Source organism: Fundulus heteroclitus, chromosome 2 (assembly GCF_011125445.2).
Source record: "Fundulus heteroclitus isolate FHET01 chromosome 2, MU-UCD_Fhet_4.1, whole genome shotgun sequence".
Lineage (NCBI taxonomy): Eukaryota > Metazoa > Chordata > Actinopteri > Cyprinodontiformes > Fundulidae > Fundulus > Fundulus heteroclitus.
Genome location: NC_046362.1, coordinates 29626263 through 29770441, shown reverse-complemented (window position 1 = coordinate 29770441; position 144179 = coordinate 29626263). Strand labels below are relative to the sequence as shown.

Below are 144179 nucleotides of genomic sequence, written 5' to 3'. Positions count from 1 at the left end.
TAATTAACTTTATTTAAAGCAACAAAGGAGCGCTTGTTTTCCGAGAAGACTTGCCGGAACTCCGAGTTGATGTTCGCTGTCATGTAATAAATGACGGCGGCCTCATTAGAGACGAGAGTAAATGTTTTTTCGGACTTGATATACATTGAATCTCAAAAGTCTACACACCCCTGTGAAAATGTCAGTTGATGTCGATGTAAAAAAAAGGCACTATGACAAGTCATTTTAAAACTTGGACCCACCTTTAGTGGAACATATTTTCTATAAGTATGGACATATTTGAAGTAGTGAATAAAATTTGGCCTTCTTGAGTTCAATTCTGCTGCCAGTTATAGTAAGTTTGATTCAACTTAAAGTTCAGCTGTTCTTATAGGCTTTCCCCATTTTTGCATGATTTTAGTTTAAGCCGTAGTTTGCAGAGAGGTCACAAAGGATCAATATAATCTCATTTTACAACGTTATCCATCAGGAGCAGGGTACAAATGCACTCTATAGCATTATAAATGTACTGTGATGTATGCCCATTGAATGCTGGAGATAGGCACCAGCACCCCTCGCGACACCACAAGGGACAAGCGTGACGGGAAATGAGTACATTCAAGTCCAAATTAAAATCTACTTTTAAGCTATATAATTCCATCCTTTTCTAATACAATTACTTATATTTCATTGAATAAAGAAAGAAAAAGTCAATTCCCAACTAAATGTCTCCAGTTAAGTAAACTGATGGGTTGTTCAGTTCTTCACTTTAGTCAAATTACTGGTTTTACTCCCCCAAAATAAACAGCTTTTATCATCAAACAGCGACAAATGGAGAATTCAGGGTTTAATCCAAAACCGTATTTTTTTTTAACTTGCATGTTAAATTTTTTTTTTAAAACCCCCGACATCTGGATCTTGGTTTTGACATGAAAATCCACCATGATTCCCATCTCAGTACCTTCTGTAATGTTATTATCTCTCCCAGGAGGGGAGATTTCTCTCTGTGCCAATTAACTTGAGTGAAGCTGCCAATTAGTGATTCTCCAGCTATCACAGTGCCTCTAATTCTGTTTCATTCAGCCGTTTTGTGCTCCATGCTGCTTTTACCCTAAAGTTAAATATTTCCTAATCTACATTGTGTTAGTTTGCTCCAACAGCTGATTTACTGTGTTGCATTAACCACCGCTAGCTTCACAGAACAATTTTTGCACTGTTTTCGTTAAATTTGGCTTCTTTTTTTTTTTTTACAGAGTGTTTACAGTTTTTTTTCCCCCCAGCTTCTTACAAAACACATATCAACCATTGTGTTTACAAAGTGTGACGCATGCTCACAATAATGATTGTGTTAATGTCCGTGTTCGTGTGCAGGACCAGAATGCCAAGGAGAAAGCTCTGCAAAGCATCTCGTCCATGTCCTCGGCTCAGATCGTCTCAGCCACCGCCATACACAGCAAGCTGCTGCCTGGAATAGTGCGGGCCAGCTTCCCCGGCAACGCACAGGTAAAACATGCACACGCTCACACAGAGACACGTTTATCCTCAAAAAAGAAAAAAAACATGGATGGGTATAACAATAAAGCAGTTTGTCTGTGTAATCTGCTGGCCGTGTATGCACAGTCACTGGTGCTAGTACGCAGAAGAAAAAGCACATTGTTTGCATTAGTATTTTGCATTCTCAGCGGGGTTATATTGATACGTACATTTATTTTCAGCTGTGGCAGGGGATGATTCCAGGAGGGCAGTCCAGCTCCACCACGGAAGAGTGAGTAACATTTAAATTACGCCTTCTCATCTAGCGTGTTGCTTTAGATTCAGCCGCTGATTGGTGGTTCCAGTGCATTCCTTAGTTTTTGGATACTTAGGCTTTAGTTGTTCCAAGGTAGTTGCAAATTAATCACATATCTTGTTCTTCACCAATTTCAAATAGCGTATTACATTTATTCTCTCATGTAATGTTTATTTCACAAAGAAAACACTGTGTGAACCATGGGCGCCTAATGTTTACTCAGCTTGGTTGGATTAGAATTCTTAATGTGACAGAAAATGTAATTTCCCAGTAACTTGGATTATAAAGGTAAATTGAAAAGAGGCATATTTGACTAAAAACTAAGCAAGAACTGTTAGGCCTCATTTACTAAGACATTTGCATCTGTAAATGGAGAGTGTTTACACTGCATGTTGGCAGAAATCTCCACGAAGACTGGTTGAGTCTTCGTGGAAATTTCTGCCACCAGTGTTGCCAGATTAGGTGGTTTTCCACCCAGTTGGCCGGTTCTCATTTTTATTTTGCGGGTATAATTTGCTTTGGGCGGGTGGACATAATTTGGGCGGATTTGAAGTCAGCTCGGTGGTTTCTGAGTTAACTTATTAACGTCATCATTTCATCATTAGTCATTGGTTCATAGCAGTTATTGGGGAAATTTGACTTAAACATGTACTGATCGCAAATCTCAATGGATTGTATAGTTCAGAGGAGTAAGTTCAGCGTTCCGCTTTTCAGCCTTTCAGTTAACAGCAGATTTTGCAGTAAGGGTAAGAAATTATAACGACCACATTTAAATTATTTTAAATGTGTAGAATTAAGCTTTCCATATGTATGTGTGCACATTGATCATAGTTTGTGTCTTTCGAATGGGAAACGAAGGTTGTTTTGAAGCCTAATCTGATCTGCAAACATGTTAGGGGGATGATGTGTCACATAACACTCTCACTGGATATGTTGTCGCTGTGCTGTGTGGTCTTTAGAAAAAGAACTCTGGGCTGTTTTTTTTGGATTGCAGCTTCGAAAACGCATATATTGATGTGCACTCATAGCCGCCCTTATAGCAAATATTACACTATTTGAGTGGCCAGGTTTTTGTTTGTTGTGATGGTTTTTAACAGATTTTTGAACTAGAAAACCTTGACTCTATCTGGCAACACTGCCAGACACTGGCTTTTGTGTATTTCAAGGAAACAAGTTCAGGTTTGTAGGCAGTTTGTTTCAGTAATTTGTGCCACTGGCTTTCTGTGGCATCCAACAAACGGCAGCTTTAAAGAGATAAAATGATTGTTTGGCAATATTATTTTGTCAAAATCCAACATATGAAACACAGGAGACAAGCTTCTGTCTTTACAGTAAAGAAAATTGTAATTCTCTTCATGTTCCTGCTAAATTCACTAATAGCTAATATGAGCAAGAGACAACTGCTCTTACATTCAAAATACCAAAATAAATTTTGCAATGTAGGGAATTTATTAGTTAATTTGGCTCAATGGGGAGTGAAGTTCTTATGCAGTCTGAAAGTTGTGGGTTTGATTTCATCTTCCTCCATTCAGTTATTGCTGTGCCTCTGGGCAAGGCTCTTAACCTCAAGTTGGTTGTCGAGCTACACATTAGTGTGCACGCTAGTGTGATTACATAAATGTAAAGTGCTTTGAGTGGTCAGTAGGACTAGAAAAATGCTATATAAATTCTGTCTATTTACCATTGTCTTTTTCCTACCACAGCTGGAATGTTTTGATGCGTTTAATCATCTTTGTTCTGATGTTTTTGAAACATGTATTCAAATATTTCTGCCAGCTAGCATAATTGCTAGCTACATTAGCTAACCTAGCTTTTAGCTGACATTAGCATGGGCCTTCAGTAGCTAGCAAACCACCAGAAATACCAGATCAGTATAACAACTGTTAACTGCATGTTTCATAAAAGAGGATAAAACAAACACATAAAACTCCCAATGTATACTACTGGCAAACACATCTGCAGCAGCACCTTATTAAAGGCAGCTTTGGATTAAAATCCTGATTCGGTTCCTTGGCCTTTGGAAACATATCTCTTTATTTCATAATTCTAATACCAACAAAACTACATTGGTGCAGCCTGCAAGCTACTATTAACTATTGTTTACAGCTAGTTTCACGTACAGGCTGCACAAAAATTAGCTATTGCTTGCAAGTCGGCAAAATACGCTGATATCAATCAGCATATTTTAATACCTAGGCTACAGAAGCAAATTATTTTTGCATTAATATACAATTAATACCAACATTATTCACACCCCTGGGAGATTTATATTTAAAATTATTCTTATTCAATCACAAATTGTGTTTCTTATTGGAGGTTTGACAGGCATCCTCCACAAATATTATAGCAATGTGAAATAAGTATTCATTTTTAAATGTATGTTAAAATGTAGCATGTTGGAAATTCTTTATATGTCTCATTTAAATCATTGTAATTGAGCAATCTGATCCTTGTTATAATTTCTGACCAACATTTCACATGTTTCCACTGGTATTTATGATAAAATAGTAAATGTTGATACAGTATATCTTAACAATATGTTGATAGAATGAAAAGATTACTACAAATACAATTGTACCAGGGTTATACATAATTTTGGACAAAAAGTATTTTGTTTCTATAGCTTTTTGCCTCTTTATATCTTTTCTTCATAAAGTTCTCAGATGAGAAGGCAAAGCGACAATTTTAATCCACAAAAAAATTAGTGCACATCGTTTTTTGTTTTTGATTTTTGAAGAGGTAAATTTTACTTTGATTTTGATTTACAAAGATACAGAGAATAGTGTTTTCTCTGGAGAAGAAGAACATCAAAAGACTCTTTCAGTTTAATTTATTATGCATCTGAATCTATAATCAGACTATATCTGCATGATTATCCCAGTTTATGATTCAGAAGCAATTAACTTGATTAACTCACATGACTGATGCCTGGAATCTGTCTGCCATCATATTGGCAAACACTGATTACCTTGTCAATGCCAACATGAAGACCACCTGTTGAGTTTAAAATTAGGTGGAAATTTTAAAGCCTGCCTCCTGCTGTTTCCTTCTCCTACCCTAATGTCTGTTCACATAACTCATAGCATTTTAGTGCTGGTTGTACCATCGGATCTGATAATGGTATTAAATGGGGCTGGGCAGCTTTTATTGAACGCAGAGCTGCTCTTGACCTCTTCGCTCCTTCTTCTGTTCATACAAGAAGGAGAACAGAAATCTTTTTTTGTATAATGCGAATACAACGAGGCCGGTCCTACGGTGTCTGCTCTTCTTCCAGTCTTTTTTTTGTGTGTGTAATGCTTTCTTGTGTGTTTCTCTGTCTCTCTCAGCATCAAGCCGTTCTCCCAGCAGGCCTACCCTGTGCAGACAGCAGGGACCACCACAATCGCAGGTGAGGGGGACCATGGGACAATTATTTTCTTTCTGTGAGGCAGACTGTCGGTTCTCTCTCCTGCCATTTATGATGTTTCCTCACCACAGGGTGGTCTTTGACTGCCACGGCACATGGGTCCCCAGCACTGCCGTCTTTGTCTCGCAAAGAGGTCAAAGAGAGGGAAACTGTGTCAAAATGACTCCACTTATCATTTATGACCATTACGTCTACCTTAATTCTCTGAAAACTGATTTAAGAGTAATACATTTGGTTTATATTTAACATATTACCACTTAAATTAAATTAAGACAGGTATTTTGACCAATTGCTTCATTATGCATCATTATTTAAATCCTACAAACATTTCTAAAAGCAACAGTTATGTCATCTTTATTTGAGCTACACCAACAGGACAAGTGAGAAACTGGTAGCTTTAATGTGACATGCCCCAGCTGCCCAGAGAAAAAAACGTTTATTAGTATATGACTGTGCTTAGTGCTTATCAGATGTGATTTAGAAACGGGATGTATTTTGAAAGTTTAAGGACAAATACATTTGTATATTTCATACTCTTCACGGCTGAGTTGGGTTCACTCAGCGGAGCAACTTTTAAACTGAGGTTTCTATGTTTTCTTGTCTTTTTTTCTGAATTTAAATTTAATTTTTTTTTGTTTTCTGACTGGAGGGTAAGGGCTAGGTTAGGGTCTGCATGTAAAATAACATTGCAGATTAAGTTGTGAACTGTTGTACTCCTGTTTATGGATATTTTTTTAGATTTTTCCCATTTTTAGGCTTGGGAAAGCTAACAAAAAGACAAAAGTGGCAGAACCTTTGACAGAAAAATATCAGTGGCACAGGAACAGGAACAACAGGCAAGCAACAAACACAGTGAGAAAAATGAAAGCATTGTGTGCTGTGTAGGCTCATGTTACCCCTCTGTTTACAGATTTGCATGGACATTTGCTTTAATAAAGAATTTTATGCTTTAAAGTCAGCCAGCATTTAGAATTTTATGACCAAAGTTTAATAAATCTGAGGATCTTGTAGACTGAAAATAAAGATGTCGCTTTCCGAAAGGCATTGGTCAGCAAATAAAATTGTTTCCTGGAGTTGCTGGAGTCTTTTCTTCACCAGATCTCTGACCCGAAACTTTTGCATCGCTTTCTTAGATGGTGACAGAAAATGTTTTCTTTGTTAGGACTCCAACAACAGCATTCTTGCACTTTAAATGCAAGATCATTGTCAAGACACACCCAAAAAACACATTAAAACATATAAAAAAGAGACTGTTAAAATAAATTGTTAAAGAAAGTGTGTAAAAGTGCATTTCTTATTATGAAGTGCCCAAGGTGGATATGGCCAGTGGAATAAATTACTTTGGTAAATAGCTTTCTGGGCCAGAGGGACTTTAAACGTGCCTGATAGGAGCAGCTGGAATGAGTGATGGAGGGGATGAGAAGGATCTTCTGTGATCAGAGTAGCATTCCTGATCCTTCCCAGTGAGGAGGTTGTACCAGGATAAAATGGTATAAAATGCTAAAGGTGATGACAGATCCAAGGACTGATTTATAAACCAGTGTTACGATGTCCTTCTTGATAGTAAAACATCACAGTTTTCTCAGTAGATGTAGACGTTGTTGTGCATTTTAAATAATGGGGTAGGTGTGGTGGTTAAAAGCCAGCTAGATGTCAGTTTCTGTCCCAAGGAATCTAAAAGACTCCCTCTGCTGGCCCTGGATGCTGAGTAGCTGAAAAACAGATGACCTGGCATCCTTATCTCTGCCCCCGCTACACAACACTTTAGTCTTTGTGACGTTCGGATCCACGAAATTGTCACAAAAAAACAAAACGTTTTGGCCAAGTTGGCAACCGCTTGTTGGTACCAGCACAGAGCATCAGAGTTGGTCATGTGAGCCACCAGGGACATGTCGTCTGCGTTCTTAAAACGTAAAATCCCATCACCTTTGCAGGAAGTGCTGTCGGTGTATGCAGAAAACAGAAAACCTGGACATGTCTGTGAAAAACTTTGAGTCAATAAAACTAAACTGTATTGCCATTGGTTTTGTCACTGATCAATATATCAATATCAATATGATCATATAGAAAATTATGACTTAGGGAAGCCCAGCTGGTTGCAATGAGTCATTGACTTTGCAGGAAGCAACCCCTCATCCTAAGTAAGCATGTGGTGACAGTGGAGAGAAACCACACCCTTTTAGCTAGAAGAAAACTCCAGCAGAACCAGAAACAGGCTCCGTATGAGCAGCCATCTGCTTGCGAGTTGAGATTGTTTAACCACGGGATTTGGAGGTCTCCAACCGAACAAAATGCATGTTGCACGACAGCGTATTGTAACCGTGTTGGGTTGGGTTTGAAACTGTGCTTTTTTTGTGGTGTATTGCTCAGCCTACGAGCCCGCTGCTGCAGCCCAAACACACAGAGAGCCGGCGTGGCAGGGGCGATCCATCGGCACCACCAAACTACGACTGGTGGAGTTTTCATCCTTCTTAGAGACACAGAGGGATCAGGAGGCGGTGAGTACACACGCTTACCCACACTCTTACACACTCACAGACAGAGACAGCAGTCTACAATAAGCACTCCCTATTGTCCTATAAACAGAGATGACAGATAACCCTACAGCAGAGAACAGCATTAAAGCCCTTTGTGTCTCTCCTTGTATGAATAACCTTTGTAAAGCTCTATCTCTCCGTCTGCTCAGCCTATCTGTCATCTTGCCACATCGGGGATTCATTGTCATTTTTCTACCTTGGGCTCACGGACAGCTGGCATTCATCTTGTTGCTTTCTGTTTGGACAGTACATAAAAATGTTCTACAATGGCTTTGAAATGGATTCTATTGTGCAGCGGCGTCGCCATCCCTACATGATTTATTCTACTGTAAATAAATGGAGCGAGCAGCGTCCTTAAACAATTAAACAAAACATGTACAACTGACATCTGTTAGTCAGGCAAACTTGGTTCTGTTAGTCTGATTTTAAAACGCAGGTTTTTAACTCGGATTTAGTTGTAATATTTTCAGCTTTTACGAAACAGATCATTCTTGATCAGAAGGAGAATGATTATTCTTACACCAAAATCAAGCAGAATACAGTCATTGCTTCTCTCTTGGGGTTTTAAAATAGTGTGCCTTTAATATGAATTATAGGTGGCAGTCATATAATTGCACATCAGGACTGTTTTGTGTTTTTTGTGACCAAAAATTTTCCCAAACCACCAAAATGGGCTGGCACGAGAGAGAGAGAGAGAGAGAGAGAGAGAGAGAGAGAGAGAGAGAGAGAGAGAGAGAGAGAGAGAGAGAGAGAGAGAGAGAAGAGAGAGAGCGATGACGAGCGATAGAGAGAGAGAGAGGAGAGAGAGAGAGAGAGAGAGAGAGAGAGAGAGCAGTATATTTAGTCTTTTCAGCCAGCTGACTGGCAGTGCACAGCAACATTCAGGGGGGTGGCAACAACTATTACCCAATGCTCAGTAAAGCCAGAGAAAGCACCATGAGGTCTGTCATTTTCTCTGACATCTCATGAAAAACAATTTAAATATTTTAAAAGGTATGGTACATTTTTGCGGTACTGAAACCTTTGACTTTGTAGAAAGGGTGACCTGACCATTTCAGTCCCATACTCGAAATTACTGTTTTTGGTAGAAACCCGCTGAAGTGTAAAACTGCTAAATATGCCTGGGGACACAGCTTAGGAATGTGTTTAGGACTTGACCTTTAATTAAAGGCTTCATAGTTGGGAAAAGGAGCTTATTGGGAACACACTATCAATCTCTAAGTTGGAGTGCTTGAGATGATCTTCACTGGCTGTCCCAGTTATTAGTGCGTTCCGTTTGTTCTCAGTGGTCGGAATTCTCGACCTCCGGATTGGAAAAACTGGAATGCAAAAAGGCGGAGATAACATAATCTGTGACTCGTTATTTCCGACATCTGAGGCAAAAGGAACGCACCATTCAATTCAATTCAATTCAATTTTATTTATATAGCGCCAATTCATGAAACATGTCATCTCGAGGCACTTTACAAAGTCAAAATCAGTCAGATTATACAGATTGGTCAAAAATAGATTTTCCGACCCGGAGGTTGAGAATTCCATCCACCGAGGAAAAATGAAATGCACTATTAAATCGCCTGGTGAGGCTGCTTTATGGTTGGCGGCGCATTCTCGAGGTCCGCACAATCAAATTTTTACATTTCAGTAACCACGCCCCTCCGTGCATGCTTCTCATATTCTCCTCAGATACTGCTCACATACTCCAGCTTCTTTCCACCTTCCAAAAACATGGCTGTAGGGTTAATTCGTCTCTCTAAATTGTCCTGATGTATAAGGGTGTGTGTGTGTGTGTGTGCATGGTTTTCTTGCTGTGACGGACCCATCCAGGGTGTACCCCACCTATCACCTAATGATCACTGGAGATAGGCAGCTGTCCCCGCATGACCCTGGATGGATAAGTGGATGTAAACAATAGATGATTTTGGTCTCTAATGGGACACTCACTTTGTACTCAAATGTCAGACTTTCTGAGTTTCCAATCAGAAGTAAGTTCCTAGTCGCAATTCCCACAATGAAAGATGGATGTCACTGGTACCATCAATGCTGCAATGGCTGCCGTTGGTAATTGTTGTGAAGGTTTTAGGTTGGAACAGCTCAGATTAGAAATTATGTCTGCCTCATTTAACTAATTTCACACACAATACTCTACAACTAGGTTTGTGAACATATGCCTTTAGTGTTTGAACACATCAAATGGAAAGAAACCTACTATTGGCAAGTGTTGCCAGTAGTAGTAGCTAGCGCTACAACTATTAGAAAATCCAGCTGGTAACCAGAACTCGATCAACTCCGGTGTGATGTCATCGCCGGATCATTTTCCAACCAGTTATTTGGCTTTCTGCCTTTTAAATGCTAATCCTAATCACAACCTGCTATTTACCGTTTTATCATCTGATTGGTGGGGTAATGTTTGGAGAAAAGGGAGGAGCCAGAAAGTGATGCTTTATACTTGGTTGGGCCACCTTTTACATGTTTTTGGCCCAACATTCATTTCATTAGTGGAGTAAGTTTCAGAACCAAGCAAAGAGGAGTAAATTTACCTGATACCAATATATTAATCTGTGAGAAAAGTCTATAATTATATGGACTGATGGACTTTAAATGGCAATCGGTTAAAGAAAATGTGTTTTGTTTAGAGATATTGATTCCTGTGCCAAAAAGAAGCATGGTTTGGAACTTCCTTGATAAAGGTAGTAGTTTTAAAAGTAACAAAAAAATGAAGGGAAATTCAAGATAACCTCTATTTATCAAAGTATATCAACAACCTTCATCTCATTTGTTTTAAATCAAATGCAAACACTTTCCAAAAACCAAAACTGTGTCCATGGGTAGTAAACAAAAACCATGTTGGAATAGTTCAGTATTTTACCCGATAATTGCCGGTCAAACCTGAAGTAGTCATGGGGAAAACTGGTAGATTTCAATGGCGAACAGTTGCATCACTAGATTTATGATAACAAGATGACCATTCACAGATTTGTTTCCTTTTCATCATCACTCTCATGTATTACTTAGAACCATAAAACAGCTTATATTTAAAGCTTAAATGTTCATATAACTACTGATGTGACCTAGATCTGCGCTACAGAGAAATCCTAGAGACAAAAAAATGGATGTGAGGATGTTAAAATCTTTTGTCTTTACTTTTAATCCTATTTGCAGTACAACAAGCACCTGTTTGTGCACATCAGCCAGAACAGCCCGAGCTACAGCGACCCGCTGCTGGAGTGTGTGGACATCAAGCAAATCTACGACAAGTTCCCCGAGAAAAAGGGCGGCCTCAAGGAGCTTTTCAGCAAGGGCCCACAGAACGCTTTCTACCTAATCAAGTTCTGGGTGAGGAAATGTGTTCATTCATTTGTGTGATAGATGTTTTTTTTTTACTTCTTTTTTTTCTGTGTGGAGTGTAGCTTTTTAAAATTGCCCAAATGTGAATTACCTTTGTAAGTACTCTGTACTTTTCCATGCAGGGTTGTGTCTTTGTCCGCACTTCCAGGTGTGTGTGTGTGTGTATGTGTGTGTTCGGTCTTTCCACCTGGGATATAGAGGTGGTGGGTTGATGAAAGCTCAGTCGCTTTGTTTGAACACCTGCTCACCTCCTGACTCAGAGGTTGCTCTGCCTCTACCTTTGTGTGTGTGTGTGTGTGCGTGCTGGTGTGTGTGTCCCACGTTGCTGTTCTTTCTCCAAAACGCTTCAGGCCAAATCATAAAACTTTCAAGGATTTTGCCCTTAAAATAACTCCTTGACGACAGCTGTGACACGGCGGTTTAATTCAATTTTATTTATGTAGTGCCAATTCGAAACACTTGTCATCTCAAGGGACTTTACCAAGTCAGTTCTATTAAATCATCCACATAGATTGGTTAAAAGGTGTTCTGTCAAGAGAAACCCAGCAGATTGCATGATTGCGTGATTGACTTGAAGCATTCCCTCCCTCTGGATGAGCATGTAGCCTCAGTGGAACGTCGCTTGCATTGTGTTGTTGACTTTGCAGCAATCCTTCATACTGAGCATGCATGTAGCGACATTGGAGAGGAAAACTCCCCTTTATCAGGAAGAAACCTTCTTCTGCAAACCAAATTTAGCAAGTGAAACAACTGTTTTTGAAAAAGTTTTTGAAAAAGAAAAAAGAACATGCGCTCTCTGAACTCTTTGAAGGGGGCGGAGCTTGGTGACTGAGCGTTCCCGGGTCTACGTTTGTGATTGGTCGGGAGGATGTAATGACTCTAATATTAACCTACCTGATAGGCTAGAATGTAAAAGGAAGGAAAACTGTTATTCTTGAACTTTTTATTGACCCTATTTTTTATATTATCGATATCCATCTATCGATCGATAAATATTATTGAATTATCATCCAGCCCTAATAGATTCTAATTTATAATACAGTAGGGATAAATTTAACTTATAACTTGGTAATTTGGTATTCTTACTGTTTATACAAGCTTCAGCATTGAAAGCTTTTTATTACAGGTTTTGCATAATATTTGTGATATGGCGCATTATTCTGCTGCAAGTAGCCATCAGAAGATATGCACCAACAGTTTTTAGTCACCAGTTATGCAACAAATCTATAGTAGGTTGTGGTTTTTAAATTATTTTTGCCTTTGTGCTAAGGAGCCCAACGTGTGCCAGTACCACCACCAACACCGATAACTGTTGATATAAGGCAGATTGGATCTTGCTTATGCCTGATTAGTATTGTAGTCCCACCCTGCTGCCGCTGAAATCAAAACTCATCAGACTAGGCGATGTTTTTCGTAAGAGCCCTGATAGCAGCAATATTTTCCTATTCTGAACCAAGAAGAAGACTCCCAGTGGGGGTCGTCTGCTACTGGTGCCCATCTTCTTTAAGGTTTGCCATATTGTGTGCTTGGAGATGGTATTCTGCATATCATTGTTGTCACAAGTGTTCATTTGAGATACTGTTGTCTTTCTGTCGTCGGTTTGAACTAGAGCAAGTAATCTTCATTACGGTGAGACGCCTGCATGCATTGAGTTACTACCATGTGGCTGATTTGCTGCTTAGCTTAGCGCTGTATTTAATAGCCTAAATCAGATCTTTGGATTTAATAAGTCTTTCTCTCATTTTTCCTACGCTGAAAGCTATTGGGTGGGGTTGATGCTGGTATGTTGTTTCGTTGCTGTATGCATTCACACAGCGGAGCGTTAATACTTGCAGGGGGAGCCCAAACGGACAGAACCTCCATTGTTGGGCTGTCCATCAAGCTAACAGCAGCTACCGTTAGCCTTATGTCGTCCTGGAGGTTTACAACTTCCCTGACGCAGACTCGAGCGCTTTACTGACCCTTTTATGTTGCTGTCAAACATCCGCGTCGTAGTGCTAGCTTAGCATGTAGCACCAGTCAGCATTTCGTTTTTGTCGTCTGTCTACCGGGTAAAGTTTCTCCGGACAACGCTTTTATGTTTATGTTGTCTATAAAGGCGATCGCAGGTTTTCTGCTGGCTGTTCTGCACATGTTCGCAGGCTTTAAAACTTCCAGCAGCAGCTCTTTATTTGAAACCGGTGTGCAGCTGCAGGGAGGAGACGTGTCTGTGTGCTGCTGCCGGCAAATGTTCGACAGTCAGTGGGGGGAAACCTCGCATCAAGGTAGCCCCAGATGTCAACCAATGAACGCTCTTGAACGTAACGGTCAAATTTCAGTGTAATTTTGACAATGAAATGCACTGGCGAGAACCCAGTACCTTAAGCAACAGTTGAACCTCATCGTCTGTCCATAGGAAAACTTTGTTCTGTGCCATCTCAAAGGTTTACTAGTTGCGGCGACTTTTAGGTAGTACGCCTGAGACATATGCATTTTCCCGACTACACACGCTACATGACATTCCTCACGCTGAAAACAAAGCCCATGCTGAATTGGCTGTGAGTGATCTGCTCTCTGCTCAGTCTAAGCCTCGCCTACAGCTGAGTTTTTTCAGCCTTTTTCACAGCTTGGTGGGCATCTGTAGCTCCTGGCGTCTGCAGAGCCCTCTGGTTTAAAGCTGCTAGCCAACAGCACACCAATTATAAGGAGACAGTTTGGCTATTGAAACCATAGCGGCTCATGGGAAACATTTATTGATTTAGCATTTCATGAAAGAGAATAGGAGTCTATTGCAGCTAGCCCCTAGGGACCATCAGCGGTATTGCACTTTAAGACGCTGAACGACGGCATAATTCTTTAACATGCGTTCTCTATAGGATGGAGTTAATGGTTTTCAAGCAATTATGTTTTTTATAGGTACATCATTTTAACCACGCGATGGATGCATTTACATATCTTATCTATGGACATTTGTAACATCTTGAAATAAAAACAAAAAAAAGTTTTTGCCCTGTGTCCTAAACCGAACTAATGGGGTCGTTTTAAACAAAGTCTGTTTGTGTTAACAAGATTCACTGTAAAAGTTCTAACAAACACTGAATTGGGCCATGAAATCACGTTTTTTGCCTGGTAATGACATCTTACCAGGCATTTGATTTGCGCACACAGTCACACCGAGAACCGCTTTCGTTTTAGAAATCAGACTGTTTAGTCGAGAGAACACCATTTTCATGGCTGCACCCTGCAGCCCTGTTTGTTTTTGCGGAATGACCTTTAGTATTAACAGGTGGTAACTTAAAACGCCAGTAAACACATTTCAATTAATTTCTTCCACCTTCTTCAATTGTATCCGTCGAGACAATTTGGTAAAAACTAAGCAACAGACACTAGAGACTGATTATTACTTTACTCAACAGAGAGCAGTCTCCATCTTCCCGGTTACTGTTAGTGAGCTAGGATAGGAGAATCCCTGTCCAGGGGTGGGATTTTTCAGAACATGGATGTGAAAGCTGTTAGTCAGCAGAAATCATGGATGGAAGGACAGAAACCTGCAGAGTAGTGAAGTGGGCTCAGTGTCCAATAAGAGCAGAACTGATGAGCTGTACTCGGAGCACAAAAACAAAGAGCGAGTTTGTGCATTATGTCGAGAGCCTCCTCTCTGAATTTAATTAAAAAGCTCTCAGATCTACCACAATGGAGCATGTTTCTGATAATCTGCTGCTTTAACAGAGCTCAGTTTGATCTTAGTGTGTGTCTGTAGATAGCCGCCGTACGCGTTGGCAGTGTAGCATATGGTGTTTGTGTGTTTGCTCACAGCTTGGAGACGCGCCGTGCTCCTTAGAGAACTCATTACGAAAAGGGACAAACCCTTACCTTACCGACCTGTAATCCAGGTACAGCATGTTCTCGCTGCTCTGATTAAACATTTTTCTGCTTCAGGCATAGAACTGCAGCAAAGATATTGCCTTGATTCTTACATCTTTACCGGCGCTTATGTGACCAAAAACAAAAAACAAATTTACGGGGTTTCTACAGGGTCTTAAAAAGTGTAGTCATATCAAATGTAGGTCTTAAAAATATTTCTGCTGACTTTGTTGTTTAATTAAAATATTGCATGCTCATATTTTGTGTTTTTTCTGGAAATTTAATTACAACTATAGTTTGACTTGACAATTTTTGTCCACATGACAAAAGGTTTGGATACCTCTGACGTATTCAAAATGCCCAGATGAGGTCTAAATTCTGCCTATCATATGATAAAAAAACAAGGCACACAACACAGACTTTACTGCAGCACAATTAACTGGGAGGTTTAGAGAATGCTTCTGCAAAGGTATCGCCTCATAAAGTCTAATTTCCAGTCAAATCTAAACACCTTGTCGCAACTTAGAATTAGAGATTTCCATAGATACCTGCAGCTGGACTTTCACTAATAAATTAACATTACAGTAAAAATAAACGTAGACCTTTTTATTTTAACGTAAAACAGGAAAAGCCAATAAAAACTGCTTTCACAACTGGTTTGAAGAAAACGTTTAGGTTTTCAATGCCTTAAGCAGGAGTCCACCCACTAAAGCATGGTCAAATGGGACCATGACAGGACAAGCCTCGTTAAATATTCAGAGGTCTCTTCAGTTCTCAGAGGAAAAACTTCACGGGAGAACTTTGAGATTCTTTGTTTCTGCACAATGACAAACCCAAATCTGGAAACCATAACTGGCACAATGTCGGAAACACTAGCTGATCACCAGCACATTATCAAGAATTTTTTTTTTTATATCAAGTGATGAGTTTGGATGTTTGGTTTGGTTGTTTTGGAGGTTTCTTTTTTTTTCCTTTTTTCTCCCGGTAACCTAACCTATAAAAATCTTTACAGAGAGAAAACAAAACAAAACACCAGTATTGGGGCGTGGTGGTGACACAGGGGTAGAGCCCCTAAGTCACGTTTAGAAGTCTCAGTCCTTGACGTGGCAGTCTTTGGTTTGAGTCCAGGCCTGTGGACCGTTGCCCATGTCCCCATGTCTTCCTCCTCTCTTTTAACCCCATTTCATTTTATCATACTGCTAAATAAAGGCCACTTGTGCCTATAAAGTTAAAAACAGCATTGTTCCGCTTTACCAACCTAATTAGAGCAGCCTGTCTGCATATTGTAAACCCAGGTTGTCCTCATCAAACCCACAGAACCATTTTTTTTTATATATAAAAATTTTCTGAAATTTTAACACACTTGGATTGATTTCATGGTGTAACCACAAAACATCAAATAGGAACTGGAGTAACAGCATTGGTAGTCCAATAAACCTTTGTTTGTTTGTCACTAAGCAGCTAAAGGCTAACTATGACTTATTCTGAACTTGAAATGTCTGCCTAATTGTCAACTTACATAAAAAATGATGAAAGTCAATATCAATTCATGTAAATGTAACTTTTATAACTGTCAAATTTAAATGATCCCATAAAGAGCAACCAGCAGGTTCAGTTTAAAGATATCCAGTACCATAGTTCACCAGTAGAGGGCACTGTTGCTTTGCTTTTAACAGTGCAGCGGTGCTGAATGTCCCATTTCACCATATTCTAGGACTTTCTACTTATCTAGAAGTTGGATTGCTGGAACTTCTCACTATTTTAACTTTTTCTGCTTGTTTGTGTTTCCAGGCGGACCTGAATTACAGCGTACAGGACGACTCTGCAGCCTTCTATGGCGTCACCAGCCAGTATGAGAGCTCGGAGAACATGACCATCACCTGCTCCACCAAGGTCTGCTCCTTTGGCAAGCAGGTGGTCGAGAAGGTGGAGGTGAGTGGGACTGCAGTTAGTTTTTATAGTGTTGGTGCATTTTCCTCAAAGTTCAATCAAAATGAAACAAGAAATTGAACTTTGGCAAATTTGTGAGTTTTTTTTTTTTTAAAACAGTTATCGAGTCATTTGATTTAATTCTTCTTATTTAAACTAGGTTCTTGTAGTTATGCTCATGGGTCAACATTGTTCGTATTTATCACAAGGATCACAATTTTACACTTTGATAGTGGAATGAATGTTTACAGGTGGCAACAATAATAGAAACATCATGTTCTTCATCTAGGGGATTATGTTTTCAGATGAACCAAGAAACATATTTCTTTCAAGTGCTAATGTAAGGTTTTTACTTTAGTTCATGTTCTGTTATGGAAAACATATCTTTTGTTTTTAATGCGGTATTCATTAAAAAAATGCAAACCCAAAGAGCCTAATCCCTTCTATGAAAATGGTGTCTTTAACTGGTGAAACCGTTTTGTTTGTGGTTGGAACTTGCTAAAAATACAGGGGCTGAAATAAAATGAACAAAGAGGAAAAAAAAACAAAAAACTAACTCTGTCCCCTCCCTGCTCCCTAACAGACGGAGTATGCCAGGTTTGAAAATGGACGATTCGTCTACAGAATCAGTCGCTCTCCCATGTGTGAATACATGATCAACTTCATCCACAAGCTGAAACATTTGCCTGAGAAATACATGATGAACAGCGTGCTGGAAAACTTCACTATTCTGCTGGTGAGGGCAACACCTTTCTGCTTTAAGAGAGCAAAAAAAAGTTAATTTCATTTTTCTTTTCAGATTTTATACACATTTTGATTTTAGTAAGAAAATGTTCATTGCCTATTTATGAAGAATGGTCATTTATATATGTAAATACCCAGTTCCAGTCAGAAGCTTACACACGCTTATTCCAGCCATGCATCTCACATTAATTATGCGCTTTTATTAATTTAATACAAATTAAATTAATAAAATTTTTGAATAAATGTCAATCCATCTATCCATTGTCTTCCACTTATCCAATATTGGCTCACAAAAGGCGTTTCCAGGCCAGGTCTAGTCCCGGGCGCCTCCCAGTGGTGGTGCCCACAGTCCCGCCAATCCGCAAACAGCTAATCGTGGAACTAACATTTCGTTCACCAGATTCGCGTTCTTGCTAAGTTTGGAAACTGTTAGCGAGTCGGTCAGCCTCCAATATATTAGGTTCTGATAAATATAAGTCTGCTTCCAATGCTCGCAAGACGTAGCAGCAGCCGACGCGTTATTGTATTACCAGGCGTGGACACGTGCCACGATGCCATTGTCGACTTCATCACCATGATAAAAACAAAAGTGCGACAGGATTTGTAGCTGGGCACAGAGGGAAATGCTTTCACTGCTGTGTGATTGTTACATTTTAAAGTAATTAACCATTGACTAAAATAGCCATACCCTCAAACGTGCAGTGCTGCTAACGTTTGGTTCAGCTGTGCCCACCACTGCGTTTCAGTTCCACTGCTGCACTGGACACTGCTTGTGAGCTGGGTCCGTCGTTCTTCCGTTTATGTTGTAGACATTTCAGGACTTTCAGACTGGTCCAGATGAATCTATAAAAGCCCAATAGGGTAATATTCAACCCCAATCTTCTAACTGGAACTGGATAATATATGGATATCATTTTTCTTCTTCTTCTTTTTTAACTTTGGCATCTGTTTTGGCATCCAGGTGGTGAGCAACAGAGACACTCAGGAGACCTTGCTGTGCATGGCGTGTGTGTTCGAGGTGTCGAACAACGACCACGGAGCACAGCACCACATTTATCGACTCGTCAAGGAATAACACCCCCCCTTCTCATTAACGAATGCACATCTATGGCCTTTGCTTGGTGAATATTCACGGTGACATTGGGAGGGAGAGAAATAGAACCCTTAAAAACTACCAAAATTTCAGTCCACCAAAAGAATAAAAAAATAAATAAGTAAAATACCTAAAAATCAGTTAAGGATGAAAGTGGCTTCACTTTCACTGGCACATTATAGACTAGCCATCAACAAAAAGCAGTGACAATGTAGCTGTGAAACCTTGTGAGAAGACTCGACCCGGCTGGTTTTTCCCAAGATCTCCCCAACATGAAGAGCAGCCGTCGTCTTTCCCACTAATTGAGTTTTCTTTGATCACGAGAATATGAGTGGGATTCATGTTATGAGCTTTTGGGAAAAAACGAGAGGACGAAGAAGAAGGAAAAAAAAACAACAACTGTTTTCGCCCTCTGGTGGACAAAAAAAAGCATTATCAGCCAAGACATACCGAAGGTCAGACCCTGTGTATCATCAATAACCTGTTGGAGGAATGGACATTTCCGCATTATGGTTTATTAGAATATAGATCTGGATGTGTACAGATAGACTCTGCAGGTTGTGCCAGATGAGCTCTTGCACAAATCAAGAGGTTTGTCCCAAAGAAAAAGAATCAAGTTTTTACCTTTTTGTATGTTTTCCTTAAACACACACACACACACACACACACACAAAAACAAAAAAAAATTTAACTTTGGGATCTTGTTTATGGATTGTAGCATATAGATTATATTTCAATTCCCCCGATTACTATCTGAAATTTATAAAAGCATAACGGGGGAAAGAGAAAAACCGAAATTCAGGTACCTTTTTGTGCAGCAGGTGACTCTTCGTCCAGCCCTTTAGATTTTAGTGCAGGTCTTACTGAATCCAGCGCAGAAATGGTGGATTTCTAGTGAAGGCTGAGACAAATGATTCTAAACATGATCCAAGACACTGAGGCCATCATTTGAAACACACTGTAGGGATTGCTTGGAAAAAGCACTGTGATCATTTTTCTTTTTAACAACTACATCGTTTGTGGTGTCCAGCTGCCTGATAAGCTATAATTTAACGCTCATTTCAAGACGTGTTCCTCGTTTCAGTATTTGTACCAGCAAAGTGGAGCCTTAATGCCCATACCGCCAAAACCTGAGATACTTTCTCCGCTCATCTTACGACGGACCGCCCTGACTCGAAGCCTTAGCACCTCCTTGCGTCAGGATTATAGCTCACACCCTTTCCCTTCGATCATTTCCGTACTTTATGAATCCGAAACCAAAAAGCACTGATGGCGACGAAGATGACGGAGTATACTGTAGCAGGTGTCGTCCGACGGCTCGTCTGTGTTTGTGCTCAGCAGCGTGAAGTGCCTTTGGCTGGAGACGGCAGTAGACATTTCTCTTCTGATGGTCCCGTGTTTTAGAGGAAGCTCCGTAGACGTAAATAAACTGTAGGTTTGGACATTTGGTTTTCTGGTGTCTTTGTAGCCAGTGATCTAAAGTCTGATGTTTAATGTATTTTTCTTTTTTTTTTCTTTTATGACGGTCAGCACTGGAACCTCCTGAAAGATCTGTTTAATTTCACATATGTGCCCGTGGGATATATCCTTATTCTTTTGGTATTTAATGGCAGTGTTTGCTTGTGTCTGTTTTTTGTGCTTCACATGTGAGTGCTTCGTGTAAGGCGAGCTTGCACACTGGGTGTAATAACCAAATCTGTTTAGGAGAACTATAGTTAAACAGAAGACCAATTCGAACGTGAACCTCTGCGCCGTGATTACCTTTAGGAAAAAAAAAAAAAAAACACCACGGTTTCTCTGTACTTGCATCAAAATTCTAATCTAAACTGATATATTTTATTCAAAGCCGAAGGGCAACGCTTGCTCCTACTGCCGCTGGAGTGGAAATGATACATAGAGGCTCTCAAACGTGTACACATTTGTTTAAATACCGAGTTTGGTGGTATTAAAAAAAATAGATATCATTTAAAACATTTTCCACATAATGCAACATTTGTGGTTCAGCTCCGAAAATATGCAATAACCTCGCTGCATAAGTTTGCACACCCTTTAACTAAAACAGCATAGAAACACGTTCTCTTCATTTTCAGCATTCAGTCTTCTTTCATAGGACTCCGTCAGTGTCCCTCTTATTGGCTTGGAAATATCTGCCCTCTCCACCTGGCAAAGTTCATATTTATTTCTCAACTCTGGCCAATTATTAGCAAAACTTACGTTTTCGTCTCATGAAATCGTTATTTTTGTTGTTTCGAATGTATGGTGGCACTCAGTATGACGCTGGAAAACAAAACCAACCTTCATCCAGCAGACCCCCGAAGGTTTTTTTTTTATGGCATAAACTGACTGGTTTGGATAGAGCCCAGTTAAATCTGAAGCAATCCCAGATCATTAGGCTGCCAACACCATTTTTTCACGGTGATAAATGTGTTCTTTCTTTGATGCTCAGGTTCAGGTTTGGTTTGATCAGGCTTGGTTTGGGCCTGGAGGTTTTCTTTGGTCTAAAAAGCTTCTGAGCTGCAGTCCTAATGCTTGTGACGTTGCTCTTTTGCCTCATTTGATTGAATTACAAATAATGTTTCGCTTGGCGATAGTGCATAATTTATACTGACTGTTTTCCGCTCTTCTCTTGAGTAATACCTTTGTACAATAAGATCATTTCAATAATTTATAACCGCTCCAAGCAATGGCTTTGGGATTTTCTGACATTTCTATCCTTTAGCTAAAGTGGCAGCAAATGTTTGTACTTCAGATAACTGAAGGCAGGTGTGGCGTAGAGCAGACTGGATGCTGAAACTGAATTATGATGTGTTCACTGAAGGATGCAGTGCACACTTTTACAGCCAGTTTATTTCACTTTTCTCTTTTTATTTAGATTTTTATTTTCAGTTTAACTGTGTGAGTTAAATTCCACATTGCATTTAGATAAAGTTTAAAGATGAGTTATCATGGTCCTGTTCATTGAATCACAAAAGACCTGCATTTTACCGGGGATGTGATTGATTATTACAACAATTTGACCTAAAGCCTGCCCCACTGTAAGGTTGAAGATGGCAGATTGCGCAGGGCCTATGGAAACATCCGTCCAAAGCGGTGCTCCTGTAGTTAGAGTCGGACGCTGAAAAGAGGGAAATAAAATATCAGGAGATGGAGATGGCTCTCAAAGCTCTTACGGTTTAGCAAAAGACGGCAATAAGTTTAATTTAAGTGTCCAGGCCGTTACTGTCCTTATTTATTACAGCCTAAAATATATTAAAAAAACTGCCAACTTTGTTTTCTTTGTAGGCGTGTAGAACGTGTAGGAGACTTCTTTCAGCTAGCAGACCAGCATTGTGCAGCAACAAGTGGGGGAGGGGCTGCAACGCTCGTTTTTATACTCCGAGCGGCTGGAGAAACCTGGTCACTGCTCATCCTCTGGCATAAGAACATCGTGAAGGGACAATTTAACGATTTGGTCTACTTTTATACTGGAAACCAACCCATACCTATAGTCCAAGGCATCTTAGATTGGCATTAAGGCTAAACTACAACAGCAACCTTTCCACTTCTCTGAAAAAAGATACTCATTACCGGTTTTACTAAAGCAGGCAGGAGATTTAACTTGGATTAGAAGAAATCAAACTGTGTCATCTGAGAGCTGTTCAAATGAAAACATGAAGATCTCGCATAATAAAAGATAAATAAAATAAACCCAAGCATTCAGTGAAATCCAATTAATGGGAAGAAACCGTTTGGAAATACACACTCCCTGCAAGGCAGCAATCAAGGTTGCTCGACTCAAAAGGACCTTTAACACGTTTAATTAATTAATTTATCGCTTATTCTAAAGGAACAGGCTCCAACTGTTTTCAGGGGCGTATTGGCTAGTAGGAAAATAAATTCATCTGATAAGGAATGAGCCATGAAAGCAGTAGGTGTTTAAATCACCAGCTCTATCACAATACGAAGTTATATCAATTTGTTTGGACGACAATACAATATTCGCCGATATCACAATGTCTGTTACGATACAATTACGATTAAATTCAGTTCACAAGTCTGCGAGCGATATGATGCGATATCATCTGCCCATCTAACAGTATTATTTACATTGATATCAACTAACAGAGCCCAAAAATGATTTGATCATTATGTTTCTAAGTACTCACAGGTATCAGGCATTTATATAAAAAATGGCGTTCTTCTAATTTTAAAATAATAATAATAATAATAATAGATCATCGGTTAACTATCTTCCTATACCTTGTGAATTTTAAAATAAAAGAAGTATATATCGACATGGATTGATATTTTCATTTTGCATCGATATAATTGGAATCTTAATCAAGATGATTAATATTATAAATGTGGTTACACCCCCAGAAAGCAGTAAAGGTTCCTGCAGTGCCTGGATAGCTCCAGCTCAGGCTGCTTCGGGGGTTTGCCAGTGTTGAAAATTCCTCCCAGACTTGTTGCAATTGTGCCAATTTTTGTTTTTATTTTAACAGCTGGAAGAGTTTTCCGCCAATCAGACGCTGAACTACCAAAATCTGAAAATGACAATAGATGCAATGTGAAAAGAATGAGGCCCAGAAGAGTTTAAATATTTAAATCTGTATGGTTAAAAACAAACAGAAATGGTTAGAAACCTTCGCTGGACTCGCGTGGTCGATTCCAGCTGCGATGCTTAGAGCTGTCCAGAAGATGAGGGGCTGTGACCTTCCGTTTGAAATCCGTCTCCGCTAACCTTAAGACCTCTGAGGTTTTCGACCCTCGCCGAGGTTTGTCCCACGCTGCAGTAATGTGTTTGCAGACAGGCTAAAAAAGAGTCTTTCTGTTCCGGTAACAACGCGCGACACGCGGGTGTTAATCTAGCGGGCGGCCTCGAAGCCGCTGATGCTGTTTGGACAGCGTCTACCACCTGCTTACCAAAGACGCTCGTTATGTGGCACAGAGTAGGCCTACAGCAGTCTAGTGATGTCATGGGAGTCCGAGAAGGGTAGAAGCTGCTTATTTCAAACAAAATCAGTCTGGACTCTTAACATCTCAGCTGGCAGACTCAGTTAGAACAGCAGAAAAACAGCCTCTCTAAACTGTGACTTATTACAAGAGGCCTGTTAGCCGTCGCTCTGCTGTTCGCTGTTAAATCTCCACTCGTCGTAATGGCACTAAAGGCCAACTCAGTGTGTTTCCCCCCCGTGCCTGAAGGTTTCAGTGGAGTGGAAGTCTCTCAGTCACGGTCGCTTGTGTGCTTAATGTCGTCTCGTGTGTGTGTGCGTGCGTGTGTGTGTGTGTATGTGTGTAAGCGGGGCATTTATTTCCTCTCCTGAACCACGTTTGGCACAGAGATCCTGTTTGTAAATCAGCTCCGAAACGGCCTTGAAACTTTCCGCTCCGGTGCACGCGCAGCGCGTCTGTCCGTTCACCGCGGGTTTCCAGAAGGTGCTTTGTATGAAAGTGACAATAACCTTTATTACAGATGTTGTGTATATCTTTGATATTCTGATGTTTATCCTATTTTGTGAAGAAGAGAGAACATTTAGAAGAAGAAGAAGAAGAAAAAAAAGCCGCAGATACTAGTAATATGTGTGTGTATTGGTATTGCACAGGGTCTGATCTTTGCTTTGTAACTTTTATCCCCCTCATATGGCTAAAAGTATGTTAGATATTTTCTAGCTTTGTAGAGACTTTGTACGCATATGCTATTCAGTTTAAATAAATTGTCAGTTCTAAACTGTGACTTTGTTTCTTTCACTCCCTGCTTCTTCCGATTTGTGTTCATTCATTTTTACTACTTTCTAAATTCACATCGTTATTTGAACTGTGCTGTCTGAAGTAATGACACGTTTATTTGAAAAGATGCAGCACAACGGGACCTTTACGGGGCTTAACAATTAACAATATCAATGGGACAGATGTCTGGGGAAGTCTCGTTAGAAAGGAATGACTCCCTCTTTTTATTTTTGGGTTTTGCATATCAAGACAGAAACACCCTGGCCTTTGCCAGATTATATAATCCTTTAAATCTGAGTTCAAGGTGAAAACCCATTAATCAGATTCAACGTTTGTCAGTTCTTTAAGTTGAAGGCAATTCAGAAGAGGTGGGAATTAAAAACTGAGTGCATCCCATAGTTCACCTAACCCATTCTTTCCTATGTTGCTTCCCTTTATTGAAATTTGTGGAAGTCTCACCACATTTCAGGCTCAGCGCTAACACTTTTCCACTACTAGATTAAACCGAAATGTGAAACGGCATTTCGAATGGTTGACGTCTGAGAATAGAGTTCAAGGACCCTGAAACCTTTAAGTCTGACACGCTGCATCTTGAGTTTGTGGAACCAGGATAAGAGTCAATTCCTGTAAATCTGAGCCCATCGTTATCAACCGGATTCAAGGTGGTTCGCTCCCTTTCAGGTCGGGGGTCTGTCTCCAGGGGAGAAGTTTAAGCATCTTTGGATTCTTGGTCAGACTGACTGGGAAGTGTGGGCTGAGCAACAAGCCAAAGCTCCCAATTTTCCCGCCCACCTAAGTTCCCATTGTCACGAGTCATAGAACCTGACAGAAACAATGAGATCCTAGATACAGATCCTAGATATTCGGGGGTTGGGGAGGATTATGGGAGTGCAGAGAAAAGCCACTGCTGCTCTGAATCAAAACAAATCTGCAGAGTAGGTTCCCCTGATCTTGATCCCACCAGCAGACCGCAGTGGAGAACCAGAGCTCACTTAGAGACTATAGCCGCTCTGGCCAGGGAACACAATGGTGTCCCCCTGATAATGAACCAGAGCGTGCCGTTGGGGAGAAGGCTTTCTGGATCCTGAACCTGTTTCCACTGCAACCTAATGTCAGACAAGTGGAGGCATTGGATGGATGAAGGGAGTTAATTTGTTCCTTAATACATGCAACGTCCTCTGTGGACAGCAGAGGGCGCTGTAGTCTAAGAAATAAAGTGTCACAATTTGTTGCCCATGAGATGGGAAGTAAAGCAGCAGCTTCTTGCAGCCTTATTTTGCAACACCTCACTATGACAATAACATTTTATCCAGGCAAATATATTTGTAATTATAACATTTTAATCAAGCGCTTAGAACAAAACATAAAAAAAAGTAAGACACCTTCGAGAGATTTTCTACCCACCAGACTTCAACAATCTGTACAGGAAGTGTGCTTTCGTGGTCTCATTTATTCTGTTGACATTGCAGGCTCCAAACCTGACGGCTAATAATAGATGCACAGGTCAGATGCAGGGTGACCTCACAGGAAATGAGATCAAACTCAGGGGAAAAAAAATGCTCTGTGTACTCTCTCTCTCTCTCTCTCTCTCTCATATCCCAGACGCAGCACAGACAATCCTCTTAATCCAAATCTAGTGTTTGCAATGCATGCCTGCAACACACACGCTTCTCTGGGTAAATGCAGTCTGTTTGTGTCCGATGTGTGGATGCGTCCTCTGCATGCGTGTTCGCGTTCCCAGGTGGTCCTCTGAGCACTTCATTTACCAACAGACCCGGCCTGGGCAGAGGTTGCTGAACACAAACATTAATGCTGTGGCGTTAGAGACACTAAGCGCACCAGACAGCAGTCAGATCGCTTAACGCGGAGCATATTCTGCCCTTAAAACAGCAGATTACAGTTCCAGATATTATGTGAAGACTCCGCAGGGAGTAAAAGATGGATTTCCTTCTGCTCCACAGTCGATCCTGCTGAGCTGATAAACATTCAGAGATGAGCTTAGAAAGATGAAGCTGTGTAATAACAGTGCGTGCTGCAGAGTGGAGGTTTTAATGTCAATCCCATTTTTTTTGTTGTTGCTTTAAATCCAGATTCATCAGGTTGGATTCATTTAAAATACTTCATACTGTCAAACATCTACTAAAGAGATAAAATACACCCCAAATCTTCTGTTACTGGCAAACATATATTAATATTAACAAATCTACCTGTGGGAACAACTTGAAGAGATTCTTTTGAAGGTTTCGACAGATTAAGCCAAACAAGGTAAATGCCTGAAATGGATAAATGCAAGATATTGTTAAGATAAATTGTAAAATTGGACATCATGAATAATTTTAGTTTACCTCAGTCAAGCTTTAGATTCAGATCTGAAAAAAGGCCTGCAAAATAATAAAACACCACGTGAAGATATTTTCACAGAAGCCAATTTCCAGTCAACTAAAAACTAAAGGCGCATCTCCAGTTAGGATGTGGAGCAGTCAGCTAAGTTTGTTCATTTTCTCATACTTTAACAAAGATTCTGACCAAAATAATTAAAGATTAATATAATAAATATAATGTTCAAACCTGTACACTCTGGCATTGGATCAGAACAATTCCTCATCAACCTTTAAATTAGTCAAATTAATATTTTTTTAAAGAAATATTATGGCAGCTGAAAAATTTGTATTTATTTATTTTTTGCTGGCTATTATTTCTGCTTCAAACACATCCAACTGATGTCTTCAATGAAACTATTGGTAATCTACACTTCATGTGTTTTCAAGTGCTTTGGCCCATTGAAGCCCAGATGAGATGATCCTGACACGGTTTTTGGTTCACGAATGGCTTAACACAAGGAATGTGACAGCTGAAGCCCATGCCCTGCAAACATCTCTGTGCTGACCCTCGAGGCTTCCACTCCTGCTTCTCCTCACGAATCTCATCGAAAGACTTTATTCGACGTTGCTTCACAATCCTTTCAAAGCTGTGCACCGTTTCCCATTACAGTTTCTCCTTCCACTAAACTTTCTATTGACATGTCGGCATTAAGCAGCCAGCGTCATGATGATTTGGGGCTTGCCCTCCTTGAGAAGGGTTCGTATTGACGGTCTGCTGAACAACCGTCGTGTTAGCAGTGTTTCCAGTAATGGCGTCGCCATAATAATCGTTCTTTTGCCGTTTTACCCCCAGAGCTACGAGCCATCACTGAGCTAGGAGTCTTTAAATCACAGCTAAAAACACATCTGTCCACACGGGCCTTTCACTCCTAGCAGTTCAACTGTGGATAACTTTTTTTTGTGGTCTTTGTTTCTATATAGCTCTTAAATTTTTTTGAATTGTGCTGTTATGCACTTTTTTAGTTTGTATCTCTTTTTATCCTCTTATTTTCCAATACATGTTTGTGTTTTATGTATTTTGTCTCAGCATCTTTTTGTTTGTACTTTAGCTTGTAAAGCACTTTGTGCAGCATATGGACTGATGAAAAGTGCTATATAAATAAACTTTGATTGATTGATTGATAATAGTTTTCTTTTATTATCTAATTTTCAAATTTTCTTAGACACTAACGTAATGGGTTTTCATTATATGCAATCAATAATCGTGAGTTAACAACAAAAAAACAAACACTTAACATAAATTACATTTCTATGCATGAGACTAAATTGAGTTACTCAAGAAATTACATATTTTTTTGCAACAATTCTAATAGCTTCAATAAAATGCATCCCAAACAGTGGTCATTAAATGGATGAGGTTGTGAAGCATTAGCAAACATTAAAACGCCAAAAAATGGATCGAAATGAATAAATAAAACTCAAGTATTCGTGTGATGAGTTTGGAACCAGCCAACAGCGCCTCTGATAATCTGGGAGCAGGTTTCTCAGCGTGGGATGATCGGTGGGCAGGGAGGGTGGAGGGGAGGCGTGTCCCGGCAGCTCCAGCAGCCTCCTCTTTCTGCTGCTGTCCCGCACATCAGAGCTGCCTGTCCCGACGCAAGGACGCTGTTCTCCTCCTCTCTCCTCTCCGGAGCAACCGCTGTCTGCCCGGGGGAGAGGACCGGGGACCCGGCGTGCAGCCTGCAGCCAGCCCGCTGTAGGACCGGGCCACGATGTGATTTTACTCAGAGGTTTTTCATTCTCCTTAAAAAACAACAACAACCAACAAACCTGAATGATCGGAGCTGTCAGAGTAAGAGTCAGAGAAGGAAGCGCAACAGCAACCCAGCAGCTGGAATAAGGCCTAAAAACAACAACAAAAAACTTCTGGTTTACTTTTAAGTGGCAGCAGGGATTCAGTGGGAAACTTTTTTTTTTTTTTTGGAGATGGAGCCGGAGGAGGGGAAGATCTCGGTATGGGTCTGCCGAGAGGAGAAGCTGGTCTCCGGACTGACGAAGCGAACCACCTGTGCCGACGTCGTGCGGGTTCTGCTGGACGACCAGAACCTGCAGCAGGGCGCAGCAGCCCCGATGCTGTCCGGCTCCCCGCAGTCCTACTGCGTGGCCGAGAAGTGGAGAGGCTTCGAGAGGATTTTGCCCAACAAGACCAAGATCCTGCGGCTGTGGAGCGCCTGGGGAGACGAGCAGGAGAACGTGCGCTTCGTCCTGGTGAAGAGCGAAGCTACGCTGCCCAACAACGCGCCGCGCAGCGCCGAGGCGCGCGTCGTCCAGAGCCGGGAGAGCGGCGGCCCGGGCGGCCTGCTCAAGGGCACCGCCAAGAGCTGCTGGGTAGCCGCGGCCGCCGCGGCCAACATCTCCCAGGAGAAGCAGCGGCGGATCATCCGGAAGGCTTTCAGGAAGTTGGACAAAATGAACAGAAAGAAGGAACAGACGGCTACAAAGGGGAAAAGTTCCGCGGAGAAGATGGAGACCTTGGTCCACTTGGTGATCTCGCAGGATCACACCATCCGGCAGCAGGTCCAGAGAATCAAGGACCTGGACCGGGAGATTGAGCGATACGAGGCCAAGGTGCACTTCGACCGCATCAAGACACACGGGGCGAACTACGTGCAGGACACGTACATGGTGGACTCCTCCGCGGAGACCCCGGCTCCGTCTGCGGACGGGAAGCGCAAAGCGGAGCGCCAGGAGGTCCGCTGCGCCGCCGAGGCGCTGGCGCAGTTCGAGGAGTACGCGCGCCGCTGCGAGGAGGTGGTGCGGCTGCAGGAGGAGGTGACGGAGCGGGAGGCGCTGGTGGAGAGCATCACCGGGGAGATCCAGGAGGAGCTGAACCGGCGCTGGATGAGGCGGCGGCGGCGGCGGCGGGAGGACGGGGAGGCGGAGGCGACGCAGGACACCGACAGCACCGCGGACGAGGTGAGCCTCTGTGAGGCCGCGGAGCCAGATGTGGAGAGCCTGTCAGAGAACGAGCTCCTGCTGGAGGAGGAGAGGATAAAAACCCAGCTGGACACCAGCCTGTACATAGGCCTGAGACTCAAGACGGACCTGGACGCCATCAGAGGGGACTTGGACCTGAGTCTGGCCCTCTGGGAGACCAAAGAGAGCGAACTGTTGGACCTGCTCGCCAAAGTTGAAACCATGGAGCTGGAGCAGGGGAACGCACAACTGACTGATGCCGGAAAGGAGGAAGAGGTGGCTGAAAGCAGCGTGGAAGCTGATCAGGGGTCAGCAGAACAGAGCAGTGGCTGGGTAGAGCAGGCCAGAGGTCTGTCCAAAGCCTGCAGCATCAACGACGAGGACTCGGACACGGGCCTGAGCTCCATGCACAGCCAGGACTCTGACAACCCTCCTGTGTGTGAATCACTGGTGTAGGCCGGCTTCGTGTCGGAGCCTCTTAGGCTTCTTTATGCAGTTTAATGCCACAAGCTCAGGGGCAGACAGAAAAATCCGGGTTGGCTTCCTGAAATCTAAAACGCACCTCCGCGTGAGGCGCTGCTATTCCACAGCAATAATCTCTATACAGTCACGGCACAATAAGCTTAGACAGGACAGCATGTGCAGTAGAAGCTCGGTAAGACGCGTGCTGCTCGGTAAGCTGATCTCTGACCTCCACCGGGGGAGTCAAAAGAGCATCTTTCATGAGAAGAAGTAGCCTGGAGAACATGCAGTTTATGATCCACAGGGCTGGAGCAGTTTGCCGAGATAAACCTGATCACAGTTTCACGGCCCGTCTGATAACTTGTTCAAGTAGCAAAAACACCCGGGCTGACTGTGGAGTCGGAGCTCTCTAAGTAGGCGTATAATGGAAATGAACAGCAGCTTCTATGCAAGGGTCAAAATCTGTTACTGTTTATTCACGCAGGTGTACCATGTCAGGTAGAGATGTGGGGGAAAAAAAAATATTTGAAAAAGTAGAATCCTTCCCTGCATTTACGAAACCATAAAAATAATTACCATGTGTAGATTCATATTCTGAGTGGTCAACATTTTAGAAAAACAGACATATAAACTTCACTTATTGGGATAAAAAGACGGACGTTTACGTTTCCCTCTAAACAGAACGGATCTGATTCCTCTAAGTTAAAAATATGGCCAGTAGGAGCTTCTCTTAGTGTGTTCACATGAGCTAAACTATGTCATTTAAAGGCAGAAAAGCAAAGTTATTCTAATTACTGTCAAAATAAAGCGTTTTGATCACCAGAGTTGTGCTATACCTTTCTGTCCTCCTGCTTTCATAGAGTAACACTCTAAAATATGAGAAAATTACCCAATAAGTGGGACTATCTGCTTGGCCGGAGAGCCTGGAGCTAACAGAGATGGAGCTATGAGTCTAGAGCTAATTTCAAAACTCTGTCACAATATGTTTAGCAGGTAGTTTCTGCGCCAAGACCCTCAGTGTTCTATGCAACCCGAAATACCAGCAAGCGAAGGAATTGGACTTTCCTTTCTAGCATTAAAAATGTCAAGAGTCTTTTTTTCAGCCAGCTGACTGGTAATGTGCAGCAATCCCAGTCATTCTGGCTCTTTCTCTGGGCTCTCAGAAAGATTTCATAACAGCTTTAGAGGTTTTCAAACCATAACTTCGTAACACCTCAGTACTAGCACATGTCTTATCAAAAATTATTTATATATATATATATATATATATATATATATATATATATATATATATATATATATATATATATATATATATACACTGTTTTTTAGATGGAGCTTCTCTTACTGGCCCACTGTTAAAAAACTAAATATTTTGTCAACACCGTACATCTCAATGTACCTTTCACCCCTAGAAAAAAAGCAAAGCCAGAAATTAATAGTTATATATACACACCATGTGACTTTTAATCATCACAAGCTAACAAAGCCATGCCTTGATGCTTCCATAGTCAAAAAAACAATGAAACAAATGCAATTTCCCCAAAAGGTAAAATTAATAAAAAAAAAAAAATCACCAATTAGGGATGGGTGATATGGACTTTAAAATATATGTTTTAATGATGTTATGAGTATAAAAAGCATTAAGATTTCATCACCATAAATATAAATATAAATATAGTCAGAGCATAAATATTGGTCTAAAAATAAAACTCACCCATTATTAAAAATGGTCCAGACTTTGGAACGGGAGCATTTTCCTTTAGTCAGCTCTGATGGGTCACTGGCAGATCAATTATACTAACAAATCAGATTCTTTTCTCCAGTCAATAAATGCGTCCAAAGCAAAGTGGGCAAAAACAGTGTCACTAACAGCATACACGTTGATACACTTCTGAGCAGAATAAAAAAAATCAAATGAAGGTTAGGAACACATGCTATGGCACATAAATGGAGATAAGCTTGAAATTCCTTGATTTTCTATTTGACTTTAAACTAATACCTTCAGTCAAAGAACCTGAACCCTGTGTGTTAAAGTCCTTGGGAGGGGGGAAACAAATTTAGAATTGGTCAGCATCAACAGGTCAGAGACGGCCAGAGAAAGGCGTGATTGGAGCATCTTCATCATGTAGCCCACTTCGCTACATCAGTTAGATTAATGTGTGCAACACTACAGATAAACACCACATAAAAAAAGTTTGAACATATTCTGAAACCCAACAGGAGCATTTATCGATGATCTACAGAGGAAAAATAAACCGAAAAATAAACCGAACCGCAAAAGTAACGAAAACAGCAACAATCTTAAGAATAAATTGCATACATAACAGTTTACAGTAACTATCACAGGGATCATTTTTTTTGTCAATATAATTTCATCAGTTATAATCAAGCATTTCATCTCTAGGTTGGTCTACTGCGCTGAAAAGCAAATATAGCAGAACGTTTCTGATTTAATTGGTGGAGATAATATATTCAGCCATATTTCTGTTTAGTCCAGCTATTTTGTTGCAGACTACCACCAACCCTCAATGACTTGTGAAGGAAAAAGGTTAAAAAAAGAGACAAACTGGGAGCATTAGAAGCAGAGATCTCATCCAGGCACCATTAAGATCCATAAAATGTGGATCCCACGTTTGCCATGATTTTATTAGATAAGACCTCCAATCAGATGCTCCTCCACCTAACCTTTTAAATCCCACGCGTCACGGCTTGTCGGATAAACGTTGGACCCTTCCGGTGACATCATCAGGCTGGTCTAATGCAGTCAGGAAACACCATACATCTATTTTTTTTATTTTTTTTGTCCCATGGTGGTATTAAGTTCTGCCGATAGGGAAGCTGAACACTGTGAGTGAAACTGGTGGAGTGCTGCTTTGAATCCGTGTTTGGATTATAGTTATAACATTGGTTTGGTTGCTCTAAAGGGCTTTGTTTCCATATAAAGCTTCTTACTCAACAACAATCAATGTGAGCCAAGAAGTAAAGCCTTGTTTTTTTTTTTATATATTAATGTCCAGGTCATAGAATTATTGCTCCTTTCTCATAGAAATGTTGTGTAACGCATCGTGAGACAGCAGGTCTACAGACTCGTCACCCACCGTGTGGTGAACACATTTATGCAAACGCTTTGGGGTATTTTGCATTAATTCAGGGCAGACTGGTGCGACTAAAACGGTCACGCTTATTTACAGAAGCAGCGGCGCATCTGGGTCTGTACTCTGCTGCACGAACACCTGTAAGGAAACTGGAGTCGGCGACGCTTTTGGAACAGACCCATTTAGTAAAGCTGCAGTCAGTGCATGTCAGAACGCCGTGACATTAAGGAGAACTATTTTCAGCTTTGGTTCACTTTTATTTATTTATTTTTCTTGCTCTGAAAATAGTTGCTGCAGAGCAGCATTCGCTGTGCTTTCTGGCCGAGCTGGCTCCTCTGAGACCTGCGCAGACAACAAGCATCGCAGCAGAAGTGATTCATCACTTTAAGGTCTTCCTTCAATAAAAAAAAAAAAAAAATGTACTCTGTATGTCGTCAGGATGTTGTGTTGTCAGGCTTACATGTCTGATTCTGTTCAACTGTAAATGTGAGCAATATTATCTTTGTGACTCAGATAATAAAATGATGACACCGTTCCTGTGGAGTTACCAAAATGACCTGTTTGTAGCTAATCTATGTGACTTGATCAGGGGCTCTTTAGATCTCTCACGTTCTGAGATTCAGACTACTTTTTCTAGATATGTGGCACCTAGATTAGCAACTCTGAAGCAAAAAAAAGAGAAAAAAATCCACTGTGGAAGAAGCATAGCACCATTCAGCCGTTATAGAGTTGAAATAAACAGCGAGATCTGGACTTGTGTCTCGTTTTATTCATTCTGACTGCATGTATCCTGCACATTTGCATGGAAAAACAATTTGCACACCCCTTTCTAGAATTAGCTTTGCAGAGTTCCCAGTCTTTTGCATCCAGATTAAAATAGAAAACATAGAAGTTCCCTGGAAACTTCTGGCAAATATTTCTTCAACGGGCATGATTTAAATATATAATTTGCATAAATATAGTTATTGCATACTTGCAATAAATATGCAAGACAGGAAGGAGGACACAATGAAGCAGTAAGGAAGGAGAGAACAACGGAAGAGATAAAGGAAGGCCAAACGGGAAGGGGCAAGATAGGATACAAGGTAGGACAAAGGTAAGGAAAGATGGGTGGATGAGGAGAGGACATAGTAAGTAAAGGATGGACAAAGTAAGGAAGGAGGATCGCATGAGGGAAGGACTTGAGTAAGGAAAGAACAAAGGACACAAGGGAGCAAGGAAAGGAGATGATTGAAGAAAAACGTAATGTGGAGGGAAGGAAGGGCACAAAAAGATAAGCGAGGACACAAAAAAGGACAGACATAAGTTTTAGACAACATGAGAGAGAACAGAAATGTGTTCCCTCCTCTCATTAGCTTGCTCCAAGCAGCTCAGCGTTTCACACATCGTCGCTGGAAAGGTTTGCTCGTCGTTTGAAACGGAAACACCATTTGCATACCTCATGGCTGCAGGGCCTGACGTTTAAGCCTGAACGTCTGTTGCGTTGCGTGTCTGTGTAACTTGTTGCGCGGTCCCTTTTCCTGCTACGCCGTCCTGCCCGTCATGCATGCTTGTGTTTAATCGCTGCTTGCCGATCGCTCTTGCGCGAAGCTCTGCATTAATTATGAGAGGCTGAGACAGAGACGTCCAACGTACAGAACCAAACTGTACGGCTCACGTTGCAGATTAGCAACACGTCCTCTTCATCTGTCCCTCAGGGGTCAGTTCTTCCACTTTAGAAGAAGTGTGCTTTGATACCTAATTCCACTTGTCCAACTTGATGCTTCGGTGTATAGAGGATGATCAAAAGAGTTGAACGGAGCAAGTTTTTGCTTGTTGCTGCAGATGTACACCAGATGCTGCTCATTTAGTCCGCTGTTCAGTTCATGTTTGCAGATATAGTTATTTTAAACATAGAAGGTAGCCATTTGATACCAGGAGGCTTCACAGCAACCATTGTCTATTCATGACCTCCTCAGAGATGTTTCTGAGACGCTGAAATACAACCATATCATGTTCAAAGTCATGAATTATGGCAAGTTGTCTTTTCTGTCTCAAATGTAGGCAGTTTTACATGTAAGGGGGCCATTTTGGATTTTGTGAAACCTTCAGCTTTCTTAGCAGGAAATTCCAACTTTTTGTCAAATTTTCCCAGTTGAAACTCAAACTTCAGTTCCAGAATAAGAAAGCAACATGATTAAACTGTCTCATTCAACCAATAATTTAGTACTAGCAAAAAAAAAGAATTTCCCCCTCTGTAGCCCAAGCTCGGTTGCGCCACTGTTTGCAAAATAACTTCTAGTATGGTGGTTCTTTGAATTGCTATGACGGTAATTGGAATAAAACGTTTGATAACCACTGCTCTAAAACATTAAAGCCCAGTGTATTATAATAAAAAAGCAGTGCGCTTGTCAACTTGCTCTTCAGAACAGAAGCCTGAACATATACGACACAACTGCAGAATGAGAACATTTGCTACAATCTGAGAATAAAAAAAAAATCTCGATCATTTATTAGTTTCCCTAAATCCTGACATTGATGTTAAGATATAATATTAATTTCAAAGTTAATTGAGTAAGATATTTTAGTTCCTGATTAAGATCTTACCGACGAGTCAGTGCAGAATTATAATTACGCAGTTTATAATTACGCTACTCCATCCGGTTCTGCGCATCGTTAGGCACGTATGGAATTACCTACGGAGCTTTTGTCTGAATAAAAAGGCTGATATTTACCTGCAACACAAACTGGCTTCGCAGGAACTGGGCTATGCTAAGCGGGAATTCAACCTAACGCCCACAAAGGAGTGGAAAACTTTAAAGGTATGTGCAAAAAAAAAAAAAAAAGATTTAAAACAAAAGTGATAGCGCAAGTTGAAGGATGTGCTATCAGGCAGTCGCTGGAGCATCGGACAGTTGGTCAACATCGTGAGTGAAGGTCGAGTGAGACGGCGGATGCCTCGTACAGTGAAATGAAAATTATTCGCCTCCTACTCATGCGTTTTTGTCACATATAAATTTTTTAGATCAAACAAACGCTAATATCAGACAAAAATGACTTGAGAACGTATAAGATCCAGTTTGTGAACAGTGATTTCAGCAACAGAACCATTCCAACTTACTGGGCCGTAGGTGAAAAGGAATCGCTCCCTTGTTAAATAATGAATGAAATTTATATATATATATATATATATATATATATATATATATATATATATATATATATATATATATATATATATATACAGTATATATCAACTGCTCTCTCACCCACCCCTCATACTCCTGAACAGGGTGGGTGGCCCTTCATTTCTCAAGCTCGGGTCTTCTACCAGAGGCCTTGGGAGCTTCACAGTTCTTAGGATCTTAGTTGTTCCTAAGATTGCACTCTTCTGGACTGAGATGTCTGATATTTCTCCAGGTATCTGTTGGAGCCACTTCTCCAGAGTTGTGATTACTGCCCTGAGTGCTACGATGACTACAGCCACCACGGTTGTCTTCACCTTCCAGGTTCTTTGTAGTTCTTCCCTGAGCCCTTGGTATTTCTCCAGTTTCTCTTTTCTCCTGATGTTTCCATCACTCAGGGTTTGGCCACATCGATCACAACGGCGGTCTTCTGCTGCTTATCAATGTTCAAAATTTAAAGATATATTTCAAAAGTCACACCCAGGGTTAATATCAGAAATATAAAATCAGGAAACCCCTTAAATAGAACCTGTCTAACAACGGGAAGTAGGCTACTGGATTTTTTTTTTCTAAATCAACACATTGTGCCCTGATCCAAAAACAATGACAAAGAAACAAAGTCACTGACATCTATTAGTCTTGATTTGGGGCTCCAGTGAACCACAGCGGGAGCCTTTATTCACAAATAGGAGTAAAAAACGAAGAAGAGTGGTGAACCTTCAACAGACAGTCCATCCTACCAAAAATTACTCCCAGAAGGTATCAGCAACTTATTAAGGAGGTGACAAACAAAACCAGAACAACATCTAAAGCACTTTCAGCGTCACTTGTCTCAGTTAAGGTCAGCGGTCATGATTCAGGAATCAAGAAAGAGACGGGGCACAAATGGCATCCGATGGAGAGTTCCAAATCCAAAACCACTGCTGAACAAAAACATTAAAGGCCTTACCTCACATTTCCTGAAATCCATGTTGATAGAGTTTTAGGAAATCCCCAAGACTTTCGGGGAAAAATTTTGTAGAATGATGGAAAAAAAAGTACAACTTTTTAGAAGATGTGATTTCTGGTTACATCTAACATTAAAACTACCATTTGCTCCTTTAAGACCTGGACGACTTGCTGCAATGGATGGAAGACTGAATTCTGGTCTCTGCCAGAAAATCCTGACGCACGATTTCCAGCTATCAGTTTGTGAGCTTAAACTAAAAATGGACTTTCACGTCTGAAAATCAAAAGGAGCATTTTGGCCTAAACAAAATGTAGAATAAAGTCAAATTGAGACACCGTAATGATTCCTTAACCCAGTCATTAAACTTTGAAAATCCTCCAATGTGGCATAAAAAACTCTGCCAAGTAAGGGTTGGCCTAATATCCTCCATGACGACTGACTTTACGGTCATAGGAAATACTTTATGGCCGCTGTTAACGCCAAGCGTGGCACAACCAGTTATTAGGATTAGGTAATAATTACTATTTCACATAGGTCCAGGTTAGTTTGAGTTTGAGAGCTTTTTAGTCATAGTAAATCAAATCATCATTTGAAAACTGAATTTTGCATTTATTCAGGTTATATTATATTGTTATAAACTTGTTTTTGCTGCTTTAAACGTTACGGTATGATAAAAAAAGAAAGAAGCAAAAACAAGAAATCGTAAACATTAGACTGTGTTTCTGCAACTAATTTTTTTTTGAGATGTACGCTGCAGATGTTAAGACTATGTTCCACATGTTGGTTAACCTATATGACCACTATATGCTTAAAATGCAACCCTCATCTAGTTCGGCCAATTGGTAAAACTTGCTAAACCTCAGCTATTGTAACATTTGCTTTTATCAAGGTCTGAGTAAGCATTTAAAAAAATGCTGTAAAAGAATCAGAGGTGGATTTTTAGACCGATTCATATTTAAATGATGCCTCTTATCTTTAATTTTGCAACATTACACCTTGAGTTTCAAATTTTACCCCTAAATTTGGTTTATAAATTACTGACACAGAATCCACAGACAAATGCAAAACATAAAAAAAAAAAAAAAATCAAAAAAGCAGATTTCACTTTTGTTTTAGCTGCTTGAGATGATTTCTTTCTAATTTATATAAACCTGGGAAATACAAATCCACTTCCAAAATCTCCAGACTGAATGGGAACGCTGTACAACAGTCCTCACAGCTCAGTTGGAGTTGTTTTCAGGGGGCAGAAATCTGCCTCGGTGTTGGCCCCGGTTTGACTGGCTCTCACTGGGTGGCCGGGTTCTATTGGCTATGTAACAGAAGCCCATAATAAAAACTCTGAAATATCCCTCTAAGTGCTGGCGGGAAGCTGAAAGACGATAAAATGACAGCTAAATTAAAGCTCTGCAGGATGATTTGGCTTCCAGCGTACAAACTCTCAGCTGTGTCGAAATCAGCCTAACCAAGCGTCTCGTTACAGTTTCAGCACCGAAGGGAGCTCGGATTTTTAAAAAAGCGTTTAAAGAAGACGAATTGCAAACACTGTAGGAGTCTTAAAAAAGGGGCTGAAGTGTCATTCAGCAAGAGTGCCACTTAAACGTCAACTTTTGATGAAAAGAAACCCAAAACGGCTGATGGATAAAAGAAGGTCAAATGTCAATTGTCGACTAAAAGATGAAAGCAGGCGTTTGTTTACCCAACAGGACCTGGGAATTACCGTCATCAGTGGAGATATTCCAGAAAGTGGGTTTGAAGGGGGGGCAGTTTAATGTTTAACAAAAAATACAAAGATTGCACTCTTTAGGTTTTCTCAACCCAAAAGGGGAACGTTTTACAAACAAAAAAAAAAAAACTGCACACATTTCCCCCATAGGGAACATCTCAGAGCTCAGTCTTCCTGCTGAAGTGTCTCGTCTGAACACGTCACTCAGCGCTCGCTGTCGTCTGATTCCTATTGATTTTGATCCACCTCCGTTTATTGCATCTTCCCAGGTTGACACGCTCTTGCATTAAATGTTCCTATTGATGTGTTAGTCTGTCTACTTCTGACTGAACGACATTCAGTGATCCCAGCAGGGAACTGACAGCTACTTTCTCCTCTGTCTTCGGTGACAGATCCTGATTCAGTTACACCGTCAGGTTCATTTGATATGAGACCATTCTTCTTTACTTCATGATCTCTCCGCAGAGGTCTTCTCCACTTACAGTCACTTGCAAAAGTATTCATGCCCCTGGGAGCTTTCCACATTTTGTCACCCTACAACCACAAACTTCATTTTAACCTATTGAGATTTATGGTGATAGACCAACACAAAGCCGTGTGTAGCGTTGAAGTGGAAGTGAAAGATCCCATGGTTTGCATGTTCTTCTAATTGAGCACTGAAAAAAGGGAACTAAACGTAACATTTTCTTAAAATTGGTATAGTTTTCCTTGATTTGAGCAGCTAAATCAGACTATTTGCCAAAGGAATGAGAATTTCTACCCCAAAAATAAGATAATTAGACATCCTGCACTTGAAATAAGATGATGGAGATTAATTGTTCTTATTTTAAGTGCAAGAATCTTATTCCATTGGCAATAGATTGGTTTACCAGCTCAAATCAATGAAAAATACACCTCCTTCAAGAGGATTTTACCAACTTTTAGTTCCGTTTTTGTAGTGAGTCAACACGCTGAAATCAATTGTAATTTATTTACATAGCGCCAATTCGCAAACATGTCATCTCAAGGCTCTTTACAAAGTCAAATTCAGTCAAATCCTCCAGACAGATTGGTTAAAAAGTTTCCTATCTAAGGAAACTCAGCAGATTGCATCAAGTCTTGACAAGCAGCATTCACTCCTCCTGAAAGAGCGTAGAGCCACAGTGGACAGTCGTCTGCATTGTTGATAGCTTTGCAGCAATCCCTCATACTGAGCAAGCATGAAGCGACAGTGGAGAGGAAAACTTACAGCAGAACCAGGCTCAGGATGAACGGGCATCTGCAGTCAATGTAGACGTGCAGACAGCCACAGATTGCACTTTGCATGAATGCCAACAAGCTCAATGTAGGTCCCATCTGTCCAGAGCACCTTCTTCCACATAGTTGCTGTGCCCACTACGTGGCTTCTCGTTGTGGGAAATAGTGATAACTGACCCAAGGTATCATTAGTAACTCCAGTTACTTATTGGATAAAAGGAAATGGGGATTTCATCAAGTTCCAGAGCAGATGAAGTAATCACAGCCCTGGCTATGCCACAGCCTGCCCCCCCCCCTTTTTTTTTTGTAACGACAAGACAGTTGACACTGCTTACCTTGGTAATGCGTCACGAGATATTAAATGGTTCTCTCAGCTGCTTCTTGTGAAAAACGCAAGATTTTAATGGTGAAAAAAACCCCCAACCCATTAAAGGATTAATAATTGATTCAATATTTATTAATTTAAAAAGTGACCATGGTATAAGTGTGATAATGCCCTTCGAGGTGTCCATTATCAGAAATTAATGGACTTCACGGAAGCAGCTGTCCTCCGCATTCGACCATCAATTTCTGATAATGGACACCTCGTCAGGCATTATCCCTTACATGAGCTATCCCTGCTTTAAACTTCCCCAAAACATCGTCTCTGCACACGAGGCTCTTTGTTCCCCAATGTTCCCTAACAAACATCAAAGGTTTTCATAGAGCAAGTGGATTTATACTGAGACTGGGTTACACACAGGTAGATAAGTCACTACAGATTTTATTTAGTAGTATTAGAGTAAAGGGGTTTCAGGTTTTCACGTCAGAAATTCTGAAAAACTGCATACGCCGCATTCCTATGCTGTATTTTGTGTTGGTCAATCACATCAAGATTTTAATAAAATCCATTGAAATGTGTGGTTTGGATGTGGCTTTAACAGTAAAAAATAAAGCCTACCATGTATAAACCCCTTTTGGGAGGCTCCATGTTTCTGTTCTACTACAGAATAAATCACCTCCCATAGTAGTGAATGTTATTTTTCACCATGGATAAACACAAATAGGTTTCCTGTCTGCACCGAGTCTTTTTCCTACCCAGACGCTAAACACGCCATTGTGCGTCTAACCTCTTGGTGCCATGCTTGGCACACACACACACACACACACACACCCTTCGTTTCAGTCAAAACACTGGAAATGATGTAAGCTGACGTTTGGACTGGAAGCAATCCTTTCCGTGTGCGTCTGTGCACACAATTAAAAGGGGCCAAAGATGAAGGAAGAGCTATACGGATAGATTATGCAACCTTATTTGATGATTTTGTGTGTTTGCATGCGTGAGTAGACCGACGGACCCCCCTGGTGTTTTGTTTGGCAGAAACGGTGCTGGGTGGTGTGAGGCCAGTTAGCAGCAGCTGCTCACACCAAATAACACCACGGTTTATGTAATCAGACTCGCAAACACAAGCTGCTGAGCAGTTAGCATCATTGTGCATTGGTCCAGTCTCAGCCTCCAAGCTAATGATCACATGGACATTGTACATACATCATATAGCCAAAAGTATTCCCTAAGCTAAATCAGGGGAGTCAGGTGTTCTAATCACTAGACGTCCAAAATCAACGAGCTGGGCCAGAGTGAACAAACCACCAACTTTCAGCTGAGTCACAAGCCGCACACCTCCAAACGCAAAAGGATCTTCAGATAAGCTCAGTAACTGGTTTATAGAAACAGTTTCCATGGCTGATGCATCCAAGAATAACATCCTCGTGTGTAATGCGAAACGTCAGATGCTGTGGTGCAAAGCACGATGACGCTGGAGTCAAGAAGAGCGAAGAGGAATTCTGTGCAGTGACAAACCATGCTTCCCTCTCTGTCGTGCAATCCAGTTAACGAGTCTGACTTCGGCTGTTTCCAGGAAATCGGTGCTTGCTTGACTGCATTGTGTCAAGTTTAAAGAACGACGCAGAGAGGACGTTAGTACAGCGCTGCTTTTCAGTAAAAGGTATACCTTGGTGTGTCAGACATCTCATCACATATTGGCCTGCATTCAACAATTAGCAGCACAAGAAGAATCTAGAGGAAGTCCATCTCTAATACAGCTCCGGCTACATTGTTACGCGCTTTTTAACGTCTAACCTGTTACTCGTCCTGCTTGGCTAGTACCAGTCTTGCTGCTTTTACAAAAATGGGGATATGAACAATCAGGTGAAACAACACAATGAGCCCCCTCCTGTCAGGGCGCATACCTGCACGTCTGTCGACAGAGATAGTTCGTAAGGACGGAAACGGCGGGTAGAAGCCAGGTGTTGGAGTTGAGCAAGGCCGCCTCGTCCAACATCAGTGTCTGATCTTACGAATGCCTACCTAAAACTATGGTCAAATGATTATATAAACACACTTTTAAACCTTGTAGACAGACGAGATGGGCCACTGCTGCATTAGTCCTTTTTGATTGAGAACGGGAAAACATTAAAGTCCATGTGTGTGCAAAGGGAAGACAACTAATACTTTTTAAATAATAGTGCAAGTGATATTTGTATGTGCAAAAAATAATATATTTGACAAACATATTGCATTTATGCCCATTATGATTTTGGATTTACTTTACTGTGCAAACTCTGCTTCATCTTCAGTATTTCATGCCTATATTAATTTGAATCTATGTAGTAGTAGTCTGACCTGTTTGTTTTTTTCTCAAAATGGTATGTGCGGATGATTATGAAAGCAAGGGAGCATAACTGTGATGCAACATTGTTATGTCAAGTCAACTGAAAATCTCCTAAAAAAAACAAACAAACACAGAAAAACACAACACAACAAAGGGTTACAACTACACAGCAAACTAAATAAATGAGTTTCCCCTGGGCCGGCGACATGAATACACAAACAGCTGTCCAGCCTGGACAAAAGAGGATAGCGCTCTGCAGCGCCGGCGTGTGTGTGTGAGCGCACGTGAGATTTAGTTAATCCCCGATGACAGCTTGCAGACAGACAGGACAGTGTGTGTGTTTGTGATCCAGCATAGGGCAACACCGAGGTCGGTCTGTCTGTCTGTCTGTCGGTCGGTCAGTCTGCTAAATCAAAGTCAATTGGAGGTTTGGGAAATAGGGAAATGTAATCTAAATGCTGCCTGAACTTTTAACCTGCGATTTGGAAGCAGGAGCGGAAATGTAGAAAAACAAAATGGGTAAACTTTGAAGCCATTCAGACTTCAGTTCATTTACCCTGTTAGGGTGTGTTTGTGTGTCGGGGACACCCTCGGTCACGCAGCTGCTGACAGATGCAGCTTAATTTTTGTTGCCGGTTATTTAAAACACCTTGTCAGCAGCTTATCCCTGTTCAAATTAAACCCTATATAAAGCGCTTTAACAGAATTTATGTTGGCAGTATCAGGCAGACAGGAAAGTCGGATATTATGAGTTTGACCTTAGCGATATTTAGTGTCACTGCAGTGTGATACGTCCACTGCTCACCTCTCTGCTCTGTCATCATGCAGACATGGAGGCTTTTCTGATGTTCGCTGAGGAACAACTGACATAAAAAAAACAACCTTTCTGAATAATACAGAAGTGCTAAATTGATAGACATAATAAATATTTATACGAGCTGTTTAAAAAAAATTACATGTTTTTTTTAAAGATATATAATACAATGAACAGTAAAAGTAAAAAGGGAAAATCAAAGTAAAAGCACTGAGGACCAAAATGGTCACAATCCAACAATTAGTTTGTTAAATATTTATACAAATGATTGTTTAAATCATTGAAAGAGATCAATTAACCTGTGTTTGAACTGTAGGAGGAAGTCAGTGTACCTATCATGCATTCAGGGGAGAACATGCAAACCACTTACAGAAAAAGGCAACAGTGCCAACAATTGCCCAACAAAACAGCTGATAAATACATTAAATAAACAAAAAATACAATTATACTAATGTGTAAATAAACAATTCTATGATGAAATAGTTGATTAAAATCTGTAATATGTGTGCCAGTTACATACAAATATCCCAGTATTTATTGATTTCATTGTTGCTTTGCTACACTCAATCATTGAATTATTCAAACTCCCTATAGCTTGTCAAATACACCCTTTAATTAGATTAGCATCTAAACAGCAGATCAATAGCTTTCTCAAAAGCCATATGAGCTTTGGCCTCTATTTTTAGGCTGTCAAACGTGAAGTAAATTCCTAATATATTTCAACACACATTACCATGACAGTCCTTGAACAAAATAAATAGGAATATTTTTTGCTTCTATAAGAATACTTTTAATATAATTTTTTTCCTTTTATTTTCAACGTCATTTAAATTATCACATGTGCATGCATGAGATATTTCATGATTCACAGTTAAAACTAAAAATAAGCATAGCAAGGGAAGATCTTACTAATATATTTATTGTAAACTGGTATTTACAATTTGAAGGGGCCCAGGCCTGATTTGAATTTGATAAAGAATCTGTGAAAAGAGCCATAGATAAGGGTGATGGCAAGGAGGGCATCCAACTTTAGAAACTCTGAGCTCAAAGACATCAGAGTAAACATGCAAAACACTATTCAACAGTTCTAAGTAGGGTTTGGTTGCTGCAATGTCAAATATTTTGACTTTAGTTAATAAGGATATAAATCATTTAATGTGTCATTTTTTTAATGAAAACACTGATAAATTTATTTTTTTAATTGGTATTCCTTATACACCGTTTCATCCTTTCTAAATGGCTGTCTCATCCTATCAGAAATAAACGTCTTGATAGATAATTGTAGACGGACAGACATAGATCTCCCAGGGGAATAATTTAATATGGGTTTAACTGCATTAAGTTGTGTATCATCAGCATAGTTAAATACATTGTAGTACTTCATAATTTGATGTAGGAGGAGAATATAAATATTGAATAAAAGTGGCCCGAGAACAAAGCCTTGAGGAACCCCTTTTGTGATAATTGCCAAATTACACGACTTAAAGAGCGCAGTAGAAACACAACTGCACTGTGTGCATGAAACGTTCTGAAACTACTGGTGAAACGTTAGCGTGTGGCATGGAAGCATGGACAGTACACAGTGGTGAGGAGAATGACTCCCATGTATGAAGTAGTACACCTTCTACATTAAAAGTTGATTAAAGGCATTCTCAGCCAGAACATCTGCACTGATACCGATTTATAGACTTCTGGGAGAAAAATAAAATGATATCAGACTTGCTTGAAAGGTTTTAGACTACCTATTCTTTTCCCAATATATTGGAAAAGGAAAGAATTGAGAGAAATTTAATAATTAACGGACAGGAAAAAGATTTTGTAAAACACTAATGTTTTTGTCAAGTTGTACAAAAAAAACCTATCTGCAACATTATAAGTGTGGCTTTTGTGACGTTCAATGCTTCCTGGCTGAGAACAGAGCAGCGGCTCAGGCACAATAGAAACCCCCTCCACCCCCGTCATTAACCTTTCTTGGAAGCTTACACAGAGCACTGACCCTCGAGTAACAAACCACTGAGCCTGTGATTTATAGCGCTTGTCAGCGATATTATTTATTTAGACGGGTTCTAACACCAGAGCTCAATGCATCTAAATCCACATGTGCAATAAAACCAACCTCTGACAAGTGAGTGCGCGACTATGATCATAAATAATGAGAGAGCAACAGCTTGTAGATCCTGGGCTGTTCAGCTGATGTCAGACTGCATTAATGCACAAACCGATGAGCCAAGCGTTAATTTGTTTTGAAGAGTGCTATGCAGTGATAATACTGGGCAAGTCAACTTGCATTAATGGAACTGGCAGGACAACGTTAGAGGACCTTTATGTATATTTTGCAATATTGCTTTAGTTAGTGAGGCATGAGCAAAAACATATCTCCAAACCAACCCTCATAAAGGAAAACACACACACACAGCAAAAACAAACAGGAGACACACATAGATAAAGAACTTGACACTGGTATCCATAACTTTACAAATTCTAACAACCTTTTGTGTGATCTTTTTGTTTATGATAAAATGACTAATATTGTGTCTGTACACAAGTTTGATTGACTCAAATCTGCTCCGACAACCTACTTATTGTTGATTATGAGATATTAAATCTTGTGCAGCTGCAGCACTGCTGCTCAGAAAGGTTCAGAACTTTTGCTACAAGGAAAAGGACATCAAAATAATGATATTTCCTGAAAAAATACTAAACCTCCCATGAGGCATTGGGTGTGATCGTCTATGATGTTCAATCTACTTTATTTGGTCATGAGTTCTTCTCTTGTCGAATCAGAACTGGTACAACCTAGCTAATTTAAGTCCATGCTGTCAACTTATTTAATTTTTCTGACGATGGCACAAAGGCATTTTTCCAGCTTAATGTTTCAGTTTTTCTTCTGAAAATAGAAACAACTTAGATTGGAACCAGCTCCTCCAGTCATAAAAACATCGAGCTTATTGGAACCTTTTCCAGACTGATAGATGTCAATGACTTTGTTTGTCATCTGTGTGTGAATGCCTTTAGATCAGAAATATTGCATTTTTAAATGTTTTTGGCTACTTCGTGTTGTGAGACGATCTGTAGCTTAGTGAGTTCTTGATAATAAAGGTGTGACAGTAATCAGGCCCGGGTGTGACTCTAAAAATTGCACTGAAACATCTGGTTAATTATAGATCATAATTTACAGAGAAATTTTGTTTTAATTCCCAACAGGGTCAGATTGGTTTGTACAGCTTTTTATCCCTTAAATAAAACGACTATTTGAAAATGGCTTTAAGTGATGCGGGAAACCTTTTTTATTAACCTTTTTTTAACGATTAGTCCGATCTGAAACATTCGAGTAAGAATGGAAGACATGTTTAAGGGTGCAGATGCTGTTACACTGCACCGTGTGTGATATTTGAAATATGTGAAAACAAAGTGGATCCCAGACACAGGAGGGTTAGTTATGGCTGACGACCACAGCCACCGCTGTTTCACAAATAAATAAAATGACAATTTATTATGATAAATTCTTAGAATAACATTAGTGATGTAGAAGCATCTGTGAGGTATGAAGGAAAAAAGGCGTAAGAGAAATTCTGTCTAACAAACTCTCTGTCACTGATCCTGTGAAGCATGGTAAAGGAATTTTCAACTAAGAGGGCACAGTTGAGGCCTGTGTGCCCAACGACGATGATGCTGTCAACCTTTAGCTAAAATATGGTCTTGTAATCAGCTTCTGATGAATTTTAAAGGAACGGTTAAGATTTTTGACAACAGAAAACAGCTTTGGTTGCAGCTCTGCTCTGATTGGCTGCTAGCTGGAAAATAAACACATTAACAGAAACGCACATATATAAACTACGCAAGAACAGAGCAAGTATGGAAAACGGATAGATGGATCCATGCAACCTTAACATCATGTTGTCCTCAAGTCAAGTGTTTACATTTAAACAAGTACAAACGTTGTTGTAATGAAATTTTATAGTTACTACAACGTAATTGTAGCCAAACACTGTGGTGTAATTTATTGGCCTAAACAGTGCTGAGAGTTTTTAGTGAAATTTAGTCACTCTTCCATTGAGAAGAAAGTTAAAAATAAGACAAGGATAGAAGCTGAGACAGAGACCGAGGAGCGTGAGAGCAGATGAAAAACAAGCAGAATGAGCCGCCGTGATTTATACTGGAAGGGGGAGGGAGCCAGGCCTTGACGTTTATGAACCTGACGAGCCGGTTCTGTTCTTTTCTGTTTTATTTGGTGACCTCAATCATCTCAGCGACGGGGCCTCCGCACCCGCCTGCCAGCCAATTAAGGTAAACACCAGCAGGGAGGGAGGAGAGGTGACCAATATTTCATAATGGCAGCTCTGTCACCCAGATAGACAGAGCGAAAGACAACCGGCAGTGTGGAGATGTCAGAAGCACAAACACCAACAGGCGCCGGCGTTCAACACATAACTTTTGTTACAAACAGGATTTCTTTCAATATGTGGCCATGGAAACTTTGAACAAAAAAAAATTGTAACTAGATGAGTGATTTGCTCTGGCTTATTTCAGGTGATCTGGGGATTTATTGTGATAACTGCTGACTCATTAGCTTAGAAGACTGAGTATGTTGTCATTATTACTCAAACAAACATTTGTTTTTCAGATCTTTCAAATTTACTATAAATCCATGTTATTTATAAAGCACATTTAAATAACAAAAAACAAAAAAAAAAAAAAAAACGGTTTACCCAAACTGCTGTACAGATCAAACCAAGACACAAATAATAATAAAACATAGAACTAAAAGCAATAAAAGAAGAATAAAACATAAAGACTAATAAAAAAGAGAAAATACAGCAAACCAACACACACTGCCATGAGGTACTGAAAATAAGTGTGTTTTTAAGGAGGACTTAAAATAGCAGGAGAATTAAGACATTTATTATTCAGGGCAATTTACTCCTTTCTCCCTGATTGTGTGTAATCTGGCCACAATAAATATAAAAATGAGATCTTTAAGATTAGTTGTCACACGTTGAAATATATATTATATATACAAACACACACACACACACACACACACACACACACACACACACACACATATATATATATATATATATATGGAAAACCTTTGGTGAAAATCAGCAATAAGGCAGTTTTTGACCTTTGTTATGACAAGGCAGGGCTTTCCATCAGCATTGCCATATATCAAATTAAATGCAATGTAGCAGATGGCAGGTGCAGCCAGACGATGACCTGCCTCTAACAGAGAAAACATCTTCAGAGAGCCTTCAGTGTACAGTTTTAAAGTCCATAATCCAATAGTGTTGTCTTCCATTGAGGCTAAAAAGTCCCTGGTTACTTTTACTGGACTTAGCTTGGTCATGAGATTCTTGATCAAAGCTTGCCTAATTTATGTCAGAGCAGTAATCAGATCTTAATGGTAGTTCAACATTACAACCATCTGAAATGAGAAAATAAGAAGTATTTTGGTCAGATGAGGAAAAAATGACTGGGATGGAGGTTCACCTCAACAAAAATACAGCGCAACTGACGGAGAATCAAGGACTTTCTTGTTTTTTTAGAAGACAGAATGACGAGGCATCGAACTGACTCTCTGACTGCAGAGACATACAGAATCAAACCATTCCTTGGTTTCATATGAAGCTAATCCTTTGCAGCAGCGGTCTATAACAGGTTTTAACAGATACAGTATTCTGTATTAACAGCCTTTTTATCAACTAGGGAAAAAAACTGAATATAAGACATTAAATTAATAAGATGCTATGACTTAAATTTGAGACTATTGCAATAAAGAAATTTCTCTGTAGACTGAACACACCCAGTTTAATTTAATCTCACATAATTATATAAAAAAAAGGTTCAGCAAGCTTTATTTTTTTTTACCTCAGAATGTGGTTGTTTTCTTAAAGATCTTTTGTATGGCCTAAAGCCAGCTTTTGCTCTCTTTAGCTGCTGACATCCTGCTGGAAAAATGCTTTTAGATAAGTTAAAAGCAAAATAGGTTCATATTCAACTCAACTCTTATTTATATAGCACCAATTCAGAACACACGTCATCTCAGGGCACTTTACAAAGTCAAATTCAATGAGATCATCCAGACAGATTGATTAAAAAGTTTCCTCTCTAAGGAAACCCAGCAGATTGCATCAAGTCTTGACAAGCAGCATTCACTCCTCCTGAAAGAGCGTAGAGCCACAGTGGACAGTCGTCTGCATTGTTGATGGCTTTGCAGCAATCCCTTATACTGAGCATGCATGAAGCGACAGTGGAGAGGAAAACTCCCCTTTAACAGGAAGGAAAACCTCCAGCAGAACCAGAACCTGGCTCAGTATGAACGCTCATCTGCCTCGACCCACTGGGGGTTAGAGAAGATAGAGCAGAGACACAGAAAGCTCAGAAAAATAGACCTTGATGTCCTCCAGCAGCCTATAGCAGCATAACTATATAGCTCAGGATAACTTAAGCCCCTCTAACTATAAACTTTGTCAAAAAGGAAAGTTTTAAAAACATATCCTATTATTCTACATTTCACGATGCCAATATCTGCCCAGAATTTTTTCACTGGGTGTGAAACATTAAAAGCAATGAAAGTTAATATTTTTCATTAGAAATGATCACAAAACACTTTAAACCAATGCTTGGAACTGTGTAATGATTAATGTGCTGTTACACTGAGTGGTAGATGTGTATTTGATCCATTTGTGCATGAAAAATGTGTAATAATCTGACTTAATAAAAAAGAACGGGAAGGTAGATAGGTTGCACATTTTCGACTGATGCTCTGATTGCCTGAGAAGGAACACAATAGTTTCTTTGTTTGCTGGCATTGAAAATGGCCACCCAGGGGCCTTGAGGGTTTCCACTTCATCACAAATAGTACATCACTGCATGTAAGCTTAAATGTGAGCTACTTAGAACAAAACCTATAAAAAAGTGAGGGGAAGATGTGGCAACAGGGATTACTTGTGTCTTTAATATAGTCTAAAACTCCAGTGTCTTAATGACAACAGTGGAGGAGAGGCAATTAAAATAACGAAGAATCTGTGGGAAGTTACCATCAAACAGCTTGTTTTATGAAATGTTTATTTCAGGATCGGGAGAGATCGGCAAACACAAATAAGGACTCAAACACTGTTTCTGTTAGAATATAAGGCACACATTTATTATTCCCCACAGAACACAGCAACACAAAACAGCAAGCACTTTGCACATGCAAAGTAGCAAGCACTTAAAGCCTGGCAAGCTTTCAAACAGGCGTGTTGTTCCATCTCTTACCATGGTCAGGACTGGGAAGTCGGTCAGTCCGGTTAGAGAGCAATCCACGCAGCCGGGCGTCCATACAACCCACGGCTGACTTCAACGACTGAGGGCGGTCCCCTCCTTTATATACCAATAAACAAAGTATCAGATGGGAGGGAGAGTGGCCACTTCTCCCTCCCATCTGAGCTGTTCGTCCCGTTTCCAAAACAAAAACCGTTCCCAGCATCTCAGCAGTGTGTGAAGCAAAATAATATTGCAAACTGAGATAAAAGCACAAATATAAGCAAAATAAGGAATACAGAATTAGTCTTTCCCACAACACATTGTCATAGGTTCCCACCACAAGATAAAACAAGCTATAGCAAAATAACACACGTTGTTCTTAGTTTGTTTTATGTGAGCAACATAACAGACACGAGCATATATGTTGCTCTTAGTTTAAAACTAACCAGTTTTTCCCAAAATTCATTGTCAAAGAACAAAAATAATTATTTAATATATCACAGCTGAACCTATAGTGACAGCTGAGCACTCCAAAACAAACAGAACGCACCATTGCTTGGACATCAGGTGAAAATGTCAGGTGAGGACTAACTGTTTCTTAATGGTCTTTGGTCTGGGTCCGTCAGCGAGGACAGGACAGTTATATGCAGCCGTTAGTGCATCATCTGTTGGAAAAACTAAACATAAAAGTCAAAGAGGCGAGTTGGAAAACTGGCATCAACTGGCTTTGTCCCCGCATCACTCTGGGAGCACAGGAAGGACATCCGCCTATCTATTTTAGTAATTAGTTTTCCAGTTGGGCCGGGCCGCTCAAACAGAGTGGAACAAAATGCATCACCTTCAAGCTGATAAAAGAAAAAAAAAAACAGACCTACAAAAGCTGATGTAACCGTCTAACGGGTCAAAGTATTTCCAGCATCAGTACAAGATTTATACTTTATATGTGATTTAGTATAATGTTCCTTAACGTGGTAAACAGAATACAGCTCTGTTGATTATAGGCTCCCTTTGTGCAGTCTGTGTCACCTAGATGCCGCATAATGTAATATAACTGAAATACAAATCTGCATTGAACGCAGCTCATGCTGTGTAGTCTTTATGATGCATCCAGACTTCATTTCTGCAGTGAAGTTCAGATAATACTGCTCCACTAACGAAGCCATCACTTATGCCTTCAGGTGCCGGATGTCGTTATACCAGCTCCTTGTAAAATAATTTATTTTCCATTGTACCCTTCCTCTATGGAGGAAGCCATCAATATTCTAACCTCTTCGGTAGGAGTAACCAGCATTTTTGCCCACGCTACCCTACAAGGGCTCTTTTATAATTCTTCTTTTTGTCTATAAATCCCTTAATGGCTTAACACCTAAATAGATCACAGACTTGTTATCAGTGTATCAACCCTCCAGACCACTCAGGTCTTCTGGCTCTAGCTTACTCTGCAGAACCAGAACCAAACATGGAGAAGCAGCATTTAGTTCCTATGCTCCACTTATCTGGAAAAAACTTCCAGAAAACTGTAAAAGTGCTGAAAGCCTGAGTTCCTTTAAATCAAGATTAAAAACACATTTGTTTAGGACTGCCTTTGACTGTTCTAGTTAAACTGTTTTAACTAGTGAGGTCATTCTGCAACTTTTCTGGTGAAGTTATTATTTCAATTCCTTCTTCATAGTCAGCTTTCAAGCAAACAGCAGATTTTTTTTTTATTTTACTCTTTCAGCTAACAACTGACTGGCATTTACAGAAGACTTATCCAGGAGTTCATCTTAAATGAGCAAAAGCCTTGTTCCATTTGAGGAGAAGCAGGCCCAGATCATGAGGTTGGTACCACCATGTTTCACTGTGGGTAGTGTGTTGCTTTGGAGACAGCCATTGTTGTTTCAATGCCAAACATACCTTTCACAATTGTGACCAAAAAGAAAAGAAAAACAAACAAACACAAAGCAAACTTGAAGTTTGGTTCCATCAGACCAATACTACATTATCTGACAGGCTTTGGAAAATTCTGTCCGGACCTGAATGCTTTATTTGGAGGAAAATACTTTTGCACCACCTCTCCTTATTATCTACTTATGGAGGTTCCAGAGGACTGTTACCACATGAAAAGCAAAAGCAGAAAACCCAGCAGCTTTTACAGTGTTGCTGTCAGGCTTCTGGCTGCCTAACACACAAGTTTCCATCTATTTTTTTCACCAGTTTTGGGGGAAAACGTCTAGTTTTAGTAATATCCCTGTAGTCCCATATTTTCTTCAATTACTGATGACTGTCTTCACTGTTACGATGCTGTGGGATCTTTTGTACCATCTCCTCAGAGATATCGTCACACAACGAGATCCTTTAGCCATCGTAATTTATCTGCAAACTATGGCTTTAGCTAAATGGGATTTAGTGGGAAGTGGTGGCCTGGTGGCTTAGAGCATGGTGCTCCTGGGTTTGAATGCCAGAGTCCTACTGTGGGTCCATGAGCAAGACCCTTAGCCCCAGAATCCTGGAACGACACAGTGGAAGAAAGGGATGGGTAAAATGCAAAAAAACTATTTCATTGGAATGCATGTTGCAATGACAAATAAAGACTATTATTAAATGATGCGCATCAGCAAAACTTAGAAAAATCTTCATAGGATAGATCAATTTAAGCATATGGTTAATCAGATTCCCTACACTACAGCCAAATCCAATGGTGGCTCATTTAGAATCAGAATGTCTTTTATTATCATGATACACATAGTGGCAACTCCAAACAGAAATATCAAAATATCAGTTATCAAAGATATCAAAAATACAGTCTAAACAAAGTGTCAGTTCAAAGGTGCTTACACAATTTAAATGTTTTATATATATATATATATATATATATATATATAAACATTTGTTTTTCAGTGAAAATGTACAGGATAAATGTAAAAAAGGTGAAAAGGTTCGGAAATTATTTGCAATGGTCTCGTTCTTTTTCCTCACAGACACTGAGACTCTGCACACTTGTGAGATCCACTGTAGCACTGTTCACACTGACTTTTGTGATTTTGTTTTTTGACTTGAGAACGGGGCCCATGCTCCACCTGAGAGCGGGGTTAAACACCAGCCAGGAGTCAACACACACATAAACACACCACCTAGAGCTACCTTGACCTCACGTTCCTCAATCCTGTCAAAGGCAAACAAAGTTTTTTTTCCTTTTTGGAGCGGTACCAGAATAGATTGCCGTACCAATCTCCCTGATTCTATTGATGGAAGTGTTTGTCAGTGTGAGAGCGATAGAAAGGCACTCTGAGAAAACTCCACTGACAATTTCTCACCAGCACCTCTAATGTTCCTAGAAAAAAAGAAAAAGAAAATGGAAGCGTTGACAGATTGCAGTGCTGAATAAATGCATGAATTCTCAAATATATATTCCCACAGCGCGGTGCTATTAGACATGAGTGCAGGCAAGTTATCAATCACTCCTTACAAACGTTTGAGACGGCTAACAAAGTTCTGACACATATTCTCACATCTTGCTGCATTCAATCATCCTTTTCCTTGAAAGGTTTTATTGCCCTGCAGTAACTATAGACGTACTACGGCATGAAAAGTGAAATCGCTTTTATAAATTACCTGAATATTAGTACAGTAGTTTGTTTAATAAAAGTCTTCACCTGACCACTTACCATGGCTGAAAGAAAGGTTTCGTCTTTTTTACGATTTCTGAACAACGGCCAAACAAACCTGAAATTCAGTCAGGTTATGAGAATTAATGAGCAAAAATGTCAAACTACAAATAGCTTTTTAAAGCACTTTTGATATGTTGCTTTACGTTATTGTTTCCTAATGGACTGATACAGCTTTGCTTTCTATGTGAGACTCACTGAACTGACTGCCTGGTTGCTTTACATATTTAGTTATACTTGTATTAATTGTTGCTGAGCACCATCTTCTGCGTCCTGTTCTGTTTTTGTTTGTTTGGCTGCTGTGACAATTTAAGTTTCATTCTGAGATTACTGAAGTACATTGATAAAGATGACTTAGAATATACTTTTTATAAACTGTAAACGTCTTATTTCAGCTTCTGCGATTTGAATTTGTCCCAACACCAAGTCATGAAAAAGCCTGCAGAGCTATTGGAAAACTCCAGTAAAAGCATCAGACATGAATGGTTATTAGACGGAGGATGTCTTTAGCGGACATAAGGGACAGCTTTAGTCAGTGCTTGGGTGGGGCCAATTAGAAGAACAGCAGGGCTGCACATCTGTCCAGGACTGCTGAGTATTATGAGAACAAGGCGGCACACGGGCAGGATGTCCAAGCCTTATCGTTATCCCAACCAGCAGATGAATAGAGGGAAACAGATGCAGACTTTCCCCCATCCTGTCTGCCACTTCCTACTATAGTACACCTACAGTGTGTGTATGTGCAGCAGATTTCTTGTACATTCACCATCGCAAATGAAAGTCATTGTTTAACCGTCTGAAGACTGCAACTGAACTCTTGCCTGAAACGTCTCAATAATTTTAAGTTATGGAAAGGTTTAGATATTTAGCTGTACTTTTACACAGAATGAATTTAGACAGCTGTCTATAAAACGATACGTCTCTAATGAAAATGAACGACAGTTTCTGCTGTCTGAGTCACTGTTGGCCACATACCGGACTCTTACTTGTAAATGGAATATATTGTTGTTGCACACATTAATCTGCCCATACACATCAAAACTAGTGACACATCCCTCTATATCGTAGCATTAAGGTGTTCTGCTCACAGGTGCATAAAAACTAGACCCATGCAGACTGCTTCTACAACACACTGGTGAAAATTGGGTCAGTCTGAGGAGCTCGATGAATCTAAGGTACCATATGTGCACGTGTAGACATCCACAAACGTGAATACATCTGAGGACTAATGCACTTTTGCATTGTAATATCAGAAATGAAGTTATGTAATGGGAGCAGTAAACCTTAATAGATCAAAGACACTACAGTACCTTGTATAACCTTGTTCTGGGTTATATGCGTCCATCAGCTCAACTCCAAATATTATGTAGTTACCATACAAATACCTTTATTGTAGGTTCTCTGTCATTAGCAGATAATATTTTCTCATCTGTATTCTTTGCAACAGTCTTACGTAACATCATTGCTCTGGCTCATCATGCCAACACCTGAACTACTTTCAGGAAGCTCCACATCTGAAGTGATTATTAATGCTTTGATCGGCTGCAGTTTTGAGCCGTTCTCTGGGTTAGATCGCCACACTACAAGAGTATCAGGTTCTGATGGGCTCTCCTCTGCTTTGCTCTGGAATGCAAGAATGTGATTGTAGATTAGCTCAGCCGGGAGGATGCTGGGAACGGTTGGAAATCATTAATCTTTTGTCCGGCTGTGGATTTTAAACTTTCACTGAATTCTTCTCATACATCGATTCCCCTTTAACAAAATTTTCACGCATGGTTTCAACAAGACAATTGTGAGCTGTGTGCGAAAACAACATTGTATCCAATTATTTTAGCAGAAAGTTCAGTGGAAATAAAAAAAAAGTGGTAGAAAAAAAATTACAATGATAACTGCAACCTTAAAGGAGCAGTAAGCAAAAAGTAATTATTTTAGGTAGAAGAGCTAAAGGTATCTTTTTAGATGAACTATGGTTAAATGTCTCACTGCGTTGATCTCCAATTTCTTGTTTACATAGTCGGGCCGGCCGCATGTGCACGTGAACAGCTGCCACTCAGGGCTTCCTGCCCATAAAATGCTACCGCCAGGCACAAAATGGTGGAGAGCATGCCCATTGGTTCTCTTGTTAACAGCATTATAAAGTAATGAGTTACTTCTTCACTAGAAATGTTCCTCTGAAAGGTGATGCTGTTTTGTTGTGTTTGCATCTCTCACAAATCACAGGAGCCGATGGGGGAGAAGGGGAAATGGGTGCCGAGTGCTGGAGCGAGGTAAAGACAGGTGTGGGTTGATACACATCTTGTTTTGGTCTACAGACAGTGCTCAAGCTCCACCTAGTGGTGACATATCAGTTATTGCTCCTTTAAGGAATATGACGCAAAGCCCATTTGAGAGAATAGGCGGACGCCCATAAGGCGTTGAGTTTGGCGCTTCAACAGCACCACACGCAAACGTATTGATAAAAAGAAAATCCATTTATAACTCGTCGTATTTTTAGAAATGAGCACAGCCACTCCAGAAAATGACTTGTTTTTTTGTATGAAAAATCTTGTTCCTTATAATCACGACCCCTATGTCAATCATGAGTGCATTGGTGACATACGGCAACGATGGTGGATTCCAAATGGCACCAGAAAAAAATAAAAAAATAAAACGTGCCAAATAACCTCAGGAAACTGGGATGTAAGCCTTGGTTAGATCCAGAACACACCTGGACTTGACACTCAATCTCCCATGATCCATTTGTTAGTTCTCCAAAGGTAAAGATCTGGCCCACTGTTCTACAATAAGGACAAAGGTCAAAATGCTCCAACCTCTTCCAAGGGCTGCAAATAAGATCCAACGGTAGTATGAAGATACCAGTCCCCTCTCTGAAAAACCCAGTCCACAGGCCAATGTGATTGTTTAAATAACCTTTTAGTTGCTAAAGTATCATTTCATATGTGTCAAACTGTATGTTTGTGATTCTTTAAACTTTCAGCATATGACATGGGAACATTTTTTGTGTTTGTGGTCAGCTGCCAAATATTCCTTTGTCTAGTTTCCTGGGGTTATTCTCTGGGTTTAAGATTTATTTTCTTTGAATCACAGCTCAAAGACAAGTAGCTGGAAAAAAAAAAAAAACGATTCCCATTTAAACAGTTTGCTCATATTTCTAAAACATTTGGTTCCAATAATTCTGAAAAAGCAAAACAAATCCAAAAGCTTTTCCTCCCTTGTTGATGCGGTAATGACATGCTACGTGCCTTAAATCCTTCATCTCTCTGCTTATCCCAAACAGCAATTTTCCTGCTGTGTTCTTCATGTGAAACATCACTAAGGCACGGCATTTCTCCCTACAACAAATCTTCCTGCAAAAACATCATGTAAGACAGTCAGAAAGCCGTCATGTCAATTACGCCTGGTTGTTAAAATTGTTCAAATATGTGAGTGTGTGTTTGTTTTGATTTCAGTATTTTCAGAAGCTAGCTTTAGCTGCAGGGAAATGTGAGCAAAGCTTAGCAGCATATTTCGACTCGAGTCCGAACTGCTTTGTTGTGCTTAAAGTTCAAACCAAAAATAGATTTTCGTTCCTGTAAACTGAGGTACAAAATCCCCACTGGTGGATTTGCATGTCTGAGTGGAAGTTTAATGTTTCTCACAGACTGAGCACTGATTACACAGTGACGTACTGAAACTTTGTGGCCAAGGTGAGCGCAGGTATGTGGCCTCAGAGTCCACCCCCACATTTCTGCAGCTCGCCTTTGATCCAGGGTCAAACCATGCCGAGGTCAGAGAACATTCCTCAGCTTTTAATAGGTGACTACTGGGATGTTTTACAACGCAAATGCAGATACGGTGCGACTATTTTTCTGGGGTAAAAAAGCTCCGTTATCAGTAGTTTTACACCGAATTAGACAACTGCAGAACGTGAAAGCGACAGTGGGGTTTTCATCTCATTAAACGCAGAGGAAATCCTCTGATGTAAAACCATCAACACCAGCTGTGACGCCATTTTTACCTCCCAAATAAAAGTCAACACTAATAAATCACTTGGATGTGGATGACTTACAGACAAGCATCGTCGCAAGCTGAATGCCATCAAAGCATGACGAGTTTCTCAAATGAGCCGTTAATCCACTGAGGGTGTGTTCACAGACAAAAGTAAATTTAAATGCAGCTCAGGTGTATTGAGATTCAAAAATATTTAGGTGTGGAAAATATTTTTTTATTTAAATAAACGGTCTGTGTGCAGGTAACATTTACCAGATACATCTGTGCAGAACCTGAACTTGAAGAAAAAGCCGCAACGGTAGTTTTATTACCATTAAAACATCAGCAGGTGTAGATTTGGCAGAGAAATTTAGGCGGTTCTTCATTTATCCAGCTTTTATATTATTGAATTATTGCTCTCAATATAAATATGGGAAGTTTAAGAAAATAGGTCTTTTCCAGTAAACATTTCCTGACGCTTGAAGCTTAATACATATATGCACTGCTTGAATGACATGTTCTCTAGTTTTTCCCATTTTGAAGAGTGGTCATGAGGAATGGGCTTCTGCCATTTCGTAATTCCAACCAGAATGGAAAATTAAATCTCTTCAGTCCTCTGGTAAAAGTCTCACCATTTTGTAAATAGTAAAAAGAGTCATTACAATACAAATGTAAAAGTGCTTTATCCTAACAATAAGGAATCCAGTCTTTCTTATTGTTTAGGTAAAGTCAACTCTTTTTCACTCAGCTGCTTCCATCAAATTTGAGATTTCAACACTTTGTTATTCAGTGAAGAGAAAATTTCCTGTATAACTGTTTAGCTTAAAAAGTCAAACTTTGAATTTTAGTGAACTTTTAGAAATGTCAGAAAAATCCACAGCTCCACCATCTTGTGGCATGTGACCTTTCCTCGGGACAGGAGAGTCTGTTTGACATACAAGATGAGTCAGGAGAAGCATTTGAAGAAGCCACCACAGCTCCAAGATACGATCTTAATGGCATTTTGACACAAAGAATGTATGCCTGTGACATCTATCAGCACAGTGTAGCTGTCTCGGATTAAATTTCATTTCTATCGTGAGGGAAGATAATTACACTGTGCAGCCCACAGTGGAAAAAAGCAATAACAGGACCATCACACGGTTACCTAGCACTACACCTAAAAAAACAAAAAAAACAAAACAAAGGACCATTCAGACCATTAAAAATATAAATTTTATTTGTTACATCTATTTAAGACAATAAAAGACTGTCAAACAAAAAAACAACAACATGAAACCAAGTGGTATCAAAATTACTGAAATGCATAGAGTTGACAATTTAAAACAAACTTTAAACTTTTCAGTTCAACATAATTTTATAAATCCTGTTTCACAACCTTCATATTCCTCTGCTATTTGTTTTTTAAATCAGCTTCGATTCTCTTGTGTTCCTGAAGGGCATACCAGTCTGATGTCTGGATGACAATTCTCTGGAAGAAGAAACAGAAGACAGACCCAAATGTTCAGTTTAAGTATATTTCTCAAGCTGAAAATTGATATGTTGTAGTAGTAATAATAATAATAATAATAATAATAAATAAATAAATAAATAAATAAATAAATAAATATATATATATAGTTTGTGAGGCCATTAAAAAATTGGCATGTTGAAAATTGCTTTTAAATAAGGGTTTTCACTAAATAAATACTTAAGTTCTGTATCCTCATTATTTCTTTGTAAGGACAGTTAGAATATTATCAGATTGAGCATGTCAGCACACCCAGATAATTTCCCAGTAAAAGCACATCAACGCAGTCTGCCACATGTACTTACACGTAATATTAAAGGAACTATAGCTGAATTTTTTGTCTGGTTAAGAAAAATGCTTTTTACACATTGTATTATGAGTCAAAAGATGTAATTTGATAATTGACTCAAACTCCACTGTCGCAGGAGTTAGGAAGTTCATCCTGTAACTGGCAGCTTGCTGGTACGATCCCCCGCTCAGTTGTTGTGTCCTTGGGTGAGACACTTCACCCGCATTGTCTTCTGGTGGTGGTCAGGGGGCCCGGTGGCGCTGATGTTTGGAAGCCTCGCCTCTGTCAGTCTTCCCCAGGCCAGCCGTGGCTACTAACATAGCTCACCACCGTCAGGGTGTGAATGTGGGGGTGAATGACTGTAGTGTAAAGCGCTTTTGGGTCGTCGGACTTGATAAAACGCTATACAAGTACAAGCCATTTACCATTTCACTGACTGCACGGTCGAGCAAATCCAGTCTTTTTTAGTAGGAATAAGCAGCGTAATTGGGGACAACTCGGGACGACTTTTCTCTGCCAATGGCACAACGAGGTGTGGAGCCATTGCTAAGCAGCAGCTCCTCCTGCTTGTCCATGGCAGGGTATGTAAACACAACAGCATGCATGCAAGTGTGAACCATTCACATAAAGTATTCACATAAAGAATAATTTTTCCAAGATGTTACCATTTACATCAAAGAAAACAAAGAAAAGTCCCTCAATGAAGCCTTGTTTCCTCTGGAGGATTGTGCACCAGCTTGGGGCACGTCTTTAGTCTCGTGCATGTCGAGGGTCTAAAAAAATTGATGGGGGCGGGGCTTACAGTTCAAACTGTTTGCACCGTTCAAATTTGTGCAAAATCAGGTATAGTTCCTTTAATTGCCTCTGCCCCTTCCTTCCTACCCACTGCTGCCATCCTTGTCCAGTCTCATCACTTCCTGTCTTGATTATTGTAATTCCCTCTTTGGTCTCCCTCATAATTCTCTCCATAAAGTTCAGCATGCTGGCATCATCACTCAGCCCCCTTGCTTCTTCATCACTAATGTCCTCCAACAGCTCCACTGGCTTCCGGTTCAGTTCACATTCAAGGCCCTTCACAACCTCACCCATACATATTTATCTGACCTCCTCCATGTTCCCACACCCTCCCGCTCCCTTAGATCCTCTTCCTCCATAAACCTGTCTGTCCCTTCTGGCTGTCTCACTACTCAGAAAAATTGATTCACTCCTCCATTTCAAATCACAACTCAAAACACTTCTGTTTATGACTGCCTATTGCTACTAGGCGGCTCGTCAGCTTCCGGCCGCTGACGAGCTTTATGGAAATGCTAGTTTCATTTTCTAGCAGGACTTGGCACAAGTCCACACTGCTAACATAACCCAAACCTACTTTAAAACCTACTAAATGTTAAAAGGTACCATATTTGTTAGTGACATTTTTATTCATATATTTTAAACTGTATTCTTTTTTTTCCTTTTAAAAGGTTTTGGATAGATTTTTAACTACTTTTGTTATGTCTGAGTTTTTAACACAACACTAATCATTTCTTTTTACTTTATCCCACCTATCTTGTTTTTGGGGCCAATATGATTTATTCCACACACAACACGATAACTTAAAAACTTCTGCGCACAAAATGACAGAACTACAAATGTTAGATTTTAGAATAGCCTTTTCTCAACCCATGGGATTGGTGTTTTACCTTGGCCTGTGCCAAGCTTGGATTAAACATCAGGGTGTTTGTGAATTAACTTATGATTAAAAAATATTGTTTATATGTAAGATGTGTTTTTTGGTCTGCATCTTTAAGTCAGTTTCAGGCTTATTTGTTTCAGTGTGTAAAGACTAATTAGTATGAGCAGGTTGGACATGGTGGTAGGAGACAGAATAAATCTGAAACAAAACAGCCATTTAGCATGACCAGCCTTCAGTGTGGTTTGACTAAAGACGAGTCTTTAAGTTAATTCAGTTGAAGACAGCACAATAGTAAAGGGGTCCTTGACACTGGCTCCACATTATGAAGCATGTAAGCAAGTCTTTGCAGACTTAATCGCCTCATTTTAAGCACCAAGGGACTGGGCCTCTTCACTTTACATGACATGACTACAGAATCAGAGGAGGAAGTTCTGTCAGTTTAAACAGCAGCATAAAAACACCATCAGTCATAGTTTGGACATTTTTCTCAAGCTTTTATTTCTGTAAAATATGATTCTCAACTAAAAACTAATGAAAACAACATTAAAGATCAGAATATTACATCTAATCGATAATGCCACCACCACCATTACTAAAAGGTGACAATACCTCTAGTTTACTACAAAACATCCTTGAACATCATTTATCTATGCTGACATAAGCTATCAGGCTAAACGAGCTGTGTTGGTAATTATATATTACCTCTACGTACTAAACAGTGCTGTTCACTATTGACACACCATTGATTATTTAAAGAACGTGGATACGAAATTATGAATATCGTATCTACTGTCAAACAAGTCCCAACAAACATACTGTGTGGGCTTGGAGACAACTTAAGGGGGCTAAGCTCAAATAAATGTGACGAGAGGAAAAAAAAGTGAGATAAAGAAGAACACCCACCTTTAGAGAGAGTTCAATTTTTATTTTTTTGGTGGTAGAACTAGCCAAGAACCTACTTAAGCTTTATCTTTTGATGTTTAGTCAGCGCTTCCTTTCTCTGAATGGCTGATTACTTTACCAACAAATGTCTTTTTGACAACTTGGTGACAAGGTCTACCTTTCAGAAACCGAGACAAAAGACTTGGTCATACATCAGCAACCTTTACAGCACCATCTCCCCCATCCTGTCCTTGGCAGGTGTTCACAGTACAGTATCAGATACAATCTAACATATGGGCATAGGAAGCAGGAGGAAGTTACTAAAGAGCTCTAGCATGACGGTTTGTTTAAAACATGAGAAGTATAGATCAGGGTAACTATCCAGGGCTTCTAAAACACGAAACTTTGCTTTATGTTCTTTTCTAAGAATGTTAAAAGTACTGACAAAATAATAATAATAATAAAAAAAAACACAAATTCAGCTGTCTAATCAACAGAAATATAATCTCTTCACGTGCAAAATCTTAATGGAAGGACAAGCAGAGGAGTTTCAGCAACTCAAACTGTTCAGTTTTTAGCATTCAATAATTAATTTTAAGCCATTTCTTTTGTATATAATGCACCTTTTTGTCGGTTCTTTTCAACGCACATCTGCTTGTAGAACCAGATATGTTGAGAATGGACAGAAAAAAGTGAAACACGACCATGTAAAAATAAATACCTCTTCACTCCCTCTGCACCAGAGGATTTACAGTGTACATTGTCCTTTTTTTCCTCCTGACTATTTCCTTTTATATTTATAAACTCAAGACGTTAGCATTACAGTCATTAAGGCTACGTTCACACTGCAGCCTAAAGTGACCCATTTCCGATTTTTTTTGCCCATATGCGACCTGTATCTGATCTTTTTATGACAGTCTGAACAACACAGATCGGATTTTTTCAAATGCGACCCAGGCCACTTGGATATGTGGTCCTGAATCCGATACATATCCGATCTTTTAAAATGCGACCTGTGTCTGTACGGCCGGGTCGCATTCATCCGACCTGTACGTCACGATACTCGACAAACGTCACTATTCTGCGTCCTGCTATGCAGAAGCGGGAAGAAAGACGACACCCATAGTGGACTACAATGAGAAGAGCAGTCAATGGACGGAAAGCTCTGGTTAAAAAATAAGTTAATGACCGCAAAATGCGCGCCAGCATTATAATCCATGTTTGCTTCCGCAAACACTGAGGACGCTTGCTACGTGTGATGTCATCACGTCCTCGATTGCGCATGCGGGACACTTAGGTCGAACGCATTCAGTTCACACAGGAGATCACATACAAGTCGCATATATTTGGAAATGTGAACGACCACCCAAAAATATCGGAATTGAGGATTAAGACCTGCAGTGTGAACGTAGCCTAACTGACTTTTCCATTCTTTTTTTTAGTCACTGCACAGTTTGATTCAGACTGAACCCTTTCAGTTTGACTGAAGATGGACATGTGTCCAGGGAATATTTCACAAGCAATAATTTTCCTTTTTTTCCAGTAAGAAATGATGTACTTTGTCGCCATGGAAGAAAAATTACAACTGTACCTTACAAAGTAATTTGTGGTCAACACATCTAATCTGCCTTCTGTGTAAAGCTGGCATGACGGGTTACTATTTTCTGTTCAGCTTTCACAAGACTTAGGTGTGGTTCATTCATGGTTCAACAACTTTTTACTACACTACGTTCTACCCGTCAGCTTTGTTTACCTTCCAAGATAAACAAAGGTGTGGATCAAAACTCATTTACTACAATAATCTGGTCTGGCCTTGATGATTAATTTGACTGGAGTCTCCAAAGTAGTTAGATTTGAATTTTAGAAAAACACTTTTATTTTTTTTTTAAACTGTACCCGATTGTAATTTTGAAGTAGACAAAATGTTCTTTCTGGTAAGGGGCTCTATAAAAAGGACATCACAAGCAAATGTAAATACATAAATAAAAAACATTAATGTGAGCCCATTCTAATTTTGACAACTGTCAGTTTTATTTAAACATAAGCTACCAGAAAACTTGTGGCTCATTACATCGTTCAGTTTTGAAGTCACAGTTTGGTGTTTTTTCTGGTATGGTTCCATTCATCAATTTATTTTACTTATTTAATTTGTCCCACAGTGAATTGCCTTCTACCTGCGGGAGCTGCAAACCCTTTACCTCCGATAACATTGTCAGGATTTTACATTGTAGCACTGGTACTTTCTGCAGTGTGGGTCTGTGCCAAATGTACCAAAAATTAAATCAATATTTCCATAAATTGCCAGTAGAAGGACTGACGAATTGCTCTAACCTTTTCTGGTAGATGGCTACATTGACGTTGGACTTCAGAAAATTCAGTGAACCAACATCAGCATATGACATGACACCCCAAATCGTCACTGACTGTAGAAACATCACATTGGACTTGAAGCAAAGTGGATTTTGTGCCTCTCCTCCAGAATCTGATACCTTGATTTCCAAATGAAATACAAACTTTACTTTCATCTGAAAAGAGAACTTTGGACACCGAGCAACAGTCTTGTTCTTTTTCTCCTTAGCCCAGGTAAAAAGCTTCTGATGTTGACACCAGGAAGCGACATTTGTAGCCCGTGTGTAGGATTTGTCTTTGGGGAGTAGCTATTGAAGCCCTGATTCCAGTCTCATCCCACTCCTTGTGAAGCTCCCCCAAAATCTTGAATGGTGCACCCTTTCCTAGTATACTTTCTTCTTCTACTCTGCCTTCTGTGAATATGCTTGGAAGCAGCACTCTGAACAGCCAAGTACTTTAGCAATGACCTTTTGGGCGTGCCCTCCTTGTGAAGGGGTCAGTGACTGCTGACTTGACAGATGTCCAGAAGATAGTCTTCCCAATGGTTGTGTAGCCTACTGACTCAGACATAAACCGTTTAAAAGCCCAGAAAACTTTGCAGGAGTTTTGAGCTCATTAGCTGATTATGATGTGAAACCAGGAGTTTCTAATATGTAAAGTTTTCACAATAGTAAAATTCTCATTCAATTCAATTTAATTCAATTTTATTTATATAGCACCAAATTATTAAACATGTCATCTCAAGGCACTTTACAAAATCAAGTTCAATCATATTATACAGATTGGGTCAGATTATACTATATACTATATTATCTGTAAGTCATAATCATAAAAATTATTAGAAATAAAGGCATGACCTATTTCACTCTATTTGTAATGAATCTTTACAATACATTAGTTTCACTGAAATGTGTGAAATAGACATTTATTGTGATTCTAAATTGTTCAGATTTAACTGTATAAGTGAATATAGTTTAACAAGTGTTGTATTTCTCCATCACATAAACTAATTTGTGTTGCTTCTGTTGGGCTACCTGACTGTGTGACTGAAATGCTTCAGGAAGTCTTTGATCAAACAAACACCAGGGTGTGGGATATCAGTGGGACTCTTTCTTTTTCACGCGAGTGTGACCGGCAGAGTCTTGCTATTTACATTGTTAAGAGTGAGTACTGCTGAAGCAATCTGAGACACACACCACAACAGCCGGGAATCGCTGGGAATCTGCAATGATGTCATAAATGTTTAAGACTAAATTGGTGTAGGGTGTCGAGGGAATAGTAATCTACAGAGAGCGGACAGCGGGCTGAAGCGTTTTGCTAAGAGGTTGTATTGGCAAAAAGTGGAGCCATTATGGCACCGTAACAATATTATCAATTAAAGGGATCGTATTTCAAACCAGCTAAGTGTGGCATCATTACAGTTTAATTGTATTTGCCAAAGAAGCAACCAGTAAACTAAGATTGATCATCTCAAGCTTTTAGGTGGAATAATGGGAGACTGAGGAAGTGCAATGTCCCCTCCATTAAATCTTGAACAGTGTTAAAAAGAAATCAATAATGTGTGAACATTTTAAAGAGATGCTGCACATTCATCTTAAATATTTCACATAAATGTGGATTATATTCTATTTCGGACATTTTATAAAAAGTTTAAAAAAGTACTACTTTTTTTGAACTAAGACAATAAAATAAATTAATGCTGTGGTACTCATCTTAAGCATGCGATTGACTATTTTTAATCTATCTCGTCTTGGCCTCAGGTGTGCTGTACTCTAGAAAATTTTAAGACCAGTCAAGACTACACCTGCAGAAGCAACACATAGGATTTACTGAATATGCCAATAAGCAACAGAAAGCATGCTTAGGACACAACTGACAGACTCATTTCCTTTAATAACACACCTAGCCCATGCTGCCCTGGGCAGAAAGCCATATCATGAATAAAAACAAAACAAACAACAAAAAAAAACAACATTTATAGTAACTACCAAGCTTGTTGATCCACTGAAACAAAAGCTATGACTCTTAAACTGAACTAAACTAATTTGTAGATTTTCTGAATTATTCTGCCTCTGCTTTCTGTCACATAAAACATGATCAAAGCGGTACCTGATTGGTTCGGATTTGTGTGCATTGGCCCCTTTGTTTGTCTAAGTATCCGACACTTCCACTGTTTCCACTGCTGCTTTGTTTCTTTGTATATAATTCGCTCCGTCTGTGTTTGATCACTCATCCATCCTGCATCCTCACAACCCCGTTACATAAAACAGACGACACCTGCATCCACGCTGTTCACCCAACAGTGACACGAGTGCTGTGCATAGATTTGTTTCAAGAAGAACATTTGTAGGAGCACAAAAAATACTGAAACCTGTTTTTTAAGAACTCCGTCCTCCGCTGCATAAGACATAAACAACGCAAAAGACTAAGAGTAAACACGTCTATAAAACATGTGCATACAACTGGATTCCCAAGGTGGGAGGAGATGAGAAGTGAGTACAGGATGTAATAGTGGCTCCCACGCTGCTGAGCATCCGACCCACAACAGAGGATGATCAGATGACAAGCCTCAGCCAACAAACACACGGCAAGCTCGATGCACGTTTTTTTTTTACCCCCCAGCTTGTCCCCTTCTGGCAGAGAACAGATTTGCGTCTGCTCTGCCGCTCTTTTACGGGAAACTTCTGCCTAATTAGGTTAAGCTTCTGCATTGTCGTTGTTGTCTTCATAAATAGTAAGATTGCCGATATAGTTTTAATCAGTTTTATCCCTTTATTCAAACTTTATTGGAATAAATAAAATGCTAGCATCTTTTAGACAATTATTACAACCTAAGACTTATTTAAATGTATGCTTTGTATTGTGTTTGTAAAATGAAAGGATGAAACAAAAATTCTTCACACATGTTTTGCAATGTTTTGATATGAATTTACATACACACCCTGTTTCCATGAAGGGAGACAGTGCATGTGTCAATATGTCTGCTTAAGATTTAAAAAATTATTTCTAATTCATTCCGACAAATTAAAGGCTAGAAAACAAAAGCATTGATTATCCTACATGAACTAACCTCAAGCAGTGGGGATAAGTGTTGAAGCATAGAACAGCATGTTCAAATATGATTGCCAGATAACTGGTTGAGCTAGTTACTTGGCTGTTTGTCAATTTTGTTAAGTTATGAGTTTTTCACTCTCAAAACATGCTTTCCCTGCTTGTTGTTTAATTCTCCTGAAACAGGACGGACAGACGAGTGTTTTACATCGTCAAAGCTAACGTTTGGACAGTAAAAATCATTGAAACTGGTGTTTGTGTGCAGCTTTAGGCATTAGTAGTGTAGTTAATGCAAGTATATGTTTCCCTAAAACGGGAACAAAGCTAGCTTTCCAGAGATCTTTTTTTTTTTTCTCTCTCTCTCTCTCTCTCTCCATTTTCCCTCACACCTGCCTGTATAAAATCAGATCTTTGGGTAGAAATGTATGCCAGAAAATGGTCATGGTAAAAAGTTAGTTTTATAGCTGAACCTTCAGGAAGGCCAAGCATTTTGGATTGGTGGAATATTTGCAGCGTTTCCAGAGTTCTCAGGTTAAGCTATATATTTTGCTCACTTTAAAAGAGCTCAATCTAAGTTTTGACCCAAGTATTAGCTTAATTTGAGATATATTAAATGATTTTTCAGGTCAATATACAGCCATTAGCGAGTATCGATGCTCCGTGCCGCTGTCCTTCTCAAAAACCCATGTATGTGTCTTGAGAGGGTCGGATCCGTTGTCGAATGGTCACCAAATCAAAATTCTGCCAGATAAATTATTTATAAGGGGCAGAAGATTTCTTCAGTACTTATCCAATGAGCTGTTGTCAACCAGCTAAACAAGTCTTTATTAGCCAACAGGGCAACTCAGGAACTGCTTACTTTCTTGAGTGTGTTACATACTCCGTGAGAACTGAGAAACTTGTTCTCGAGGTGGCAAGAACATGAACGATGTTCCTTTTGGCTCTGACAATTCTTACTTCATGAAAAACTCAGCGACTAAACTCCTATAAAGTCCTGCCCACTGCAGCACACTTAACACGCGCTAAGATTGTGGAAATTTCAAAACTGCTTACAGTTACTTCTAAGTTAAATTCATAAGCGGGGAGCAACTAGATATCACTTTGTGAGACATACCTCCTTTAAGACAAATAGGAAAATGGCTTGTACTTGTATAGTGCTTTAACTAGTCTTGACGACCTCCAAAGCGCTTTACACTAAAGTTTAGTCATTCACCCATTGACACACACATTCACACCCTGACGGTGGCAAGCTATGTTAGTAGCCACAGCTGCCCTGGGGCAGACTGACAGAGGCAAGGCTGCCATGCACTGGCGCCACAGGAGGCAATGCGGGTGAAGTGTCTCGCCCAAGGACACAACGACGGAGACACGTCAGATCAGGGGATTGAAGTGGCAACCTGCCAAATGCAAGACAAACCCCCTAACCTCTGTGCCACCGTAACCCTCAGACTAGTCCAATTATTATAAAACACCTATAAAGGAAGAAATATTGTGTTGTTTTTATATTGTGACATGAGCTCTAATGGTAAATTGTCTGAATTCATACAGCACTTTTCTAGTGATACTGACCACTCAGTGCTTTCCACTATAGCCTCATTCACCCAAAAACACTCCCTAATGCACACAAGTTCAAATACGCAGAGCTGTAGGAAACTTTAAGTGCCTTGCCTAGGGGCACATCGACATGCAACAGGTTGAAGCTGTTATGGCAGCAGCATGCTAACATGTCTAGCAAAGTAGCATATCCATGCAACCATCCAACACATTTAAAACCCTGCTCTTATGTCAGTAATAAGCTCCTGTATTAAGGCTTACACAGAAATGGAAATAATTTACCAGCTGGGCATTGTAATGGCAGAATTTGTCAAAATAATGGCTAATGAAGGAAATTGGTGATGTCACAATGCGTGTAAAGAAATAAAAAGATTTGAAATGATATGTTCCTCCAGTGTGTTTACTTCCTGGAAGATTTATAGTGTTCACAAGGTGTGTAACTCACTAAACAGGAAACTACTAGTCTATTTTAGTGCTAGTGTTCTAGCCCAACTTTGATGTAAACTGGAGTGGAAGACGCAGCATGAGGTGTCTCCGTTTCCAGAGTTTCCTGTCTGTCATTGACTCAAATTAATTTCAGACTTGAAAAGTACAGACACAACATTTTGCTTCTGGCTGTTCGGTCTCTAGGTTTTCCCGAACAAGTTTAAGCAGTAGGTTCCCTGGAAAAAGCCATAGCAGTAAACGTCTTAAGAAAACATCCACTGTAAGTAGTTATAAACAGATTTAATCTACTTGCCCGCTTCATTTTCTATTCAGAAAATATAAGAATGTATGGTTGACACACTCTCTGAAAATTATTTTATTTGCTTTTAAGTGCCAAAATGGGGTGGCACCTTCCCATTTATCTGAACTGCCTCACCCCTATATACTTAGATCAGCGGACCAGATGGTTTTATCTGTCCCAAAGTCTCTTTATAAACCCAGAGGAGACAGAGCATTTGCAATTTTGGCTCCTAAGTTGTGGAATGAACTGCCACTGTTGGTTAGGCAGGCTCCATCTCTTGATGTTTTTAAAACCTGCCTGAAACCCCACTTTGTTTCCTTTGGCTTTTAACCCAGAGTCAGGTTTTATCTGCATTTCAATTGTACTTGTTTTGCTTCATTTTTTGTTTACAATATAGTGTGTTTTATGTATATATGTTTTATGTATTTGTTTTTTGTGCAGCACTTTGGTCAACTTCTTTGTTGTTCTTAAAGTGCTCTAGAAATAAAATGGTATGGTAAGGTATGAACAATATTTATGTAAAAAAGCATTATCTAAAAAAATGTATTTCTTGGGTTACATATTTAATAATGAAGCTACGATAGTTTTATAAGACAAAATAAAATGACAAAAGGTTCAGCTATAATATGGAAATTCAGAACCAATCTTAGGTTTTTCAAATCCTCTCAAAGCTCTTTAAACTTCTTTAAGTTATATTTTTGTTGTTGCTGCTTAGGGACATTTCAGTTTTAAAGTTAAGACTAGTTTTTAACAAAAAAGTCTGACATTTTCTGAGAAGTGGACTTGAAATGCATAGAGAATTTTAAGTACAGAAAAATTCAACTAATTTATATTATTGAAAGCTCCCTAATTACATCCCTTGGAATCATACGGTTTAAAGGAAGTGGAGAAGAAAACAGATTTGTGATGTTGGGAGGTTACAGTCTGCAAAATAAGCCACTTCCTATAACGAAAGGCTTAAACAGGACTGGTGAAGGATTACAAGCTGCTCGTTTGATTGTGGGAAACCTGATAAGCTCTTTGATGTGGTTTGCTCTGCTTACTAAAGAGACCTTAACTCCGACCACAGCTTTCTATTACATCCGTCATCTGTCAATAAAAAAGGTTTTGTTCGGCAAGTTTGCTCTCTTGGTTTTTTTCCAAACTCTAATAGGCTGGGACTGTTTGGCAAATCAATATTATCAGAGGTAAACTAAGTAATACTGGGAATTTTGTTGATAAATAACCATTTTGTAACATGCCTTAAAAACAGCGGTGTTGATCTAGTTGATGTAGTAGAAGATATATTTTTCTGTAAGTATTCTCTGAAGAAATTGTAAATGAAGGTAAAAAAGGAACTTTCCATCCTGAACTTCCTTCTTAAAATCATTGAGTATCGAGGTGAGCTTAGAGTCTGTGGCATAGGGTCTCATATAAAACTCTTGTTAAATGTCTTTATAAGATAAAAAGCGCATCCCCTAATGAGATAAAATTTGATTGCAAAGCCAGGTTATAGGAGCCTATGGGTCTTAAGAACAAAGTTGTTGGTGTTCATTATATGGAATAGAAGAAGACAACGAGGTGGGATGAGGGTTAAGGGCACTTGCTTTGTTTGTTATTGTCATTATTTTAGACCACTTGCCCACCTTTTCCTCTCAAACTCCGGTTTATTTTTGTACTTGAAATAGACATTTAAAAAAATTTGAAAACCCGGCAACAGAAAGAGGGCATACCTCCTTGTTGTAGAACTATTATATATATATATATATATATATATATATATATATATATATATATATTTTTTTTTTTTATTTGACAGGCGAAAGCAATTCGTTGATCTTACCTGATGAGAGCTGTGTTGGGTGTTACATCAGCTTCTCCACTTTGAGAAGAACGGCTGGTTTGGGGACTTGAAAGAGTGGTGGAGGAAGACTGAGGCAGGGTGGAGGACCAGACAGGTGTGGGGAGAACCAGATTGGAGTGAGGATTCTGGTTCAGGGAACTCTTTTCATTTCGAAGACAATGGGACTTCGTTCTGGCATGATTAACGGTGCTGTGGTTGCTGCGACGATGAGCCAACTTGCCAAGAGACCCGGTGCCCGATCTCTTGAAGGTTTGTTCACATCTTTAGGAAGAAGCACAAAGATGTGGTTTACAAAGGTTTACAAGACTTCTGTTCACAAACCGAAATCAATATTGGTAGTACGTACAGTAAGTCATTTTGCTTTAAACTTTCACAGGCAAAAGGAAAAAAAAAATGTTTCTCTAAAGAAGGGGAAGTTTGTGCTGACCAGGTATAGATTCAAAGATTCTTTATTGTCACTGCGTGTTACCGTGGTGAAATTTATTTTTGGCCTCTCCGGCTAAGAATACACATAAAAGACAAACAAACAGGCAATGAACAAGGGTTACGGTGTTTTTTTTTTTTTTTATCATTATAGCATTCAAAAGATAAAAAAAATTAAAACATGAAGTTTCACGAGATCCCGGATACAAGCGGCTGAAATGAGTTTTATCCGTAGTGTGTCTGGGCTCTCCCTTAGAGATAGGGTGAGGAGCTCAGTCATCCGGGGAGGACTCAGAGTAGAGCCGCTGCTCCTCCACGTCGAGAGGAGCCAGTTGAGGTGGCTCGGGCATCTGGTCAGGATGCCTCCTGGACGCCTCCCTGGTGAGGTGTTCCGGGCACGTCCCACCGGGAGGAGGCCCAGGGGAAGACCCAGGACACGCTGGAGGGACTATGTCTCTCTGCTGGCCTGGAAACGCCTTGGGATTCCCCCGGAGGAGCTGGCCCAAGTGGCTGGGGAGAGGGACGTCTGGGCCTCCCTACTGAAGCTGCTACCCCCGCGACCCGACCCCGGATAAGAGGAAGAAGATAGATGGATAGAGTTTTAAAAGTCTGTATGAACTAGTTGTCCTTCATGAGTCACAGATAATAGGTAATGGAGGTAAAACTTATGATATACGCTGTATTTTATGCAGCAAGGTGGTGGGGCTCCTGCTACAGTATACAACAACATCAGGTGAAAAAAGCTGGATTTCACTACAACACTGATCCGCCCATCTAGGTTAAAAATCACAATCCATTCAAGAATATGGAGCTTGTCCTTTCACCACTTCCTTTCAACTTTTAAGGACTCACTCTGGGTTAATAAGAAGTTAAAAAAAGATAATTTAATTGTAAAAGCTGCTTAAAACTATAACTAATATCTGCTGCCCTGGTAGCACTATGGTTTTTGTGTTTAAAATGTTGAGAAACCAAAAAAGAAGCAAAAGCCGGAAACACAAACTGGTGAAAGTGTTAAAATCTATTTTTCTATCAACAACTAAGACAAATAATGGTGATTTTGAACTGTTGGCTCATAGCAAGGAAAGAGCCAAAGGAATATATTTTTGGCACCGTCCATGGTTTTGATTTGTACACAGTTTTAACCATCATACATGCAAAGATAAAAAAAAAATATATATATAAAATAAATCTGACTCATTGGTTGAATTTGCTTCCAGCACAAGGGCCTTTACCAAGATAAAATATAGCCTCAATACAAGTTTCTCTTTAACTTATGGCTCTATGAAAAATGAGAGTGACTGCAGTTCTAATCTGCTGGTGAAACTAGATGAGATGGATGTACAATAAATTACTACTTTGAAAAACTAAATATTTGGCTGTTGTGATTAACCCAGTGCGTAAAGTGTCCTCATACCATTGTGCCTTTTTTGATATTTATAAAAAAGAACATAAGAGGTGTCAACTAACATTTTAAAAAACCCAAAAGGAATTTTGTTTTAAAAAAAATATCAACATATTGCAGCTTAATTTTAGTTTCCAAATAATTTCTCTGCTTTCATTTTCTCTTCTCTAAAACAATCAAAAAATCCTGCAGGTGAAATAATGCTATAAGCATTAACTTTGTCTTGTTTTCATGTACTTGAAAGAACAAAGTGGAATGGCTAACAGTACCAATTAAACTATTATTCCACTTAATAAACACAAAGGAAGCAGCAGCAAAACGGTTGTGGGCATATTCATTAAATGTAGCGTTACGGAGAAGATTGCCTGGTTGTCTTCTCTCGTCTACAGCTAATTTGCCTCCCAATTACAATAATCCCTCTTGTGACCCCTGATGACCCACCGCATGCTTCAAATAACCTGATCCACTTGACACAAAGAGCAAAGCTGCGAGGAATTACAAGTATGCTTGAAACATGGGTGCAAACACGTGCAAACACACACATAGGGGACCGTGCAAAAACAAACACAAACACACCAACAAGGTACTGACGGTTTCTGCTACGAGCGGCGTGCCGACGGGACAAAGGAAACAACATTACGATGAGAGGATTAGAGGACTATTGAGAAATTCTGAATGCTGCTGGAAAATGAACTGCTTTATCACAAAGAAACAAAACAAGGAGGCTTTGTGGAATGGTAGACATTTTTTGCATTATTGAAATAGGTTCCATGCAGGCGTGAGGATCGTGATGAGCACCTCAGTAAGAGCGCTTCTGTGCGTGTGTAGTGAGCCTGATTTCTACGCAAACAGGCACAAAGTGTGAATACATAAGAATCAGAGGAACATTAAATTACAACCTGAAAAATCTGTGTCTCTGTTTACATTTTTGAGTCAATTCAAATTGATTCAAAAAGACTCCCTAAAATTACAAAAACATAATTTATCATTTAAATAAAATACAGTCTATAGAAAGCATTGCTGTACATTAACTGTGACGCTCTGATCAGCACTCTGCTGACCAGTAAAAACCAAAAAGGTGAACTCTTAACTCAGATTTAATCTCAGACTATATCACATGGAAGAGGTAATTTAAAGCCCCGATAGCTGCAGGCAAATATTACATATTGTGGGAATCTGAGATTGAGCTACTTTAGTGAGAATGGAAGAGAAGGTAATGATGAAAAGCGAGCCGGTCATATAAATTACAGCTAGCGGATAATAAAGAGGATCATAAAATGTTGAGAAAATGATTTATGGCATCATAAACATCAAATGAGCATGAACTTCAGAAAGGTTTACTTTAGGTTTTAAGTGCTTGATGACTCTTGTCGAGTCCACATTTTTCTGTAGACAATATCCACACATGTAGACAAAGGCAGAAAATGAAACATAAACATACTTGTATCATGAGCAATGGCCAAAGTAAAAAAAAAAAAAAAAAAAGCTTTCATAAGAAAACTTTGGAAATAGATGACTGTAGGTCTGTTGCTTTTATGCCTGAAACAGTGAAACGTTCTAACCTTTGACTTTTCCCACAACCAGCAGGTTTTTTCCTACTAATGTCACCGCCGCTCTCCTGTCCTTCGGTTTGGTGGCTGCTACTTCTCTGCTTGCTCTGCCTTTTCAATCTCGTCTAAAAAAGAAAAAAAAGGGAAGATAAGAAAAACTGGAATAAATCCAGGTAGTCAGACACAAGATGATTTCTACTGATAGTTCAAAAGAAAGAAAAATCCCTTCACCAGTAATCTTTCTTTCTAAGCAATCTAATTTTCATCTCAAATTACATTTAGACTTTTTTGGGAAGGGAAATGAAGACACGTGGCTTTATAAGAACGAAAAAGCCAAAACGAAAGCTTTACATGCTGTTGTATTAAGCTTCCTGTTTAGTGAAGACCTCAGAAGTCGGTTAGAGATTATTAGTAAATAAATAGCATCATGAAGATGAGGGAGCATCGCAAACAGGACCGGGAGACACTGAAGAAGCTTAAAGCAGGGTTAGGTAATATAACACTATCTCAAGCTTTAAATATCTCATGGAGAATACATCATCTGAAAATGGAAAACCTGTGGCATAAATGTAAACACATAACAAGAAATGACCCACCAGCTAAAAATCACAGGATTGGATGAAGGAGAGCAGTAATCAGAAGAACTGAATAGGCATTTGGCAGCTTTGGCAGAGCTACAAATAACCACAACTCGGGTGGGAATTTGGTTGACAGGACAGGCATTAGTGATCACAAAGCTGGCCCTTTATGGAAGAGCAGCCAGAAGATGGCCAATGTTAAAAAGACACATCAAATCTATCTAAAAGTTTACCACACACCATGTAGGGTGAACTCTTAGCTTCACACAAAAGACCATGTCTGGAAGAAAGACATGTTGCAAATCGTCCCTGAAAACAAGCTCCCCAAAGGGAAACGGAGTAAATTGAGCTTCATGCTGTGGGGATGCTTTTCGTCAGCAGGTAGAAGGAAGCTGCTAAGAGTTATTGAGAAAAATCATTGGAACCGTATACATGATCAACCTGTTAAGAGATCAAAAATGATTTAAGCATGATTGAAACTCCCTGTCATCAGGGCACTGACCCAAGACATACAGCCAGAGCTTCCATTAAACTGTTGAAATCAAAGCTAATTTGTGTTAGAACGACCAACAGAATCTGTGGTACACACCCATCACAGACAGGGCCTGTATGTTATACGTGTTTATTAGTGAGTAGTACATAGGTTGTCCATTAGTGCTTTTTATTATATTGTAGGATGTACAGCCTATACGCAATGACTGACTGGCTTGTGTTTCACTAAATTTTTGGACAGAATCAAATCTGTCAGCTTCCATCCTCGTGTTTAATCCTGTTTTTCACCTGTAACGTACTTAATAGTCTTTTGCATGGTTTATGTAACATAGATTTAACTGCTAAATACTGACATAATGGTAGAAAAGTGCAAAATCTTTAGAAACATGTTTTTTCACAAGTTACGTTTGCAAAGTTTATCATAAGGAAGAGATCTAAGGTTTGTTTTTAGGCCATCATGAAATTCCCAAAGAGCAGTCACAGCCACAGTTGACAAGTATGTAATAAAATTTAGTAAAAGCTTGGTTCATTACACTGTTGATCCTTTGAGCAGCGAGCTGAGGTGTCAAAGTGCAGTTTCAGAAGGTTGAGCTTAGAAAGACCTTGCAGAGCAACCACATTCAGAGAATTATGCCGTAATTGGTGGGATTTCATAATGCGGCTCCTCATGCAGCATCTTACTTTGTCCCTGGCTTTGTCTGATTTGCTGAGGAAAAACACAATGTTCTTAATTCTGTTGCCAAAAAACTGAGAAATGAATCCATCTATAGTTAAAAAAAGCAACTAGATTTTAGTTAGGATCATTATATAATTAGAATATGTTTAATAGTTGCTTTTTTTTAGGATTAAGTATTCTTAAACACTTAGTTTTATACTGATAAGCCCCTTGTTACCAAATATTAGGAAAGATCTGCACAATAATACTTAGGATAAGCCCTGTTATGTCAAAATGATTTAAATCACATGCCAACTTTCTGTGATTTACTCACTCAAGCCTGTTTTGGCTTCAGCTCAAGGCACTGCCCTCTAAACTGATCAGTTGGCGGATATGTTAAGCTTTGTTTGAGGCATTTAAACTCCTCTGAGAATCTGGATCAACTGGAAAAATCTTTACCGTTAATGAGATACACTTTAATAAAGTCTGGGAAAGCCAGAGAAGGAAACGTTGTTCCAGGGAACTGAGGAGGGTAAAAACCACACGCTGCAATGCAGACGAAAAAAAAAAAAAAAAAAAAAAAACAGGAAGAAAAATACATTGTTAACCTACATGGGTGAGCATCAGAGGATTTTTTTCAGCAAGAATAGAAATATAACTATTCATGTTTTTGCATAAACACCATTAAATGGGAGTTGAAAAGTCCGTTTGATCATGAGGGTGACGTCTTCTTTCCTCCTACAATAATTTGTTGATTAAGGAATAAAAAAAAAAAATGTGCAGTTGAAAGGTTTTGTGCTTGTTTTTTTCTTTGTATATAACACAAGACTCCACTAGAGGCTTTAATTGTTTTATTGCCATGGTGATTGTGATGACATACAGCAAAAAAACAGTCTTGGTTCTTGTTTTTATGCTGAGTTCAGCAAATCAGGCGCTTGCTGCACAATTGTACTGACCAAGCAGATAAAGACAAAGTAGTGAGACACGCAGATAATATTTTTTTACCTGAGCTTGTGTGAACGAAGACGAGGTCCGACTACGGAATACACGGCGGGGACTCTGAGGTCTCGGCACGGCCTGTGTTTGCGAATACTTCTCTTTCACCCCCTGCTGGCCGAAAGGACTGAAAAGGTACCGCTGTGCCAGCCGCATCACGCGGGTCAATAAACTCACACCGCCTGGAACTGGGTCTGCATTGGGAAACACAATAAATCAAGATTTATCAAAGTCAATTCAGGTTATTTAGGTTCTTCACCATAAATGTTAATCATAAGTTTTAAATTTCAGGGATCTAAACTGAGGAATAATCTCCGTCTCATTTACCAAACATTTAGGCCTGAGCACCAGTGGTCTAGAAGATTCAGGGGACAACAGAGACAATCCAACGCTCAAAGTTATTTTCACAAAACAAGTTATCGTTCCACGACAGACCAACCCCGGCTGACATCGCTCTGTGGGTGTACAGTACTTGTGCTTTTGGTGTGTGAATGTGTCCTTGTTGTACACAAATGAATGTTATCAGTACCTCACCATATTTACTCAGGGGGAAGAATCTGTCTGCTTAGGCAAGCTGTGAATACAAAGACTCACTTGTACTGTCCATGTTTGTGTGAAAGTGCCCTCATGCATGCTGTCACAGTCATGGACTCTGCAGCTATATCTCCTGTTTATGTAGAGGGATATTTGTGCCACCACTTTGAGTTTAAGAATCTAAAATCTTCCCCCATCTTCACTGATAGCAGCAATCTGGTACCAAGATCGCATTGTGGTTTATTCATTTTTCTTTAAAATTAATCCTTCTTTAGATAGCCCACTGCTGCACTGCAATCTGTGTCTTTTTAGGCTCAAATTGGTATAATAGTTGCCTTTAGTTTATATCGACATTAGATTTCATAGAAGGAATAAAATAAGGCAGAATTGCTTAGAGCAATATTGTCTGTAGCTTTTGCCCATTGTTTCAAACTGGGCCACCTGTATTTAATGTAGGGCTGTAGCTGATGACTATTTTAGTAATAGAATATTTTATTGATTATTCCAAGTAATCAGAAAGATAATTGCCATATTCCGCAGGTATTACATTTAACTAATTAAGCTTATTGTTTACGAGTAACAGAAACACATGAAAAAGAAAACGCAAGTGAACAAATAGCTCAATTCATTTTTCAAAAAGAAATTCAACATATTATTGCTAAAATGCATTAACATGAATGTACAGCTAAACTTGTGGCAACAGATGCATCTCCAGCTAAAAGGAAAAAAGAAGTTCAACAATCAACGTGTCTAAACCTCAGCCCTTCCTGGCTCACTTGACATCAACACAATCTAAGCTGCCTCTGAAGAAAAAATGGTCACAAACAAAAAGTGCAATGTCTCTAGCGAATTACATTCTGGGTTTTTAAAGATATTTTTTTTTTTTTTTTTTAAACAAAAAGCAATGTCATCCAAATAAAACAGAACCTACTTAAGAGCCAAGTTACCCTGTTCTTATTTTTATTGCATAAGTCTGCTGATTTTGAAATGGAACAACTTAGCTGTTTTATGACTACAAAAATGTCTTCAACATTTTCTGATTCTCTTAGTAATAAAATTAACCAATTGTAGGCATACAGAGCGTGAGGACATGGCATTGAACCAAGCATTTTGCTTGATTCTCTTTCTGAGGACTAGAACACAAAGTCATTTGAACAAAGTTTTAATTTGACAATTAAAGAAACAAATGCTTAAAATAAATGGAAAAAAAGAAAACAGACCTGTTGTTAATGGTACCGGTTGGGAATTAAATTGAAGACGAAAGCAGAAGTCCTAAACCTTTAATAGATTAAGAGTTTTTAGTCTTTATGCATGCGATGATCAGGCATAGGTGGATTTGTCATGCTGATCACAGGCCAGAGCAGAGCAAAGGAAAATTGTGTGAATTTGAGATCAACATTTGTTTTTGCAGTTCGAAAAATGTTTCTGATACTTATGCAGACACTTTTTTTAGGATAAAATCTTAGGAGATATTGTCTTAGGAGATGAGTGATTCTCTAACAAAAAAAAAAAAAAAAAAAAACAGACAACATTTTTTGACACCTACACACAAGTAAATAAAACCAGACCGTCAAAAAGGCATAAATATCCGCCTCTCTGAAAGGGACCTGAAGAAACCTGTGAGTACCTGCAGCCTCTAAAACCAATGTTTACCAGCTGCCTCTGTCTTTATTCTCTCCATAATATGGTGACAAAAGACTTCGGAGAAAACATCATGAAAAAAACTGTCTGGTAGAAGAAGTGTGACTGCAAAGCACTGGAGAGCAGGCTTGTACATGTTAACTTTAAAATAAAACTTCACTTGTTGACAAGCTCAACCGATTTCGTGCCACTAAAAGCCTTTCTCGTATTAGCGGAGAACATTTATTTCATCAGGAAGCTTAAGTGTAGATTACCTTATGACTTAAAAGCAATATAAGATATGTAACCAATGTATGCACTAAGTGTGAATGTACACAAAGACATGGACTCACCTTTTTCAGTGGTCTCGCCTTCAAGTGATGATGAAATATTTTCTGTCTCGTTTCCTGTTCCGACGTTGCAGGACACTTCCTGCTGCTTTTCAAACTTTTCTGCAAGTAATAAAACCAATGCATAACTTTTTAGTTCACGATATTAGAAGTAGAAGAGCAAAATATTTCGTTCTAACAGTACAAAAAGTATGGATGGGTCACATTGTCCAGGTGTTTTCTTTTGTGGTTATGTTCCCTAGACCGTGCTTTTGTTAGTTATTCCCCTACACTCTCAGCACAGGGAACAAAGGTAATGAGACAGAATAAAACGGATGCTGGCCAATAGGGAAATGTATATGCTGATTTGTGAATGGCATTGCGATCTTGAGTGATCTTATTTAGACAAAGCATGATAAATAAAGGAATATTAGTACCAGTTAAAGTTGTGAACTATGCGCTTGAAACAATTAATTTAAACCCTGCTGAATGAATTCAAAACTAGTTCTTGTTAAGGATGAATTGGGACACCATTGGATCTGAGACCCAACGTCTGAATCCAAAGCCAAGTTTTTTTTAAATAATTTGTAGGACTTACAAAAGCTTACTTTACCGTGAGAGACAAAAAAAAAACAACAACAACATATGCCATTAATGGATAGTTGAATGATTTTGAACAAATCTGGCAACCGTTCTACTTATCTCAGACATGTCTGATTTAGCAGTCAGGAAAGAGGGCAGGTCTTGACAGGGTTTGGGACTATCAGGTTTAGTGGTTTGTTTCAAAAGTTGCTGTATTTTTGTTTATTCACTTGTGCTTTTGTTTATTTGTGCAGTTTCTATTTCACTTTATTTTTCATTTATGTATAATTATTTGGTTTACTTAGGCCTAGTCCACACGTAGTCGGATAGCTGGGAAAACCAATACAGTTTCCATATCCAACTCACATTTCCTCGAGTTGGGACCAAACATAGTTTCCTGTCTTCCCCTCAGTATCGAGACTCCAAAGTAAAACATATGGAGTATTTTAAACATCACAGTTGGTTCAGAAGCTTTGTTTTTATAAGCCCAGATACTCCAATACGTTGAGGGTCAAAGGAGAAGGAGCTCTTGGAGGTCAATTGTTTAACACCAACTCCCTCCCAATACGGAGTCACAATATTGTTCAACAATGCCACTGTTTTGAAGGGTTCTGATTGGCTGACTTAAGTTTTGGCTCCCTATAAGTCTGGCACGTTTAAAACAATGCCAAGTGGTGTATTTCTGTGAGTTTGCGTTGATGAAAGCTTTTCTAAAAATGACCCTGTGTGTACGAGACACTTAGACGGGGGCTGTAAACCAAAGATGAGGCACAGGTCTTTCATAACTTGTCTGTACGACAATTGTGTTCCTTGCATAAAAATATTTGAAACAGATATCAAACATCAGAAGGGAGCAAACGACTGAAATGCTCAGCCAAAAATGTGGTTGGCAGTTTTATCTCTCTGGGTTGGCTGTTATCCAAGACCGAGCCTTATTTTACTATTTGCATATTAAACATAGAAAAACAATTATTTACTTATTTGAGCTAAATCTGCAGTCTGATTTTTAATAATATAGCACTGGTTTATCAATAGTTGGGATGCATGTCTGGTTGCATAGCAGCAAAGAGGAGGGATGACGTACACCTCCAATTCTCACATCTGTGATTGAACAGAGGTTTTGAGGATACAGCTTTTTCCCAAACAGGAAGAGACAATGATAAAGTGAAGCGTCTACTGGCCTAATTCAAGGTCTTTGCAGAATCCTGAGAGGGGTCATCTTTGATGTTAAAACAACGCAGTTTCCCAGACACACCCTCCCTATTCCTATAGCCCATGGCTCTCACCCTCTGCCTCATGTCTCTGTGTCCTTCCTCCCTCCATGCGATCTATCTCAATCACTGTCAGACATCAGTTAAGGAGGGGTTCCCTACCACAGCAGAATTCAAAACACTGACGTGTAACAGCATGTCTTCAGTCAACCAACCAAGATAAAAAACAGTGCCTTAGAATACCTGTCTCAAATCACTGGGCAAATAATTGAGGAAGTGTAGGACTGAGAAGAAGATGTTCACCACGAATTGACTTTAAACAAAGTTAAAAGTTGATAAAGTGCTTTAACAGCTTGGCATATACAGTAAAACCACAGGTTTAAGATAGTGGCTAGGTCCAGTAGGAGGGTCACTTTCAATATTGGCACCCTGTAGCTCCTTCTGAGCTCTGGTGATAATAGCATTGTGCAAAAATAGGCACAAGCTTTAAAATATATATTTTAAGTATCTGTTTTCATTGAAGACATAAAGCCAGACTGAGGAAGTATTAACGCAGGTGAGCTCACCTGCAGTTTCTGTATGACTCAAGTGTGTAATGAGTAGGCCTGGGTGAATGTGTGACTACGTAGGAGTGATTTATTGTTGAAGCTAAGCCTTGAGCAGGCACTTCTGCCTCCACTAGAGTTGCCACCCAGCAGTCAGACAGTCAGTAATCCTCAAACAACTTTAATTAAAGCCAAAGCAAAACTGAAAACAACTGTTTCACCACAAAACACAATCTGCTCTCAGTTTCTGATAAAATCTCACAGAATAAAACATAACACTGCTCGTCCAAACACAGTTTTGCTCATTTTGAGAAGGGTTACAGGTTCATGGAACTCAGCATGGCACAAAAACTTTGAGAGGCAGCCTATTGCAGTTACAGGGAGGCACCCTTTTTAAATTGGATGCCAGAGGTTTACACCAGAGGTTTTAGACATCTGTGGAGACTAAGAGAAATGTTAGGAAACGTAAATCTGAGATCAGTGGATTTAAAACGTCATTGCATTTCTGTTAGAACCAACTTTCTGTTGGGACCAACTTCTGGTGGTTGGGACAGAGCTATGGCGATTTCGTTAGAGTTCTGGTGTGTACTTCCTGTATCAATTGTAAAAATGGAGGCGCCCTGCCGCTGCGGTACGCTACTCTTGAAAAGTTCAGCCTTGACAAGTTCTAACTACCAGGTCCAATTTACAACATACTTGGCCCTCCATAATGTGTGCCATGCAGACAATCTCACAAAATAAAATATGACAACAACATGAAGTTACAACTTTTCTATCTGTTCTGCAACAGTAGTTATAACTGAAAACTGGAACATATACTACGCTCGTGAATTTAGAGTGCAAGCTCATTGATTCTGAAGTAAAAACTGAAACAAATGTTTTGATCAACTTCCCTGAAATACTGAAGGATTGTTTTACACTTATTTCAGCACAAGATGCTTTTACATTTACTGACATTATTATATTAAAGCCTCGTATAAACAGCCTTCTATCGTTTAAAGACCTTCAAATTGGATTCTACAGAAAGTGTTGGAATGACCAGTTTTGTCTCGCTGTATGGAGAATGGCTCCCCACCTGGTGCTGCGCATTTCTTTTCTGCTGGCTAAAATAAGGCTGCTAAGACCTTTATTTGCTTGTTGTTTGGATACATTTTTGATTAAATTAAGAACAAATGGTCAATAGCCTATACTTATATGGCACTTTATTAAGTCCAACAACCCCAAAAGTGCATTAGACAGTATTCAGTCATTCACCCACTCACACGCTGACCGTGGTGAGCTATGTTTGTAGCCACAGCTGCTCTGGGGCAGACTCAAAGAAGCAAGGAAGCGAACTCCCCGACTCCTGCGCCTCTGTCGGCCAATGCAGTCAGCACAACGCAGTCCTGAGATGGAGACTACAGTAATGCCACCCAACATGCTAATAAAAGGTACTGCTATTTTAAAAACACTAAACACTCTTCTTTGTTTTGCAATAGACTACAATCTATGATATCCAAAGAATTGGCTAAAATCCGTTAGTAATGGCTTGTTGTATTGAAAGTATAACAGTATAATATATCCAACAAGCATACACATTTAAAGGCATACTATGCAACATTTTTCAGTTAATTAATGTGTTCCATACCTTTTGGATGATTAAATGAGTCATTTCAGGTCGAACTAAGGTTTTCTCGGCCGCCCTGGTGGTCTGTGGGGGACAGTGTTGTAGTCAAGTCACTATGCCTCGAGTCCGAGTCCAGGTTCGAGTCACCAGTGTTCAAGTCCGAGTCAAGTCCAAGTCATTAAAAAAAAAAATCTGAGTCGAGTCCACTACTCATCCGAGTCAAGTCCGAGTCGAGTCACTATTGACGTGTGATGTATGACATGAAGCAGTAACATTCCATTGCACTAATAACTCTTTCGCTGTAGTTACCCTTGGTTTTACTCGGTAAAACTACCGCTTTTTCCAAGTCTAAGATGTCTCCTAACCATGGTTTTTAAACATTGTTGTTATGGAACGTGCAACAGCGACTCGAGGTACGCTGATAGGCCGCATATGAAGGATGTTAAAGCCGCAAGCGGCGTCGATCGGCCCTCGCAGCCAAGCGCACTCCGGCCTATTGGCCACCGCCGCGGCTCCGGCCGGCCGGCGGGGTTCGCGCACCGCCGGCCGCCCCCCACCGCAGATGCTGTTACGCATTTTCCTCGCCCGTCCACCGGGCGATTCCCACAAACGCGTTCGGCAGTGTTCCCCCATGACTCACAATAAACCTGGTGTGGATCGGTCGATGCAGCGAGGAGATACAGCCGTTGGATAATGGTAATGCATTTGGCCACCGGACCGGACTAAATTGTTCGGCGGGCCGGAAAATTTATACCGATTCCTGGACGGTGACTACAAACAGAAAAAAAACGGCCAATGACGCCATGAACGCCGAGCAGGAGAAAAACAACGACTTACCTTCCTATCAACTTGGCCAGTTTTAAAGTCTTTCTAAGCCCTCGACACTCAATCCATCGTTTGAGCTGAACGTTGGTATGTTGTTCCACAGTTCTCCCAGTAAAATGGGCGCCTGGACATCCTCTTGTGAAAGTTTAACAGCTGTAAAGTCGGTCATGTCGTTGTATCTGTTGCATGTGTAATGGCTGTTTGCTACGTGCGCTCTCACACTGTTTGCCCAACCTTAGCGGCAAGGGGCGTTGCTCATGAGATGGTGACGTCACGTGCGTGGTACAACATTTAGATATTAAAATCATACACCAAATAATATTCTAATGACATATTAAAATTATAGCCTAATGATATTAAAAAAAGTCGAGTCCTTTTCTCAATTTCCGAGTCAGAATGATCTGAATGTAGGAGTCCGAGTCCAAGTTCGAGTAATCAGTGCTCAAGTCCAAGTCAAGTCACGAGTCTCTAAATTTAGCTAATGACACGGACTCGAGTTCGAGTCTCGGACTCGAGTACTACAACACTGGTGGGGGAAATACCGCACTTGCAATTGCAGGAGCACTCGGCCCGCACTCACAGGCTCTGAAGTCTGGTGCATCACGAGAGTCGGTCTTGCTTTACGGCGAGAACTGCTATTCGCCCCCAGTGAAAGGCATGCTCGTTGCTAGATTTGTGCAGTTATTATGGCGGAACCAGCGAGAAAACAGCGAAAGCCCATGTTGGAGCAGGCAAGAAAGAGGAAAATGGCTCTGGACAGAAAGAAGAGTCCTACACGGGTGAACATCGGGCAAGCTTTTTCAGAACGGCGAGAACTAAAAGAAAAAGAAGGCTGCAAGGCTGACGCGGACCTCGCGTTTCTGCTGATGCGATTGTAAGTAACATTGTAGGGTTTCCCTCACGCTACCGCCTGGCCAACATTCCAAGAAAAAAAAAAAACAACTAATTCCATAAGCGCGCAGAGCTTGTCCCCGCCCCCCCCGCTCCATCGCGCTAAGCTTGTCTCCCCCTGCTCCGCTCATCCGGTAAGCAAATTCCTAGGAGAAACACTGCATTGGAATGGTTTCTCTCTCTCTCTCTGTGCATGTTCATACTTTCACTGTGTTAGTAGACATGGTGATTCGTTGCGTTCGCCTGTCTGCTAAGCTCAAAACAACCGCGCCTGGCTTGACAGAGAAACCAGTAGAACAGCTGAGCATCTTTATGACAGTGCACTTTTACTTTCGCCCTCTGGGGGGAGCCTCGCTGGAAAATCAACCCCGGTTGCATAGTATCCTTTTAAAAATGACTACTGAATTTACTGGGAGTTTATCCATCATTAATATAACCAAGATAGGCAAAAGGAAATGACATCAACCCACAAAAAAATACATTCTTTTGTCTTTTTGGCTTGAGATAAGATGGTTTTCTCAGGAATTGTTGGAGCTGCTGTTTTTCGACATCACTTCCCCTGAAGTAATCATTTATGATGACTAAACACTTTAGAAGAAATATGATGTTGAAAATCTGAAAGTTTGATGCAACATTAATGGCTTACTCATTTGAATATTTCCAAAAGACAATTATGTAATATATAGTATAACATAAAGCTGACATTACAACTCTTTAATTTCCATCTTCTCTTTCGTAGTACAATATGTGTGCATTCTTATTCTTAAGTGTTTTGGGCGTGACCGAGGTCACTGGATTATTTCCACACATTATTTAAAACCATAACTCATTGGGTATTGGCTCAGGATCAAAGAGAATCCTTTAGATGGTTTAGTCTTGAATCCTTTTCTGTTGCTGAAACTCAGCCAATTTGGCATATGACAGGTGATTTCAAACCCACAGTGGCGTCTTGTTGCACAGGTTCTTCAGTCTCACAAAATCAAAGCATTGTTAAAAAAGAGACTGAGCAGCCCCAGTCTAATGCTGTTAAAGAAAGATAAAAATATTATTACTATAATTATTATATAATCAGGAGTCTCATGGCCTCAACAATTCCAGTCATACAAATGAAATATTTAAATATTGTACAAAAAGACAAAACACATCTTTCCTATTCCTAATTTATTAAATAAATAAAAATGTTAAGTTTCTCACACATACTGATTTGGGTTAACAATAAAACAAGGTTATGTTCTTTATCTTAGGCAGCTGCAACTTTGTTTGTTGTAATTTTAACTTTTTGTTCTCAGTCTTTTTTCCCTTCATAGTAGGTACACCTGGTCTGGCGTTCTGTTAGCTGTGACATCATCCAGGGGAGACAGATCATCCGCTGTTACCATATAACATAGAAAGGATTCCTGGATCAATGTGTGCTTCTGTGCTTTCTGTGTCTCTGCTCCGTTTTCTCTAACCCCCAGACTGTCAAGGCAGATGAGCGTTCACACTGAGCCTAGTTCTGGTTCTGCTGGAGGTTTTCCTTCCTGTTAAAGGGGAGTTTTCCTCTCCACTGTCACTTCATGCATGATCAGTATGAGGGATTGCTGCAAAGCCATCAGCAATGCAGACGACTGTCCACTGTGGCTCTACGCTCTTTCAGGAGGAGTGAATGCTGCTTGGAGAGACTTGATGCAACCTGCTAGGTTTCCTTAGAGAGGAAACATTTTTGACCAATCTGTTTGTATGATTTGATTAAATTCTACTTTGTAAAGTGCCTTGAGATGACCTGTGTTGTGAATTGGCGCTATATAAATAAAATTGAATTAATTTTTTTTTATTGATCTTTAGCAAGTTGTACAAGCATATTTCTGTTCACCTGGAAATATTGTTTTGCACTTCCAACTCCCTTGTCTTCTGATTTGCAATATTTTCAGTATCATCAAAGTCAATCAGAAATAAACTACAGATTCTGAAAACAAGCTTTAATAATCAAAATTCATTTTTTAGGTAAGTCAACAGCTTGAATTCTATACAGATCCAAACTAGGAATGTGCAATCATGTTAGGGTTAGGGTTATGATTAGGGTAAAAAAAAAAAAAAAAAATAAGAATAAGCTTGTAAAACCCAAATACTTTCCGAAATCATTTGGAATTGTTACTTTAATTGATTCAAACATTTCTACCATTTTTGCTTTGATAAATAGCATCAATAAATTTAAAAAGCTTGAAGGAAAGCATAAACACCTCACAATTGTCACAATCTGCTCACATACTAACATTTAAAACCTTTAGATCAACGTTGCAGCATTAAAAGTAGGACTGCAGACTTACTGGGACTCCGAAATGGATTTCTTTATCTTATAGTTGGGCATTTTATTTTCCCTAAGGGCAATATGTATTACTATGGTTTTTGAAGCCTAGATGACTAAAGTATTTTTTTCTTTCTTAAAACCAGTCCAAATCATGTTTAGAGGCTATTTTTAATCTACTGCTGTTAACAGTTGTAAGAAAAACAATATGCAATAATGACAACTGAGACTACGGGGAATCAATTTCAGTAAATTGCCAAAAAAAAAAAAAAAAAAAAAAAAAAAAGGCAAGTTCGTGCATTTCACTGCAACATTAGTCTGTTCGTGTTATTTTAACCTATAGACACTGACAAAACCAGTCTGTTCCAACTAAACAGAGGCACTGTACGATATTAGAAATTTGGATAGTGTTATGATCACTCATTGTGTATCTAAGGCACTACAATGTGTGCCAGGTGGAGGCGTCTAGTAAAACTCCATCCAACAGGCTGACTGCCTTGTGCAATGACGGCACTGTCAAGCCCTTACAGAGAAGCCCATACTGTTAATAACTCGGTGCAGCTTTTTAACATGAGCTGAGATGGGGTTGCACATGGGGCCTCGTGTAGAGAAAGAAAAAAACTAAAACATAGCTGATCTTTCAAAAAAAAAAAAAAAAAAAAAAAAAAAAAAAAGGCATCATACCAATTATTGTGATGTGGAAGTTACACTTAATGTGTGTTTAATTGTAGCTTTTGCTTTTTAGTGCCTAAACCTGTCTTTACCTTCTAAAAGAGCCAGATGTGGCCCAGAGCCATTGAAATGCCCAGGTCTGCTACACCTGTCTAAAAGACCCACCTCATTCTGTTTTCTATTGTTTTTTTTGCCGACAATCATATGCATCAGTGTGCTGTTCACATATCTATGAGCACTTTCAATAAAGATTTAATGATAAAGACATCTCTGTTATTTGCTGGAGCCTTTACCTGATAAATAAATACATTTGCTTTTAAGCAGTATTTAGATGTCAGCATAGCAGCTGAGTCAGGTTGTAATACTACTGACAGACATTTACTTCCATGAATGCCAGAATGTGGTCTCTGTACGAAAACCTGACCTATAATCACAGAAATAGCTGTACTGTATCTACGACGCAAACCACTTATGTCACAACACAGACAAAAATCTCAACTTGGAACAAACGAAAACATATGATAAAATCCTGAATGACGCACAGTTGTAAATGCCAGTCGGTGAGCTCAGCTTGGAGCTTCCTCTATGACTCAGGGATTTAATGAGAAGGCATGAATGACAGCGGGTTTTTTATTGCCCGTACTCTCTTTCTCTCTGAAAGTCAGTTTCAGATAACAGAGCACTCTGCTGATTCTTCAATGTCCAGGAATTAATGCTGATGACACGCAGCCGTTTGAAGGTTGTGTTTTAGTGCGTTTGAAGCTCTCGACGTCCTCAGGGACAGAACACCTGTAGCTTGGACTGAATAAGCTCTGATGTAAGCCTGGGCTCAGCAGATCCTGTAGCCTGGGAATTCACTGACACTGCTCAGTGGCAGCTTTGAAGTACTGATCATTTATAGAGAAAGGAGCAAAGCAATGAAGACTGAAAATTCCTCCAAGGAAGAGGACAGCATAAAGACTATTCCTCGAACCTAACCCTGAAGCCCCGACTCACTGTGAATGTTAGAAAACAGGGCATGGGTCACATTCACCAAGTTCTCAAGCCAAAAATAAAACTCTGAATGTAGTCACACCAGCAAAAAAAATAAAACTAAGAAAGTATACGATTTTTACCTCCATTAACAATATAATCTTAAGGGCACATTTCTGGGTTATGCCAGCCAAAATGTAAATTTTTCTTTTTGTAATATTCATGTTGAAGAGTTCATGGACTAATCTATGGCAGAAAGGAGGTACAGGAAAAAGTCTACAACTTGAGAAAATTTAAACAACTGCCAACATTCCCAGATCTGGCCTTTAAGTTCTCCTAGAAAGAGAGCAAAACGGGCTTAAAGGACTCTCAGAAAACCGGAATGGAACGTATATAAAAGTAAATGCCTACACAATCAGAAAGACGCTACACATGTTTAACGTCCTTGTAAGGTGCGTTATTTAAGAAAAACGTCCAGATAAAATTTTTAGTCGAGAACACAGACCAGGACTTTTGGAATAATGATTTTTGAGCAAAAGCGTCAGAAACTCAATTATTTGGGCAACAGAAAAAAAAAAAAGAACGTTTGGCAGAAACCAAATGAATCATTCCAAGAAAATAACCGCAAACCAACTGTGTAGCATAGAGCGTGGAGTGTCATGGTGTGGGAGCAATTTGCTGCGGCAAATCAATGGAATCCATGTCTAATTTTCTCATGTCTATCAGAGGTTGCTTGAGGAAAGGAATAATCGGGATCAGCTTTATTTAGTCATGATTGGTTGCAAAATCCAAGCAATCTGACCTCAGTTACAGGGCTTACTGCACACAGATATTTGGTAAACAGTGTTTTCTATGTAGAGAAAACAGAATGGGCAGGTTGTGAGTTGTGAAAGCGCAATATACCTATTTTGTTCCACAACAGTGTAGCTGAATAATGAAAGTGTAAAGTGTCCACTGTGTTCATCAGATCAACAGCTTGGGGGAAGAAACTGTCTCTGCGGTGGCTGGCTTTACTAATTAGGGATATCTAGTGCCGACCTGAAGCTAAAGGTCTAAACAGTTCTTGTCTAGAGTTGCTGGTAGATTTTTTTTCCTGACCCCTAGACCTGTACAAGTCCTGGATAAGAGGAATGTCAGCTCCAATGATCTTCTCTGCTGTCCCAATTCATTCAGGTATGAGACATAAGGACAGCCGTTTCACTCAACAAGGTCTACAGAGTTTTTGCTGGTTATTAATCCTTGTTACCTTAATCTTTGTATCGAATACTGAGACAAAACAGAGTTGAAAGCTATTCAGTTAAAATATATAAACATACCAAAACAGCTTCAAAAAATGAGCAAGTATAAGTCATAAGCCACATTTTACCAAAATATTTCAGCACCCATGACGGTTAGGCACCCTCTGAAATATCGGTTTTAGCCAAGTTAAACCAAAGGTCATTGGTTCCTGATTTCCTTGCCAAATGGGGAAGGGGGGGGGGGGGGGGGTGGGGGGGGGGGGGGGGATGAGACCAAGTCAGTTAGTTTTGTTGTCTTATCCTTTTGAACATGACTCAGCTTGCAGTCACCACATCCCTACCTCAGCAGATTGTTTAGAGAGAAAACACGACCTGTTAAACCTTTTATAGCTGGACAGAAAAAGGAAAAGATAGAAGTGAAAGGTGGGAGGAAGCGACTAGATGGAGAATGAAAGCAAAAGGTAAAAGAAAAAGAAACAATATGTTAGAGAAAGAAAGCAGACAAAGCAGAAACAAAATTTGTAGACGTTATGCTGATGCAGCCTACTTTTTAGACTAAACACTGGACCCTCCTTCAACAACAAAGAGAGGAATCACTAGTGGCTTTGTAATGGGCGATTTAAAAAATACAACAGATGCCCCCGTTAGGCATTGATTACTCATTAAGAGTTACAATGGTTATAAAACCTAAAGCTGCAGAAACTTTACAACTATGTAGGCATTAAGTTCTTTTAATGAGACGCCAGGAACGGAGTGACTAGAATTGTCTGACAGTACAGAACTTAGAGCAAAAGAAATGCTGACCAAACTGCAGTGTACTCCCAATCAGACGGCTGAAAGAAGGCTGAGATGCTCATGCAATTCAAGCCGTGTGGACAAATTAAAAGTGCAAAGATTAAAAAATTAAAGCTATGGTGTGAAAAATAACACGGTTGCAAGCAATATGTTCAAAACAATCTCTTAAGCACTGTGAACTTCATTCAGAAGAACAAAAAAGCTGATTGCTTCATTGATTTGTTAGATTGAAAACAGTAACGGCCTACAACGCACACAAAAGGTCCAGTGGCATTTTTAAAACGCTGTTTATGCTAAATGTGGCCACACAAGTCACAGACTGGGTCTCCGATAAAGATCAGGGCCACTAACTTTATAGGCTACTAGGAGTTGGATCTGGACATTCTTAGAAAATATATCAGTCCATTTAAATACTGATGGAAACTATATTTTTTCTCAAACACAGGTCTATAGGTGTGGCAAGCAAGGCTCTTTACACTCGGTCCCTAAATCCTATCTTACAAAGAAGTTTTAAAAAGCCGACATCGCTAACATGATTTAAAATAATCTGTGGTTTTAGCCACGATGGGGAACACTCCGTTTAAACTCTTTCTAGGTTTATACCACACTTATCACAAAATATAAAAATATAAAATATCGTAAAAGTGACTGTTCTTGAGGTCTGGTTACCCACACATGCTGCTTTTTTTTCCAAAGAGATTTATTTTATTTCACTTACCAAATAATCCTGCTCACCTGGTTAGATCAACCTTCCTCTCTCAGTCTGAAGTGTGATTTTTACAGCTCCAGGCAATTTAAAAGTAATTTTTTGTTACTTTTTCTAAGTGGGCTACATATGCATCTTCATTTTCCATACATTTGGGAAGGATTCGCTAAACTGTCCTCAGTTTACATAAGCTTTTTTTCCCCCTAGATGTTTTTGTTTGCTTCAAAACCTAGAAACAATAAAATTAGATTCATTAACAATGTTAATAAAGCCTTCTCTACAGTACATACAAAAACCGTATGTCCCTTTTTAACCAGAGACAATTTTATGTAACAGCAACGCCAAAAATTGCACTTTGGATTGAAAAGGCTGCTGAGTATTACAGTATTAAAAAAGGTGTGGTCCTCAGTGGACCTTTGTGCCCAAAATGTCTCATTTGAAAGTATAACATTTGAGGACAGAACAAAAGCAGCCATTCCTTAGCCAGTCTATCTCAATGTTTTGATTTTTTTTTCTTTACAATACTAACATGCAGGCTGGAAGATTGGGCATTAGTCATTTTATCTGTCTGGCTCACGATGAACATCAAAGATGGTTACAGATTTCAGCCCTCAGCAGGCCTCTGGAGATCTCCCTAAAGTTACACAGGTTAAAATAATAATCCACGAGGCAGACTAAACAAAGTGTGTAAGCAGTGCAGGTATATAACTAAAGTCTGTCTCAACATTAATGTCTTATTCTTAAGATTCTCTTTTTTTTCCCATGCTACCTGCAAAAAGACAAACTAATTAGCCTCTAGTTATAAAGAACAGTAAAAGACCAAAAGCAAGAAAAGGGAGAGAAGCACAAAAAGAAGTGAACACAGGGGGAATTGTAGCCATAGATTATGACAGAGAATGGGGATTTCCAGAAACAATACGCAACTGGTTTAGTCAGAGCACAAGATGGAGGATAAGGCTGGAAAAACTAACAAAAAAAACTTGACTTAGTTTTATACAACACCAGAATGTAATAATATCCGTCGAAAGGGCCAATTATACAAGCAAAGTATACACGTCAGTTCTGAATAAAGTTGTTGCAAAAATGAGAAATGGAAAATGTGTCGCACGGTGTTTCCACTTTATATTTTTTCATTTTTCGAGCTCCTTTTGAGTCTGTTTTTATGACTCTCCATGTGTACAGAAGAACAAAAAGTAGGAACTATTCAGCTAGCGAAAGTAGAAGGGCTGACGGAGGCAGGAAAAAAGATAAGGCAGTTAAAGGAAACAAAAGCATTCAGCTATACAATAGTAAGGGATGGAGCCAAGATTAGTGCATGAAAGAGACACGGGCAGCACAGAAATTCATTTAACAAAACTAAAAAAAAAATGTTAACAGTTAAAACATTTACAACTACAAAACCACAACAAAAACATCTTTAGAATTTAGATTTTAAAAAGGCACTGCTGTAAACTAATGTTTTCCATACTAGTGGGTCATCTGCCTTAGAAACACGCTTTGCTTGGGATGCAGGATAAAAACATTTTAAATACTATCAAACATTTAATGTTCAATTTAATTTAATTTAATGAGATATCACAAGACAATGATATTTCTTGTTAACATATTATATATATATTATTTTATTTGCGCAATTGAAATAAGGATTGGAAATCATAACAGTCTAGGAAGAGGGAAAAAATAAATAAAAAATGAGAATTGAGTTGAATAAGAAGGAATTTGAAAATTTGACTTAGAATAAGTAATGACATGCACTGGTATGTTCCCTTTACTTTCATAAATCTTGTAAACATAAATTCAAATTTGAAAAAATGTGCTGCTCTGCTCTCAGGACGGAAGGGAAACTAGAGACGACAGTCCTGTGTTGCTCGTTTAGCGTCTTTGTTGCTATATTTAACGACTATTCAAACCCTTTCTTTCGAAAAGCAACTAGCACAAATCTAGAGACTTTTTATGTTTTAATGGCAGCTTTACTGGAAGCACCAATCGTTGTGGAGTCACGAGAGTCCCTCGCTTCCCTCAGCGCTGTCTCACAGGCAGACCACAGCTGCTGCTGCCTCGTCCTGGAAGCCCTGCATGCAGTCAGAGCAAAGTGAGCAGAGAGGAGACCCAAGCCGCTCCGTTTCCAAAGGAATCATGCATGCACAAAAGTGCCGGTGATCCCTGAATTACAAAGAGGGAAATAAATGCGATGTAAATATAGCTTTTAAAGTAGTCAATTTTGTCTCTGAAACTGTTGCACTAAAATTATTCTCTGAATTTGTTTCACACACAGCTTTAATCACTCATTCACTTTGTGTGCCTATGATAGCTGTCTTCTTGTTTATTTAGTGTGGATTCAATGTATTAAAAAAAAACATTACTTTGATAGATTGTTTAAAACGGTCTAAATTTTTTGAATTTGTTTTTAATCTATAAAAAAAATAGACTATCTTAAGTTTCCCAAAAATATTGCTGAAACTCGGTCTTTCCCTAAACCCATATTCATAATATAAAGTCTATACGCAACACACCCAAAATCTGAAACTCGTTCTTCATGCATGTTGGATGTAATGTATAGGGTGCTGGAGACTGACAGGATGTAGTCACACAGGATTTTACCAGCATATTCAGAGCTCATCTTCTTTATACAGCATCAAACTGCATCAAACTGCAATGCCACATTAGATAATTTGATTTTAAACCCTTTAACCCATCAATTATAACTATTGCAAACGCCAATAGTCTGCAACAGTTATAGAAACTAGTCGTTAGGAAACAATGTTATAATCAGCAGTGTTGCTGCTGGAAAAGGAGTGGATTTATTAATAAGTTTATACTTCTACATACTCCTTTTACAATTGCTCTTTTGCTTGTTTTTTTATTCATATTTTTGCTTTTCCTTTTTGCCTGTCTTGCCTTTAGAAATATGTTATCTTTTATCATACTACATTCAATAAACTCGAACTCAACTCAAATAAAACTGGTTCTTAAATTTGACTAAACAAAAAGGACATGGTACCTTTATCCCACTAAATGAAAAAAACTAAACACAGAAGAAAAAACAGGATGGGGCATAAGTGAAACCTTTATAACCTTGCGTGACTTGCATTATGAATAAGCTACCCACAAATTATTTTTAAAGGACTGTGATACTGTCTAATCTCTCTTTTAAACATCAAATGATGTAAAAATACTTCATTTAAAACCCCTATTGCACAGTTTTCATTGACATGCTTTCACTGTTTCTAAGAGCAAACACTTAAGGATTATGGACAAATACTTCCACCCACACTCACTTGTCACAGCCGTTTGTAATAATACTTCAGTCCTCAGGGGGATCAACATCTCATCTCACAGACCGTATGTTCTCATTAATCAGACAGTAGACAGCAGCCAAATGATTCCCATACTTGCGTGAAAATGACAGACAGGAAAAGCTCTCTAAGGAGTGCAGTATTAAATGGTGCTTGGGAATACTAAGTATTTAGAAGGTGCATGAAGGAGAGAAACACAAACCATCGCTTCATGCAATGATTCAGTCATCAGTGTCCAAAGCTGTAATAAAGATTGCAGGTTCAGAATGAAGTTGCACTAATCTTGTCTCTGTAATTGGATATCATTTTATTTTTTAAAGCCCTTTAAACAGCACTTGAACATTGATATGCTCCACTGATTTCATAGTAGGAAAGGAATACTGAATAGTACACAGAGAAATGTTCAGAATAGTCTGCAGACACCTCACTAATTTAAACCATCTCTCCAACCTTAACAGTGAATGATAAGTTGGACAGTTAGACTGTAATAAGATAAGACCGTATTTTACGGACTTTAAGGCACACTTATTATCCTCAAGTTTTTTAAAAAAATGATGGTGCGCCTTATATATGATTAGATTTGTGCTTACTGACCGTGTCAATGACTTTGGTTAGCAATGAACCTGCTCCGCTCAATGGCATTGCGGTACCTGATCAGACCCCTGATGTGTCTACAAGACTGCCTGACAGTAATGTTTAAACTAGAAGTGTACCCCAGCCCTCGCCTGTGGTACGCGCTAGCAACAATAAACCAAGTAAGTTAATTCAATATTAAAGTTACGTTTATTTTAGCCTTGTGTTAGAAACAGGGCAGACATTTGGACATAGTTCACGTACTCGAGGCATACTAGAGGCCGACTTTGCGCATTCAGGTACGTGTCAGACTATAAACTTCTCAGAAGTAACAAGTTTTTACATCAAACCATTTTATATGTGACACTGAGCTTGATACACTGAGCTGCTCTAAGCAGGGAGTTGCGAGAACGCACAGCGTCACAGTCCCTCTGTTCTCACTGTCAGGTGGGAGCCTGCTGGAAAAGGAACGGCTCTAGGTGCTCAGCTAGCTAATCACACATTTTACCATCCGTTCTGCCGCTTTGTCCCACTAGCAGAAAGTGTGAGAATTGTAGGAATTTGCTACAAAAAAAATGTAGGCAACAGTACGCTCGACTATGAGGGGTAAAACGTTCGCAGAGAGTCGGCATGGAGTCCGCCAATAGTGCCCATGGTCATCGGAGCACCTTGGGGCAGTAATCCCAACTCTGGAGAAGTGGCTCCAAACAGATACCTGGAGAAACACACATCTCAGTCCATAAGAACTCAATCTTAGGAATAGCTAAGATCCTAAGAAGAACCCTTAAGGGAGAGCTACTCCCCCTTCTCATGAGTAGGAAGGGTGGGCTAGAGAGCAGGTTGCTTTAATATGAAAAAAGGTCTTTGTTGAGAGCTAAGTGGAAGCAAAGTCAAATTCCTTGTTTTGTACAGCCTTGGAGAGTAAAACATATTCTCAAATATGACCTACATCTGCATGTGTGCAAATCATCAAAGCCTCTCTGAAATATCCTGCTCTAGATTTTAGTAAAAGTAGACATCATTAAGATCATCCATTAATCTTTAAGATAGCACATTCCCCTCTTTATTCACATGAGTCTTTCCCTTTGTTGTTTCTCATCCACTATGAATGTGCACACAGCTACTCTTTGCTTCAGTTACAGGGCAAAATTCCAGGACAGCCACAGGGTGTAACAGCAGAAGAGGGAAAATGGCAAAGAGAAACGTAAAGCTGCTCTTAAGGAGGGCTGGCGATGTCAACATCGATTCAAAAATGATATCACCCTGGCAGGGAATCTTTCAGGATCTAACCCGGAGGAATGTTTTATAGGGATATTTGAAACATCTGAGCCAAGACTGAGGTTTTCCCTATTTTTAAATACTCTTATCTCCAAACCTAACGCTGACTTCTAATTCCTTAAACAGAACAGAAAACTAACCCTACTCGTAACCCACAAACTGCATGAGGGGAGAGAGAAACAGAGTTTAAGCTTCCTGTTTTAGTCAAACATGCAAATATATATATATATATATATAAAAAAGTTGGTTCAAAGAAAATTATTATTTAGAGAAAATGTGCTTAATATCACATTTATACAATTCCAGCTTCAGCCACACATTTTAATATGATACCTAGTTAAAGAAGATCATCCATTGCAGGTTAATTTTCAAATGCTAAATGGGTCGACTATAAGTTTGTAATCTGCATAATGAATAAAAATGTGTCAGGAAAATAGCCAGGGGTTTTGCTTACAGGGTTTCTTCTTGGATTTTTTTAAACCGTGGTGGCTGTTTTTGTTTTTTATATTTGTCTTTTTTTTTTAGATTATACAGATTGGATCAGATTACACAGATTAGTCAAAAACTAGAGTAGATTGCATCAAGTCTTGACAAGCAGCATTCTCTCCTCATGAAAGAGCGAAAAGCCACAGGGACAGTCGTCTGCATTGTCCATGGCTTTGCAGCAATCCTTCATACTGAGCAAAACAACTAGACTACTATTCTGAAGCTTCCATCTCTTTCCATGCTCACCAAGCAGTCCAGCCTCAACACTGAAGTCTACATGAAACCTACTCACAGACCAATGTCTTCTTTGTGATTCTCACAACCCACTGGAACACAAACTTTCTGTAATTAGAACCTTGCACCATCGAGCCAAACATGTCCCCACTAGGGCAGAAGGGAAGAACAAGGAACAGAAACAGGTCACAGATGCTCACCAAAGCTGCAGATACCCTAACTGCGTGTCCACAGCAGTTGGTGTTTTTTTTTTTTAAATAAAGTATATTTTAACGTTTCACGAAATTTAAATTCAGTTCAAACTATGATCATGGCTAGTATAAGTGTGCAATTGTAGACTATACATAATATTGGGTAAATATATATCATATGCTTTACATTGTTCTACCATATATTAGGGGGGAAAAAATAATTCTGAAGGTGTGGTGGCTGTTATTTTGCCATGGTGTTGCGCGACGATCAATTACATGTAGTGGAAAACCTAGCTTTTTTGTAAAAAAGTCTGGTTAGATTCAACTTTTAACTTCAGCACAGTATATTTTATGATTAGGACTTTACAAACATGTGAATTGTTCTGATGAAAAGTTTACTAAAATTCCTCTATTTTTAAGACAGAGATAAAATCCAGTGTTAACCAATTGGTCAGTAGGACATTAAGTAGCAGGACAAATATATTCCTACACTGTTTTAATCAAGTGTGGGTAGATTTAAAATCCTAGAGTGGGGAAAAAAAGCTTCCATACTGCTGTTACCCAGTTAGTGATTTGTTGGTACAAAAATGGAGAAGAGACAAATGTGGAGTGAAGATTCCACAAGTCCTAATATTAGGGTCCAACTTTATTTGCTGACCAATGCGTTTTGGCTTGTGGCTTTCATTAGTGTCAGGACCAATCCTCGCAAATCACAATGAACATGCCATTATCGTGGTCACAGTGGTGGCGATATCATGCTATAGATTATGCTCTTCACTAGTGAGAGGGAAGCTGATCAGAGTTAATTGGAGGATAGATGGAGCTAAATATAGCGCAATCTTGCAAGAAAACCTTTTAGAAGCGATGAGGCAGGGTCCCATCTATAACAGGCAGTGTCTCAAGCATCCAAACGCATTCCTTTTTACACAGCTCATGTAAAAGACCTATATTGAAAATGCCACAAAAAACAGCCATTTTCTCAAAATTAATTAATACAATTAGGGAGCTCCTAGGAGCAAATCCTGGCAACTGCTGCTCTGATAGACTATAAGAGAGTCAGACTCATTGGAATCAAAACAAATATGGGATAGTCTAAGCATTATGCCAGATAACTGGAAAACTAATACAAAGTAGTCACTGTTTCTTCTGACAAAAAAAAATGAAGGAATCATTGATCAAGTAGTTTAAAAAACACTGGTGGACTCCTCAGCATGCTAATGTGACAAAAGCAAGATAAACTAAAAGCAAGCTGGTGCATGCACGGCATAATGAATGAAATGAAATGGCAAAGGTCCTGCTCACAAGATTTGGTCTAATAATAGGAGTGGGTCAGCCCTAAAGGCTGATTGACCAGGTGGCATTCCACCTTAACTAGCAGAAACAAATGCTACGGAAAGAAAGAGGATTACAGTGAGGCTTACTAGAAAGCAGGTCCAGTCTGAGGGTCATATATAGGCTAAATGCCCACAGAGGCTAAATAGGTCACATTCCTGCAGGACTAATAGATGCAATCCATTTTTAACATTGGTGTAACACAAAAAATCAGTTTGGACAACTCAGATCTTTATGCACTACAACAATTTAAAACTCAGAAAATACATTGTTATTTTATCCTGAAACTTGTTCCATTTTACAGAAAACACGGTGCGGTGAAGTTATTATTCTAAGCCTGAATCATTTATCATGAACCAGAAAGGAAAGTGACCATAAAGGTTGTTTACTAAGTGATTCTAGATTCTGATGCAGTCCAGGGACCCACAAACACACTATAACACACAAAAATATGCACAAACATTTTAGCATACAAGGTAGTGCAGCGAGTCTGGTGAAGGTAAACAGATGGGCAGAGGTCAGTGAGATGGAAAAAAGAAAGCCCTGAAACTATAATTCACTGTCTGTACATTACTTTACCAAAGTGCTTAAAATTTTTTTTAGTTTGGATTACTGAACATGAATTATAAACAAGTTGTGCAGGAGAGCAGAAAATTGAATAAGCATGTCACTGTTCCCCTATAAATTTGAATCCATGAAAACTTGAAACACTTACCATTTAGGAAGCTGATTTCAAAATGCAAAGAAAGTTGCATGCAAATTAAGCAAATTATTCTATTTTTAAAAAAAGAATAATTTGACCAAGATCATGAGCTTTATAAAACAAGGTTCAGCCAATTTCTTAAAATCATAGGGGATATTCTACATGGACCAAAAAAATCATATCGCAATAATTTTGTTTTCTATATTTTGTTAATAAATTTTTTTTATATAGATATAGCAATGAAAGGTTCAACAAACCATCTTTGATAAAGGACCAACCTTTTTCAGCGGTGAGACTGTCAGTTAATAAATGTTAAGCGACTACATTTTAAGGACATGTTTATTTCTGTAAAATAGTGCATTTTGACTTAAAAATAGCAAAGAGAATATATTCCTTAATCAAATGCATTCTGCTTATATTAATTCTCAAAGTATCGGTAAATACAGTTGACTTCTCAAATTAAATCTAGCATAAATTATTTCCAGTTTTTCCATGGAAACGACCATATTCAGTTGATTTTTCTTATACAGGCACTAAAACATTACCTAACCAAATACTTGGCTGGTCCTGGACAAATTCCACTGATCTTTAGATAAATTTAACATGACTCATCTGAAGACATGTCACTGTAGCATTTAAGGGAACAAAAAACAAAACGATCAAAAGATAAACTATTATTTATAATTTTTTTTAAACCTAAAAGCTGTGTGATTGTCCTGAAAGAAGGATGTTGCAGCTGCTGCAAACAGTAACAGTAATTGCTTGGCTCAGAAAACCTATAACTGGTTCTGTGTGGCACCGTGTTTTAATGTAACCATTTCTCCACATAGGTAGCAGATTGGAATCGTTTGTCTGGAATTTGTCCAAGGTTTTATTTGACAGTAGGCTGACAGGAAACGAGGTTGAGAGAGGAGGAAGACGTGGCGGAGGTCCATGGAAAAGGACTCGAACCCATGAGGGCCGCATCAAGAACTGAGGTCTGCGAACACGTGTTGTGTGCTTATACTCTACGCCATTTTCCCTGTTAATGCCAAACCATCTTTGACTGTGAGATAAAGAACTGCACCTTCTGTAATTTTTAAAGAAACAAATTTTGGGGTTTACATTATCTTTAAGCCATAATCAAAATTAGCTGTAATAAGCAATTATATTGCTTTGTATTTAATTAATCTATACACAGTAAAATATGTTAACTTTTTTTCAACAGAATTACTGGAATTTAATGTGATATACTCGCAGGTGTTGGGTTTAATCTGACCATTTGGAATTCAAAACCAGAACAATATCTCATGTATTTTGGTCAAGATATGTGTTATCAACCTTAGCTGTAATTGGTTCCCTTTACATTTGTGTAGTTTAAAATGTTAATGCAGAATGGTTCTCTTAAGCAAAAAAAATAAGCAAAAATAAAATTTGGTACCCACTCGCTGAAAGTGGATTAGTGAGTTTCTTATATAGCGCATAATATTTCTTTCAGTTTTTTTGGGCTGGTGATGTAACTCTACTTAAATGTTAGGTAACTTCATACCAGTTCTGGAAATCAAGCAAACAGCTTTTGGATTTAATGACTTCATAATTAGCCTTGCAAAACAGATGTTCTTTGCCAACACCGTTCTGAGCATTAATGAGAACTAGCCTAAGAGAAAATGAGTGCGAAGAGTGAAGGAGAGAGCCTAATTAATATAACAAAAAAACACTTTCATGTACTTTTTCATCAAGACTAGTTAGCTTACTTGTAAGAGATATTTCATTTGCATTTCAGCAATAGCATGACTGCCTGATCAACAAGCCACTGTCACTAACCCACTAATCACACTACAGCTATAATAAAAGCATGTAAATATTGCACAGTGTGCAACAGTAAAATGTATCTTAATTATGCAGCAGTGGCTGTGGAAGGTTGTTTGGGGTTACTGAGTGAAATTAAAGCTGAGTCACTGCACTGAGGCTCAAGCAGAAGGCAGGCAGGAAGACAGCAGAGCAGGTATCCTGGGAGCCTGCTGCGGAGAATGGGACTCTAGCAGCTGCTACAGGACAGGGAGAGAAGGGGAAAAAGGAGGGAAGGGGAGCTCCGTGCTGGAAACGGAAGACGCAATGGAAATGAAAATGCTGCAGCTACAACAAAGAGAAAGGAGATTTTACTAAAATTAAAATGAGGAAGGAAAAAGATGGAAAGGTTCATAAAGTGAAAAGAGAGAAACAGCCTAAAATAGAAGGAGAAAGCATGTAGAAAATAAGAGGAAAACAAAGAGGTAAGCAGCCTCTGGAGGACAGAGGAGCATGCCTTTGTGTTCTCAGCCCCTCTTAGCCTGAGTAAGCATAATTTTAAATCACATCAACTTTCATTAAATGCTGACTCAGCCTTCTGTTGTGGACAGGCAACAAATGCCTGCTCTCCCTAGGACAATACTAAATGTATGGACAAACTAGGCTGGCTTGACCTTTAAGGATTTTTTCGTTTTTATTATTTTGCTACAAAAAGAGCCATATGACAAGTAGGCATGAGGCTGTATGGCATTCTCTCACTACAGTAACCTTGAGTTAAAAACAAAACAAAACAAAAAAATCAAGATAAAAAAGAAAATTGGGAGAAAATTTTAAACATTTCTTTATATTTTGGTAAAAGTGACAAGATTACAGCTAAAATTGTATCAACACCATTAGCTATTTTGATTTAAGCTACGAATTTGGAATAAACACATGCTAAACTTAAATTTAATGTTAGTTTAGTAATTTTATAATTTTGACAACTTTCTGCATAACGGGTCATTAGGCTGAAATGCGCTGGATAACACCTTGCTAGTTGGAGTTGCTAATTTACCCCATTCATCCTCCCAGGTATGTTCCATGTCCGGTTGTTGATGCTACTGTGTAATTTCATAAATTGGTTGACCAGATTAAATTTCAGTTTTAATCTTGGATTGTATGAAATAAATGCCTAAATGAATGTGTATAGTCTGGTGCAACGTATAGTCCGATGTGACTTATAGTCCAAAAAATAGGGTATATATTATTGTCCGATCATAAATTGGACTAAATCAGAACTATCAGGTTAGACTTAAATGAAAACTGAATCTAATATAAAAGGTTTATTAGCTAAATTTGTGTTGCACTCCATTTGCATCAAGCAGACAATAGTTTGCCCAAAGCTACCCTTGAAAAGTTGGAGGTTTATCACAAAGCTCGACTTTGAAATCCAACATGGCTGCAATTTGTATAAAATGTATTATCTGCACCATTAAACTACCGTTTCACTCTCACTAGTTGCATCTTATAAAATCAAATCACACACAAAACTGCACAATCTCTCCACTGAACCTGTTGACACTCTGTTCAGTTGACATAAATGCAGAAAAATACATTGTTAATAATTTGTTAAACATAGTCAGACTGGTCACCTAGTAAAAAATACTCTGCAAAAGCCCCATCCTTAACCAAGTTCAAAGGCAACCTTTTAGTTAGATGTGCCGAGTCGGGTTTCCAGATCTCTGAAAATAAATGATAATACTACATGCTATTTAAGTTAGAAGTCCTCAGAACATTACAGTAAGATTTCATTTTACCTCATTAACATTAAAGCACAGAGTGGTGTTCAGCAGAAACTACTGTTGTAAAAGTCAGTGTCACAAAACACAGGAATGAACATCTGAACATCACTGTAGAGAAAGTATCAGTCACAAAAACATTGTATAATTGAAAATTAGATTTTTCTCCTTTTTAGATGGGGGATAATTATCTCAATTGTAAACATGTAATTCAGACTTAACTAAAAAAAAAAAAAACTATTTGGGAAAAATGATTGTCCCTTTAAGTGCAATAAAAAAATATGATCCAGAAAAAGTGCCTGAGTCAAATAACAGACTATGTTTTTATTTGATGACTAAGCAGACTTAGGAAAAGTATCAGAAATTTCCACAAGGTTCAGTAGACAAAACTACTAATGTTCAAAGCAAGGAAAGGAAATTCTTTCCCACCTTTAAAAGCCGTTTCAGACTCAGCGTAGCGTGACAAGATTAAACAATGTGACGTAATGCAGGGACCTCACAAACAGGTCTTCAAAGTGAGGATATTTTATACGTCTCAGGTTATTACAACAACTTTACAGTAATTCTGAAGAAACAAACAAAAGTTGCACATCGATCTTCAACATCACCAGTAATGTTGCTTTTTTTGATGCTCAAAAGAGGACAAAGGTTGTGTTTGTAACTCTGCAGATCAGACATTTCTCAGAAGAAAGTTTCTGAGAAACTTCTGTGCATTCCCATTGGAAACAGCCCAAATGAGAAGCTGAAAGAAGAAAGCAATAGTTGATGACCTGATCTGATAAGAGGCAATAAAGAGCACATACAAATTATTTTGAAAATCACAAAATGTAAGAAGTGAGTGAAAGTCTGATGGAGAGAGAGAGAAAGTAGCAAAACTGCATCAGAAGGCAGCAAATGAATCAGCTCAATTTTCCCGGCTGTCTTGAGGGCTAGACAGTCTGACAGGCCAGCAAATAAGGATGACTCATCCTGATTCACACACACACACACACACACACACACACACACACACACACACACACACACACACACACACACACACACACACACACACACACACACACACAGAGATGGATTATCTCCAGCATAACACAAAGACCGTAGTGGCTTCCAGTAACAGCGGAAGGCTCCTCAGCCCTTTTTCAAACACATTCATTATTTCATACAAACAAACTCCGATCCCCTCATCCTAACCCTCGCCGCAGAAAGCCAAAGCCTAAACTTAAATCTGCAGCAATTTGCAATCTATGACCATAAAGCTTGTTTTGAGCCTTGACAATGTATCACAATTTGTAGATTTCAGCATTTTGGTCTCTAGAAATCTTTAGTGGGCTCCAACTTTTTTGGGCTCAGCATATAAAAGAAGGCAACACACACACGCAGAGAGAGTAGAAACCCCTGTAGTCACCAACATGTGACTCATCTATTAGCCTTTTCTCAGCCTGTCAGGATGCACCAACACACACACACACACACACACACACACACACAGAAGCGTATGTGCACAGCGCGCTCTCACACGCACATTGGTGAGACACTTGCATTCCAGCGTGTCTTTAGTGAGGATCAGACTCCGGCGGTGAGGGGTTTCCAGATCTTGTGGAGGTGATATCTGAACAAGCTTCAAAGGACAACTCCTTTGATCTTTTCAGTTACGCTCTCAGACTCCCGTGTAGACGCACATGTGCAAATGCAAGAGCAACTTTTTGTCTTTTTTAAACGGGAATTTGATTACAAGTATTCTTAAGAAGTTACTTTTACAAAAAGTCTGCTTCTTTGAGCGACATCTATTTTTTTACAATAACCAAAACTGCAAAAAATATGTTTTTAAATGTAGTTTTTAAATAATGCATTGCTTTTGTATACTTGCAAATCATTCCATATTTAACTATAATGTTGTTGAGATTACTTTTACAGAAAGTGATATTTTAATTTTTTTTTGAATCAACTTAAACATGTTTATGAAGACAAACAGGATGAATAAAATCACAGCACCCTCAGAAACATCCAAAACATGCTCTTTCTAACCTACTAAAGAGTGAAAAAAAAAACAGTGAAACAATGATGCTAAAGTTAATTATCCTGATTGAGATAACAGAGTTTGATAAACAGCAGACAGTTCCCAGATGGTTCGTTCTTTTGTTCCGAGAACAAAACCCGCTGTGTCTTTTTTCTTCCATTTTACCTGCTGTGGGTTCATGGTGGCTCTCATCCAGCACCAGGCTGTTCATGCATTTAAGCTCCCAGTCCTGGACCTCAGTCTTCCACAGTGCAGAAACCAACACAGTGTACTGCGCCCTGCAGACAGAGACAAGGTGGAAGGAGAGAAAAACAGGGTTAAAGAAATACAACTGAAAATCATTGACATTGTGTAATTTATGTAAAATTACTACAGACCAAGTTAATTGATAGGAACAGGTAGGACACAAGTCTTGTACAATAGCTGCATACTGTAAATGGCCTTATAGCAGGTTACTTTTAAATTCCTGGGATGTAGGCACTTCATAACACTTCAATACCTGACAACTGCATTTTATTTGTTGCACTTTGTGAGTAAAAATGTGATCTTGCAATGCATGAAATAGCGTTGTCAAAATAATCAATATTTTGATATTGTGGAGGAGTGAAAATGACGACACAAAGGATGTAGGTTTGAACAGCTCTTTACTCGACTCCAACTGAGAGCAACTGTACAGAAAACCATATATATATACACCAACGAACAAACATATTCCTCATCGCTAAAACTTCTCCACTGAGTGAGAGTGGAGCCCCCTAGTGGTCCGCCACATATGCCCCCCCGAACACTCAGTAGGGTAAAATAACAAACTAATCCAGATTCGTGCGTTTCAACAAACGTCCAAAACGGCTGAACTTGGACCCTGTAGGATGATCCTGGGACATCCGTGCCTGAGGACGAGGGCGACATGGAGGGGCTGCAGGGGGGTTGAGCTCCGATAAATGAGGATCTCTGGAGGAAGAACAACGGTCCATTAAAACAGTGGAGGGGGGTCTTCCCCTGCGAGGAGCTTGGGCCGTTACCACCTGATCGTCCGCCAAGACATGAGCGGGTTTGAGCCTGTCAACACAGATAGTTTCCTTACGCCCTCCCAAATCCAAAAGAAAATGTTTAGGCCCTGGTTCAAGGACTCTGAAAGGGCCATCATACAAAGGTCGTAGGGGTGTTCTGTGCGCATCGTGTCGAACGAAAACAAATTTAGAGGTCTCTAAGTTCTCAGGAACAAAGGACTGGGGCAAACAATGGTGAACAGGGGTGGGAACCTGAAAGGAGTCTCCCTGAGGGAAAAAACGTTGCCCAAGTGGACCGAACTGTGGCGCAGGGGAATCAGGTAAAAACGCCCCAGGGACACGCAGGGGCTGACCGAAAACCAGTTCAGCTGTGGAAGCACCAAGGTCCTCTTTAACGGCTGAACGCAAACCAAGCATGACCCATGGAAGGCGGTCAACCCAGTTTCCATCAGTTAAAGAAGCACGGAGCGCAGCTTTCAAAGACCTGTGGAACCGCTCACACAACCCATTAGCCTGCGGATTGTACGCAGTGGTGCGGTGGATCTTGATCCCCAGACCATCAGCCATGGCAGACCAAAGCTCTGAAACGAACTGTGGGCCTCTGTCAGAGGTAATGTCAGAGGGGGGGCCAAAACGTGCAACCCAGGTGGACAGAAAAGCCCGGGCCACCGCCGCTGACGTTGTAGATGACAGCGGAACCACTTCTGGCCACCGGGTTGTACGATCGATCATGGTCAGGAGATGTGTGAAACCCTGTGATGGAGGAAGGGGACCCACAAGGTCTACATGCACATGATCAAACCGCTTGTCAGGGATGGGAAACGGTTCCAAAGGTGCTTTAGTGTGCCTCTGGACCTTAGCACGCTGGCACTGGACACAGGCTGCAGCCCATTCTCTAACTGTTTTGCGCAGTCCAGTCCAAACGAATTTAGAACTGAGCAGTTTGACGGAGGCCCTAATGCCGGGATGCGAGAGGGAGTGTAACGTGTCAAAAACCCGGCGGCGCCACGAAACAGGAACCAGAGGGCGGGGACAGCCAGTAGAAACATCACAGATCAGAGGAGGACCACCTTCCTGCATCTGTCTTTCCTCCAGCTGGAGGCCCGTGGACCCAGACTGTAGCGCAAGGATGTCTGCATCACTGCGCTGGTCTGCAGCCATAGCAGAAAAATCGATCCCGACATAAACTGGGGAAATCAGCGCACGAGACAGACAGTCAGCCACTAAGTTGGACTTGCCAGCAACATGCTGAATGTCAGTCGTGAATTCGGAAATGGCGGCAAGGTGGCGTTGCTGTCGTGCGGACCAGGGGTCGGATGTTTTGGACATGGCAAAGATGAGGGGCTTGTGGTCCACAAAGGCAGTAAATGAGCGGCCCTCCAGAAAATATCTAAAATGGCGTGTAGCCAGGTAGAGAGCAAGCAACTCTCTATCAAAAACGCTGTATTTCCGTTCATTGTCCCGCAAAGTACGGCTGAAAAAGGCAAGTGGCTGCCAAACACCAGAGACACGCTGCTCTAAAACCGCCCCCACAGCCACGTCAGATGCATCAGTTGTCAGAGCGATCTGTGCTGACTGGGAAGGGTGGGCCAGAAGAGCAGCGTCGGCCAAAGCAGACTTAGCGCCACCAAACGCCTGGAGGCGTTCAGGGACCCAGTCGATGCTGTCGGTGGCTTTTCGTTGTTTGAGCGCACCGTAAAGCGGCTGCAGAAGTTGTGCTGCATTGGGGATAAAGCGGTTGTAAAAATTAACCATCCCCAAGAACTCCTGCAGGGCTTTAACCGTCTGGGGGTGGGGAAAATCGGCCACCGCCTGAACTTTCTGTGGCAATGGGACCGCACCACTGGCAGAAATGCGGTGGCCCAAAAAATCAATGACCGGCAACCCAAATTGGCATTTTGCAGGGTTGACAATCAGGCCATGTGCTGCCAAACGTTGAAAAACCTGACGTAGGTGGGACATGTGCTGTTCGGCCGAGCTGCTGGCCACAAGGATGTCGTCCAAATATACAAAAACAAAGGACAACCCACGCAGAACGGAATCCATCAACCGCTGAAATGTTTGAGCTGCACCTTTAAGGCCGAATGGCATGCGTAAAAACTCAAACAGGCCAAACGGAGTGATCACCGCGGTTTTAGGGATGTCCTCAGCTCTCACAGGAACCTGGTGATAACCCCGCACCAAATCCACTTTAGAAAAAATGGATGTCCCGGAGAGATGGGCAGAGAAATCCTGGATGTGGGGGATAGGATAACGGTCATTCTCTGTGACGTTATTTAGACGACGGAAATCCCCACAAGGCCGCCACTGGCCGTCCGACTTGGGCACCATGTGCAACGGTGACGCCCAGGGGCTGTTGGAGCGCCTCACGATCCCTAAACGCTCCATGTTGGCAAACTCCTCCCGCGCAACAGCCAGCTTTGCCGCGTCAAGGCGGCGCGCGCGCGCAAACACTGGAGCGCCAGTTGTGGGGATATAATGCTCTATCCCGTGCTTTGTGTCTGTGTTTGAAAAATTGGGGAGAGTCAGAGAGGGAAAATCTGACAATAAACGCTGGAACGCGTCCCCTGAAGCTAAAAAATTAGTGTGTACTAACGGCCCAGCTCCTCGCGTTATACAAGGCAGTGAAGAAAAAGACACAGCGTCAATTAAACGCCGGTTTGCAACGTCCACAAGCAGGCCGTGAGCACAGAGGAAATCAGCCCCTATGATGGGGACAGAGCTCGCTGCTACTACAAAGTTCCACTGGAAGTCACGTCCATTGAAACAGACAGTCACCAACCTTTCTCCGAATGTTCTGATGGGAGAACCGTTAGCGGCGGTCAGCTGGGGACCGCAGCCCTCAGCAAGCCTGTCGGAGCCCGCCGGGGGAACGAGGCTCTTCTGCGAACCTGAATCCACCAGAAAATGTCTCCCCGATCGCGAATCCTCAATAAAGAGCAGCCTCTCCTTATCGCCGACGGCCGCGGCTGCTAGCAGGCGTCGGCTTGGTCGTTTCCCGGCGGCTTGAAGCTGCAGGGCGGGAGGCAGCGCCGCGCCCTGACGCCGAAGCGCTGATGGTAGAAACAAAAAGCCGGCTTCTGGCGTTTCCTGGTGGCGATCGCTGCCATCACCGATGGCTGATCGACCGCTGAAGACTGCAAAGGCTCAGAAGACGAAGCTGTAGGTTCCTTGGCCAGCGACTGGACCGTGAAGGTCTTGGAAGCCAGGAGGATGCGATCAGCTTCCTCAGCCAGCGAGCGGTAATCCTTCTCCCGCAGCAGGGACGAGTTAGCCAGAGCGATCCGCACCGGAGCCGGGAGTTGTCGCAGGAACAGGTGGATGAAAAGAAATCCGCCTTCGTCGTCACCCAGCAAGGACAGCATGCTTTCCATGAGCTCCAAAGCTGAGCCATCTCCTAACCCCGAGAGAGAAAGCAGCTTTTCGGCGCGTTCTGCGTCGGACAGGGAGTAACGGCGGAGAAGCAGGTGTTTGAGCGCGCTGTACTTTCCGTCCGCGGGAGGGTTGCGAAGCAGGCTCATCGCGCGCCTGGTGGATGGTGGATCCAGCGCCGAAACCACATAGTGGTACTTTGTGTCGTCCGATGTGATCCCACGAAGAGCAAACTGTGCTTCGACGTGGAAGAACCATGATTGCGGATCATGTAGCCAGAAATCCGGAATCTTAACGGCCACAGCAAAAGAAGCCGGTGGAGGTCCACCAGAGACAGCGATCGGCTGTGAGGAGCTGGGCAGGCCATCAGATGTGGACATGTTGGCTCACAGGGGTCACCAATGTGGAGGAGTGAAAATGACGACACAAAGGATGTAGGTTTGAACAGCTCTTTACTCGACTCCAACTGAGAGCAACTGTACAGAAAACCATATATATATACACCAACGAACAAACATATTCCTCATCGCTAAAACTTCTCCACTGAGTGAGAGTGGAGCCCCCTAGTGGTCCGCCACAATATAATTGATACAAAAAATAATTCAAAGATAATTGCATCAAAATCAATATAAACCAAATTGTTGTACTTCTTTCAGCAGCAGCAGCGATGCAGTATCAGAGACCCCCAGCCCCTCCTCTCCCTGCCACGACCAAAACAATGAGCTGCTGAAAGTTTAAACTCTGCTGACATTTGGAGTAAGGCCAGAAGAAAACATAATGCAACCCTTCTTAGCTCACAAGGCAAACACAAAAGCGTTATTAAGCAGTACCTTCCCTATAAAGGCAGACGGATAGGAAAACAAAAAAAACTTACATTACTAACATTATGAAACTAATGTTTGAGAGCAACGTCAAAAGGTTAGTGAACCTCCTGTATCTGCAACATTGAACTGGTAAACCTCTCAGACAACATAAGCTAACTATATCTGCTTAAAAATTAGATTTACAGAATCAAAACAGCCCAATGGCTGCGCTCTGTCTGTCTGAGATTCCCGTCAAGATACGCTTCCCAGGTGTGCATGTCCGAACCACTCGACAGGAGTTAACAAACAAAAATGTTAATCAGCTGTCAGCTCAGTCAATTAATGAATAATAAAGCAACAAAACAAACCAGTGCACACCCCCTCCATTACTTCTCAGTTATAAAAGCATTTTACACTGTAAAAATATGTTCCTCCACTACAACCTCAAAACCTAGTTTGGCATCTTAGAAAGAAGTTCTGATGAAAAGTTATAGGAAATTTTCAGCTAGCAGTAGACAATTCTCTCAGTACCGGCATTTAAGGTAAATTCAAATAAGTATTTCTTACAGGATGAAGCTAAAGGACCAAGTAATAATGAAACAGTGTTTCAAATCAGAACAACACACACGTGCCTGCCAATGACAACAGCCTATGCCGTTTCCTCAACAGTCAATTGCTGCTGTGAAACCCCACAGAATTTTTACTTACATAGGTATATGATGTTGTATTCGGTTCCATTTCTGATCCGCTTCTCTTACTGGCTTCCATGTTTGCAGGCTTCGGCTCTTTTGTCAAGATAAAGTACCACATGCTGCGCTCTGTTTTGGGAATCCTGGGATTGGCTCAGGAACTAGCAAGTAAATACGGGCTATACACTACACCAAAGTAGTTCCGTACTGTACCACTAATTTTGAAAGGAAAAAACAAAACATGACTAAGACACCTTGGTGGAGCGTCATGCCCGCTTTAACACCTAATGATTTATAGAGTAAACTGCCTTGAAAAGAGTTCAGATCTGCAATCAATGGATGGGTGTAATATATTCAGCAACTATACAAATAAATGCAAACATAATTCGATAGATGAGAATTGTCATTGGTTGTGAAACTCTTTGTGCATGTAATAGACAATAAATGGAACAAAATGGCAAGCATGCAGGTTTGAACAGTGACTTAACCAGAAGCCTTTAAAGGCACATAAAATAGCCCTCCCATGAACATCTATGGCCTGTTTGAGATTGCAGTTGGTTTTAGATGACAGACGACATCACTTGGACTGGCTATTGGCTTTAGAGTCGGGGAAACAACTGTACTTCAAGTTATTACAGCCACCGGTGATCACCATGTGGTATTGAATCATTGGACTTATACAGATTTTTTTGTAGACTTTTTAAAAATAAATACATTTATCTGTCCATACAGTCTTTAAAAAACTATAACATCCATTTCTACCTGCAGGTGTCAAATGTTGTCATTAGTTACATTAGTAATGCTCAAAATATTATTATTATTATTTTTATTTTTTTTACATATTGTGTGGGTTGTAAATAGAGAAGAAAATTGTCCGGTTTGTAAAATACTGATAAACTTCTAAAACTAAGGTATAGAGAAAAAGGGACCATTTTAATTTGCACATAGAAATTACCTAAAAACCGACTCTCTACAATCAGTAATACTCAGTTTAAGTTTAAATATTTAAATGAGTAGAGACAAAAATCGGACCTTTAAATAAAGCCGGCTTTCACACTGAGAAGTAAAGAAATGATGTATTAAACCCTTTAACTGAATGAAGGTGTCAGTGCAACAATAAGGACAAATGAATGAATGAAACGAGGCACAGAGGAAAAAATAGGGAACAGAAAAAATGGAGACCGTGGGAGGACGGGTGTCCCAAGAAGGTTAATGGGAAAAAAGAAAAAAAAAAAAAAAACATCCACAGAGAAGCTAATAAGAACCGTGTGGGACTGGCAGTGAGTGGGAAGGAGACGGATAAAGACGAGACTGTGAGCATCAACACATTAAGAATCAATGGTAAAAAGAAAAGACTTTTAAAGAAGTAGTGAAGGTTAAACACATTGCACTCACTGTTCAGCATATAAACTAGAGAAAACATATTAGGCACACGGGGATTATAATATAAACAAATCAGATTTAATCCCAACACAAACTCCATTCATGTGACTCTTAAATGCACTGAAATATTAGCTGTAATTATAGCTCTACAATAATTGAAAAATAGAGATAGAGTTGTGCAAATACCATTTGCTGTATTGTTTAGAACTGATATGTTTGAGCACAAGCAGAAAATAACGGAACTCAAGTTCACACCAACGTTTGCAATGTCGTCTCCATCTTGTACAAAGGCTTACAAATCCTGATCTCACATTCTGCCTTTTTGGCCACATGCACCGGCTGTTTTATTGAATTTTAAACTCCACATTTAAAAAAGACATTCTCCGTTTCTTGATAAATTATTGAGATTGTTTTAGTGCTCAGCACTACTGTACCACATGTTTAGACGTCCAGGCGCAACATAAAGGGCCATCTTAATGTGGGGGGAAAAACAAAAACCCTGAGATGGGGAAAAAAATAAAGCTGAGGCTGAAGATTGTTTCTTATCTCCTGTTTTTTGACCAAACAGCACTTAACCCCCCCCACCCAACATTTTGTACTATTCCCAGGATCTCCGCAGTGTAAGGAGATCCCGTCCAGAGAGGCAGTCATACCACTTAGCGTTGACTTCTGACCAACCTTTTGCAACAATGCCAAGCAGGCAACAATGGCTCCTCAATGTGATGTGGTGGCAGTCTGCCTACTGAAAACCAGAGCTAGAACAAAACAGGTTTGTCAATGGTCGCCTTAATTCATGCACGAACAAACAGCAGAGGAGGTTCACACATGGATTAAAAGGTGACCTTTTGGATGAGCAAAATATCTGCATGTTTTAACTATAAAGTGGTTTGAGTGAACCCTGAATACCAATTTCGGTTAAACGACTCTGAAGGAATTTCCTACAATGATTTTCCAAAATAGTTTGCTCCAAGAAGTCACCGGCAATTAGCAAACACTACTTTACCTCTCTGGTTCAACAATAGGAGTTTTAGCACTAAACGTACCACAACCTGTTGGGACTTTGTAGTAAAAATACCTTACATGGTTTAAACTAAAGCATCTGAAAGACTCATATTTATTAAAGCAGAAATGATAAACTAGATCCTAATAATTAACCTGCATCAGTTCTTCATGCACAGACATAATGCAACATAAACCAAAACCAGCGACCCTACCAAGTTGCCATAACTACAGCTCTGTGTCAGTAAAACACGTCTGTCGGCATTCAATGTCAGCATTGCAAGAGATAGAAGGCTGAGACAGAAAGCGCCATTCGCTGCCATTGGAGGAACGAATTCAGTAGAAAGGATGTTTTATCCAAGCTTGTAAGAAAAACATCCTCAGAAAAACACTGAGAACCTATTTTTTTCTGGAACGATCAGCATCTAAACATCTCCAGTTCTGACATGCCGATTGATATTCATGAGATGCCTATGGATTTATTTAGAGCTGAGCCTAAAAACTGTGCTGCGCAGTTCTAAAGAGCGTGTGCTGCTTTGGATAATTCATGAGGGTGGTCTGGGACAGCGTTTTTCCAAATGGGTTTCTCAGGCGACATATTTTGGAGAACGTGAATTACATCTCCATATCTGAGTTTCTATCCAATAAAGCAACAATGTGTCGTCCTTCTTTATGCTATAAAATGAATGAATGAATAAATGTCACCTACACATCCACAGGTACTCTTAACAGCAGAGGCAGCATCGTTCCTTCATCATGCAGCTCCATCAGTCGAGGCTCCAGAAGCTCGATGATGGTCAGAGCGGTGCGAAACACAGCTGGCAGGCCTGTCCAAAGAAAAATATTAAAATAAAGTGAAAATAAAACTAGCATTTGAAAATATTGTGCTTTGTTACAAAATAATGTCAGTTTTTCCGTTGAGTTACAAGAGAATATACAGTCCAGGTTAAAAAACAATACATACATACATACATACATACATACATACATACATACATACATACATAGGCATATATATATGCAAATATGCCTCTAAAGATGTACTTTAGATGTTCTTTGAATCATGGAATTATAACAATTTCAATAAAAGGAACTGTCGTCATGTCTGCAATGTTATGGTGTTTGCCCCCAGCGCATGTGTAAATTGTAAACTGGCATTTAATGTTGCTTTTGGAGTAATGGCTTCTTCCTGTCTGAGTGGCCATTCAGTGAATCTCCTCAAAGAAATTCATTACTAGGACACAGAACCCAACTCCTTCCTAAACAAGGTGATGACCCGACTTTCCCAGGGGATTCATGTCTGCATACAATTACTGTAATTGAACAAATTACCGTAATTGAACAGACTTGAGGAGCTCTACAATTCTCACCCTGATCTCTTTGTTACTTCCTTTACATTTGTTCATGATGTAACATGGATGTTGTACCTGTGAAAATTTTACAAAGTTATAACAACCTGGGCTTACCTCATGTGTTTAAATATAATTATGTTATTTAAATGAGTATTTAAACTTCTGAATTTAAAATTACATTTAAAAGTAATTTTAAAAATATAGCATTTAGCAAGTATAAATTTGGGAATCCTAATTAACTTATGATTTAATAGATTAATGCTATTTTACTGTTAGTTCCTGGAGTTTCTAAAAGTAGAATAGGAGGCAGATTTCTCAGTGTTAGTCTGTGAGGCAGACACCCTGTCGACTTTTAAGAATAAGCTTAAAACCTGCGTTTAAAACTTTTTTCGACCATTGACTTGGCACCGTAATGAGTTTATCAAGAGATTTTTTCCCAGTCAGGAGTTTGCTGAGTTTTATGTTGCTGTCGAAGATCAAGCCGCTTAAAATAAACAACACTTAGCATGGTGGGTGAGGGGTTGTTATAATACCGTGGGGGAAATCGTGGATTTTATTTGCTTAGCTGTGTTTGACTCCTAGATGAAGCCACCTAAAGAGTTAGTCTGCCATTGCCCTTTTGCTTTTTCCTCACATAGAATGGGATCAGCGCGTCTGTGTTTCTGCTCGGCTTTCTTAAACCCCTAATCGTCACGGCAGATGGTTGTTCACACTGAGCCTGGTTCTGCTGGAGGTGTCGTCCTGTTAAAGGGGTTTTTTCCTCTCCACTGTCGCTACATGCATGCCCGGTATGAGGGATTGCTGCAACGTCAACAACACAACAAAAGCTACTGTTCAGTGTTGCTACATGATAATCCAGAAAGAACAACGCCTGCAAGTTACGGACTCAATGCAATCTGCTGGGTTTCCTTGGATAGAAAACTTTTTAACAAATCAATCTGAATGGTGTGTGCAGATGATATGTTGTGCATTGGCACCATTTAAATAAATTGAACTGAATTAAATACAGCATATATACTCAGCTTCAACTTTAAGGTACTGCATAAATTATTCTATTCAAAACTATAAAAAAGCATCCACTGCCCAGCATGTGTGGACTGTATTTTTTCTGCGAGCCCATTTTATTTTCCTACTTATGTTTGTGTGTGTGTGTGTGTATGTATACTAGCCTTGCAATATGATGAGGTCCCAGACAGCTAGAACAGAGTCCCAGCAGGGCAGGGAAGTGAAGAGAGTAAGAAACCATGGCATCACAAAATGGACTGATAAGACTCCCGCCGAGTCCTGCAGGGAGGTTGAGAGAACAGGAAGGCTTAATTTGGCATGACCAGCAATGTATTCAGAATACGTTTCGCAGACACTTGCATGAAAAATCGGCTATTTAAATGAATCCCAAGTGAAGCATCCAACTACACATAACTTTTGTAAAAAATGTGGATCACAAGCTGAAGTATTTTTTGTTCATTTCCCCTTTGATGTGTGTTTGCACAAGTTGTTTTAATACATTTTTGGACACCCTAAAATGTAAATATCAGCTTGACAATACTGTAAAATGTCACAAGTACATGCTGTGACTTCAAGATTTACTTTTTGCTTCTTTAGCTCACCTTGGTTAGACACAGTGAGACACACATTACGTCCCCTCAGCTTATTTCTACTAACTCTGCAGACCAGCTTTTACAAAGAAAATGCACTGACCTCTGATCTCAAGTAAGCGCTCTCTGAATGGGGAAAAAAAAGAAATCTCCATGATAAGTATTGGGCTTATCAACATCTTTTCTACCAGACATGCAGAGTAAAAAAAAAAAAAAAAAAGAAGGAATTCCTTGCATTTTACTGGACCACTCCAAAATGTTATTTTTACCACCAATCAGAAATAACATTGGTCTGATACAGATCGGCTGGTCCCCTGATGCAGTCAGAAACACCTGCGGCTTAATCCACTCAAAACTGAGGAGATGTTTGTGCATTTTCAGAGAACACCGCCCTCCACATCCCCAAAAACACTGGGTCCACTGTGGACGACTTTCGGTTCCTAGGCACTACCCAATCCTAGGACCTGAAATGGTCCTCACACACAGATACTGTTCAGAAGAAATCCCAACAGAGACTGTACTTCCTACTGGTACTCAAGAAGTAGAACTTTCCACAGGAATTGCTGGTCACCTTCTACACTGAAATTATTCAGTCATGGTTTCACTCAGCCATAAAACAGGAATGAAAAATCAGGTCGGCAGAGAACGTCATCGCGGCTGACCGTTGCTCCATCCAGGACTGGTACAAGTCAGAAAACGGGCAGCTAACCTCCCTAGGGCTGGGTACCGAACTTCGGTTCTTTTATGGTACCGACGGAATTCTTTGGTTTTACAGAGTATCAAAACATGCCTCGCCAAGTTCCGGTGATCCGCTGTAACGTTAAACGTGACTGCGTCACCCAGGAATAATAAATATGTGATTATGCCTACAGACGGGGTTCACATGCATCTGCTGTGAACTGGTTGCGAGCGTCGTCGAACCGCTTAAAAATGCCACCCAGGCAAAGTGTGGCTTCACTTTATTAAGATTGATGCCAATAGTGTGCAATGCAATATATGCAAAAAAGAGATTGTTGCTAAGGCTGGCAACACGACTTATTTGATGAAGCACCTAATCGTGCACAGGGTCAATTTAAGAGCAGAAAGTTCAGACTTCCCACCGAGCGGACCCGATCGCTGTTAACACACCACACACGGCGGACATATCTCTTAAGAATATCTTAAGAGACACCGATAATCAGCGCCTCTCGGGTGGGGAAGATCAGGGCACAAATCGGGCTAAAAATCCTGCTGTGTGAACCGACCTTTACTTGTTTGCTAGACGTAGGTGGGTTTTCATATACTAAGGTTTTAAAAAGTTAGTTTCAAAACCAGGTAGCAGTAAAGTATACCAACCAAAGTTAAGAGATGTTGTTTCAAATGAAAAACAAAAACAGCTTACAATACAGCATGGTTCAAATGTTTCAGTCCTCCATTTCACACATGTCTTGATCAATTGTTCAAGCTTTCTGAAAGGTTTTAAAAGATAATTTTTTTTCACTCATGCCATGTTCAAACCCTGAGCATTTCCTCAGAAAAGTTTTTAAGTAAGCCACCAAACTCCTTTTTTAACCCAAAGTTATGATCAAATGCTGTGCTCACATAAAACAGAGACAGTTTAAAAATCATATCTGTAGGCACTTTAATAATGACAGCTGGTTGAAAAGACCCAGTTTGTTCCCATTTCTTTAGTGAAGTCTTAAGAAATGCCAAAGATATCAGTTTGGATTAAAACCTCAGCACAAGAATAAAAATTGGATGGCAAAAGAACAAAAAGACTGAGTGTAGGTGAAAGCTTTCTCCTGACCTCTCTTTTGACAAAGTCTTAGCTAAAATCTGTCATTTTAGGACAAGACTGGATGGAATGGCTTAGCCAACACTAGCTTCCTGCATATCTGATTTCCAATGTCACAAAAAAACAATTTACCTGATAAAAAGTATTACAAAAATAACATTTAAACAAGCTGCAACATGCAATTCTATTCCTGTTTGCACATGCTTTAAAAGGAGTTCCATGGAGTAGAGAAAAAGACACACAAAGAGGATTATGTGATGGCCACAACTGAGAAATGTACACCGGTGGGATCAACAGGGATTGCTTCATCTCATGTGGGCCTGAAAGCACGCCAGTCTCGTAAAACTGGTGAACAAATTGCTACAAAACAAGACTGAAATGACAAACCAAATACAGTTTTCACCACAGGCTTTAAAGTTTTAGTTTATATTTGAATACTGTGAATCTCTTTTTTGGTGTTATTACTCAGGCAAAAATCCCTTTTTAGAAACCAACTAAAGCCATGTTAAACAATTCATATTTTGCCCCATATCCGATGAACACTGTAAAAAAAAAAAGGTTACAGTTTCTCCTTCAATGTTTCCCATTGTCAGATTAAACTGTCCGGTCCTTACATACATGCATCGAACCAGAACACCAAATCCACCGACTGAATGGTTCAATCCCACTGAATGGTGGGAAAATGACATCCCAGCAGGAATGTAGTCTGTGTAAAACTGCATCAACAATGACAAGCCTAAAGCCAATAGAGTGAATGGCAGAGGAGGCCCACCTGATGATGGATTCATTACAAAGGCCTCTAGCAGATGTCTTACTCATGTCTTGGATATGTGCACTCAAACAATTATGTGCAGAATATTACTCTTTTTCTCATGCTGTGATGTACACAGTAAACAGAACAACCCGAGTTTACTGCCCTTTTTTCTTTTCTTTTTTTTTGTTGCATTTCCTAAAAGTGTGACGAGGCCTGGTACAGTATGAGAACAGTGTCCGTCCCTCCTGTTATTGCCAAGCTAAAAGGGTAGTTATGTTTTTCCCCTAAACAAATTATTATTGACTCAATGTGAAACATTTCTGTTCAAAATAAAATAATATTCCTATATGATATCATATAACAAAATTATATTTCTAACTGTCTTACCTCAGAAGACATTACACCTCTATAAAAAAGTCCTAATGGTTGCTTTTTTTCCTCTTCTATGTGCGTGCACAACACTGGCGTTACTTCAACGTCAGCCAAAATCCTGGAACTTACGTAATGCACCTTTAAGCCTATAAACACGATGATATTGGTAAGTAAAGCCAATAGGCCTTTGTTTCTCACCAAGTGCTCGGAGAGCTGAGCCTTCCGGTGTTTGATGAACTGATCAAAGACCTTCACCTGATGTTGGACTCTGAGTAGAAGAAAAATAATAATGGCAGTTTAGTTTTGTAGTCGTGGAACAGAAGCTGATTACAACAAAGCGTTTCAGGGGACGAATTTAACATATACTCATAAGAGCGCCCAGAAATTAAATCATGCTTTTAACATTGGCATCATTTAAAGTAAAGCTACACTCAAAAATATAATTAGTTAGGATTTTACTACCCAAATGTTTTTGTTACTTATTTTCAGTCTATTTTTTTAGGATTTGGAAACAAAAGGCGTCGACAATTTCCGCTTTTGAACAACGCTTTAAAAGAAAACCTAAGATTAAAAACCAGCTTCAGAAATAATTGCCAAATACAGTAAATATTTTCCGAGGTACAGTAATCATCTTCAAAATTGTCTCCGATTTCTTTCCTGGATTTCTCAAGTCCCTGAAACGTGCAATATAATCACTCCAGAGTCATGTTGTGTACCTTTAAACCGGATTCTTACCTTGTAAGGCTGAGGTCAAACAGTTCAGCCAGATATCTGGGTTTATCCAACATGGCTGTCAGAGCCCAGAAAGCCTCCTCCTCTCCCAACTGCATCAGCAGCACAGCAGCTATGTAGGACATCCCTGTGAAATAAACACACATGCATACTTTCTGGATGCTCAAGTACAACATAGACTTAAATATTCTAAATGCAGCGGTAAACTGGTTGTATATTGCTTTATTGACGATCGTTTGAGATGCTTTTCTATCGTCTATGTATTAGAGAGCAACTTCCATAAATACGTTTTCAATCAATGATGGTGTTAAACGACCTACAGAGACGGCTGAAACCTTTACATTCTTTTTCATCTGGTCTATTTACTGGGGAAATTATTTTCCATAGAAGAGTTTTAAATTAAATTAAAGAGGTGTCTCCTGAAACTTAAATAACAAGACAGTTTTATCTGAGTGAATTTCACATTCTGGTAAGGTCTTACAACACAACATAATGGCAGACATCCATCATCCATTCACCGTCTTCTGCTTATCTGAAAATTGGGTCACGGTCCAGCAGGTCCAGGAGGGAAACCCGGTCACCCCTCTTCCCAGGGGCATTAGCTTATTATGGGGGATCCTAAGGCATTCCCAGGCCAGACAGAAGATGTAGTCCCTCCTGCGAGATCTGGGTCCTCCCTGTGGGATGTGCCAAGAAAACCTCCAAAAGGAGGCTCCCTGGGGGGGGCATCTTGATCAGATGCCCAAACTACCTCAACTGACTCCTTTTAGTGTGGAGAAACAGCGGCTCGACCTTGAGCTCCACCAGATGAGAGAGCTCCTTACTATATCGCTACGGCTGAGTCCAGACACTCTCAAGAATTTTGTTTTCAGGTCTCGTTCCTCTGGCCCTGATCCATACCTCACCACATTAGCCGAGAGTTGGAACAAATAGACAGGCAAATCAAGAGCTTTACTTTTTGGCTCAGCCCTTTCTTGACCACAACAGAACAGAGCAGCACCCTCACTACTGCAGAAAAAGCCCCGATCCTTCTGTCCATCTGTCATTCCATCGAGCCACCACTCTTGAAGACACCAAGATACTTAAACTCCTCCACTTGAGGCAGAGATCTACCCCCCAAGTCAGCGGAGGCAGTCCTTTTTCCGGTTGGCCTTGGACTCTTATCCGGCCGCTTCACACTCAGAAGCAAACTGCTCTCGCGCAGACTGGAGGTCATGGCCTGTAGAAGCCAACAGAACCCCATCATCAGCAAGAATCAAAGATGAGATCCTGACGCTTCCAAACCAGACAGCTTCCTAGCCACAATTTGCCTCGAGAGCCTTTTCATAATTAACACAAACCTAACTGTGACAAGGGGCCCTAGTGAGCCTAACGCGCACTGGGAAGAAGCTCCACTTTGTGTCGAGAATACAGACACAGGTCCTGCTTTGGGGATGTAAGGATGGCATAGCCCTTAAAAGCTACGCAGACCCTGCCATGCCAGACACAAAAAGAAACACTTTTTTTTTCTTTTTTTTGGAAGACTGTTACATTAATTTAGCTTACATTTATTTATTTTTAATTGGGTGTATGAAAAGACCAAAAGAAAAAAAAAAAGGTTATAGTAGTTGCTCTCCTTTATGATCACTAAAACTTACGGCACATATCTTATCCAAATTAAGCCGGAACCATTTTGACTAATAGATGTTCAACTTGTATCTGGTATTGTTACTGAAGTAAGATGCTAGATAAAAATCCTGCCACATAATTGTAGCCCTCTACCTCCATCAGCTGGTCACATTGTGCACTGCAGTCACCTCCCTTGAAAACTCAAAGGTTTATAAGTCTAAAAAAAAAAAAAAACATTAGATACTTTGATGTTTTAAAATTTGTTCTATTTTTGAAGTTTTGGATTTTCTTATCAGTACTAAATAAGTATGTGTAAATAATAGAATTAACAAACATTACCTACAAATGCATAGCTGAATATCATATTACAATGTGAGGATGAAATAAAAACACAGGCCTCAGGGAAATGCAGATATATGTGACACAGTCTGATAACTACCAGCAGTCAATGAGTTTGCATTGGACAGGGTGGGTGGAGGAAAGTAATTATACTGACAAAAACATGGATGATAAAATACGCTTGCAATGAACAGATGTGTGCGGTCAGAAATCAGAAACTGGTACCTTGGCAGTAACCAACTTTGGGGTTATATTTTGCATACGCAATGAGGACCCTGAAGAGCTTAGCCTGACCCTCAATGGCCTCCGGGCTCTGTCCCATCAGGGACCGGTGGGTTGGGAAAGATCGCTCTGTGATTAAATAAAATCAAGCACAGTCAACTAAGAATATTCTTATTTTCTTTTCTAATTTGCTTCAATCATTCTCAAATTTAATATTCATCATAAAACACTTTGCATTATTGTATGTAAAACCAATGATAAACATGAGATTAAGAGGAAATCATGTCACATGTCTAATGGCGAAACATTTCCATATATTTTTACACTCTGCATGTTATCACTCATAAAAAAGATATATTGGAAAAAATCTAGTGTTGTTAAAAAGTATTTGCCACATAATAGATTTCATCTGTCTCTGATTTTCTGTCTCTTTTGAATGTTTTTGGTTAGACATATATTTCAAATATAGTCTCAGTAAAAACAAGCGGTTTTCAAATTATTATCAAAGCTGCACGTCATCGTTCATAAATGCAATTGAGATAGGTTGGCATGACCTCATAGAAGCAATTCATGCTTGAAAACCCCCAACATGGCTGAATAAAGCAACTCTGCAAAGAGAAGTGTCCAAAACTTCCTCCACATACATAAAGACTGTTATCGCAAGCACCCAATGGCAGTTGTTGCTGAAAAGAGTTGTTTGTGTTGCATTTCTCTTTTTTTCATTGAGAAATGTTGGTTTAGAGCTGATGTTAAAGTGATGAATTGCAGCCAAACTGCATCATGATTCCTCTCAGAAGTTGAATTTCACTCCATATCAGAATTTATCATAAATCGATTTCATTCAAAACCTCAGTAATATTCATGCTTACGCTGGTGACTCATAACTATACCTAAAGACCCTAAATAATTAAAAGAAACATCCACAAGCCATCTTAAATCTTAAAAGTCTGCACAACATTTTATCAGGGTTTTCTACCATTACATTCCTCCGGATGATCATCATGGTGACCTGTTCCACAGATTAACAGCTAAATTGTGAGAAGGTGTGAGGCAGTCACTTTGATTACTGTAAACCGTCAAATTTACTTGTGGGTAATGCTGTGCGGTGGATGCATTGGCCCTGCTGGAAGACCTTGCTGATGGTCCATTTAAAAGGTTACAGGGATCAAAGATTTCCTGGCCATGGATGACTGACCAGAGTTTTTTTTTTTTGATCGGGTTTTTTAGGAAGGCTGTTTGTCTTCAAAACAGTTCAAAACAGCAATCAAGTTTACTTTTTAACAAGTTCTTTTAATGTGGACATGTGCCTCTTTCTGATCTACAAACTTCATAAACTCCTCTGTGAAATTATTTCACGGTGTATGGTTGCCACTTCACCATGAAAAACAAAAAAACAACATAAATTCAGCCATTTTTGATACACATCAACATTCATGAGGTGCTTTAAATTGATTCGTTTATGGTTGAAACTGGGCGTGTAAAGGGCAGAACCTGAGGCGGAACCAGCAACGCAAACGTTCAGGTACATCTGGGCCCATAAAGAGAAATTCCGTGTGCATAGTTTTATAAATCACAACTTTTTTTTTTTGCCATTTTCGTTTTTTTGGTACATGTACCATTTTAATATGGATTCTAACGCAATGCTTCATAAATGAGATCCCAGATTGTCACAATTTTATTGTATTTACTCTAACTATCCTGTTTGATGAACTACAACAATTCCATGAAGCAAAAACGGAACCAGTCTGTTAAATTTATTTTCCCATATGAACTCACGTAGGTCCAGAGCGATCTGTCTGAACAGAGTTATTTCATCGATAGAGTAGCAAGGCTCAGAGGAGCTGGAGGGCTGCTGTAGGTTCAAACCCAGATCATTCTGAGTGTCGTCAAGTGTGGCGATTGCAGACAAAATTCCATATTCGCTGACACCCAAATCCACAAGAGGCCCTCGAACTTCAGACAAACACGTCTGTCAGGGAAAAAAAAACAGACAAAATAAGCATTGTGGCTTTTAAGGAAAATTTTGATGATGATTGATGAATAACACAGAACAACAACGAGACTAAATGTTGATATGCTGTAAAAAGAGAGAGTATGTTAAATTAAACACATACATGCATCAGTTATGGAAAAATTGCGACATCTGCTGGACAGTGGAGCCATTTCCAAAGCAACAGTTGTGGCAAAAACGTCTGACTCCAAGAGAAAGGTTGTTACATACTGCTTCAGTTTTTAATGCTGGGAATTTGCATCACCCCTGGGTTGCCAGTAGTCCTTAGATAACCAATTAATTTAAAATAAAACTACCCTAATACCCCCACCACCTTGTCAGAACAGGCGGCCCGGTGCCCTGCATCACCCATGGGCCTCTTAGGCCTAGGTGCTGCTGTCGCTATGCTTCGTTGAAGTCCTACCTCAACGGCAGGCCTATTGTAATCATGTGGGGGTGCCAGGTGTCTGCTACTGCAGGCAAGAACATTGCTGTAAGTAAGAATGTGCTCAAGTAACCCATTTATTGAATCACCACAGACGGTTAGTTGCTGTGAAGAAATATTTCGAACAAAGGACCACCTGCTAAAAGGGTTCCAGCTAAGGGATCAGGTTGCCACCAGTGCAGAGCTTGTTCAGCAAACACAGAGGGAAGATGCAAGTGTTTCTGTATGCACCACGATACAAACACATTTGCCCAGCATCAAAGGGTACAGCAAAGAAAAAAAAAACACAGACACACTGACATTCTACAGGAAATAACTGGACTGGTGAAGGACTAGTGTCAGAAAAAAGGACCGTCAGGGAAGAAAAAGGTCATATTGATGTCAATTCAGAGATCAGTCATGTTTAGGGCTCCTACTTGTTCGAAGGCGATTGGCCTTATTCATAAATCTGTCGAAAAGACTGCTGGAAACGAAGAGTTGTATACAAGCATCCTTAGACAGCAACTTTCCTCATTGATCCGAAAGCCAAGTGGATACGACACAATGGAGCACCATGTCATAAGGATGTGGCTCAGCGGTTTAAAACATTGAAACTTCAGGTCCATAGCCATGAAACTGTCTGGATCTTCATCCCATTGAGAATGTGTGGTCAGTCCTCAGTGTTTTCCAAAATGAAAAAAAAAAAAAAAGACATATTACACTAATAAAAATGGGACCCCATCAGGCTGGGATGTAGCTAAGATGTTCTCCAGTACACCAGATCGAATTGTACAAATCTTAAAAAAGAACCGTCAGCACAGTGAATATGGATGCTTTGCATAAACTTTATGTAATTCACCAAAAAGCCTTTAGAACTTGTGAAATTGTTATCATTGGGCTTAAGTAAAGATACACTTGACATAGACATCTAGCAACAAGAACGCAGCAAAGTTTGTGAAAAACAAAACTGTCAGTCTCAAATCTTTTTACAACTATTGTGCTATAAAGCATTTCCCTTCAATATTGTGAGCATAAATCTTTGGTTTCTCCTCATTTTCTGAGGCTTTAATGCTAATTTACCTGATAGTTGAAGTCACTGGATTCTCTCAGACCGTCAACGTTAAGAAGGCACTTCCATACTCTCCCTCGCAGACTTGGAGGAATGCCCATCCTGATAAACCGTTCAATCTGAAACCGACAGCAAGCCCAAGTACCGACCATCTTAGATAATTAACGGACACGTTTTCACCGTTTGTTTACTAGATAAGACTAACCTGACTCCTGCAGATGAAGCTGGCTCCATTCCAGTAGCTGAGCAGTTCACACAGCTCCTTCACCCTCACCGAGCTCAGCTGGGGGTAGCTGACACAGAAAATATGTTTAATTAGGGTTAGGGTCATCACTGTCTATCCATTCATGCACTGCAAAAAGAGATCTAAAAATTAGTTAAATTTTCTTGAAATTAATGTATTTGCCCTTGATTTGAGCAGGTAAATAAGATTATTTGCCAATGGAATGAGTATTTTTACCCCTAAAATAAGATAATTAGATATATTGCACTTGAAATAAAATGATGGAAATGAATTGTTCCTATTTTAAGTGCAAAAATCTTATTCCATTGGCAAATAGTCCTATTTACCTGCTCAAATCAAGGAAAAATACATTCATTTCAAGAAAAAAATTCTTATTTTTAGGTCTATTTTTGCAATGTGTATTTTATTTTTATTGGAGATCAGGTCATGGAGTTAAACTCTTATGAGAAAAAAACGTTCATCTCTTTCAAAATGGAAACTCTCCAGCTGATTCTGGTCATGCAGTTATTCAGTAATTTTACATTAGGGTGGTTTTATCAGCAAGTCACCACAGGTTCCTCTAAAATCTTCATTTTAATTTTTTTTCCCAGTTGTTTCAAGGTGGATTTGCTGGTGTGCCCCAGATTTTGACGAGCATAATTCATGGTTCTATCAATCACAGCAAGTCCCCCTCGTCTCGTAGCAGCCCCAGACCATCACACTACCATCACCAATTCATACTATGGGTTGTTGTTCTTTTTCCCTGAAGCGTTAGTTTTACACCCAAAGTGACAGGATATCCACAGGATATTTTCTCTCAAAGATTTCAGGAATCTGCTGCTTTTCTCATTGAGCTTTAGCCCAGTACAAGCAGTCAACCATTGCAGACCTTGGTGTTAAAGTGGATACCGATCTTAAATTTGACAACCAGATTACAGCAGTTGTAAAGATAAGCTTTTTTTAATGTAAGGCAGTTCGCCAAATTAAAGCACATTCTTTCCAAAGAACATCTAGACAAGTAACTACTCGGCTGGATTTCTGTAATGCACTTCATGTGGGTGTTAGTGGGTCCTGCGTTTCCCAACTCCATTGAGTGCAAAATGATGCGACACGTCTTTTGCCTGGCACTCAAATATGAGCACCAACCACAGGCCAACAGGCCTGTAGTTTTGGATAATGGTGGCTTGATTACGGTACATCCCAAAGTTTTAGAAAGCACTGCATAACTGGTTCCACATTTATAAATGTCAGTGACTGTCCTTCTCATCTGGTCTTTAATTTCTTCAGATTGGGCTATGATGCACTACTTCTTGACAAGACCTTTTTCTGCCTGATCCAGGCGGTCAGACAGGTTCTGTTTAAGGGGTTTTATGATTCTACAGCTTTGGTAGTCATCTGGTGAAGGCAAGTGACTCGGGTGTCCAGAAATTGTGATGAATTACATTTAATTCATAAATAAGGGAAGTTCTGTCCTGAACAAAGAAATGTATATTATTATACATGATTTTCAAACACGATCAGGTTGGTTTGGATAGTAGGCCTATTTTCCCTTAGTAACCAAATGATTGTCCTTTAATCGGGTTACATTTGTCACATATAAATATCCGTTTCATAATCTCAGACATTTAAGTTTGAAAGACACACACAAAAGAGCCAAATCAAGAGGTCTGTACAGGCAAACTTTTTTTTTTTGTAGAAATATTTGAAAAACATTTCATTCATCCCGTCAACTTACAGAAAAACAAAAATAAAAATCTTTGACCCTAAAGGCCATGGCAGCAGTTCGTTTTATGGAGCCGGACCGGTGTTAATTAAATCAAACCTGTGGCGCACCTGTAATCGTTGCATCTGTGGTGAAGTTTTTGCTCCTTTCTGTTGGTGAAAGCAAAGCCGAATTCATCAAAACGTGAACTCTCACTGCGCCTTTTACTTGTTGAGCTTCTCCTGCTGGCGCTGCTGCTGCTTCTTCTTCTCCTCATTTTTAAAAAATATCAACAAAACAACTTATAGCGAAAGCGTGATTTAGGAAATCGATTTAAAACGGCTCGCTTTGTCCTACAACTGTCAGGCTCAACGGTCGCCTTGGGAACGCCCCTAACCTTACGTCATCGAAGCGCCAATTATTCAGATAAAATGGACCACGTTGGCAAAATAGTGGTTAAAATAATAGAAAAAAAATATTATAAGACAGATATCTAGTTGTTTGTCAACTGAAAATATCCGATGTGAATAATTAAGGACTTTTTATTCCGTTTTTTTTTTTTTTTTTTTTTTTTTTTGGCGGATCAACTCCTTATTGGTCAGCCGGCAAAATGACCGGGCTAAAACTGAAGCCGAGCGGCGAGAGAGGAGTCGCCAGACTGCACGAGCCCATTTTTTTCTGCGCCGCTCTCCAAGCCGGCTGGGAAATGGTGCAGACCCACAGCAATTCTAAACATCAAAAAAGCTGGTGTGACTTGTGTACATTTAATAAAGTGATTCAATTACGTTTTGATTTTTTTTAAATTAAATATTAAATGCATTTTAGAAGCCATAATGTTTAAGTAGAAAAAATATTCCACAATTTTCTTTCTGAAATATTTATTTGCTTGTATATCTGTAAATATGAAGAAAAAAACAGTATTTCTTTTTCAAGTGACAAAATATATAAGGAACAGAAAAGTGAGAAATACAATTCGGCCACCTTGTTAAAGAAGTGTGCGTATGTGTTTTAAAGGCATGTTTAGAACAACTTTTCTGGGAGTTAAATAACTTGGTGACGAATTAGTGGTTTATCTAGCTTGTACACATGAATTAGACATATACATGCCAAATAAATCTAGAAACTATGTTCTGCCATACAAGACATGAAGTTTGATCAAAATGTACATGAACATTAAACCATTTATAAAGATTTTCCGTCATAACCACGACCAACAAAAGTCACATCCATTGCCAGCAGAGGATGAATAAAGAAAGATTTAATGAGACCCATCACATTGTTTTAACACAATTCTGTTGGGGCGGCACTATTCCGTGATTTTTGATGTGACAATACAGGTTTTGACGCTGGGTAAAGGGCTTAACGGGAAGAGGCTTCATTGTGATTTCATTTGGGAATTGGCGCGGGTCTCCACTTTGTATATTGTCTGGTAGCCATCGTCCCAGGCATACAGCTGTTTGTCTCCAGGGTGATAGTGGATGCTGCTGTGGGTGGTGTAGCGTTTTGGGAAGAACATCACAGGACTCTCGTTGCTGCACGGTGACAAGACAGACAAGATAAAACGTTTAACCACTTTGCTTTATATCAGTACATCGGTCAAATGTCCATTGTTTGTAAATCTGATGTTTATAGAAAGCTACAGCCTGTACTCTCAGATTGTGCTACAATGCTAACCTGTGGATGGTGTCATGGATGTCATACAGACACTGGATGGTGGAGCGTCCTCCATAGCGCGTGTTGTAGACCACGTAAAGCGTCCCACACATCAGGAAGGCCCCCTCGGCGTCCCGGCTTCTACACTGTGTGTCCCAGGTGTACTCCACTGCTAAACTTACTGGTAAAAACAACAACAAAAATTGTCTAAATGATGTCCACCAAGCATCGGAGGTTTTTTTCTTATGAATGCAGCCCTGTACAAACCCGTGCTTCTGCCACCCCCCAAGTAATTAAACTGATTTGACAATTGGGATAGAATATAGTGCTGTCCCGCACAAAGCATGCAAACTACTCTTCTTCTTATTAGCACCAAGCACATGTATAAAAGCAGTAGAAAACATGTTCAGAGTACAGTTTACAGATAATTTATATGTTTTTTTTCATCTGGTGCTCATGAACCCCCTCTCTAATGTCACCATACAGGCTATATGAAGGTTTATGCCCTGAATGATGGTCGGGTAATAAAGCATTTGGTCCCCTGCTGGTTCTTTTCGGTTTGCTCAGTTTGGAAAGACTCAAAATTTGATTGTGGATTCATTTTAAAGCAGAGAGACAGTACAGCACTGTAAAGACAATACATCACATAACAGTAGCCTACAAAGTTGGTTTGGATGTCGTTGAATAAAAAATTGTTTATCCTCCTTTATCAAAGCCTTATTTTGAAACCTATCGGCAGGCACAGCCATGGGACATTTCCTGTAGCTGGTCACCAGGTTTTCATGAGGAATATTATTTTAGTACTATCTACAGAAACTCTTATTTCTTTATGGCTCATGACTGCTGCTGACCAACTGGAAGCTCCCTCATAGGGGGAGCTGTGACTGATGGTCATTTTGTCTATTTTCCTTTTCCCACCAGTCACTCCAGCAGCTTTCCCCTCCTAGGTGATGTTCTTGGGGTCCATTCCAACCTTGTGCGGATCTACTATTTTTTTTCCACATGCCCTTTGATAGCTCTAGGTTCTGGTTTATGGTCCATGGGGAAGGAGAGGTAGGAAGGAAACTGATTTTGTGGACCGGTGCACTTTATTCACATAACAATTCAAGGTTAGTAGTATCTACCAAAGATAAAAGGGACTGATTTGTGTGCAGCATGAGCACATAGCTAATCTGAGGTTATCTTGCTAGGTCCAATGAGATGATATTTTCTGTCAATTGGTGCCACAGAAATAAACTGAGTATAATTAGAAGTTGAGCAGAGTCTTGGTAAAAGGTTTTACGGTACTTGATTTCAAGTATAAGTGAGGTTCTTTGCGAAGGGTGGGTCCTATCATGAATTAAGTATTAAACCCTTTCAACAGTCGAAGGTTGTCACTACCTTTGTCTACTTTGGTGATGACCAGGTTTCCTCCGTACTCAGGATCCGCGTGGATAACCCACAGGCCAAGCTCATCTACAGCCATGTCAAGAAAAGTGTTGGGATTTAGGCTGTAGACGGGAAGATGACCGGCTCCAGGAAGAAGCATGCTATCCACCACAGTGCCATTCAGCAAATCCACCTTTAAATGTGACAAGATATAAACTGAATACAACAGTTGTGATAGCAACAAAGAAAATGTAGCCTGAGTTTTTCTTTTTTGTGTGTGACAGATTATCCATCAATCCATCCACTATCTTATATGAGGTGTAGAGGGTGACGGTTCTGAAAGGAGAACTCAGACATTCCTCTTGCCTGTAGAACTTGAGGTTTTCATGGCATACCCATTGCAGAAGGGATTTATAGTGCATCCTGCTAATTCTGGGTCTACCTTGTGATCTGTTCCTGGTGCACCATGTCAGGAAAACCTCCAAGTGGAGACATTCAGAACTCATCTTAATTGGAGGTACAGCTACTTTCCCCTTTCAGCCGCTTCTAGTTAGGATCCTGACCTCTTAACCATGTGTGAGGGTTGGAATTTGACGAGGTATGTAAACTGGGAGCTTTCCCTTTGAGCTCAACTGTCTTTTCATTATTACTGAATAGAACAGCCTTTTTTAACTCTTCCACTTGAGGAAAATAGCTGAACTGAAAATGGCATTATGCTGTCTTATGAATGCCTGTGCTCCTGCCACCCTGAGGAATAAAAAACCCAAAACAAAACAAAAGTTTCATACATCCTCTTTGTGTGAACTGGCTGTAGCAAGTACAATTTCCTCAAAAACACCCAGAGTTTCCTGAGAAAAATTAACTTCGGTGGAACAAAATAGTTTATTTTGGCACTGTGTCCTCCCTGACCTCAGCTAACACACTGAGACAAAGGAAAGATCAACGGACTCCCTCCCTGATGACTATAACTCCTTAAAATGGGCAGACCTCAGGCCAACAGCTGCTCTGCAGTTCAACAGATCGTTGGTGTGGAAATCACTTTCAGGCTGGTAAACTATGCAGCTAGAAACCGTTCTTGAAAACTGAATATAAACGAACAGTTCCTCTCCACCCCGTTTTCTCTTTCTGTTCTTGATAGAGTTCGACAGAGAAATGCATGAATGACTGATCGGGTTAATCTTCTGTCACAAACCTTCAGTATTTCATTGGTTGTATCTGCCTTATGGCAGTACAGGAATCCATTGTAAACCACATGGCCTGTGCCCTGCCAGGAAAAAGGCAGCTGCACCTCGTTTGCTGGCGGTGTGGAAGTCTTTGTGAAGCTCTTTAGAGATTTGTACTCCAGTACGGTGTTGTTACGGAATCCACTGAACAGGTACACCTGAAAGAGAAAGATGAGGAAGAAGCACGTAAGAGTAAAATTAATGGAGAAAAAAAATTGTCGTGCATGGGCAAATAAAAACCGAAGGCTCTCATTTATAAATAAAGGCAATCCTACTTTGTTCTTATTTTTCTCGATGAGCTGATTTTGACTTTAAAACCAGTAACATCACAAAACATTTACCCCAGTGATCTTAAAATGAGGCGTAAACAGAGAAGCTGATACGGCTAACTTATAACAAACAGACATATCCAGCACAGAAAACCAGTTGTATGTGATGGGTGGTTTGTACTGAAACTCTAATTTCGATTGCAATGCAAATTGTATCAATCAGTCAATAAAGATTGATTGATTGATTGATTGATTGATTGATTGATTGATTGATTGGAATTAACAAACACAGATCAGCAGGATTCTAATACATTCTAATGTAAGATTTTCATGGTGATCCAATCAGCGATTCAGAGCTCTTAGTCGAAATCGAGATATGAATTTACACAAAACACAAGTCCTCACTTTTAACTATAGTGCCGCCCCCCAATTTGTTTTTAAATAAAAATAAAGATGAATATAATAAAGTGGGATAGCAAATCAATGAAAAATAAATCAATAAATCATTTATTTGACACAAGATACTGGTAAAGAAAAAATAAAATATGTATAGAAACATAAACAAAATATGAATTTACATAAGGTATGTAATGTACAGTGATCAAGATTTATATATGGAACCTTCAGACAAATTATATGGATACAGATGGATGGATGGATGGATGGATGGATGGATGGATGGATGGATGGATGGATGGATGGATGGATGGATGGGTACAACAGATACAACATTTAGGGACAGGAAAAGTTCCTGCTATAAGTATTCTTCATACCACATTTTCTTTTATAATGCTGATCTGGATGATGTGGAAATTAATTAAATGAAGTTCATCTGCAGGAACCCTTTGATCAATACTTGTATCATTTAAGAGTTTTTATTTCCCTGACAAAATGTGGGGTAACTTTTTTATTTTGTGACATTTTCAGGAAAATAATTTGTTTTTCATGATGGCAACTTCAAGGAGGTCACTGAAAACTAAGCTGAGTAGGGAGGATAACAATACTAAACCCAATACCAAAATTGTCTTGATTGCAATTGGATTGAATTAAAATCAAAGGAGCTCCTCAGTGAGCATTTCAGACCTTACAGACCTTATTTGATCCCTCAGAGGGGTCCTTGAACCAGCATCCATTTGGATCTCCAGCCTTCTTCACAATCTTAAGAGACTTGACTTGACTCAGAGCCGTGCTGCAGTCTGGATATGTTACATGAGACAAATAAAAACATGTCCTTACAAAAAAAAGTGACATATTTGTGTATCTCTGTTCAACTTGGATTTCTGGGATTTGTCTATGCAAACGCTGCGTACCATTTTCCACATTGATCTTGGCCTTCTTTTTCAGCTGCTCCAGTTCTACTGCTTTTATCTGCTGCTCTAGCAGTGCTTCTTCCATCTCGATGTCAGACTGAGTGGGAATTTTGTTCTCTAAATACTCCAGCTCTCTCTCCACCCGATCAACACGCACAGAGACACCGTCCACCTGGCTCTTTACCTCTGATCTAAAGAGCAAAACACAGGCAAACATTATTACATGCATTTTTTAGTTAGCAGCACCAGTTCAATCGTTTGAATCTCTGAATGCTTTGGAAATATTCAGGCAGTCCTACCTCAAAATGTTCAGCGTGGACAGATAGCCTCTGATTTCAGAGGAGAGGTCATAGGTTTTCTGGGTGGCACTAATTGTGTTTTGCTCACACAGACTCAGACGCTCCTGATTTTATACACACAGTTGAAACAACAAAAATGCAAGTAAAATGTTTATTTTTAATCATAAAACACTATTTAGTTCATTTTGGCTTCTTTATCATTGAAAGTTTATCTCTAAATATACGTATCAGCTAATAGGACATTGCAGTGCCATTAATTCATCAGCTGAGTTTTTATGCAGACATTTTATTGCATTTCTCATTACACCTTTATATATATCCAGAAAACACAAATTGAGATGACATATTTCAATTCAGGTTATTTATATTGCTTCAGTTTACAGCATGTTTTCTCAAGGCACTTTACAAAGTAAGTTCTGTATAATCATCCAGGCAAGTTGCTTGAAACGTTCTCTATCTAAGGAAACCCAGCAGACTGCATCGACTTGCAGCCTTCAGCAGACAGTCGCTTGCATTGCATCGTTGACTTTGCAGCAATCCCTCATGCCGAGCATGCATGTGGCAACAGTGGAGAGAAAACTCCACTTTAACAGGAAGACACCTCCACCAGAACCAGGCTCGGTGTGAATGGCCATCTGCCACGGCGACTGAGGGTTTGAGAAGACAGAGCAGAAGACACACAAAAAGAACGCGTCTACTCTAATCCGGGAGTGAAAGGTTAATGGCAGACCAGCACCATAAGTCTAGGAAACAAACACAGCTAAGCAGACAGGCTCTGAGACAGTTTCCAGGTTCAGATAATGAACATATAGGTGTCATAAAATATAAAATGTAAAATATTTATTTTACTTCGAGGCCATGACAGTAGCACACAAATTGTTTTAAATACATAAATCAAACCGAGAAGCATGCAAAAATTGTAAATATAATAAAAGCAGTTTACTGTGGGATGCACTTGTTTAACAGTTGTTTAAAAAACATTTAATAGTGTTTAGGTGCAAACGGCCGTTGAGTTATTTCTCCTTTTTGCTTTGGCCAAATATTTGCTGAAGTAATATTCCATGTAAAAGGAAGAGATAATATGGTCTTTTGAGCCAAATCTAAGAACATATTCAAAGCAGTAGGAAATACTTTGGTCACTTTGTTACTCAACCTTGCTCAATCAGTTTAATCACTGCACTGACTTCAAAACGCTGCTTCTTACTTTCAATTCCCCTTCCAACTTTGCAACTACACACTACTTTCAGTTTTTGTGCAACATCGATTTTCTCTTGACTTTTAAATCAATTCTTAAATCATGTCTTTTCAAGCTTGCCTATGAATGGTATTTTTGAAATATTGATCACTGGTCAACCTATAATTGATAGGTTACTGCCTTCACTCACTGGTCAATGGGAGAGGGAGAAAAAGAATGCACCAAAGAAGTCTCACTGGACCCGTTAAATCTCCAGAAGTGTAATTTCTCTTTAATTCTTGCATTTTTGTTTATATTCATTGTAATATAGTGTCCTCCAGTGTCTTAAAACACAGCTTTAAATACATTTTATTATTATAAGTGACTCGCCTTTTACTCCATTCTCACGAACAACTAAAACATGTTCATAATTAAAAATAGAAAAGGACTTTTTCAGACTTAGATTTTTTTCGCATACAGCAAGCTGTATTTTTCCGTCCATAAAAAATAAACAGTTGCAAGACATTCTATGCTGGCTCATCCAGATTCCAGTAACAGGAGGACCTAATAAAAAACAGACAGTTGAACAGATGCCAAAACATTGCAACCAGATGATCTGAAAGTGGTGGCATTATAAACATACACAAACTCTTTAAAATCAATGACAAATTGATGAGGAGCAATGAACTTACCTCCATCTGAACAAGCCTTCTCTCCAGGTACTGGATTATGAAGGCATCTTGGGAGGAACCTTGGCTCTGGACGCCGCCCAAAGTCAGAAACAGAGATAAGAGAAACAGCCAAGCCATCTTCCTTGTTATTTCTTCACTGCGTGTCTCAACTCCGAAAACCTTCTTAAAAAAACTTGAGACTGCTGTGACGTCTTCAGAGTTTTTCTTTCCAGAAATGAGCTGTAAAGGCAATAAGATCCTTCCGAAAGTTTCCAGAATGCTCAAACAAAACAAGACAAAACAAAAAAGAGCTGGCTAAATGCTAAGAGAAAGGCAGTTTAGATACACTTTATGACATTCCTCCTGTACTAAGAGCAGTTCTTGATTCCTTGCCTGGCTGATTTCCTTCTCTTCCTGCTGTTGACTTTCAGCTTATGGACTTTCTGGCTCTGTTCAGTTGTGGGATCCAAGTTTCCCTCGCCCACAGTCCCTCCCAATCTCCCTCTCTCTGCGTGCCTCTTTCACTCTCCTCCTCGCTGAGTTTTGTGCATTTGTGGCGTGAAAGAGGATGCCAATAGAGGAGGGGAAAAAAGACAGAGTGAGCAAGAAATAACCGAACCTTTCTGATCCATTTACCGTTCTTTTTGGAACGGGAATACTCCCTGGATGGTTTATCTTCAGTTTCTCACACATGCTGGACCTCAAATGTTGTTAGCCAAAGACATTAAATTATATTTGCCAATAAAAATTACATAAAAAAGAGATCTTCCACAGCTTCAAATGTGTGCCACTATCTTGATGCATAAAATTGGCAAGGCCATCTTGTAAATCTTTTTCCACCAATTTCCACCAAAACTATAATGTTGAAACATGCTGATATGATGTATTTTTATCTGTTTTATTACACATCTGACAATAGTGATTATTATTTATTGTAATAGTTGTTGTTCCAGACCCTTTAAAGGGTGGAAATTGATACTTAAAATACAGAGAAGTTCAATAAAAACTTGAAACTGAAGCCAGATTGCGAAAATTAGAAGGAATGGACTCTGTTTATAGGGTTATTTCAGCCTGGCTGCTGCTTCTTCTGAACCCGATAATGGTCTCTTTGATTTAGATCCAAAATGTGTCAATGCCTTTGTAGATAAATGCAAGCTAGCTGCTGTTAAAGAAAAAAAAAATCAGTCTGGTGAGTTTCACAGCTGGCTGACACCGTTTCCTGTGTTGTCTTGATGGCAGGCAACATCTGGTCGCCTTCTCTGGTGCACAGACGTGGTTGTGAATGAAACAGGGCGCTTAGGATAGAGTGGATGTGAAAAAGCAAGTATAAAAGAAGAAAGAAGTGACAGCAAACTCACAAAGCTACATGTATTTTTTTCAGTTCATCCTCATTTCAAATCTCAAATAAAATATTTTGTCATCAATGCATATCATGTTGCTACCACTAGCTGGGGCTATATCACAAAAGAACTACCACACTGGCCAACTAGGACCACCCTGAGATGTAATTGCTTTCTCCACAACAAGTAGCAGGGTCTAATAATAGGTAAAGATTTGTTTCACTGCATTTTCAATTCAAAAGCTGGTAGTCTAATAGCATAAGTCTCATCTAAATGTATAAAAAACTATTGTTAATAATAATAAAACACAATATATCTTAATACACTATTATTGAGTTATTAGGATAGGCTTTACTAAACTAAAAATAGCCATCTAAAAGACTCTAAATAAAATAGAGATTGTTCATTTGACTAGAGCACACTAAAAATAATAACTAAAAAAGTATCTCAAAAGTTTATTTTATTTTTCTGGCATTTGAGCAAATGGAAGTAGTTTGGGGGTTCCTTTTGACCTAAAACTGCTTTAAAAAAAGTTTTTGTCGGATTTAAAGTCAGGCTGTCAGAAAAAAACCTGTGATGTGTCTTTTTATGCAGAATAAAATATGCTGCATGAAAACTATATTTTAGTTATACTTAAAAAGACACAAGCAACAATTTCAGTCACACATTCTAAATTCTATCATAGGTTCCTATAACAAATATAAGCACAGACAAACTATGTAATTCTCAATAACAAAATAACTCTATTAAAAAAGATTAAAATTTGAACAGAAATTCAATATTAAGTTTGAGTCTGGGGCATTGTTTGAAACTATTACATATGTGGGTGTCAGATCTTTCTATGCCCTCACACACAGGTTTTTTTTTTATGCAGAGACACACAACTAACCCTCACAGCCAAATGGCAATGAATAGTTTTTCCTTTATTCACACTTTCATTATATTTGTCGCTTCTTGTCTGTAACGACAGCACAGATGTGGACATAAACACACAAAAACTGTGCAAAGCCACTAAATCTAACACGGTGAGCACCTGTCATGGGTTTATTTTATTCAGAAAATAAATCCATTCTGATCCTTCACATCTCTATAAATATCAGAGCTGAACTTTCGATCTTGTTTTAGATGATCAGATTACTCTCACCGCTACACATTTACATGTATGTAGACACACACACTACATACATAAACACAGAATGAGATGTAACCTCATGAAATATTCAGGACGGTTTACAGAGGAGTGCTATAAAATATCCATGGAGTCGCAGCAGGAGATGTTACTGAGCTCACATCCATGAGCGACAGCAGGAATCCCAGGAGCAGCAAACGCGGCATCGAATGCATAAATGACAGTATGTTTGATAGACATTGTTGAATTTATTACAATGTAATTCATTTTTTAGTTATTTTACACGCACTAGTGCAAGGGTCTGTTTGATCTTGTGTACCTTTGTTTCTCTGCGTAATATTTTTGATGTGCAAATGTATGCATGTGTGTCAGAGGAACGTAAATGATCGCGTGCGTGTTTGTCACCAAGTATGTGTGAGAGTATGTGCGCTTGAATCAATGAGTCTTGGTGATTGAGTGAGTGATGCCAGCCTTCCGCCACCCCCTGTCTCTTGACCTTTCCCACCAGTCTTTGTGCTTGGTAGATGATGAGTTTTTAATGCCAGCCCAAGCAGACAGGCGCTATGTCAATATGGCTCACTCTGAAGAGCATGGACGTCAAACACAGGGGGAAAAAACATTAGTTCAATCAAAAATCAAAGTAAATATTTGCTTTTTTTCATGAGGAAATCGGAAAATTATAGCTACAATACAAAAAATACAATAGAGAGAGAGAGAGCTGTTTTTTTAAGGGTAGTGTCCACACTACAAGTATTACATCTAAACCCCACAACAAATCAGTGCTTCATAACCATGTACTTTTAACATAAGATAGGAAATTCCTTTATTGTACCTCATAAGTCTAACCTTTCAAGTATGAAATAGAAGTAAGAAAGGTAAGGATCCATGGAGGAAGAACTGGAAGACTGTTGGAAAAATGGTCAATATAACTACTTGTAAAACCTTCTTAGCTCATTTTCATTAGTCACACCCATCCCTGAATAGGGCACTCCTCAAATGACTTCAAATTACTAAATTCAGAACAGCTCAGGGCGCATGCGTCACGGCCATCTTGAGGTCGTACAAACAGAGTGGTAAAGCTTGAATAGTTGACTTGTATGAGTCAAATAGTGAACAGACCTGTCCTGAATATCACCTCAACAGATCAAATTATGGCAAGAATCCAACACCGCTGTGTTGATATCTGCCAGAGTGACTCTCGAAGATGATCTTGACCATATGGAGTTTTTTTCCATTGATTTTCCAAAAATCCCAAAGCACTGCTGAGAAATGTCCATTTTGTATATGAGCTTGTGACCAAGAGGAGTTTACTGTGGGAAACCTGACCAAAGACACCTATGTGATCTCTGCATTTCCCCGGTGATTAGGAACAAACATTTGAATGTACAGGTCTAAAACCGGTGACAGCAGCATCTGTGCAGGAGGGCTACGTTCTTTTTCTCAGCGGAATGAAAACAACATCATACAATTCATGACAGGTAAACTAGAGCTGTTAGTCGCGCGCGTGTGTGTGTATGTGTGAGGTGAGACCTGAGTGTCTAATTACAGCAGAAGGATTGACTTTGACACTTTAGAAAAGAAGCTGTTTTAAGTCGATTTCTTGCAGTAAGCCTTATAATAATTTAAAGCATAGGCCTATAGTAATACATATATATTTTATCTAAGTATCAGCTGTAATTCTACGCAGATTCAGCGAGTTTCTTCCTCATGTTTGATCCGTTGTGAGAGAAGACAGCTTCTCCTACCTTTCTACTAATACTACATTCTGTCAGCTCATTTTGAGGCCTCTACATTTCAACCAACATTCAAGCTGTTCTATGCTGGGTTTCTTGATTGAAGTATGAAGAAATTAACTCCTGGGATATTGTCATCTTCCAAAATCATTGGTATTGCGGTTGTTGCCATTCTAGCTTCTTGTCCGACCATCCGGGAAACCAGGGCTGTCTTCGGGCAAATGTGACGTCATCTGAGGAATGTCCTGTACCACCAGACACGTGGAATAAAAAAAAGCTCTGAAATAGAACCCGTCTGTGCTATTTAATAGATCAGAAATGAGAAATAAAGGCACAGATACCTCTCAGTCTAGAAAGAGTTACAAAGCCACTTCTAAGGCTTTGTAACGTCAAGGAACCAAAGTAAGAGCCATGGTCCAGGGAGGAAGAAAGTAATGGAAAATTAACCTTCCTCCAAGTGACTCCCCTACCAAAATTACACCCGTAGTGTGATGTTTTGGCCGGCCAGCTGAGAAAATTCTCTCACTCTCCTGTTGCAGCTCTGTAACCAGGATCATACTTTGCATCTGCTCTTGTCTGCCTCAGTGCAATCGTTCTTACTCGGTTTACCTGCTCCCCTGTCATTATACGCTTGCCTTCCACGGTTCACTGTGGCCAGAATATTAAAAGCCTTGATTTAGTTGCTGTCCAGCATTCCTTGCCAGTTTCTTGATCAAGTTTTTGTATTTTTGTATTTCTTTGTCTCCCTGTGTCCTTGTTCGGACATCTCACAAACTTCTGTTTTCTGGACACAGTCTGAACTGCTTTCCAACCACAACATTTTCCAAGCCAAGCCTTTTGGATCAGTTTGCCTGTCAAATATCAAACTGGCCTGGTGGACCTGCCTCAAACCTCAGCACCTCAGCTTCACCAGACTCCTGCACAGGTTTTTCCTGCCTGTATCAGACCTTAGTTTCAAGCAGCTTTTAGTTCCTATGCTCCACGTATCTGGAACAAACTTCCAGAAAACTGTAAAAGTGCTGAAAGCCTGAGTTCCTTTAAATCAAGATTAAAAACACATTTGTTTAGGATTGCCTTCGAGTGTTCTAGTTATACTGTTTTACTGAAACATCATTAGTTTATCTTTGAAGTCCAACTGTTTTTAATGTTTGCTTTAAGTTTGAATTCTCCCATGTTTTATTTTGTTTCTACATTTTATTCCAACTTGCTTTAATTCTGTTTTATTTTCCTATATTTTAATCATGTAAAGCACTTTGCATTGTCTTAGTACTGAAATTTGCTACACAAAAACATTTGCCTCGACTTGCCTTGCCTTGCCTTGATTTACTATCAAGTCTAGAATATCGGGTTCTCTGAGTTTTCTGGTACGCTACACAAAAGGGTTCAACAAATCATCCATGAGGTCACAAAAGAATCAAGAAGATCCAAAGCACTGCAAACCTATCTCACATTTTCCACACACACACATAAAAAGAAAGACCCCTTGATGATCTTCATGACTCATAAGAAATGACTCTGTGGACTAATGACACAAGCATTCAAGTACAGGTGACTTTATTCGTCTGCCTGGGTAGATTTGGTCTGCGGTCATGAGTCACCCACTCTCACACGTACATTTCAACAGAGACACCACAGACAATAAATAATTAAAATAAAGTATTAATACACAAAGCCGAAACTAGAAGTGGGTTACAAAAAGCAAATTCAGAAAAACCATAAGATTTAACATTATGATGGTCACTGATTAACTCATGCATTTGTTTTCTGGTAAATTAAACATTTTTTAACATTACATTATCATGAAGGTGATTTTAAAGAAAAATCTTCACTTCAGTTCTAATATTTTTGTGAATGACCCATGGCATATAGTCTTCACCACGGCCTCAGAATTTACCTCAAACCTGTGAGATCTGTTGGCCACCTCACCTTTCCTGTTACACGCTGAAACATCCTCTACAAACCAAAGCTCAGCTGGTTTTAAACAGTATATTTCACAATTACTTCTTGACCTTTCCTTTCTGCTCTACCTCGCTCTGTCACTACGTCTGTTTCTCTCAGACTCGGTGAGTCGCCAGGCTTCCTATGGCTCCTCTCTTTAAAATTTCATTAGCAGGATGCTCCCTGGTGCAACAGGCCAAGATGAATGCCATGTCAACCCCAGGTATTTAAATTAATTAGGGCTTAATACAAGTGCAAGTCATTGTTTGTTCCCAGCAGTATTTCTATTGTCAGAAACAGAAGTCTTGCTCTTCCATTCCTCAGAAATCGACCAATAAAGCCAACATTTACCATTGATCTGAGAGTTAAGATGCAATGTAGGAATGAAAATGACAAAGTTTGAAAGAATGTAATGAGAGCAAACAGAGGTATACAATAGGACTGATTTTTATTGTGAGAAACTGAGTACCAATTAATCATCTTGGAAAGACACAAACAGATAATCAACAGTGCTGTGATCAGTTGACTTTTGCCCTTGTGACATTTCTGACACACATAGAATGTTGAAGGTTGTTCACTGG

General features: G+C 39.7%; 5 protein-coding genes across 5 annotated transcripts in view; 2 read left to right on the top strand and 3 right to left on the bottom strand.

Moving 5' to 3' along the window:
* tead1a (TEA domain family member 1a) overlaps nucleotides 1-24381 on the top strand; it is a 64014-nt gene extending 39633 nt beyond the window's left edge. The window contains exons 5-12 of the mRNA XM_012867639.3: nucleotides 1351-1482; nucleotides 1695-1744; nucleotides 5095-5156; nucleotides 7545-7672; nucleotides 10871-11044; nucleotides 16691-16831; nucleotides 17412-17564; nucleotides 18534-24381. Coding sequence (XP_012723093.1) covers nucleotides 1351-1482; nucleotides 1695-1744; nucleotides 5095-5156; nucleotides 7545-7672; nucleotides 10871-11044; nucleotides 16691-16831; nucleotides 17412-17564; nucleotides 18534-18647 — 954 coding nt within the window. The 3' untranslated portion in view covers nucleotides 18648-24381. The remainder of the gene's footprint in view (nucleotides 1-1350; nucleotides 1483-1694; nucleotides 1745-5094; nucleotides 5157-7544; nucleotides 7673-10870; nucleotides 11045-16690; nucleotides 16832-17411; nucleotides 17565-18533) is intronic.
* A 3793-nt stretch (nucleotides 24382-28174) lies between these two features.
* Nucleotides 28175-30616, top strand: rassf10a (Ras association domain family member 10a). The gene has a single exon (XM_012867646.3). The coding sequence runs from the start codon at nucleotides 28682-28684 to the stop codon at nucleotides 30125-30127; it is 1446 nt and encodes a 481-aa protein (XP_012723100.2). The 5' UTR covers nucleotides 28175-28681; the 3' UTR covers nucleotides 30128-30616.
* A 29221-nt stretch (nucleotides 30617-59837) lies between these two features.
* On the bottom strand, nucleotides 59838-129879 carry si:ch211-266k8.4 (rab GTPase-activating protein 1). Its single transcript, XM_036124558.1, has 15 exons — nucleotides 129623-129879; nucleotides 127772-127859; nucleotides 127578-127685; nucleotides 125860-126052; nucleotides 124087-124212; nucleotides 121918-122041; nucleotides 121381-121450; nucleotides 117857-117971; nucleotides 116045-116162; nucleotides 107245-107357; nucleotides 81119-81217; nucleotides 78621-78805; nucleotides 75903-76015; nucleotides 72495-72776; nucleotides 59838-60106 (listed from the first exon to the last, which is right to left on the bottom strand). The coding sequence occupies exons 1-15, from the start codon at nucleotides 129766-129768 to the stop codon at nucleotides 60040-60042; spliced, it is 1947 nt and encodes a 648-aa protein (XP_035980451.1). The 5' UTR covers nucleotides 129769-129879; the 3' UTR covers nucleotides 59838-60039.
* LOC110367438 lies at nucleotides 107865-111975 on the bottom strand. Its single transcript, XM_036124561.1, has 2 exons — nucleotides 110872-111975; nucleotides 107865-108030 (listed from the first exon to the last, which is right to left on the bottom strand). The coding sequence occupies exon 1, from the start codon at nucleotides 111839-111841 to the stop codon at nucleotides 111062-111064; it is 780 nt and encodes a 259-aa protein (XP_035980454.1). The 5' UTR covers nucleotides 111842-111975; the 3' UTR covers nucleotides 107865-108030; nucleotides 110872-111061.
* Nucleotides 129880-130729: 850 nt separating the features above from the next.
* olfml1 (olfactomedin-like 1) lies at nucleotides 130730-137982 on the bottom strand. Its single transcript, XM_012867647.3, has 8 exons — nucleotides 137480-137982; nucleotides 135614-135717; nucleotides 135315-135505; nucleotides 135097-135200; nucleotides 133705-133893; nucleotides 132525-132705; nucleotides 131166-131325; nucleotides 130730-131023 (listed from the first exon to the last, which is right to left on the bottom strand). Exons 1-8 carry the CDS (start codon nucleotides 137594-137596, stop codon nucleotides 130867-130869), a joined length of 1203 nt encoding a protein of 400 aa, XP_012723101.2. The 5' UTR covers nucleotides 137597-137982; the 3' UTR covers nucleotides 130730-130866.
* Between the last annotated feature and the right edge of the window lie 6197 nt (nucleotides 137983-144179).

Coding starts and splice junctions, on each gene's coding strand:
- si:ch211-266k8.4 (XM_036124558.1), bottom strand. CDS start 129,768: ATGAGGAGAAGAAGAAGCAGCAGCAGCGCCAGCAGGAGAAGCTCAACA. Junction 117,972..121,380: donor CTCAGCTCTCCGAGCACTTG/GTGAGAAACAAA, acceptor ACCTCCCTGCAG/GACTCGGCGGGAGTCTTATC. Junction 116,163..117,856: donor GGACCTCATCATATTGCAAG/GCTAGTATACAT, acceptor TTCTTTGGACAG/GCCTGCCAGCTGTGTTTCGC.
- LOC110367438 (XM_036124561.1), bottom strand. CDS start 111,841: ATGTCCACATCTGATGGCCTGCCCAGCTCCTCACAGCCGATCGCTGTC.
- olfml1 (XM_012867647.3), bottom strand. CDS start 137,596: ATGGCTTGGCTGTTTCTCTTATCTCTGTTTCTGACTTTGGGCGGCGTC. Junction 135,201..135,314: donor CAAGATCAATGTGGAAAATG/GTACGCAGCGTT, acceptor TAACATATCCAG/ACTGCAGCACGGCTCTGAGT. Junction 131,326..132,524: donor CATCACCAAAGTAGACAAAG/GTAGTGACAACC, acceptor TGTTTTTACCAG/TAAGTTTAGCAGTGGAGTAC.
- rassf10a (XM_012867646.3), top strand. CDS start 28,682: ATGGAGCCGGAGGAGGGGAAGATCTCGGTATGGGTCTGCCGAGAGGAG.